This window comes from Neovison vison, chromosome 5 (assembly GCF_020171115.1).
Source record: "Neovison vison isolate M4711 chromosome 5, ASM_NN_V1, whole genome shotgun sequence".
NCBI lineage: Eukaryota > Metazoa > Chordata > Mammalia > Carnivora > Mustelidae > Neogale > Neogale vison.
In genome coordinates this window covers 10,452,406-10,596,584 of record NC_058095.1, presented here as the reverse complement: position 1 = coordinate 10,596,584, position 144,179 = coordinate 10,452,406, and positions in this window count along the sequence as shown.

Here is a 144,179-nt window from a genome sequence, read left to right as displayed (position 1 = left end):
ATCCCAGTCCTGGAAAGTGATTACCCTAGGGATTAGGAAAGGGTTTTACCCGAATCTAGAAAAACTGATTCCAAGTAAAAGCAGTTCTGTGTATTGTCAAATCTCTATTGTTCTGAAATCTATAAAAAGGAATCCCAACAATTGTCCTGAGAAGTCACATCCCCTCATCCACACACCCCCCCTTCTGCCCCATTTTTGTTCCTAATTTGTCAACAAGGGAGAGATGACTGATCGTGCTGCTGGATCTTTCTGTTGTGGTTACCATTTGTGATTTGCCTTTGAAATCAGTGAGTGGGTGGGTGGACCGGACCTGTTTTGGAGTCACAGGACTGTTGCTTGAGCCCGTCTGTGCCTGGAAGGAAGCCATGAGTAGTGAAGGGAAATGGCTGAGACAAACTTCGAGGAAGTGTAGTGGGTGATATTTTCCCTTTCCCAAAGTCTTTGCCTTTATTGTCAATAACCTGATCACTCAGAGGACACCACCTTGGCAATGCATTTCCTTGAGTGAGTAGCTCCTACATACTTGAACTGTCGGCCTGCTTTAGTGGGACTTCAGACAGTCCCTTCTGTATCTCTGTGAGCTTCTCTCTCCTTGCTCTCCACCCCAGTCTGGGAGGCAGACTTTGGGTGCAGGTGGGTCCTGGCTTTGGTTCCGAGGCCTTGCAGAGCAGAAGCAGGACGTTCAGGTGCCGAATGAAGCATCCTTGCTCTCTGATCAGCTCATGCATTGCCTTTTGGAGTAAAAATGGTCCCCTGTGTCTCTGTTTTGGAGACTAATGATCTGAGGAGAGGGTGTAACACCTTCTTTCTTTGAAGGAGGGTTCAAAAGGCCATTCACACTGTAGAGCAAAATTGAAGCTGTTCTTGGGAACAAGGTGACCATCAGATACGTGCAAAACAATCTAGAAATTGCTTATAGAGTGTTGTGCATTCATTGCCTTTCTGGCGGGTGGGGGGTAAACTGTTGTACATTCTTGGTGCCCACAGCATGTGACTTTGGGGGTCCTTTAGCGTCTTCACTGTTCACCCCTACCACGTTAGTGTTTTTATTTTCCTTCTGATCTCCTCTTCAACGACAGCTCTGCCTCCCCTCTGTGGCCTGTGGCCTGTCATATAAATGACTCCACCAGATTTTGATGTCCCTTCGAAACCACAGCCTAGGTGGAAGATAACCTTTGACAGGCCCTTGCCTGCCTTTAGCAGCCAGAATCACCCCGGTGGCGGGTGCGGGGGGTGGGGCGGTGTTGGGGGTGCAGGAAGCTGCCTCCAGCAGGCTGAGCCCCGAGGAGGAGCCAGGAACAGCAGCAGAAGCACCTGGTAGGCAGGGCATTCCAACCAGGAAGAAAACAGGATCTAAAACATAAACAACATCCTCACCCCGCCAGCAAGCGGGCAGGCGGCTCCCCCCGGACTCTGTTTGACTCCTGTTTTTTTCAAGGCTCTCCTGAGACTCTTTCTTGAAACAGGAAGGTGGTAGAGAGGCGAAGCAGAGTTTCACGATTTCCAGCGGACCTCCTCACCGACACGTCTGATTTGGCACACTTTTATTTTTAAGCCGATGAGTGTGACCAACGGTGTCATAGCCGTGATGTTGAACTTGTTTCAGCAGAATACAAATTTAAATACTTCAGGACCGGCGCTCTTTTAGGGGAAATGATGCACGCTGGAACAAAGCAACAAGAAGAAAGGGTTTCAGGCTCTTATCTTTCCAACAGCGTCTCTTTGGAAGCAGGTGCTGTCTTTATGAAACACCACATTGACAGCAGGCACGCATGCTTATGAGGGCTTCACCATGCCAGGCCTTGTGCCACGCCAAGGGCTTCCTGGGTATTGTCTCCCCGAGTACAGGGAGCCGTTTCTGCTCAGAGAGGTGAGACGGTTCTCCCACGCCTGGCAGAGAGTAGGTGCGGGTTGCAGGACTGGAACCCGGGCAGTGCGGCCCCGAGCCCCCTCCTGTGTGCTCCACACTCTGCACCTGGCAGAACTCGCCTTTATTTTTCAGCAGGTGTTGTATTATGCCCACCTTCCTCCCTAAAGACCCTGTGGTTGGTAACCGAAAATTGGTGATCACTCTGTTCATTTCGTTTGATAAAATTACCAATCTCTCTCCAGCTGTAGATTCAAAATCCCGGGGACGTTTCATACTGAAGCCAATTTCCTTCTCTCTCTCTCTCTCTTTCTAGATTTTATTTCAAATTGACAGAGAGAGAGAGAGAGTGAGCATGAGCACAAGCAGGGGGAGGGGCAGAGGGAGAGGCAGACTCCCCGCTGAGCAGGGAGCCGGATGTCGGGGCTCCATCCCAGGACCTGGAGATACCTGAATGGAAGGCAGATGCTTAACAGACGGAGCCACCCAGGTGACCCTAAAGCCAATTTCTTATAGCAGTACCACTGTTCTCATGGCCTTCAGTGGGTGCCCTTGCATGGTTGTTGAAGGGTCAGGCCTAAGGTCTTTTTTTCTATAAATTATCAAGAAACATCACATCTCTGTGTTAGGACTTTTTGAAACTCTCCATGTTTATTGCAAAGGAAAGAAACTAGGAAGAAGCCCAGTTGAGAGGGAATATGTAAAAATAAGAGACACATTCTTGCCTCTGAATAGGCGTAGCTATCATTAGTTTGTGTGTGTGTGTCTTTTTAAGATTTTATTTATTTATTTGAGAGAGAGAGAGTGTGTGCCCAAGCAGGGGGAGCTGCAGAGGGCAAGGAAGAAGCAGGCTTCCTGCTGAACAGGGGCTTGGATCCCAAGATCCCGGGATCATGACCTAAGTCGAAGGCAGATGCTTAACCAACTGAGCCACCCAGGCAGCTGCTATCATTAGTTTTATAAGAAGTACCACGGTGGGTATTCCTGCTGGTTCCTGGGGTTCAAAGCAGAGCCCCCTTCCCCCCTGTAGCTTCTGCTATTTCTTTCCTCGAACGGCTACTGACATTTCTGAGATGGGACAGTTCTAGAGATGGAGGCTTTTAGAAGCAGAGCTGCTTCTTGAAAATGCACCCACCTGGGTATTGGAGATATTGGAGAAGGGAGCTCAAGAATTTTCAAGCTGGGGGCACCTGCCTGGGTAGTGCAGTGGGTTAAGCCTCTGCCTTCAGCTCAGGTCATAATCTCAGGGTCCTGGGATGGAGCCCCACATCGGGCTCTCTGCTCAGCGGGGAGCCTGCTTCCCCCCCACCCCCTCTGCCTGCCTCTCTGCCTACTTGTGATCTCTCTCTCTCTCTCCCTGATAAATAAATAAATAAATAAAATCTTAAAAAAAAAAAGTTTTCAGGCTGGCGGTAAGTCCTATCTTGTCGTTACCTTTAGGTCATTAACTTACTCATCCACACAGCAAACATTCCTTGAGCACATAACCACATATTTTTCCATTTTTCCATGACTGGATGCAGCAGGGAACAAACACTGACCTCCACAATCTCGGACTCCAGCGTGTTATTAAGTGGTCTCCATGTCACAAATACTCAGTAATGGTAGATCGAAACAGCAAAAAATGCTCGATGACAATAATAAAAACAGGATACTGTGTTATTCGACTTAACCGGCATTAGCAGTGTGCCGGCATGTCACGTGTGGTAACGATGTAACCCTTCCCCCAAAAATCTTGTATAGGCTTTCATCTGCAAAAATGAATCTTTTTAGATTCAACCAAATGCAATTATTATTCCTGTTTTAAAGAAGACGAGAAGGAGAACCCACCCACCCCAAAGCGACAGGTTTCCTCCACTCGACACAAATGAGTGTTGGAGCGGAGAGTCAAACCCAGGACCCCGACTCTCAATCACCGTGCTGTACCGAACCAGAAAGGCAGAACTTAAAATTGAATCTGAACCCCCTCCCCACAAATCAGATGAAACATGACCAGTTGAAGAGGAGATTGATTTCAGAGGAAGTTGATGGCCAGTGGGATGATCACCCTGGATATTGGTACAATATGGCTAGCTCCAACCTGGAGCTCACTTTACATTTATTTTCATCATTCCCTTTAGATGGCCATAGCATTTAGCTTTTCTAATTATTTCCAGGTGCACAAGGTAAGGCCAGGAGGAAGAGCCTCCTTTCCTGGCTAACCCCGATGAATCATTTATCCTTCTCACTAGGATCAGGAATTATTTAAAGTACCCAACTTTTAGGGAATGCCGTAGGGGCTTGACAAGAATGGCTAGTTACATCTTGCAAGGTTAACTCACCCACTCTGACGTTCCCTAGGGTGCATGAGTAAGTGGAATCTATCTACAGAAAAGTCCTTGTGAATTTTTTTTTTTATTAATGTGGGGGAGGGGGCTGTGGAAGGGGGGCATGACGGATCCTTGCAAAGCCTTAAGGAGCCTCAGCTTCCTGCAGGAAATCTGTGACTGAATGCAGGCCCCAGAGCGGAAACATTAAGTGTATCGTGGGAGAAAAGGAAAGCAAAGTGCTAAAGTTGTTACTCTGAACAGAGGATATGGGAGCATCCTGCGGAAAACTTCCTGTTTAGCCAGGAGACTAGAAAACAAGATGAAAAACACTGAACTTCAATGACTCCTGCGTAAATATATTTCTCAGCCTTGGTTGCCCTGGGCAGGGCTTGCTCTCAAGACCCCGTGGTTTCCCAAGGTGGGGGAGTTCCTAATGGAATCACTCCCAGCCTCCCACCTTCCATGTTTTGGCGGCCACTCCAAAGCCTTTGTCATCCTGGACTGATCCCTGGCTGTACTACCTCCTTGGCTGAATTCTGGGCCCCCCACCCCCAACCCTGGGAATGCACCTTTTTTTAGCTTGCATTAAACACTCTGTAAAATGGATTTTGAGAATGCGTTTTTTAATATCTCAGTTTCACCTCTTCTGTCTTCTCTAGGTGGTGGGATCCACTGGTGTGGCAAAGAGAGAGAAACTGTGCTGGTTCTTTCATCTTTAATTTATTGAAGAATTTATTTATTTATCTGACAGAGAGAGACACAGTGAGAGAGGGAACACAGGCAGGAGGAGTAGGAGAGGGAGAAGCAGGCTTCCTGCTGAGCAGGGAGCCCAGTGTGGGGCTTGATCCCAGGACCCTGGGATCATCATGTAAGCTGAAGACAGATGCTTAATGACAGAGCCACCCAGGCACCCCTGAAACTCTGGTGGTTATAAAGGAACTTAAAAGACTATGTTTTTCATTCCTAAGCACTTTCAAATGGAGGAATAAGATCCAGTTCAAGGAGAAAAAATCAGAGTTCTGAATTCCTCTATGAAAAGTTTCAGCATTTATAGGGCCCTTGGGTGGCTCAGTGGGTTAAAAGCCTCTGCCTTTGGCTCAGGTCACGATCCCAGGGTCCTGGGATCAAGCCCCGCATCGGGCTCTCTGCTCAGCAGGGAGCCTGCTTCCTCCACTCTCTGCTTGCCTCTCTGCCTACTTGTGATCTCTGTCAAATAAATAAATAAAATCTTTAAAATTTTTTTTTTTAAAAAAAGTTTCAGCATTGAAGAAAATTTCCAATATTGGCCAAACACATACCCAATGGTGTTATGTTGTGTTAGGTGTTGTGCTGTGTATTAGCTGGCACATGTGATAGGGAACTACTCTGAGGCAAGGCCTTATTAGTTATTTTTCAGTTTCTCCGACTAGATTGTTTTGTGTGAAATAACGTAGAAGTGGTTAAAATGGGGAAGCGAGGAAAGTGAACCCCTCTAAATTTACGTCCTCTGTGTAGATGGCCCTGGGCATCTGTGTAATGGTCTCACGTGGGCTGCACAGCTGTCTTCCGTCTGAGATGTTTTTCTTCTTCTCTTTCCCCTTCCTTCCTACCCTCTAAACTAGGAGGGCCTCATACTCATTGTCTCTCTCTCTTTCCTTTTGGTCGTATATTCTTTTCTGAAATCTTACAATTAAACAACCTCGGCAGTGAGTAAGTTGCTAGGGATAAAGAGTCATTTGCCGTATACATCGGAGAAGATGAGAAGCATATAGCATTGATGATAGTCTGACATCTTGTTTTCTCTCTTCTTCAAAACACCCTAGATTTTGAGCATTTGGGAACAGCAGTCTGATGGTACCACTTTTGTGAGATAATAGTTGCTTTCTAAGACCTTGACACATAGAGCTTTAGCTATTTCCTATAGTCCTTAAGAATACTGGGATAATTTATCATAGTAGCAATAGTAGTAATAATGTTTCCGATTGTCGAGTTCTTATATCTATATTCTGCACAATGTCAAGTACCTGGAACCAAAGTGCTATGATCCTGGCCAAGTTTAATGTCAGTGGCCTGTGGCTAACCAGTCCTTCACTGATGATTAATTCGGATGACTCGTCATCACAATGAATTTCTCTTAAGTACTTGCACGGCTTCTTCTTGGGACATGTTGTCACTCAGTGTTGTCCCACCTTAGAAAATCAGAGTTCCCTCTCTGACCCTCATCACTTACCTTCTGGCTGATTTTCACTACAGGAACTCTGTTACACCTGTCCTTTGGTCTCGCAGTGACCTCCAGTCCTCTGAACGTGACTGATTTCTCTCTAGGAACTCGCTCTCATCTTTATTTCCCTTTCTCACTTAGGTGCCACGCTTCCTTGCCCAGTACCCAAGATACCTTCACTCTGGTTGTCCTTGTGGTGTTGCTTGATGTCAAGTGCACAGATCTGAGTTGTTAGGAAGATTCCTCTCATCTTTCATGTTCTTTATGTTACGTAATTACGTTGCCCATCTTTCTCTGTCTGTGATCAGTCACGTGATTGCATTCCATCATGCCCTCCCAATCCAACTTCCGCCCACTTATTTTTTCATGAGTCTACCCAACTACCTGCTTATCAGGACCACTATGTTTGTTGTTTTTCTCTACCTGGAATACCTGCTTCCAGGTACTGGGCGAGGTTTCTCCTTCACTTCCTTTATGTCTTCAGTCAAGTGTCACCTCCTTAGGGACGCTCCTTTGAGCACCATATTGAAAATCGTTACCCCTCTCTCCCAACGTCTGGTGCTTCTTACCTGTTTGGGTTTCCGTTTCGAGGGAAGACCGGTTCAAATCTTTGCCTATCAACCCCCCCCCACCTTTTTAAAAAATTGCTGATTTTTAATAATTTCTTAGCAAATCTAGGTAGCAGTTCCTTGTCATTTTTAGACGCTGCAAACTTCTCTAAGTTCTTTGTGAGTGCTGATCTTTTCTCGGCAAAAAACTCTCATTCTGATGCAAATCAAGATTATGTAATTGTCCTCATGAAAAATCCTTTAATAGCTCTGAAGTCCTTAAGATAAAGACGAAACTTCTTTACATGATATATAAGACCCTCCAAAGTCTAACCTTTAGTACTCTCCCTCCTGTCCATTGCTTTTTATTTTTTTTTAAAGATTTTATTTATTTATTTGACAGACAAAGATCACAAGTAGACAGAGAGGCAGGCAGAGAGGGAGCGGGGGGAAGCAGGCTCCTTGCCGAGCAGGGAGCCCGATGCGGGGCTTGATCCCAGGACCCTGAGATCATGACCTGAGCCGAAGGCAGAGGCTTTAACCACCAAGCCACCCAGGTATCCCTGTTCATTGCTTTTGGCTGTAGCATGATGGTGTTATTTATTTTCTAAACCAGGACATTTTTGAGATGATGTGGGGACCCTATTAATTATTACATCAAAACAGCTGACATTAACAGGAACTGTCTAGGCAACCTGGGGCTTCTGGTGACCCCGGCCAAATGGGACTTCTTTTGGTGTCTTTGAACTTGGCACATATTTCCGGGCCTTTGTCCCATGGATTTTCCTCTGTCTTCAGCATACCTTCTCACTCATTTCCCCTTGGATCCCTTACTCCCTCATTTTTCAGGTCTTACTCAAAGCCACAGCAGATCTCAGAGAGGCCTTTCCTGGACACTACTGTTTACCCTTAAAAATCTTTGTTTCTTCTTTTTTCGTAATACCTGTTACACTTTTGTAAAATTTCCTGCTTAGTCGCTAACTTCCCTGCTCAGCGGTAACCTTTAGGCAGGCAGGGTCTGGTCTGCCTGGGTCCCCACTGTACCCCACAGATTTCCTAACAGAATTCCTGGCACAGAATAAGTGTCGGACTCACACTTGTGGAACGACGTCAATGTATCTTCACAGAACCTCCATAAGGTGGCTGTTCCCATCCTCAGTCTCTTAGATACAGAAATTGAGTCCCACAGAAGTGGTGCACGATCACAGAGCTGTAGCTGATAAACAGCAGGGATGATATAAAAACAATGAATTAAACAAAATGAATACAAATACCATGTTCTTAATCACGGCACATTGTCCTTCTCTAAGTAGATTATCTTCATTCCTGGTCTTTTATAAAACCTACCGAGGGTGCTCTTGGTGAGTGCTATTTTGATTCTTCATCTGAATAATTTTGCTGAGAATAAAATCAATTTGAAAATAGATTTTATCTTATTTTATTTTGAATTTTTAAATTAATTTATTTATTTGTCAGAGAGAGAGAGAGCACAAGCAGGCAGAGTAGCAGGCAGAGGCAGAGAGAGAAGCAGGCTCCCCGCTGAGCAGGGAGCCCGATGCGGGACTCAATCCCAGGACCCTGGGATCATGACCTGAGCCGAAGGCAGCAGCTGAACTGACTGAGCCACTCAGGTGTCCCCAATTTTTTTTTTTAATTTATTTATTCAACAGAGAAAGAGAGAGATTACAAGTAGGCAGAGCAGCAGGCAGAGAGAGATGGGGAAGCAGGCTCCCTGCTGTGCAGAGAACCTGATGTGGGGCTCGATCCCAGGACCCTGAGATCACGACCTGAGCTGAAGGTAGAGGCTTAACCCACTGAGCCACCCAGGCGCCCCACCGAATTTTTTTAATTTAAATGCAACTTAACATACACAGTGTCATTAGGGTCAGTGAATTATCAGTGATTCACCAGTTGCACGTAATACCCAATGCTCATTAATTACTTCACATGCCCTCCTTAATGTCCATCCCCTGTCACCCCATCCTCCCACCCCCCTCCCCTCCAGAAACCCTGTTTGTTCCCTAGAGTTATGAGTCTCTTATGGTTTGCCTCCCTCTCTATTTCTCTCTAATTCTGCTTTTCCTTCCCTTCCAAAAATACATTTTAAAATCTAAAAATATTTATTCTCTTTGATCCCGTAATTCCATTTCCTGGGGTCCGTCTTACAAGAATAAATGAAAGATAAAGGAAAAAAATTCATATGCCAAGATAGGTGCTACAAAATAATTTGCATAAGAAGAAATGTAAATAACCTGGAAGCTTACTAGGAAGGAACAGTTAATTGAAATATGACAGGTTTGTGGGTGAAAGGTATATAACCATTAAAAAAATGTCTGCAACATAGGTTTAATATTATGGGAAAATACTTAGAATAATAAATTACATTAAAATCTGAAGCAATGTAGGCTGTCTGGGTGGCTCAGTCAGTTCAACCTCTGACTCTTGATTTCTGCTCAGGTCATGATCTCAGGATCGTGGGATTGAGCCCTGTGTTGGGCTCTGTGCTGAGTGTGGATCCTGCTTGGAGTCTCTCTCCCTTTCCTCTCCCCTGCTAGGCTCTCTCTCTCTCTCTAAATAGAAATAAATAAAATCTTAAAATTTTATACAAACGTAATTCTAAATATGCTTTAAGTATTAATGTGTGTGTGTTTCTGTATATTTGCATACAGACACATACCTATAAACATACACACATGTAGGCAGGACTGGCCACATAGTTGTAAGACCCCCAGCAAAAAGAAATTTCCAGACCTCCTGTACAAAAATTATTAAGATTTTCAAGATGGTGATGGCAGAGAATTAAACCAAAAACAAGATTTCTCTTAGTATGGGGCCCTGTGTTACGGGGCAGAGTGTACACCCATGAAGCCAGTCCTGCATACACATTTTTAAAAAAAGATTTTTAAAAATTTATTTGGGGGAGAGAGAGAAAGAGAAAACAGGAGTGGGGGCAGGGGCACAGGGAGAGGGACAAGCACATTCCCTACTGAGCTCGGAGCCCAACATAGGGCTCCTTCCCAGGACCTTGACATCATGACCTGAGCCTAAGCAGAGGGTCCTGCCTGCACATTTTGATAATGAAATACCCTTAAGGAGCTGTGTTGAGCTATTTCTAGTTACCTTTTGTGATAGCATAGTAGGTGATTATTTTCTTCCTGCTTTTCTATGTTATCTAAGATGTTTGCAATATATATATTATTTTATTTTAATAATATATATAAAATATATATTATTTTAATAATAATTTATATGATATATGTTATATAATAATAAATTATTTTATATAATATTTTAATAAATAAATAAGAAATTTATTTTATAAAGCTGTATGTTTTCATAAATCCTTAAAGCTAGGCTATATACCCTGAGGCTGGACTATGAGATTTCCTAGATATGAGTAGACTTAGTTGCTCAACACCCTAAAAATACTTTTTTCCAAGTTTTTGTTATTTCAACTACGGATGCCTAATATTAAGTAATAAGATTCACCTTTGGCAAAATGGGCTGACGTTGATAAAGGTTGTCTTTATCATCCTTTTGCCGTTCTTTTTTCCCCAGGAAGGTCTCCCTCTGCATTTCCTCCTTTTAGCCACCTAGTGAGTTCCTGTTTTCTCGTGTGTCCCCCTTTTATCAGAAGAGGAAAGTAGATATCATTAGTCAGAAGGTTACTATGTGTAACCTTCTATGTGTATTAAGTGAATTGCAACACCTCCTTTAGTCTTCTTAACAGTCTTTTCTGGTGGCCAGTGTTATTCTTTTATGGAACTGAATGTTGAGTCATAGAGGTTATGCATCTCTGGCCAAGGTCATAATACTAGGAAGAGAACAGGATTACAACTCGGGCAGAGTAAGTAGTCTCCAAGTCTCAGAGGTGGCCATCAGGGGTTCTTCCCATCTCTCTGCATGGTTTTATTCCATAGATCAAGGTGGGGGGGAGGTGCTCCATTTCCCTATTCCTTGAGTTGAGGATGCTTTATGACTTGCTTTGTGACCAAAAGAATGTTCTGGAACTTCAGAGTCTAGGCCTTCAGAGAACTGGCAGTTTCTGCATCTAGGAACTTGGGAACCCAACTACCATGCTGGAAGGAAGTCCAGGTGAGGCCACTGAGACCACGGGTAGTGAGGCTGGAAATAAACAGGTCCTATCATTGTGCTTACACACGTCCCACTCCAGTGGGAGAGAGAGCTCTGTAATCCCCAAACCACAGAGCCTTATAATCTCTGTTGTAGCAGAGGCAAGTAAGAAATGCTATAGAAACTGTCAGAAAGTTAGAGTGATCTTGTGTGGGGGGTGGGGGCGTGGGGTAAGGGATGGAGAAGGTGGGTTTATAGAGGAGTGACGATACTTGTCTTGCATCTGGAGGGCTGGGGGTTTCCTAGACAGAAAGGGCATGCTGAACTGAGAGAACAGCATTAGCAATGGTGTCCCAGAACAAGATGTGCTGAGGGAACAGTGAACAAATAGCACTTTCTGGAATTTCTTTGATTTTTATACTTCTCGTCCTTAAATACTCCAAAACCTCTAAGCTTTCTCACTGTGGTTTCCATGCTGGTGAGGGTAGAGGATGGATAGAAGGAGATGAGCAGTAGAGAAGACTTTGCTATCGAATCATGCATTCCCCTTCATTGATTCTTTTATTGTCGTGGTAGATAGTGTGTTAGTTTTCCAGGGCTGCTGTAATAAATCCAGGAGCTGAAAACAGAATAAATTGATGATTTCCCAGTTCTGGAGGCCAGAAATCCAAAATCAAGGTGTTGGCAGGGTCATGTTCTCTGAGAAAATCCTTCCTTGCCTCCTCCCACTACTGGTGACTCCAGGCATTCCTTGGCTTGTAACTTTTATCTCTGTTTCTGTCTTCTCATGGCCTTATTCTCTGTGTCTGTGACTTCTCTTCTTCTTCTTCTTTTTAAAAAAGATTTTATTTATTTAACAGAGAGAGAGAGAGATCGAGATCACAAGTAGGCAGAGAGGCAAGCAGAGAGAGAGGGAGAAGCAGGCTCCCTGCTGAGCAAAGAGCCCAATGTGGGGCTCAATCCCAGGACCCTGAGATCATGACCTGAACCAAAGGCAGAGGCTTAATTGACTGAGCCACCCAGGTACCCCTGTGACTTCTCTCTTCTTATAAAAACATTGTCATAGGATTTTGGACCTTCCCTAATCCAGGATATTGGCATCTCTAGATTGTTTCTGAATTACATTCACAAAAACCCTTTTTCCAAATAAGGTCACCTTCACTGGGTGGACATATCTCTTGGGCGGTGGTCATTATTCAACCCACTACAGATGGTACTCGAAATTGCCCTTGGCTAAGGATTTATATACAGGGATAGATGTTCTTTAAAACAAACAAAGAAACAAAACAAAACAAAACAAAACCCCTCTTTGTTTCACCATTTTCATGACGATTTCATGATTTCATCGTGACCTAAAAAAGTTTAATATCCTAAAATGTTTAGTTGTAAATGTGATCTTGCTTGGGTCTCTCTCCTGAGCAGAATCTTAGCAGATTTTCCCAGGCAGGACTCAAAAAGTTCATCATAGTATAATTGGTCTTGTGATTAGCTATGCTAATCACGATATTAAATATTAAAAAAGAGCATAGTTACATTAATGTTGGAATGTGGTCTACCACATTGTGTTTCTAAATGTTCCTAAAAACATTTTAGAAATAAATGTTTTTCATTATATTTTACCAGCAGCAAATGGTGGTGTGAAGCCTATTGCCATTCCCCATTTGAAGAGAATCAAAAAAAGGTACCAATATCTGAGATCTTTATGTGGGTTACTTTGGGGATTCTGAAGTCTGTAAACTCAATTCAGAGAAATAGGAATGGAAATGCCATGGGCTTTATTTTGTACTTTTATCTTTGCTTTCTTTGTTAGTGAACAAGTTGGTAAAGAATGACTGTCTTTGGGGTGCCTGGGTCGCTCAGCGGGTTGGGCCTCTGCCTTCGGCTCAGATCATGAGCCCGAGGTCCTGGGATTGAGCCCCGCATCGGGCTCTCTGCTCAGCAGGGAGCCTGCATCCTCCTCTCTCTCTGCTTGCCTCTCTCTGCCTGCTTGTGATCTCTCTGTCCAATAAATAAATAAAAATCTTAAAAAAAATAAAAAAAGAATGACTGTCTTGAAACTTGACGTTACTGCTAGGCCCAGTTGTCTTCTCTTTGCAATAAGATTTCAATTCTTAATCAAAGCCTTTTGTGCAGAATACTCACCCAGTCCACAGCATGATAGAATTTTTCCTCCCAACGTAACACACAAGACTTAGACAGGTAGACGCTGCATTCTCATTAGAAGGGAGGGAGCTTTTAGGTTTGTAGGAGCTCCTTCTGCCTTTTTCCTTTGCTACCACTGGGCACTCTAGTAATTTTTGGTCTGTTCATTAAAGTCTTCCTATGAGTATGGAATACTCTGCAATTCCTTCATCACCGTCAGTATCTTCATCATCGTTAGTACCATCTGGAAAATTTCCCCCTTGAACCGGTTGGTGATCATACGTTCTTGACTTCCAAAAGAAAACAAAATAAACGCCTTCCAGGAAATCCAAGTGGGCTATTTGTCTGCCTTTTCTTTTTGTCTCTGTGTTGATTCATTTCCATATTTGAAACACCCGTGGACTTTCATGCGTCTCAAATCATGGTCCCACGCAGCTGAGCTCAGCATTGTAGTTTCAGCCTGGCCCTTGTTGCTCAGATTGGAATAGTTCCCTAAGATGAAAGCAGGAGCTTATAATGCCTTGGATGAGATCTTTGTCACCTTGGCAAAGGGTGAGAATCGGGGATCCTGAATGGCTGGGTCAGAAGAACAAGCAACTCTTGATCTCAGGGTCGTGAGTCTGAGCTCCACGTTTGGTGTAGAGACAACTAAAACTGAATGAATGAATGAATGGATGGACTTCAAAAAAAAAAAGTCTCTAAAAAGGTGAGAATCATAACCTCAATGCAAAGTTGACACTGGAAAGACTGAGTATCCTCTAAGATCTAATAAGTCGCCTTGTGCCATTTTTCCTCAACTTTCTAACTTTCCTCATTACTAGTAATCCATTTTTTCCCCCCTCGGAAGGTAAGGAAGCAGTCTCCGGGGGTGGGGGCTGTGCCCAGCAAAGACTCTCTTCTTAGAAATCCTCCCTAGTTCAGGCCTCAGGAGTTAAAATTCAGAAGTCAGGTCTTTGTGCCTATCACCTGACTCCTTGGTATCACAAAGGTTTGTCCAAAGAAAGGCAGGCTCTGACCCATCAGGGCTTTGAGAAACCCTGGAAATCATCGGTACAGGTCTGTAGACTTACAGACCATGTTTTTCCACCTGATACTTGGTCAGAGCCGCTGGGCTGCTCCAGCTCCAGTCCTAACATCCAACATCCATCACTCAAAATCTGTGAAACGGAGGCACCTGGGTGGCTTAGCTGTTAAGCATCTGCCTTCAGCTCAGGTCATGATCCAGGGTCCTGGGATCAAGCTCTGCATGGGGCTCCCTGCTCAGCAGGAAGCCTGCTTCTCCCTCTCCTACTTCCTCCTGCTTGTGTTCCCTCTCTCAAATAAATAAATAACAATCTTAAAAAAAAAAAAAAAAAAACAGAAACAAAAACAAAGTCTGTGAAACTGACATCAAGCCCTCAAGATGTTTTTTAACCATGGGGTTAAAACTCTTCTTTTTAACCATAGGGAGACTCGTGGAGCTGGGGCAGTGTGGAAGCTAGGTGGCGCTGGCCACCACGAACCACACAACATAAACTTGTGCATGTCAGAACATGCCCCGTGACCAAAGGGCACCGCTGGGAAGCCTTTCTGAGGAGTCTGGTCTGAGATGCAGGGATCCGGACGTGAGACAAAGGAGAAACACAGAAGGTCTCCTGCGTCGCTCTCAGACTGGGCAGCAGGACCCGCTCCTAAACAGGACCCATTCCTCCTGACTGCACAAAGAAACACCCAACACACCAGCGGTGTGCCTCTCTCTTCTAGGTACACTGCTCGTCACTTGCATTTCTAATATCCTCTCTGCCTTTTTTGATTTTGCAATCCCCACTGCCTGCCCAGGAGCTCCACAGGAAAACCAGAAGTTCCAGAATAGCCATCGGAAGAGAACTTGCTTTCAGTGCCTTTTCCACTCATGCTTATTTTCCACCAACCGCATAACCTGTGCGTTTGGAATTCTTTCCCAGCATCACTGGCTTTCATAAGCTCAAGGGTCTGTCAGGAAATAAAACGGCTGTGGTGGAAAAACCAAAATTATAACCGAGAACGCAGGAATGTCGAACCGGCCCCCGACGTCCTGCGGAAGGGACCAGAACAGAAGCGGGCTGTGTCGGTGAGGCAGGATTAATAAAAGTAGAGCTTTTATGAATGTCTAGTCACATCTGCGGACGAAATCATCTTGTACACAGTCCCTTTGCCTAGGCATAGGCGATGTGACCGATCTGATAAAACCATCTGCTTTGTGAACACCTGCGGAAAGTGTTTCACAGAAATATGGTATTACGTTTAGATATACTGCTAATAAATTCCATTTATTGAAAATAGTATAACTGCCCTGAAATGAAAAAGTCATCAAGAACATGCTTTTAGTTAATATTTCCAACTGTACTGAACAATACGGGGCATAGTGTACATACGTCTGTAATCATGAAGGGTTTATTGCACAAGAAAAAACAGCATGCTGTTGAGATATATATATATATATATATATATATATATATATATATTTTTTTTTTTTTTGACATATTGGCTGGTAAAATGTTGATAGTAATTAATCCCCAAGTGGAAACAGACTTACAGGTCTGGCAGAAGGGGGTCATAAACTTTTTCTCCTTGGTCTCTGAGCTTCTGGAATCTTCGTTCCAATGCAAGTAGCTCTGGTCCAGGTTAATATTTCTCCTTCTGTTCGCTGCCTCCCCGTCTACCCTTGTTCCCTACATAAAAGGAGACTGTTGAACAGAATTTCTTTCCCTGGGAAAGAACACTGCTCCTTTGAATCCCTCTTCCATACTTTCTTCTCCCCCACCTCACCAGGGCACACCTTCATAAATTCTTGTTCCAGCCCAGTAGGTGCAGTAGTGATGGGGGTGCTTATGGAAGGGGAAAGTAGCTGAGGATTTAAACCTTACTTCTGTAATAGAGAAATGTAATAGAAATCAGCCTTATCTAGAAAGAAATGGCCAGAGCAAACTCAGAGGAGAAGACAGGCTCAAAAATGGTGGGCACCTCATTCATCCTATGAGACTCTTTCTGGCACCTGGTGTAGTAGTTGGCATACAGTAAGTGCTGCTTAGATAAGTCACTTTTCAGTTTTTGTTTCTATGTTCCAAAGAGATGAGGATCTCTGCTACCTTGGACTGAGATGACTTATCATATAGTAAACCCATGGTACTGAGTACCAATTCCATGCAGAACTGCTTCGGAAGCTATGGGATTGCAGTTAATGATGGATTAATCCACGTTCCCTAAGAGTTTACCTGTTAAGTGCATAACTACACATTCGAAATGAGACATTGTAGTTCATTGCCCATGAACCATCTGCCTCGAAATCTGGTTGTGTTTCCATCGCTAATCCAATGAAGCTAGCCAAATGCCACACAAGAAACCACAAAGCCAATCTGTACTCTTGAATAACTGTGCAGAACACCCATTGCCTTTCTATGGGCAGGATTTGGCCCATAGAACTCATCAGTTGCCAAGGCTCACAGGAAGTCAGGGATTATAAATAAATCTAGTCCTGTGTTCCTAGAATCGTGTCTTTGAGCCCATGAGGTCATAGTCACCATGGCATGCTAGGCAAGTTCAGGGAACTATTAAACTAGCCTTTGTATTAGTTTTAGTGACTTGTTGAAAATGCATCTGATGTGAAAGCAAGTTCTTTTATTGTGTTTCAAGGGTTCCCCACCCACCCCTGCCCCATTTCAATGTCACAAGTTTTATTCTAGGCCAAAGGTCATATCTATGTTTGATTCCTTTTGGATCCCCTTTTTTGAAACCATATTATAGCTTTTTTTGGGGGGGGGTCCCTTTTTGGGGTAAATGATTTACAGCTAAGTTCACTAAGTTCTGGAGTGACCAGATTTCTCAACCTCGATAGTACTGACATTTTGGGCCAGATCACTGTTTCGTTTTGTTCTGTTTTTTTGTTTTATTTTTTGTTTTATGGAGGCTGTCCTGTGTATTGTAGCATGTTTAATAGCATCCCTGGCCTCTGCCCCCTAAAGGCCTCTGCCTCTTAGTAACAACCACCTTCCTTGAAAAAAAAAAAAGGTCCAGATATTGTTAACTATCGAGAGGAGCTGGGTGGGGGTGGGAGGTACTACCTGTTATAGAACCTCACAGATTGTTCCTTGACCAAGAAAATGCCTTGGACTACCGTCCAACTTCCCCATTAACTCTGTCTTTAGAGTTATCTTTAGTTATCTTTAACAATTTAAGACAGATGTTGCCAAGAGAGACTAGATACAGAACTTCTGGAAAGTTCTCTGGGTAGAGGGTTATGTGAGTGAGTGTGCCACAGATTTTAGGGACATCTTCCTGACCAGAATTCCATTCTGCTGCCTCTCCTGCCTCCTGGGGTTCCTTCACATTGCACTGACAAAGCAGAAATAAACTATTGTAAATGGATTTTTAAAAATATTTTATTTATTTGTATTTTAAGAGAGGAAGCAAGCGAGTGAGCAGTGGGAGGGACAGACGGAGAGAGAATTTGAAGCAGACTTCCCACAGAGCACGAGCCTGATGTAGGACTTGATCTCACAACCCTGAGATCATAACCTGAGCTGAAACCAAGAGTAGGACACTTAAAAGACAGAGCCACCCAGGAGCCCCTGTAAATGGATTTTTTTCTCTGTTATTCATTGCTGTGTTTATGGAATAGCAAAGATGGTAAGAAAAAGTGGAAAACACGAGGCCAAGGCAGATGCCAATGGTTGGAGATGTAGGTGCTATTGGCAAAGTAGAAATAAAGCCGTATCAGCTGTCTGAACAGTGGAAAATTTCAGAAATTAACATTTATGATTTTCATAGATGATTTCTGAGGATTTTTCTTTGCCCACCCAAGGTGATCTTGTTCCCTTTTTTAGAGGTACCACAATCTGTCCCTCTCTCACTTTAAAAATTAAGCTTTAGGTAAGAGAGGAGAGAGGTCAACTTTTTTGTCTGTAGCTTTGGTTTGGTCTTGTTTTTGTTTCTATAGTCTTTTGACCAAGGTGAATGGAAATGACTTAGAAAGATGGGCATGGATAGAGTGGTGTAGTTGGAAGTCTTTTAGGTCTGTGCTCATCTATGTCCTTGCAGTACCTCACTGTGAGCCTAGAGTAACAAGGGTGTGGAGAGGGACAAGGGAAGAAAACCCAAGGAAGAAGGATGGGGGTTGGTACAGAGCTAGAATTTGTTGACCACTGTCCATTAGTTTTGTCTTGTGTATTGCCAACAAGAACCCTATGTTAATGTCCTACTCATAGATGAGTAATTGGAGGGAAGAGAAGTTAAACATGTCCAGGGCAAGAAAACCAGGAAGCAGCAGAGTTGACCCTCAGATCACCCCGTGTGGGACTCCAAAACCCATTCTTTTCCATTACCCCCTGATGCTCCTGGACAAGATGAAGCATCCATCATTTCCATGTCTTGTGATAAGGAGAATTGTTGGTAGGCATCCTCCTCCAGGAGGTATGAACTGTCAGGCCAGTGTGTTACAAAGACATGCTGTGTAACTGCCAAGAAGTTTGTAAGTATTGATTACAGTCTGACTGCAAAGCATCATATTTGACTGCCCAAGATGAATTAAAGTATCTGTCTGTTGTTTGCTACTTAAACATGGAACGCCCAACAAAGAAAAGGCTGATTAAAGTATGTAGTTATGTGAAATCTTTCCAGATAGGTTATTTTCTATTTAAAGAGACAATTTAAAATTTTGTTTGTGGTTCCAGAATTTCGTTTCACAAATGTTTCTGAGCCTCGTAGGGGCTCTGGAATGTGTTATGGAGACTTTACTGAAGGTAATGAATTACTTAAGAATATTGGGATAGAGGATCTTCCGTCTTGCTCTGGATTATAACGGACTTAGTTGCCTACACAGCCTCCCCATCCCTAGGGAAGCTCTAGACCCTGATTCTGTGACCATCTTTTTTCCTATCACCCTTGGCCTGCAGAAGGAGCCACCTCTGACTTCTTAGTAAGTCTGGTATCCTCTCACCAGCCTTGGGGTCATGTCTTGGGGAACGACGTCTTTGTTCTCTGTCTTTGTTCTCCATGGAACATGCCTCCTTGGTGGGTCTTCTGGACTCCCCTATCTTATCCATCCCAGCATGTCCACACTGCTTCTCTTGCTTCTTCATTTATCCCTTCACTACCTGCCAGGGCAACCAGGCATTTCTACATTGCTAAGAATGGACCATTTTCTTCTCCTCTAGGCTTCTAAGAGCCATGCCAGTAAAAGTTGGTCCAATTTCCTGGATTCTTTGCTAGAATGTTCACCACTATTAGATGAAAAATCCCTAACTCAATGAAATCTTGCTTATTTCCAGCCTTACATTCCAGCCCCTTGATCAGACATCCTCAATACCACATCACGGGAGAACCCTCCCCACCACCCCCCTCTTCCCCTGACTCCTGCCTGTTCTTCGGTCTGTAGTTCTTTAGGCTTATAGTCTCTTTCTGCCTTTATCAGACCCAGCATTTCCCTAGCTGGGTTAGGCTAAGATTCCACCTTATTTATCAGCCTGAAACCAGGAGAGGAGGTTTTGGGTAGTTCTTGGGGGGGACGATTAGTAGTGTCCCATGACTGCTGTCACAAATTTGCTGCCCAATTAGTGACATAAAACAATCCAAATTTATCACCCCAAAGTTCTGAAAGTCAGAAGTCCTAAAATTAAGATGATTCGGAAGTTCCTCGGAATTATGAGACCAAGGTATTAAAATGATCGTTAATAGAGTAGCTGCTTATTTAAAGGGGCCGTGGTCAGAGAAGAATGGAAAGGAAAAAGTTAGAGGATGAGGGACACCTGGATGCCTCAACTGGTTAAGCCTCCTGGTTTCGGCTCAGGTCATGATTTCAGGGTTGTGAGATCAAATCCTGTGTGGGGCTCCACACTCAGCATTGAGTCGCCTTAAGATTTTCTCCCTCACCACCTCCCCACTTTCCACTCATGTGTGCAAGAACTTTCTCTCAAAAAAAAAAAAAAAAAAGAGGGTGAGAGATGGAGGTTGTCTTAGAATTTTGTAGACTGTAGCAAAGAAGAAAGTAGGAGACATTTGTAAGTAAGCAGCATGAATTACTGAAGATGAGATGTCAGGATAATGAATAATGAAGTACCCCCTTGTTGTGTTCCCAGAGTATGAGCATTTATCATGGACTGGCCAACAATTACAGTAAGTGCGTGATAAATACTATCTCCCCTGGCAGATTGTGAGTACCTTGAAGACTCATTTATCTTTGTATCACCAGGATGTGGTTAAAAACAAAAAACAAAACAAAACAAACAAAAAAACCAGGACCATATAAATATTCAATAAGAAACTATTGACTAAATGAGTAAGGAAAGGATTTTGGGAAATGAAAACCAATATCGCTTGGGTGCATGCTGAGTGGTAAGCGTTGTCAGTACCTTCCCTTCTGGCCTTTCAGGAATTTTCCAACAATCCTACAAAGTGTTATTCCTGTTTAAGAAAGGAAGAGATCGGGGGTTTGAGGGTTTACCTAAACTTCCCTGATTGCCCATGACCAGTAAATGTCAGATACAGAGCAGGATGCTAGAGAGGGATAAAGCATGTAGGTAAGAGTTTCCTTTGATAGGGTTTTTTGAAAAGCCTGGTTTTGGTTAACACTAAGAAGTTGAAGGAGTTGGTTAATTAAAAGTAAGAATTACTTATAATTTAATTATAATTTAACATAAGATGGAGGACTTCCAGATGATGCAGTGGGACTCTGGAGTCCTGAATAGGGCCGGAATGATCTAGTCCTTGAATACTGCATCATTTGAATACGGGAGCAATTGAAGATGTGGCCAGTATCTTTCCCTATCATTGGAAAAGTACAGGTAAAAGGATGGATTTGAAAACCCAGGATTTAGGAACTCTTTCTTTGCCATGACTTTCAGTTTTTTGAGAAGCTATCGCATAGTAGAAAACAGTAGAAAACCAAGCTATCTGGTGCTTTAGTTGTCTACTGCTGTGTAACAAATCACCCGAAAGCTTAGTGCCTTAAAACAAGAAAGTACGTGATCTCACTGTTCATGTGGAATCTGAGAATGGCTTAGCTGCATCCTGTAGCTTACGGATTTTCACAAGGCTTCAGTCAAGCCATCGGTCCACCCTCCCTGCAGTCATCTTAAGGCTTAATTAGGGCAGGATTTGCTTCCAAGCTCAGTTGCCATAGTTGGCAGAATTCAATTCCTGGCAGGCTGTAGGAAGAAGGACCTCAGTTCCTTACCACCTGACCTTTCCAAAAGGCTCATAACACGGTAGCTGGATTGATCAAAATGAGCAAGTGAGAAAGAGCAAGAGAACACCAGCAAAATGGCAGGCACAGTCTTCTAGAACTTAATTTCAAAAGTAATGTCCTGTCACTTTTGTCAGTTAGAATGAAATCACTGAGACCAGCCCGCCCACCATGGGGGCGTGGGGAGATTATACAAGAGAACACCAGGAGGCAGGAATTGCTGGTGGCTATTTTAGAAGCAGCCTACTACAGAAGTGATTTGCTAGAGATATGATTCTCTCTTCCAAAGAAAGAATTAGAAGTGACATTGCCGGTCTAGGGCTTAACAAGAGATAAATGAGGAATAGGTTATGAATCACTGGCATCTATAAAGAAATTGAATGATTTATTCAGACTCACATTTACCTTCCTGACCCACCTTCTGCAATGGGCTTTCTGGACAGAAGTTACCTGTACTCCTACCTGATCTTTCAATTGAAGTGTTGCTTAAGGTAGAAATTTCCCTCCCTCCCTCCCTTCCTTCCTCTCTCGCTCTCTGTTTCTTTTCTTTCCCTTTTTTTTTTTTTTTAAGATTTTATTTATTTGAGATACAGAGAAAGAGAGCACAAGTAGGGGGCAGAGGGAGAGGGAGAAGCAGACTCCCTGCTGAACAAGGAGTCTGATGTGGGGCTCGATTCCAAGACCTTGGGATCATGACCTGTACCCAAGGCAGACACTTAACTGACTGAGCCACCCAGGTGCCCCAAGGTAGAACTTCTCAGCGTGTCATCCACATTTGGACATTTGATCACAGATTTGAAATCTTACAGTTTTTCCATGACAACTCTTCTTTTCCCAGATTGTATCGAATGGCTCAGTAATGAAGGCACTTCTCGTGTTTCTGTAGATTTGGTTAAGTTTTGAAATCTACATTCCATGACAAGACAGTTTTTTCCCCCATGGTTTTCAGTGGTCAACAAAGAGCAATGACTGAGATAAGGTCCTATATCCACTGATGGTCTGTTGTAGGTATTCAGTAAAGAAGGATCTGGAGGTGCCTGGGTGGCACAGTTGGTTGAGTGTCCAACTCTTGGTTTTGGTTCGGGTCATGAATTCAGTGTGGTGAGATTGAGCTCCGTGCTGGGCTCTGTGCTCAACACAGAGTCTGCTTGAGATTCTCTCTCCCTTTCCCTCTGCCCCTCCCACTCACACACACTTTTTTTTTTCTTTACTTTTCTTTTCTTTTCCCTCTCCTCTCCTCTCCTCTCTTCTTCTCTTCTCTTCTCTTCTAAAGGAAGAGCCATTCTTATTAAGGAAAAATGCACTGTTTTTATCCTCTGAAACCCAGGGCCTTGTTATTGTGGATCTAAAGGGAATTTTAAAGGTCTTCTCCATCTTTGTGGGAGACAAATTCAGCTAAGACTCTACTTTATCTTAAAGGTGCTATGATAATTTAGTGATAAAAGAAGAGTTTCTGGAATAATTGGGGTCAGGGAACTGAATATCCACATGGAAGAGTGAAGCTGGACCCCTATCTCATGCTACAAACATTAACTCAAAATGCATCAAAACCTGAATATAAGAGCTAAAACTATACCAACTCTTAGAAGATAACAGAGGAGTAAACCTTTGTGATCTTGGATTAGATCATGGTTTCTTAGTTATGACACCCAAAGCACAAGTAAACAAGATAAATTTGACTTCATCAAACTTAAAAGCTTCTGTGTTGCAAAGGACACCATCAGTGAAAAGACAGTCCACAGATGGGGAGAAAATATTTGCAGCTCATATTTCTGATAAAGGACTTGCATAAAAATACACAAAAAACTCTTCAAACAACTCAATTAAAAGAAGACAAATAACCCAATTTAAATGCAGGCAAAGAATTTGAATAGATAATAAGAAAGATATAGGGAAGGTCAATAAACACGTGAAAAGATCTTCAATATCATTAGTCATCGGTGAAATGGAAGTCAGACCCAAAATGAGATATCATTCACACTTACTACTAGGCTAGCTACCATGAAAAAAGACAGACAAATCAAAGTATTGGTTGGGTCTGGGGCACCTGGGTGGCTCAGTGGGTTAAGCCTCTGCCTTCAGCTCAGGTCATGATCTCAGGGTCCTGGGATCGAGACCCACATTGGGCTGTCTGCTTGGCAGGGAGCCTGTTTCCCCTTTCTGTCTGCCTGCCTCTCTGCCTACTTGTGATCCCCTCTCTCTGTCAAATAAATGAATAAAATCTTAAAAAGAAACAAGTTTGGTTTGGTCTAAAGAGAAATTGGGTTCTTATACCTCGATGGTGGGACTCTAAACTGGTAAACTGTTTGGGCAACAGTTTGGCAGTTCCTTTAAATATTAAAGGTAGAGTTAGCATAAGATTTGGCAATTCCACACCTAGGTATATACCTGGAAGAATTGAAAACATGTATCTACACAAAAACTTGTACATGAATATTCATAACAACATTATTCAGAATAGCCCAGATGTGCAAACAATCCAAATATCAACTGATGAATGGAAAAACAAGCATTTATAGTGTCTATAAACATGAGAATATTATTTGGCCATCAAAAAAAATGAAGCATCGATACAGGCAGGGCATCAGTGAACCTTGAAAACATTGTGCTAAGTGAAAGGATCCAGACACAAGACGTTCCATATTCTATAATTACGTTTCTATGAGTTGTCCAGAATAGGCCCACAGGCATAGAGAGAAGGTTGATTTGTGGTGGCTGGGGGCATAAGGAAGGGAGGATAGAGGAATGACTGTTAACGATTATGGAGTTTCTTTTAGGGGTGAGAAAAATATTCTGCAATTCACGGTGGTCAGTGAACAACTTCGTGACAATACAAAAAACACTGAATTATACAGATTCAAGGGGTGACCTTTATGGTCTGTGAATTATATTACAAAAAAGCATTTATAAAAAAGAAACCTCCCCCTATTTCACCTCCTCTGGATGTTGGAATTGAATAAAACAAGAAATAGTCTGGACTATGTTGTAGATGCCTGTGAACCAGCTTTGCCTTATTTATTTATTTATTTATTTATATATTTTTGACTTTGACCCATTTAAGCTTTTAGGCATTGGCATTCCATTGCATGTTTCTTAGTTAAACTATATTATTTCCTGTTGAAGGTATCTGATAATACCACAAATACCTATCACAACAACGTAACTGCATTCCATTCAAAGAATTGTAGAGCTCCATCCAGCATGGCTATAAAGGCCAGAGAAAAAAATCCATTCTTTGTCATTTCAGTGTTTGGAGTTTCATTAACATTTTTGTTCCTAAATATGAGTGATCTAACAAATGTAATTAGATGAGATGCTAACACTTGTCACATAAAATCTCGCAAGAAAATGTTCAGGTTTTAATGTCTCTTTCTCCGGATTCTCCATTCCATTTTTAAAGTAGAAATAATGGTTTCTTTTGAGCATAGGATCAGATATGTTTAATATGTTTTAAAACAATATATTTCCGAGCATAAGCTACAGAATGATAGAAATTAAAAATGCCCACAGAGAGGATATTAGCACACATGAGAGCTTATTTTTTGATTTGGCAATTTTCTGCTAAATTCAAAGCAGCTGGGGAGAGTAGTAAGTAACAAAATAAGACAGATTTATGGAGCCCACACATGGCAATATTTTTGTGTAAAATTAGTCAAAATCATTATACTTGTAGATGAAGAGATGGGTTCCAACATTTTTTAAAGAGCAATCATATTTGGTCTTAGTGAACTGGAAGAACTGAGCAATTTATTGGATTAGTTGATCACCAGCGTTGTAACTCACAATAAAATCTGAGGAAGTCCGCCAAGCATTGGCTCTCGGAAGATGAGGATAATAATACATTGATTTCCAATAATTAGAATTCAACCCGTACTGCAGTCTATCTTCATAACCAAGGAACGGAGGAGAAATCAGCCATTTGGATTTTCCATTGAAACGTCTTTGTTTTGATCTTAGGCATGCCTCAAATTTTCTGATAACAAAGATTGGGCAGACATAAATGTGCCTCATTTCAAGAACATTCAGTGTACAATAGTTCGATTTTAAAATATAATCGGGAGAAATGACTGATTCTAGGTCTGGGGCAGGATAGGTACAAGATGAGTCGGAAACATAAAGTAAGAAAGCACCGTATATATAGTAGCCTGTCCCAAGAACACAAGATTCAGCTTGAAGGGCTATGATTAGCCAAATCTAGGATAATGTGAACATCAAAATAAGTACGATAATGAATCGTGAACCACTGAAGAAATAGGAAATGAATTCATACCAAAAATAAATAGATCAGAGTGAAGTGGGGGCTCTTGCCAATAGTTGAGTGACAAGGGCCAACTGGTAAATGTGGAGGAGGGTGAGGTACTGGGCTTGGAAACTTACATGTTGCCTCCATCGTGTACTTTATTGGATCTAAATACAGGAAGAAATGTTGATGGGGAACAGAACACTTGCAGAGACTTAAAGTGTCTCTCCATTGACTACTTATCTCTTTGTAGGGGAGGCCAAAAATCCAGTAATTATCCAGTGAAGAATCAGCTCACGCTTTGAACCTTGGCTGGGGTTCAAAGTCACCATCACTCATGGAGAGTGGAAGGACCTGGTTTACCTCCAGGTGTGACATTCCCAGAAGGATGTCACATCACCCCTGCAGGATTCCACTGAGAACAAACCACCTCAGGACAATTGTGAGGAGGGATCAGACAAATCCCCAAAGAGAAACTCCTGGGAAACGAAAGAGGGTTACTGTATGCTTCCAAAGTGTCAATATCATGCAAGATAGAGAAATACCATAGAAGTGTTTCAGATGAAAAGATGTCAGAGGCATGACAAGTAAATGCAGTGCCTGATCCCAGCCTGGACCCTGTATTGGAGGAGGGCAGAGGAGGCGATGCTCTATATAACACTGTTATAAAGTCAATTGGGGGTCAAGTCCCCAAATTGGAATACAAATTGTAGATGAGATGAAAATATTTGCTGATATTAAATTTGACAAAGTTGACAACTGTACCATGGTTATGTAATAGAATATTCTCATTTTTAGGAAGTACACATTGAATTATTTATGGGTCAAGGCCATGGTGTGTTTAATTTACCATCAGATGGTCCAGAAAAAGAATGAGGTACAGCTAGGTGGCAAGATATATGAATAAATGGAACCAAAGATGTAACAAATGGGGTAAGATGTTAAAAATAGGTGAGTCTGAGTAAAGAGTATATGGGTATTTTTCATATTATTTTTACTTTTTATAATTTATCTGTAAATTTGAAGTTATTTCCAAATAAAAAGTTTAAAATATATCATTGATCTGGGAAATTTTTGTTTCTCTTGGCAAGGAATTGCTTGCTTGTGAAGAACTCAGTAAATGAATCACTTGACTTGGGAAATCTAGTGCTTTTCAAATATGATGAATTTGCAAATTAAAATTTGTATGCAAGTTTGGGGTTGTGTAGAGAAAGAAAGGCAAAAAGTTACTCCTCTTTCTGTTTAGGGGCTATTTGGTTACAAGAAAAACAAACCCATGTTGACCAAAAAGAAATTTATTATAAGGAACCAAGAGAAATTCATGAAACCCAACTGTGGGAAGTACCACTGGCCTCCTGGGAGCTATTAAGATGTCAGACATTTCTCTTTCTCCCTTTCTCTCATTTTCTCTCTGCCTGCCTGTCTGTCCATTTCTCCCTCTCATCTATCTAGTTACCCTGGTCAGGGCTACCAGTCAGTGTTTCCAGGTAGGAAAGTGAAGCTATTTCTTCAGCAGTGATAGGAAAGGCACTTCCAAATAGGAGAGCATGGGTTGTGCAAGTACTGTAAATATTTATTTTTATGTCGAAATTAAAGAAATTAAAGAAAAATCACCGACCATTGCTCTTTAATTAACAATATAGTGAACTTAATCTATAATTAATAACTTAATTATTAATTTTAGTAATGATTTATCTTAAAGGCAATAGAAGCTTTAGAAATTTTAATTTGGGGACATCTGGGTGGCTCAGTCGGTTAAGCGGCCACCTTTGGCTCAGGTCATGATCCCAGTGTCCCACATCGGGCTCCTTGCTCTGCGGGGAGGCTGCTTCTCCCCCTGCCTCTGCCTGCCACTTTGCCTGCCTGTGCTCTCTTTCTCTCTCACTCTAACAAATAAATAAATAAAATCTAAAAAAAAAAAAGAAATTTTAATTTTCACAGTGACATGTTTAGATTTGCTTTTTACCAAGGTCACATTGACACAACAGGGCGAGTAGATTTTAGAGAAACAAGAGTGAATGTGGGATATAGTTTGGATACTATTGTTAGAGTCCAAACAAAATGTGGTCACTTGGATGATAACAACAGAGGAACTGGAGAGAAGGAATGGATGGGGAACACTTTTCAGAGGTACAATTGACAAAATATGGTGCCGGATTGAATGTGAATGATTAACACAGAGGAAATTTTTGGTGACACCTCCCAGATTTTAGTAAAAGTGGATGCTAGAGGCATTTTGGAGATTGAAAACATTGGAAGAGGAGTAATTTTGGGGAGGAAAGGTCATGAATTCAATACGGTTCTTTTTGAGTTTGAGAGACCAAAGAGACACCAATGGAATTTTTGTGTAGTTAGACATATGGATTTGGGGCTCGGGCACTGCAGAGAGAGCTGATCTAGAGATATAATCTTGATGAAGGCGATAGTATATGATATTTGAAGCCATGGAAATTCATGCAGTAATGCATAAAAGGAGAAACAAGGAGGCAGAAGAAGGCATTTTAGTCAAAGCCTGAAGAACTCTATTGGTAGAGGGGAAAGAGAAGATACGACTTCAGATGTAAGGGGGAGATCAGAAGAATGTAGTTGCACTGGAGTGTTTTGAATCAACTGGAATGTTGATGCACTGGAGGGTTTTGAAAAGGAGCAAGTCAGTTGCATCACGTAGCAAGAATAGTCAAGTAAGATAGGGCAGGTATCATGCTTACCCCCCTTTTGGTAAGTGAGCTATCTGTTAAGACACAGAGAGCTTAAATGACTCACTTAAGATCATAATGTTGTTAGGTGATAGAAGTGAAGTCTTTGTTTCTCTAAAGCCCATTTTTTAAGGGTTGAGTCAACAAATATTTACTTGGTACCTACTATGTTCATGGATACTGGAGATAACATGATGAGCAAAAGCTGCGCGTTCTAGAACCCATACTCATGAAATTGCCATCTAGTGCACACTAAAAGGTGCAATTTGTCGGAATGGATAGAACAGACTGGATGAGTTTGCTTTGACTATCGCTTCATGGTGTGAAACCCTCATTGCCTTTATCATCTTACTGTTCCGTTGGTCAGAAGGTTGGGCCAGCCTGGCCAGGTCCTGCGCTCAGTCTCAGAAGACCCAATTCAGAGCTGGCCTGGGCTCTTATCTGGAGACTGAGGGAGAATCCACCTCCAGACTCATTCAGGTTTTGGTAGAATATACCCTGTTGCTGCTCTAGCTTTGGGGTCTCCATTTCCTTGCCCTGCTGCCGGCCCAGGGCCTTTCTCAGCATCTAGAGCTCTTTTGAACTCTGTATCATGGGCTTTCTCCTAGACCCCTCACAGCAAACCTTACAACTTACTCTTCCAACATTGGAAGTAGGATTTTTCTCATAGAATCCTCCTTGAACTTGGAATCCCTCTGACTTCTCTTCTGCTGTCAACAGGAGAACTCTTTCTGCTTTTCCACAGCCCCCATGATCAGTCTAGGCCCACCTGTAGAATCTCCCTGTGACCATATAACCTGACAATTACATAATTACAACATCCTAGGATGTCCACGAGTTTTATCCACAGAAGGGGAGGGGTTTAAGGCAGAGCAAGGGTCCCTAAGCGTCTGTCTTACAATCCTGTTCATACAATCCTAGGCATAAAGCCCTTGCTGAATCCTTCTGCTCCAGATCTCTGACTCTCTCTTTTAAGATGCGGGGGACCAAATAGCCCACTGACTTGACAGTAACAGCAACAACATCCCCAGAAAACAACAACAACAAAAAAAAACCCCAACCCAACCCAACCCAACCCAAACCAAACCAAAACAAAAAAACCAGAAAAACAACAACAACAACAACAACAACAAAACAACAACCCTGGTCTCTTTCTCTGGGAACTAGCTTCCACAGGGGAAAAACAGAAGGCAGTTGTGAGGCAGAGGGGATGTGCTTCCCTTCCTCAAGATGCCCCAGCTGGGAAGCTCAGCTGCCTTTCTGGGAAGAGCGACTCCTGGTCTGCATGACAGGCCACCCAGGAGGGAGCATGTCCATGTGGGAATCTGCAGAAAGAGAACACTGCCATGAACCCAGCGTCGGATTCATCCACAGCTGCTTTGCTGCCTCTCCCAGAGAGATCAAGACAGATCACCATCCCGAGAGCAAGAGTCCAGGATGCCTGTGATTAAGGGGGAAATAATGCTCTGGGGGTGAGCAATGCCAGAGACTTACTGCCCAACGTCACTGCCCAATCTTCAGCTCGCTGCCTTTTGAGTTGTATGTAGCGAGACAGGCTTGCTTTGGAGAAAGCAAAGGGAGAGACGGCGGGGAGAGGAACAGTGTCGTTCCAAGGATTGCCAGCCTCTGAGAAGCTGGGGCCTGGCCTCTTGGCTTTGCAGAGCTGCAAAGCCTTCAAAAGGCCAGAGAAGCGTCATTGAAAATGAATGGAAAGCCTGTGACAAGCCTTCTCTGAGCTGCAAAATTACAAACAGACCTGGCACACATACTCCGGAGCCCAGCAGAATTTGAGCATCACTTACTGTTAGAAGTCATGGGACAGCAGGCGTTCGCTTCACTGGAACAGACTTTGGCACTAAAAAAACAAAACCTTCATCTGCATTTTTTTTCTTTTTTCTTTTCTTTTTTTTTTTTTTTTGGCTCATTCAGACCCCCAGGGAGGGACTTTGTTGTTGTGTCTCGCTTCTTTTGTAGTACAGAGAAATCACGCAGTGCAATCAGTGGCTGTCTGGTCGCCTTGAAGAATGGGGAGGGGCTGATATCTTCACAGGGAGGGAATATTTATCATTTGGATCAAGGGGCTCAGATAGAGACAGGCAGGCCTGAGTGAGTTCAAAACCGTGTTCTGCAACCTCCGATCGGGGTGACTTAGTTAGACACGTTGCTTTTGCTCTGTGATCCCCAGTTAGCTTTCCCAGGTCCCAGCTTGTTATCTGTAAAATGGGAGGAAAATAACATCTATAAACTATGAAAAGAAATTGTCATACAGTAAGCGTGCGTGCAGTAAGCAATAGCCTGAGATATGAAGTGTAGATAGTATATATATATATATTTTTTTTTTTTTTAAAAGATTCTATTTATTTATTTATTTCACACACACATCACAAGTAGGCAGAGAGGCAAGCAGAGACAGAGGGGGCGGGCAGAGAGCCCAATGCGGGGCTCAGTCCCAGGACCCTGGGATCATGACTTGAGCCAAAGGCAGAGGCTTAACCCACTGAGCCACCCAGGCACCCTGTCGGTAGCATCTTATCTTGCATTTGGAGGACCTCTGGATTGCTGACTCAAAGCCCTTCTTCCCACCTTCTTCATGGCTGGCAGAGCCTGTCTCCCGTGGTCGGTATCGACAAGATTCTAGTTTGTTCTGCCATCTCTTACAGCCCAGACATGGGCATGTGACTCAATCCGGGCCTGCACCTGCCCTAGTCACCTTGACACTTTAAAAGGAGATATCACTGTTTGCAGAAAGGGGAAAAAAAGAGAAGAGGAAAAGCACAAAAACTGATGAATTACTCCTGGGACTTCTTTCCTGTACTGGGGTTGTCTGAGTTATGCTGAGGAAACAAGCAGGCCCTAAATCTCTGTGGCTTAAAAAACAGTGAAGATTCATTTCTTGCTCATACTGGCTGTACAGCGAGGATTAGATAGGGGATTCGCTCCATCTTTCCTTACCCTAGAAGCCACCCATTTGGAACAACGACATCCTAAACATTATAGATTATTGTGTTGGAGGAACAAAAATATATCTAGAAGGTCTGCAAACATTCTCTAAATCGCCCTCTTGTTTCCAGTTTGTTCCTTACCCTCACGAAGGACTGACTTTTCCAAAATTATGCTTTTTACTTTTATTAGACAGTTGCTGCTGTGGTAGTGCCATGTAACAAAGAGCCCTCAACCTCAGGGGCTTCTAATGATTACAAACATATGTTTCGTATTCACACGTCTGTGGGTCAGTGGTGGCCTTGCTGGGCTCAGCTAGGATTGCCGACGCTTGACTTCCTACATGTGTTGATTTCAGGTTTATTTCATGTACCTCATTTTTTAGGATCAGCTGCTACCTGGTAGATGTTCTTCTCATGGCGATGGAAAGACATCCAAGGAAACCAATGCCAGCGGGCACATTTCACATCTCTGTAGGAGTCATGCTAGTTAATATTTCATTGTTCAAGGCAAGTCACATGGCCCAGCCCAAGGTATAAAATAGCAGACATGAGTATCCTGCCTTCTCCACTGGGAGGCACGGCCCAGTTACACGGGAAGGTCTGTGGACACATGATTTTATTTCAAGGAGGAAGTAAGAACTGACAACAACTCCAGCTGAATGTACATGTGACAGTGAACTCGTCACAAGCTCCGCTGCTCTACGTCTCCCACAAAATAAAGCTGATGGTCCTCAATTAGGCATTTGAGACTCTGCATTGTTACCTTTCATTCTTTTTTCCCAGGTCTCCTCATTTAGATCAAACTGGCATATTTCGTTCCTGATCATCTATGACCTATTTATGGTCGTATCTCTGTGTTTTGTTGATTGCCTTTATCCACTGAGATAAATCCTACCCTTCTTCCGTATTCCAGCCTAAAGCCCAACATAACCCTCCCTGCGTTCATTCTGAGGAATCTCTACCCTAGCATCTATTTGAACTGTTTATTTAGAGATTAGCAGCTGTAATCTTGGATGGATTGTCCCCCCCCACACTTTTTTTTTTATCCCATGTAGAAACCATAACTTTGAAGAGTACAGTATAACTTGACCACTTAGAATTGAAATTCTTGGCTTTACTATAGGGCAGTACCCACAGGCATGCAAGCCAGTAATCATTTTCATTTCCTTGAGATAGGAACTTTGGTAACAGGATCCCCTTTTTCATTAGTCATGGACATTTGGGGTCCTGGGTAATTGAAATGAAGAAGTCAAAGTGCAATCTTGATCATCCAGTCTTCAGGGATTTAATTAACCTCATGCTAGTTGGCTGAGCAGAACACTCTCTCTAAAAATGAAATAGATGGGCAAGATTAGTGCAAGGAAGAGACAAGCCTTTCTCACTGTAATATCTTATGCTGTAGCTACCTCCCATCACTCAGTACAAACAGGGGTTTTGGAAGATGTTAGGTCACTCTGCTGCCTTGAATCTAAACTTGGACCTTTTTACTTGGGAGGGGCCTTTCCATATTCTGCTGTGGTTCTCAGCATCTAGTAACATTCCTCTCCACATTTTAGCTTTGGGAAATTGCCTCTACATCTCGCCTCGGTGAGTCAGTGTTCAGCTACTTAAAATTACACAGGTGGGACATAGCTCGCATTGGTCTGCAAACAGTCTAACATGAAGGATAGTCAAGTTATCCTGGAGTGGCTCTCTTTGATAAGGAAGAAAATGCCCTTAGATGCTGTAGTATTGCTTAACTCTGAAGCAGTCTGTATTAGACAGGCTTCTCCAGTAGAACAGAGCTGATAGGATCAGTCAGTGGATAGGTATAAAGAGACTTTTAAGAAATTAGCTCCTATAATCATGGGGGCTGCCAAGTTCAAAATCTGTAGGCTACTAAGCTGGAGACCCAAGGAAGAGTTGATACTTTAGTCCTGAGTCCAAAGGCAGTCTGGAAGCTGAGTTCCTTCCCCTCCCAGAACCTTTTTCCTTAAGGCCTCTCACTGATGGGATGAGTCCAGTCCACATTATGGAGGGTGAACAGCATTTCTCAGAGTCTTCTGGTTTTAGTGTCCACCCCATCTCCAAAGCACCTTCCAAGCAACATTTAGGCTTGTGTTTGACCAAGCAACTGGGTCCCCTGGTCTAGCCAACTTGACATAGGACATCGTCCATCATACAGCTTTGATCCAAAATTTCTGACATGTAGGCGGGAAGTTCAGAATTAGACCCTCAGCGCTGGCTGAACCCACTGCCTGAAAAGAGGGTATAAGCAGAGCTAGGACCTCCAGGCACGAGTGGGTGATAGATCTCTGGGCCTTCACTCCAAATGCTTTCTTGGAAAAGTCCTTCTTAGCCCCCAAAGATTCAGGATGGCTATTTGCCTTTTAATTTCCTTACCAATAGCATTTTAAGAATACTGTTAACTGGTTTTCCCAACTACTTCCTTTACCTTTCCTTTTTCATCCATTCTGTTTATTTTCTTAAGTCATTCCTGATGATCATGTGTTCCTAATTTAATTCAAAATTTCCTGCATGGGATCTATACTGTTTACCTTTATATACACACCATGGCATGAAGAAAGTGCTTGTTCATGAGAATCGCCATATCCATTAAAGCTGTGGCTTGGTTTGTGCAAGCCGTGTTTTGTAAACTGACCATTTGTTTAAGGGGGTTGGAGGAGGGGACACTTGTACTGGGTAAGATTTTAATAGGGAATTTCCAAGGTTCAGTCAAGCTAGGTGGTAAGATTAAGATAATTAAAGATAAAATTATAATAAGTTAGATAAAACCTTAAATAAAATTGAGGCTTGTTTATTAAATGGTAATTTAAACAGTGGAATATTTTAATTCAAATAGATGATAAACATTAGCTTTATTCTAGTAACATATGTATGGAAATAGGATTGGTCCTCTAAAAAGTAGTATCATCACTGCACAAGGATAATATGTATGGAAGTGTTTCATATATTTTAAAATTATCCTTTTTAAAGCTTTTCAGATATTTGTGCATTCTCCTTTCTCTATAATCTTCAATACCCAATCACTTTGCATTAATCTAGTAAAAAAAAAATCCAAGTGTGAATGAGATTTTATATTTAAACATTTTCCTTGAACCAACTTAACGGACTCTGGCCCTTGCCCAAGGAGAATTATAGCTCAGTAACTCTTGAGATGCCCTTCTCATTCTCTCCTGTTATTTTCTTCTGTCTACCTCCATTACCCGCATTCATGGGGGTTGCACAAAGGTCTAAGGTCATGGCTTCCAGTGGACGTGGGGAAACAAAGGGGACCGTTTCTTCCCATCATCAGTCAATACTAGTTAACTCCGAGATACCTAGCCTTTTTGGTCTCTTCAGAGCTTTTCCTATGCTATTCCTGTGCCACTTTGGAGGCACTGGCATCTTTGGCAAGGCTGGGAGATGCTGCCTTAGGTCTAACATTCCTAAAACATTTACACTCGGGCCCCCATGGGGTCCTGCCATCTGACTGACAGTGGCCAAGCTTATCCACTCACTGGACTGAGGAAAATGGGTGAAAATTACTTTTAACCATACAACTCTATATACTGTTTGAGTTCTTAGCATAAATATGCATTATCTTTATAGTGAAAACAATGCATTTATAAGAAGGCATGCCAACCAGGCCGGGTGGCTTTCTCCTCATTGTCACTAGCTGCATCTTTTCAAACCAGCATTTATAGATCCACTGTTTCCTAAGTCATATCTTTCAAATACAGATTTACTGATACTTGCTATGAAGGGGAATGCTCAGGCTCACATCAGAGGGATTGGCAGTGGGAGACTGTCCTGCTGGGTGGTGGACAGAATTTGCCATTGGAACATCCTTGTGGAAAAAGTCAAATAAATAAATAAAATCTTTAAAAAAAAAAAAAGCCTACACTTGCTGTAAAATATCTTCAACAGGACAAGATGTATTTACCAATTTTATAAAGGGCTAAAAGCAGAGAGAGGGAGGAGGCCAGAGAGAAAGTTGAACAGTAGGGAAATTATTGCCTTATGAAGTTTTTGGAAATAGATTCCTAGTCAAAAAGAGTTTAGCAAGAAATAAAGATCACACTACCCTAGACTTGATTCCTTGCTAATTCTGACCAAGAATGGAGTAATAGTGACAGAACGTTGAGAGAAAATGGTCACCTTATTATTCGGTTCATAACACTAATGAAAGAGGACTCTGGCTTATAAGTATGGGAGTTACTGGTTTAGTAAAATTTGCATGTTCACACACTTGAAATGTGATTTTTTGCAAACTCATGCTTTTAATCACTGAAGCTTCTGGTGTTCAGAAAACATGGTCTCTTGTGGAAGACGTAGGTCCTAGTTGTAATGTGCTGTGCCTTTTGGTCCCAAAGGCCCCTTTTTTAAAAAAAAAAAAAATTAGTCTTCAATGTTTAATTAAAAAAAATTCACTTGTTTTAACCTTTTCTGAAAAGATTTATTTATTTACTTACTTAGAGAGAGCATGAGAAGAGGGGAGGATCAGAGGGAGAGGGAGAGAGAATCTCAAGCAGACTCCACGGTGAGTGTGGAGCCTGATCTGGGACTCGATCTCACAACCCTAAGATCACTACCTGAGCTGAAACCAAGAGCTGGGTGCTTCACTGACCACACCACCCAGGGACCCCTAACTCTTTTTTTTTTTTTTCCCTGTGGCAAAATATGCATAACAAAATTTACCAGTTTAGGCTTTTCTAAGTGTACAATTCAGTGTTACTGAGTACATTCACAACGTAGGGTCACCATCTCTGCCATCCATTTCCAGGATATTTTTGTCATCGCAGATAGAAATTCTGTACCCGTTCAACAATAACTCCCCATTCCTTCTTCACCTAAGCTCTGGTCACTTCTATTGTATTTCTTGCTGCCATGAATTTTCCTAGTCTAGGTACCTGAGGCAAGACCAATACGATAGTTATCCTTTTGTGTCTGGTTTATTACTCTTAACATAATGGCTTCGAGATTTATCCATGCTGTAGCATGTGTCAGAATTTCAGTCCTTGTCGTAGCTGTGTAATGTTCCATTGTATGTATATACCACGCTTGTAACATCCATTCATTTGTTGACATTGGGGTTGTTTCCATCATTGGTGTCCAAGTATGTTGGAATCCCTGGTTTTAGCTTTATTTATTTATTTATTTATCCATTCATTCATTCATTTATTTGACAGAGAGAGATCACAAGTAGGCAGAGAGGCAAGCAGAGAGAGAGAGGGGGAAGCAGGCTCCCCACTGAGCAGAGAGCCCGATGCGGGGCTCGATCCCAGGACCCTGAGACCATGCCCCGAGCCGAAGGCAGAGGCTTAACCCACTGAGCCACCCAGGCACCTCTGGTTTCAGCTCTTTTGCATCTGTCTATACTTAGGAGTGAAATTGCTGTATCGTTTAGTAACGCTAAGTTAAGTTTTTGAGAAATTTCCTGTTCACAACAGTGGTTGAATTTTTACATCCCAACAAACAATGGACAAGGGCTCCAGTTTTTCCACATTCTCACCAACACTTGTAATCATACACCCCCACTTTTTTTTTTTTTTTTGGTGGGGGGTATAATAGCCATCCTAATGGGTGTGAAGTGGTAGCTCACCTTAGATTTGCTCATTCCCAATAATTTAAGACGTTGAGCAGATTTTCACGTGCTTTTTCATCATTGGGAGAAATGGAGACATCGGAGAAATGTCTATTCAGATCTTTTGCCTTTTTTGTTTTGTTTGTTTGTTGTGCTGTTGTGTTGTTCGGGGTCTACCTCTCTCATGTTAACTGGTTATTGTTTTCCATGCATCCTGTCAGGGAAATGCGCATCGGGTCACCTAGATTATGGGAGAGCCTGGGGGCTTTGTTGTACTTCATCTACATTCATCTACCTTGCATTGTTCTTACCGTGTATTGTACGGTAGTTGCCTTACATTTGTCCAGCAGCTTTGTCTGGTGCTCAAGGCATTCTGGAAGGAACCCTCCACACAGTTCCTGGTGGGAGTTAACATATCACTAACTAACTGGGGTGGTGTGATAGTGAGGTACAAATTCTACCCTGGGCCCCCCAGCTCCCCAGCAGAAGCCAGGCTGTTTACCCTCAGTGGTAACTAACTTAAAACCCCTTCTCTCTTTCTTTCTTTCTTTCTTTTTTTTTTTTTTTTCCCTCTGACTCACATCTCCATTTTCCTGATATTTCCTACCATCTCCCAAAGACACAGCTTGCACTTGAATCCCTGAAGCCTCATCTCACGATCTGCTTCTGGAGAATTCTAGCTAAGACAGAAGTATAGGCTATAGGCAGGGCACCAATAAGTTGGAATATCAATATGGGATTGGGTGGAGGGGGTAGTTTTAAAACCTTCCTTCGGTCCTTGTCTTTCCCCAGGATCTTTGCCCTGTGGGCTCCTAAGGTAATTCTTTTTCTTGGTGGGATGGAATGGATGCTACATTAGCGATGACTTATTTCAGTCTACCAAAAGCAGCCCAACTCCCCATTATATATTAAAGTCCTTTGCTCTTGTTGTTTCTTTTTTCTTTTTTTTTTTTTTGATGGAAAAACTTCTTTTGGCTCATTCATTTGGGTTTCTGTATACTTTCTCAACACAGTGTCCCGTGGTTAGATCAGAGAGTGGCTTAATATCAAAGGGTGGACATCATTTTAAAATAAGATGCTCTTCCAAGATTTTGAGCAATAGATAATTATGACCTCACAGCTAAGAATTTCACAGACCATATGTCATTTGCTCCTTGTTACTGTTCTGGTTTCCATCTTACAGATGAGAAAACTGAGACTTAGAATGATTTCTGAAACAAGGAATCCGAGCTATTATTTTTATTATCTTAAAAATTTTGATTCTGTGATTTATATATTTCAGCCAATGAGTGGGACCTAGACAAAAGGTTCACTTCTCAGACCTGTACATACAACAGAAAGCGGGAGGAATAAACTAATAGTTTCGTTAAAAAAACTCAGGTTTCAAATATCTCTACATTTTTAATTTAGGCAAAAAAAAAAAAAATTACAGCACAAGTAGAGGATGTGGGCACCTTGGCTAGACAGTAGTTAACCACAGATTTTATATGAGCCAGCAGTGTGATGTGGTTGTGCTAATGCGATGTCCAGCATCCTTCTAAGAAGGCGTCTGACCAGAGGATGGGTGTACTTCTCCTCCGTTGGATCAACTATGTTCATTGGAAGGACCAAAACTTAATGAGAAAACTTGCTGAAGTTGGAAGCTGCTAGAGGACTTTCAGGATGGCAAAATGTCCTGCAAGACTTGCTGTGTGGGGAACACTTGAGGGCACTCGTGTTTATCTATCTGGGCCTGGGAGGTATGGTGTAATGGTGAGCTCTGGAGTCAGACAGACCTGCCTGAATTGAAACTCAGCTCTTCTGTTTTGTAGCTTTGTCACCCTGGAGGAGAACCTCTTTGCACTCCATATTCCTTTTCTTTAAAGCTGGGGCACTAGGGACACCTGGGTGGCTCAGTCGGTTAAACATCTGCCTATGGCTCAGGTCATGATTCCAGGGTCCCGGGATAGAGCCCTGTGTAGGGCTCCCTACTCAGCAGGGAGGCAGGGAGTCTGCTTCTCCCTCTGCCCCTCCCCCCCATCTCTTGCACTCTCTCTCTCTCTTTCTCTCTCTTGCTTGTGTCCCCTCTTTCAAATAAATAAATGAAATTTTTACTTTCTTTAAGATTTTATTTATTTATTTGATGCAGAGAGAGATCACAAGTAGGCAGAGAGGCAGGCAGAGAGAGGGGGCGAAGCAGACAACCCGCTGAACAAAGAGCCCGATGTGGGGCTCGATCCCAGGACCCCGAGATCATGACCTGAGCTGATGGCAGAGGTTTTAACCCACTGAGCCACCCAGGCACCCCAATAAATGAAATTTAAAAAAATATATAAAGTTGAGGCACTAAGGCATGTCCTTATATATATCCTCTAATGTCCAAATAATAAATTCTATGCAAGTACTTGGCATAGACCAGCTGTGTAGTAAATTGTGGTTTTCATTCTTTCAACAATTCGGAGGGTCATCATGCATTCATTAGCTCTCCCTCTACCCCAGCCTTCAGACAGAATTAAGACCAGTAGGTAGTAGTTACAGGGGAGAACATCTCCTTTCAGTATTAGAGGTAGCCTACTGATAACTCAGTTGTTTTACCAAATGCAGATGCCTCAAAAATCTGGCTCTAGATTTGGATCGGCAGCTGTCTACAGGGCAGGCATTTAAACCATAATGTGATCAAAGCACAGTTCTTGGGTTACCTACACAGCCTGAAAACCTGGTCGGCCCCTAGATTGGTAAATGGTACTGCCCCTTGCTCAGTGGTTCAAAGGAACTCTCTTGGACTTGTACGCAATTCTTCTTTCTCTTACTACGCTCTGCCCCCGCACCTTGAGGTTCTGTTAACCCCAGTCCTGAAATCTACTCCAGATCCATACACTTCTTCCTCCTTCCAGGATTACCACCACAATCTGAGCTATCGAAATCTTTCTTTCTGATTTCCCACAATAGACGTGTCATGGTTTCCCTACTTTGTTCTTGTGGCTGTGGATCCCATTCTCTATCCTTGACCGCTGTGTTAAAGTCCCCTGCTTAAAATTGTTGAGTTTAAAATTTTAAACACCAGCTTTGCTCTGCACTTAGAGTAGAACCCACAATCCTTAGCGTGGCCTGCAAAGCCCAACATGGAATGGCCTCTGCCTACCATTCCAGCTATGCCTTCCCATACCCCTGATGTGGCCTGCCAATTTCCCCTCTTCTTTCACTAGGTTAAGCTGATTACCCCCTTAGACCCTTTATCTCAGCTGTTCCTCTGCTTAGAACACTTTTCCCTCTGAAGCCCGAAGTTACCTCCTCAGAGGGACCATCCTCAATCATCCAGTATGTAGAGCCGAGCAGTCATCAAATTCTAATTAATGAATAAATCATTATTCTAATTAAGTGCATTGAATTGCACTTATCACTATTTTATGACTTCCCTGTTCATTACTTTATCCCAAACTCAGAAGTTTTTAAAAATACATCTTCAATGCACAGATACATGAACTTTGAAACTAGGCACTCCACAAAACATTGGTTCCCTTATCAATGGCAACACACAAGCTTGGGCTTTCTTTGGTGACCCTGTATCAACAGATTCGAGAGAAAAGATTCCTGCCCTGAGTCAGAGGTCCAATCCAATGACCACTGGGATGTCTTGGAACCTGCAGATCCTATGATCTCATTGACAGTTCCCATCTTCAGTAGCTCAGAAGATGTTTCAAGTGCACAGAAATTGGTGATTTGCTTTGAGTTTCTTGAAGGAAGAATTAAAAAGGGAGAAAGATTGGAGGAAGAGAAGTGTGCATGGAAATGGATCCTTGAACACATAGTTAACTGGTTGGTCTTTACGAGTTCATCTGGTTGGTAGACGTGAGCTAAATATCACATAGACTTGTGAGCCCTGACAGCTATGGATTTCCATCCCCACGTAAGCTCCCACCATGTGCCATTTTTTCCCTCTGTGTCTGTCTTAGATGTTGGAATTTGTGCTTTTATAAAAAATCAAAAAGCAGCGCTTCATTCTCATCCACGGGCTTCATCTGTTCCTTGTTTCAATTGTATAAATATTATTTGCATGTCATGGGTTTCTGACCCCTACTGGTGGAGACCAAATCGATTACCCATGAGCTGCTCAATTTGCAATCACTTAAAATTCCAGACTGTCTGGCACAGAAAAAGAGCAGTGGAAGCTTGTCACCGTGCTCCCCCTTGGTTTCTTTCTTTCTTTTTATTTTCTCTTTTCCTCCCCCATAAGGTTCGCCCCTTCCCCTTTCTGCATGTTGCCCGGGTGCCTTAGGGAAACCCAAACCTTCTTCCACCAGCCATCTTAGTTCTCTGGTCACCAGATGAAAACTTCTGGTGCTTCCCATTCTCCAGACCAGTAAACCCGAGTCTGCTGAATGCAGGTGTTCCAATCCCACAGGAGGGAGACGGGGGATCAGGGGAAGTTCCTGTCCTACAAACTGCATGTGGTTTATCTACCCAGTGGCAACATCTCTCACTCTCACTAACCCAGCTCAGCGAGGGCAACCTGATCTGTCTTTAATCTACTCTGACCACAGAGCAAATGTTTTAAATAAAATCTCTGCATGAGTGAGTCACTATTCTTCTGGCTTTTATATGACATACGGAGGAGTGATGGTTTACTTTGCCTGAGTAACAAAATTAATATAAGAGAAACATTTTTGTTATGTGGTATCTTAAAAAAAAAAAAAATAGAAGAAGAAAGGAGAGACATATGGGCCCGAGCAGTGAAATTTGGACGAAAAAGTTCCACTTGACACAAGGAAAATAAAGAAAAAAAAATGTAGTAAACTTTCTTGGCAGAGAAGGGTAAAAAAAAAGAAAAAAAAATCAACAGGAAGAAGTAGAAAAAAACACTTTCGCTAAACAGCTGCAGTGGTTGTAAGATCACTTATGTCAGGTCATAATCTTGAAGAAGCTTTATTTATATTACCATTTTTATTTTTTTTAAGAGTTTATTTATTTATTTAAGTGACCAAGAAAGAGAGAGACACAGCGAGAGAGGGAACACAGGCAGGGGAGTGGGAGAGGGAGAAGCAGGCTTCCCACTGAGCAGGGAGTCTGATGTGGGGCTTGATCCCGGGATTCCGGGATCATGACTTAAGCCAAAGGCAGACGCTTAATGAGTGAGCCACCCAGATGCCCCTATGTTATTATTTTTAAGAGATATATTTTACATTAAAAAACTTACAGTTTATGGAGTGCTGCTGTATTGCTAGAGTCTGCATTACAGTAGAAGAATGTGTTGTGGTGTTTGTGTCTCTCCTTAGGGGCTGTGTAGGGATTAAGGTGGGCAGTAGTGGTTGTCCTCCTCTGGGATGGACGGCTGAGGTGCCTCTGGCACACGGAAGTTTCTGTGCTATGTAGTCTGACCCCAAACGTCTGATGTTGGTAACATCAGCTTGGTTTTTATGGGTTCTGAAGCCCAAACCCAATGTTCTGCAGCCCACTAAAGGAGTGTGGCCTGAAGACATACAAGGGGGCTCTGGGGGTCTCAGCGATCCCTTATGGGTGCACTTTGGGGTGTGTGTGGAGTAATTTGTGTAAGCAACTTAAGTTTTCCACAAACTGATTCTGATTTTAAAATGAAAGGGGATTTCTTTGCGTCTAACTCTTGCCTTCATCCAAGGAAGGTACAAGCGACGCAAAAGTAACTCTTGCCTGGCTTGGCAAATCTTGTAAGGAAAGACAGGCTCAAAATGGCAGATGTGAGGAAAGGAGAGCTATGAAGCTTGACGTTCGAGGGAGGACAGGCTTAGAGTGTGCCCTGTCCCACAGCGGTAGGTTGGGTCCAACTCTGCCAGTCGTTATCAGGGTCATCCTGGACAACCTACTTTTCCTCATGGAGACTCAACTCCCACAACTCAGAGAGAGAGAGAAACTAATCACACATCCCTTCTTCCATCCAGTAGAAATAATTGTGATCAGGTATGCAAAATATGGACGTATTTCCAGTATATTATCCATATTCAATTAATGGTTCAGTAAATGTTATTTTTATTATGAAGTACATGCTGAGAGCATCTTTCAAGGACTTTTTCTCTTTCTTTGGTCTGGTATGATATTTACAAGCAACTTTTTCTTCTTCTGGTCCGAGAGCAGGGCTTTGATGCTCTTTGGGTAACGGCTTTATTAGGCTTTGTTCCTGAAGTAGTTCTGATTTTCCAAGTTGGAAGGTATTTGACTTTCTAGTTTCTAACTCACTAGCTTAGCCAGAAATTGAATCTCAATCAAAATTGGAGTTCCTTGGGGGCTGAATGATCTGTACCAGCATTAGGCAGTACTGATTATTCAGGGGTAACCCCGTGCATGGGCCCTGGGTGGGGGTGGGGGTTCAGGTGGGGTAGGGATTATCACAGCTTCTGGTCAGCTTGGGCATCGGTCTCTTTACCAGACCTGAACCTTTAGTGTTTTGAGCCCTGCCATTCATTTTGTCCCAAATTCATTTTGTCCACCAAGGTCTGGCAGTTTTCCAGGAAGCAGAGAGGGAACAAGTTTGGGGTGGGTCCCTCACAGTCATAGGATGCTGAAGTCTCTGTATCATATCTGAATTTGGGGAACCACACTTTTACCTCTTTCTCTCTACTCTTATTCCCTATCTTCTCCAATGACCTCCTCACTTCTCTCACCCACGGGGGGATTATCTACTATAATTTACCCAAAGAATTCAGAATTTTGGAAAGATAAGCCAGGAAGTGACATCATCTTCAGACACTTTCAGAACACACACACCCTCCCACCCCCCACCCCGAACTCTCTGAAGACAAAGGAACACTAAAGTTTGACTCATTTCTTGTAGGGAGAAATACACAATAAACAAACCACATGTTTTTATCACAATAAATTAGCTTGCCACAGACCCGTTTAGAGCACGATCAAAAGGGACATTTTGGAAGTGTTGTTTTCGGTTTGCTTTTTACCCGTTGAAAATGGGTTGACACATTTCTTACTTCGGATGAGGAGTGGGTGGTTAGAGAAGAGAACTCAGCCTTGAATTTGTTTTTGAAATAACTTTTTATTTTAGGATAAGTTTGGATTTACAGAAAAATTGTGAAGATAGTCTGGAGGGCTCCTATCTACCCCACACCCAATTGCCCCTATTCTTAACAACTTACATTAGTATGGTAAACTTGCCACAACTAACGAGCCAATACCAATATGTTATTATTAGCTAAAGTCATACATTACTCAGATTTTTCTCATTTTAACCGGCAGTCCTTTTTAGGATCCCAGCCAGGACACCATATTACATTCAGTTGCCCTCTATCCTTGGGTTCCTCTTGGCTGTGACAACTTGTTGTTGTTGTTGTTTTAGATTTTTTTTATTTATTGCAGAGAGAGTGCATGCAAGCATGAGCAGGGGTGAGGGCCAGAGGGAGAGGGACAAGCAGATTCCCTGCTGAGCAGGGAGCCCTACATGAGGCTTGATCCCAGGCCCCGAGATCATGACCCGAGCTGAAGGCAGACACTTAACTGACTGAGCCACCTGGGTGCCCTCTGCTATGACAGTGTTTAGGCTTTTCTTGTTTTCAGTGACCTTGACTAGTTTGAAGGCATACTGGTCAGGTATATTTGTAGCATCTACTACATTGCAATTTTTTTAAAAAAGATTTTATTTATTTATTTGACAGACAGAGATGGCAAGCAGGCAGAGAGGCAGGCAGAGAGAGAGGAAAGGAAGCAGGCTCCCTGCTGGGCAGAGAGCCTGATGTGGGGCTCGATCCTATGACCCTGGGATCATGACCCGAGCCAAAGGCAGAAGCTTTAACCCTCTGAGCCACCCAGGCACCCTACTATATTGCATTTTTTTTTTCCCCTGATACTTTTCTCAAGAGTATGCTGGCTTCACAGGTTCAGAGAGGAAGACCACAGAGGGAAAGGGTCTTTCCTGTCACATGCTATCAGGTATCGGCTGTCAACATGACTCATCACTAGTTCTGCTAACCTTGATCACCCGGCTGAGATGGTGTTTGTCATGTTTCTCTACTGTAAACTCATTCTTCCTTCTTCCCCTCCCCCATTTTTTTATCCTGTGCTCTTTGGAAGGAAGAAGTCCACATGGGCATCTCATACTTGCAGGGTGAAGAGTTATGCTCCATCTCCTTGAGGGGAAAAGACCCACCTAGGGAGAGTCCCCTATTTATTCATTAGTTACTTCTTCAACCACTTAATTTATATCTGTATGGACTCATGGTGATTTATTTTAAATGTTGGGTCATAATGCAGTATTACTCGATTCAGTTTGCTCAAATTATTCCAATTCTTCCATTTAAAAAATGTCCTATGCTTTTGACTCAGTGCCCACACCTTCATCCCCTTCTTTTATGAAAGATGAGACCTACCGATATCTTTAAGATGGAAGAATTCTAATTTCTGGAAACGCAACTTAATGCCAGGTGATCTTTAGGATGGAAGAAAGCCAATAAACAAGTATTGCCAAGTTTAGAACACAACCACGGACTTTTGCATGTGAAGTTATGAACTCGACAGGACCCTCTTAAGATATTCAAGTTAGTTTACATTTGGCAAAGGAGCACTTCCTGTTTTTACAGCGGGGTGGGGCGGGGGGAATCCTCCGCTAAGGTCTGAAATATCAAATGGCTCTAACAAGCAAAATTTGGTTGACAAGTTTAAGGGTTAGATACAGATGGATTTGGTTCCCTTCAAAACACACAGAAATTGTGCAATTATGATATAAGTGAAGACTCAAAGCATAGCCCATTTTGGGTTTTCCCCTACCCCCGAAAACTTACAAAAAAGTAGTCTGAGAGGATTGAGCATTACCAAAGTCATGCTGGGGATATCTTCGAGTCACTTCTTATATTATCTTCAGAAACTTATATGTAATACCCATCACATTCAAAGTATTCAGTGAAATTTTGCCCAGGGTCATCATTATTTAGCTCCAGAAACAGGCTGATGAGGACAGATAATTCTAACCTCATGTGTGACCATGTTTGTTAAGTTTTATATACAGATACTCTTGGCTTTTAGTTCTGTCCAAAGTGGGGACAGAGCCTGTCTCCCCTGCCAATGACACTTGAAGCTATTTGGGTTAATATTAGAATCTACTACTTGAAGACACTCAAAAGAAGACAAAAACAAAGTGGTTGTAGAATAAAGTAAATTGCCTGAGAAGTGACCCATAGGGGACCGTGCTTTCTAGTTTTTATTCATTTTTGTTGGGGCCCTGCACTGCCCGGCTGCAGCAGGGGAGAAGAAAATTACAGTAGTGGATCCCATCTGTCTACCCAGAGGGATTAGAAAATGGTGTCCCTGTAATCTTAATCATGTAGGGAGTCCTCTTTTTCTTCCCTGTCTTTCTGTTTTGTCTTGCTCTGGGGACAAGCCTCCGTCACAGAGAAGCATGATGCTATCGGGGCAGGCAGCCAGAGCTCAGAGAGAGGCCCCGTGTTTCTGGCCGCAGCCACCAGGAAAGGAGGCCCGTGAGTGTGTGCATTCCTGAGAGAGGACACTTGGAGAAGAGGGCCCCCAGCTCATGGTCTGAATGTGCAGAAGTTCAAGGCTCTCTTGTGGACAGCAAGTTTGTGAAATAGACCCAAGGACACACAGCAAAGTCTTTGAGGACTGAACTAACTTTGAAACTCTATTCAAAGATCACACAATGAAATGCACCATAGCAGCAGACTAAAGAAGAAAAAGAATGACCTTTTTGGTAATATTCAGCAATGATTCAGTGATAAAAATTCTCATAAATTAGGGCTAGAATAGGACTTCCTGAACCTGACGATGAGCATCTATGCAAAGACCTACAGTCTATGTCACACAATGCTTTCCCACAAAGACTGGGGACAAGGCTGGGGCGTCCACCATCACTGTTCCCATTCCACACCATACCAGAGGCCTTGGCCAGTGTGATTATGCAAAGCCAAGAGATTAGGGGTGTGTAGATGAGAAAGGAAGAAATCAAATATACTTGAAGATAACATGGTTGCTTATGTAGAAAACCCCAACGGATGTCCAAAAGGTTACTGAAAGTAATAAGCTTAGCAAGTTTGCAGAACACGAAGCCAATGTGCAAAAAACAATTGTATTTCAATATACTAGCATTGAGAAATTATTAGTTTAAAACCAGTATCATTTACCAGAGTACTAAAACATAAAATACTTAGGTGTTTTCGGGTGTACATAAGGATGTCTAACTCTCATTTGCTAATTTTTTTCAGAGAATGTAACAACCCAAGCTTGATAAGTGCTTGAACAGACCTGACTAGAAAGAAGAGGAATTTTAACCAAACCCGTAGATGAAGTTAAGAGTTGAAAACGTGAATGAGAGTTACTTTCATTAATTACTTTTTATGAAGAGGCAATCTGGTACTCTTTTTTTTTTTTTTAAAGATTTTATTTATTTAGTTGAGGTAGAGAGATAGAAGGAGGGGGAGAGAGAGCATACAAGCTGGAGGGGGGACAAAGGGAAAGGGAGCAGGGAGCCTGATATGAGGCTCGGTCCCAGGACTCTGAGATCATGACCTGAATCAGAGGCAGACACATAAGCAACTGAGCCACCCAGGTGAGTCGCCGCCAGTCTGAAGGTGCCCCAATCTTGAAGGTGGATTAAAGGTCCGGCATTGAAGCCTAGAAAGACAGTCCAATGCTCTAGTCAAAACAGGGAACCCATGACCAAGGGTGAAGATTTTTCCAGTGTCTTCCATGGAGCCACCAGATTTTGTAGAGCTAGCTGCCTCATGGTCAAGAGTATGTCTCCGTGTGTGTGTAAGTGTGGAGAATGGGATGTGTGCATGTGAGTGCATGTGTATCAACGAGGGTAGGCATGGGAGTGTGTGCAAATGTGAGCAAACGGAGGTGTGCAGGGAAGGGTGTTGTTTCAACGTGAGTGAATGGCTTTGTGTGTTGTATGAGTGTGTGTGTGTGTGTGTGTGTGTGTGTGTGTTGGGTGGCTGGAACGCTATCTAGGTGAGTTCTGCCTGCACTTGCCTTTTTCCTCACCATCTGTCACAGCAGCTTTCTTTTATTAGCATTTTTGTTGGAGTTCTAGCGAAGATTATTCTCAAAAGGAAGAGTTTCATGGCTAAAATTTTGTGCTGAAAACCGTCAATCAGTTAGACAAAAGACCGCGGAAACAGATGGGGAGCCCCGAGACAGGCAGCAGGTAGACAGCAAAGATCAGCTCCAGAAGCTGGCATGGGATAGAGCAGGAAGAATTTTTCCATTACCTATCAAGGGTAATTTGGGCTTTGAGGACAGGAACCTTAAATGCCGAGGAATTAAAGCGCTGGTAGGGAGTTCAACTGTTGATAGGAAAATTACAGGGAACGAGTTGGCAACGTCATTGAGGCAAGAACACATATTGTGTCAAATTGGGCTGTAAAGGTCTGAACCATAACCATCGGAAATACGATCCAGTACAATGGCCTGGAAACAGCCTTGGTCCCAGGGTCCAAGATGAGGCCAGATCTTCAGTGAGTGAAGTCACATCCCCAGGTGCTGCCCTTCAAAGGGTGGGCCTTGGAACCTTTCACAAGCGACATATAGACACGTTGTTTCAGATGAGGTCCTGGGCACCTCCCCTGATTCACTGAATCGGGATCCCAGGCTAGGATCCAAAATCCTGCCCTTCTTAACCAAATGCATCCTGATATCCTCTAAAAGGTCCAGACAGCTTGCCAAGTTTCTCCAGATTTCTTGTTGCTAAGAATCACACACGGTGCTGGTTAGGCTTCTGGCTTTTCAGGCCCTGTCCCTAAAGATGCCTGGTTGAGGTGAAGCTTCATGCTTATGAGTTGGTTTATTCTTTTTTTTTTTTTTTTTTTCTGGTAAGATTTTATTTATTTATTTGAGAGAGAGATTGAGAGTGTGCACAAGCAGGCAGAGAGGCAGGCAGAGAGAGAGGGAGAAGCAGGCTCCCGCTGATCAGGGAGCCCAATATGGGGCTCCATCCCAGGACCCTGGGATCATGACCTGAGCCGAAGGCAGACACTTAACAACTGAGCCACCCAGGCGTCCTGTATGGGTTCATTCTTATCATAGATGGTTGTGGTGGGAGATATTGAGGTAGGATCAAGTTTACAGATTTTCTGTCTTTTATTGAGCAATTATTGTAATGTTACAAATGACTCCCAAAGAATTCTTTATTTTTATTTATTTTTAAGATTTTATTTATTTATTTAACAGAGAGAGAGCTCAAGCCAGGGATGTTGTAGACAGAGGGAGAGGGAGAAGCAGGCTCCCTGCTGAGCAGAGAGCCTGATGTGGGGCTCGATCCCAGGACCCTGAGATCATGACCTGAGCCAAAGGCAGATGCTTAACTGACTGAGCCCCCAGGCGGCCACCCCCGCCCCCGCAAGAATAATTTAGAAGTCATTTTTAGGTTTTCTTTCTCTTGCTAGGAATGGATTTGCAAAAAGGGTCATTATGAAACTTTTCATAAGCTTGGGACAGAAATCAGGTCTGACCTGAGGTGCTAGTTTTGGCGGAGAAGACAGGGAGCCCGTTTGTTATTATTTGCATAAGTATGACATGACTTGCAAACTAAATCAGCTCTCCTCAAACGCCATTGCTCTCCGTGTTTGCTCAGGAAGTCATTTATTAATGTGTTGCTTAGGCGTAACTCAGGGATGCTAACCTTTTTTTCCTTGTGCATTTCTCTTGGGAAATTAACTGGATAAAAGCAAGGGTTTCTAAAAGGCGATACACGTGCCTTTGTTTCACGGGTGAGTGAGCAGGACATACAGGAAAAAAAAATTTACTCGCTGAAGCCTCCCATGGGACCTTCTCCAACTTTCATTTGCACTAAAATAACCTGGGGATCTTGATAAAATACAGATTCTGATTCAGTGGGCCCAGGGCTGAGTATGAGATTCTGCCTTGAACACTAGCCGCCAGGTGATGTCATTGTGGCTCGTCCGGTGAGCACACTTTGACTAGCAAGGGGCTAGAATACAGCATTCATCCTGGGGAGTGGAAAGGATTTGATTTCCCCAGATTTGTTGACATGTAACTGGCATGTAATATTGTGTAAGCTTAAGATGTGTAGTATGATGATCTGATGTGTATTTAGGTTGTGAAATGATTGCCATAGTAAGGTTAGTTAGCATGTTAGTTAGTTAGTGTTAGTTAACACCTCACATAATTACCATTTTTTTATTTGTCATAAAAACTTCAAATATCTACTGTGCTAGTAGCTTTCTACTAATATCTACTAGATACTAGCTAGTAGCTGGTATAGAGTCATGCTAACTAGAGTCACCCGCTGTACATTACATCTCCAGAACTTACTCACCCATAACTGGAAGTTTGTGCCCTTTGATGACTGTCACCCATTTCCTCCATCTCCCACTTCTGGTAACCACCAGTCTGCTCTGTTTCTATGAGTTCATTTTCTTTGATGGCACATATAAGTGAGTTCAGACAGTATTTGACTTTCTGTCTGACTTACTTCCCTTCCATGATGCCCTCCAGCTTCATTCACGTTGTCGTAAATGTTAGGCTCTTCCTCTTTTTCGTGGCTGAATAATATTCCCTCATGCATATGCATGCGTGTGTGAGAGTCTGTCTGTGTGTGCGTGTGTGTGTGTGTGCGCGCGCGTGTGTGCTTGTGTGCATGCACCATGATTTCTTTATCCATTCATCCACTGGCAGTCACTTAAATTGTTTCCATGTTGTGGCTGTTACAGTATAAATGCTGCCATGAGCATGGAAATACAGATACCTTCTCGAGTACACTTTTCATTTCCTTCAGATAAGTACCCAGAAGTGAAATTGCTTGATCATATGGTGGTTCTATTTTTAGTTTTTTGAGAAACCTCCCAACTGTTTTCCACGGTAGCTGTACAAATTTACATTCTGACCAAGAGTGCATGAGGGTTTCTTCTCTCTACCTCCTTACCAACACCTCTTATCTCTTGTTGGTTATTTGATAATAGTCTAACAGATTTGATGTGATAGCTCACTATGGTTTTGATTTGCATTTATCTGATGATTAGTGATGTTGAGTACTTTTTCATGTACCTCTTGGCCATTGGTCTCTCTTTTTTGGAAAAAATGTCTATTCATGTCTTTTGTCCACTTTTACATTGCATTCATTTTTAGTTTTAGTTTTTGTTATTGAGTTGTATGAATTCCTTATAGATTTTAGATATTAACCAATTATCAGATATATGTATTGTGAATATCTTCTCACATCCCACAGGCTGTGTTTCCATTTTGTTGATTGTTTCTTTTGGGTGGAGGAGCTTTTTAGCTCGATGTAGTCCCATTTGTTGATTTTTGCTTTTGTTGCCTTTACTTACATTGCCAAATCCAAAAAATATATGCCAAGACCAATATTAGGAGTTCACCTCTCTTTTTTTTCTAGGATTTTTAGGGTTAAAGGATTTTAGGGTTTAGGATTTTAGGGTTTTAAGGTCTTATGTTTACGTCCTTAAACCATTTTGAGTTGATTTTTGTATGTGGCGTAAGATAGGGGTTTCGTTTCATTCTTCTGTATGTGGCTGTTCAATTTTCCCAACACCATTTATTGAAGAGACCATACTTTTGTCAACGTATATTCTTGGCTTCTTGGTCATAAATTAATTGACCGCATATGCACAGATTGATTTCTGGGCTGTCTGTTCTGTTCCATTGGTCTTTGTGTCTGTTTTTATGCCAGTACCATACTGTTTCCATCACGGGAGCTATGCAGTATAGCTTGAAATCAGGAAATGGGATGCCTCCAGCTTTGTTCTTCTCTCATAGGATTGCTTTGGCTATTTGGGGTCTTTTGTGGTTCCATATGAATTTTAGGTTGCTGTAAACAACCCTAGTGGTTGGGTTCTGCAGATTCCCCCAGTGATCCGCATGAGGTTCGACCTGAGGAGGGCTCCTGGGTAGCATCCTGGAATCCTGGGGCAGCTGGATGTCTCCCTTGCCTTCTCTTTCTCCCACTGGAGAGACAGCAGGTCTTGGTGGGGGAGGAGTCCTAGCCAGTGCAGTGCTCTGCCAGCCTGGGGGAAAGGCACGCAGTAAAAATGTTGCTGCTCCTCTTACCTTTATAATGTGCTCCTCTCGGTCTCTGTGGTCCAAGGGGTGCTTCAGCCCCACCCCAGTTCTGGTGTCTTATTTGTAGATAGCTATATGTTTGTCTTCTTGTGAGTGGGACTGAAGTGGGAACAGCCTACGTCGCCATCTTGGTAACGTTTGTTCTAATGATGACCCTCTTACTGCAGCTTTCTGTGGGGACCTCAGTAAGCAGTAGGAGAGCTCCGCAGGAGAGTAACGAATGTGAAATGTACCTCAAAGAACAGTGGTGGGAGCAGAAAGTGCTCCCAGAAGAAAAGATGGAAGGGTGATAGAATATTATGCAATTTCTCAGAGCTTTGAACGAGAACTTGGAGGAAGTGCTTGCCCGTAGAAACCTCAGCAGAGAACTAGCAGGCGCTGCTTCTAGAGATGGTTTGAGAAAGTCATGGAGGGTCCTGCCCACCGTTGACTGATCTGGGAACTCTGAGAGCTTCCACCAAGAAATGGGGGTGACGCCAAGTGCAGGAGATCTCTGTCGTCAAACTGCCTACGCACGATCACTTTCTGGGAAAGACAAGGAAGGTAGGCTGCAGTTTGGGTCAAGGAGAGAATAGAGATTTAGAGTTTCTCATTTTTCTTGAGTACCTGGGAAGCTGGAATGATGCTTTTATCTTACCAAGCAATCTGGCTGCGTTGGAAGCCTAGAAATACTGTGCATTGGTGTCAGGCAGGGACCGGAACAGGAGAGAGTGTTGTGTCAGTACAAAGACCCCATAGTTATCTGGACTTTGGATTTCCATCCTGGACAAAGAAGGCCATATAAGCAATACTCTTCTAATACAACCAACAGCTTTTGAGAATTCCCTTAAAAATTGTCACTGTTGTCAGCTTGGCTTGACCTTGTTTCTAAGTGATTCCCACCACTACACCCCAGTTGTCCTCAATCTTTCAAGGGCGGGTGGGATTCGTTTCATGCAGCTGGTTTTTCACTGTGTTCCTTCTGATGACTATTGTAAAAGTTTTATTTCTTTTCTACAGAACCTGAGTGTTTGCCTTCGTGTCCTTGGCTGCAAGAAATTAGATGAGTTTTTATCTCAGTAGAATATTAACTTTTCCATAGAAATTATAAATTCAAATTATGCACTGTGAAGGGGAATACAAAAGCTGAGAAAATTTAATGAGAAAAGAGTCTCTATTCAACTTTCTTATTATCTGGTAATTTAAAGTGCACATTAATTGGAGAATCTTGGATTTTGGCGTGGCTCTTCTCTAATGAAGTTTGAATATTTGGGAAAAAGGGCTTGAAGATTAGAAGTAGTCTGAAATGGGGTGTCACATTGCCTACAGAAGTTTCCCAAACTCTGTTCACAATTTTCATTTGAGAACTGTTCAAGGAAAGGACCCCCCACCCCCATGCTCTTACTCTTTCACCTTAGTTTTTTTGCAGAAAAGAAAACCAAGAAGTCTGAAAACAGAAATTGCAGGCTCGGCGTCACACTGGGCCAAGTCCTTAATGGACAGGATGGTCTCAGAGGGTTAATATTTGGTTCCAGCAGAGTGTTTTCGTGGCCATGTACCATCTCACGGTCTTTGGCTACAGTGGCCTTCAAGTATGGCACGTGAGGAAGTCTCCATAGAAGTAATCTGGAGGGGGGGTGGTGCTGATTGTTTATCAGGAAAAAGGTAAAAGGTGTTCCTGATGCATAAGGCATTGGGCTTGTTCAAGGTCAAGTCAGGCACTATTGTCCCTCCTGTAGGTGTTTGCATATGTCTGCCTTTCTCTGCCAAGAACATCATCTCCCCTGGTGCATTTTCGAACTGACTGCCATGATGTGTGTTGACGTAGAGATGAAGCTGGTACCACCTGGGCCACCCGATCCTGATCACCCAATCTCCTCTTTGTAAAAGCAGAGAAGTGCTTTAATTTATTTTTCTGCAACCTTAGAAGAATATTTCAAGGTAAATACCAAATGTAAGCAATGTTTTTGGTATCATACAGTGTGAATCAAGATATATTTAATCAAGAAGTAAAAAGCACTGAGATTTTGTCTGTTTCGATAGTGTCTGGACTGAAGATAGGAGGAGGGGGATAGGTGATTGCGTTTGAGAGAGGGATTATCCCCCAGGACAATGGGAAAACAGCATAGAAAGGGAAGTGTGGGGCACATAAAAGGGAAATGAGACATGATGATGCCGCACGGGGCTGACCTGTTTATTTTAGCTGGATTTGGGCAAATGAAAGCCAGAACAAGATATAGTTACATCATGAATAACAAATGAAAGCAGTTCTATTTCTTTCTTAAAAAAAAAAAAAAAAAAAAAAAAAAAAAAAGATTTCCAGAGAAAGGATGAGTGGCAGAGGGAGACTGAGAAGTAGACTCTCTGCTGAGCAGAGAGCCCAAAGGAGGGCTGGATCCCAGTACTCTGCGATCATGACCTGAGCCCAAGGCAGATGCTTAACCAACTGAGCCACCTGATGCCCCAGCATTTCTGTTTCTTATGATGTATGTTTTTTTAAAAATACAGAGTTAATTTACTATAAAGAAATAATGGAAGTGGCCAGTCCCCTTTCACTGTACTATTTCTAAAAATTTGTCATGTTTTAATACAAAAACTCTAAAAAGAAATTTTCATCAGGCACCTGAGCAGCTCAGTCGATGATGTGTCCAACTCTTTGATTTCGGCTCAGGTCATGATCTCAGGGTCATGGGATCGTGCCCTGCATGGGGCTCCTGCTCAGTGCATGGTCTGCTTGAGATTCTCTTCCTCCCTCTGCCTTCCATTCTCCCTCCCTGCTCACATGCTCTCTGTCTAAATAAGTAAATAAAATCGTAAAAAATATGTATATATTTTCGCAAAGGTGGTTGTATGCGGTAGTCTCCTACTCTTGAATTCCATAGTGCATATCTCCAGTTGTACAGAGTGTGGGATAATAATGATAGTGGCAATCTATATCCATATATATATATGTGTGTGTGTGTGTGTGTGTATATATATATATATATTCTCTTTTTAAGTAATACATATATATATAAAATACATATATATGTATATATATATGTCTCCTTGAAAAAACTGACCTTGTGAAGTGTAACCTATGAAGTAACAAAATTATATGAATAGCCAGTTACTGGTAATCAAATAAACGTTTCCTATGTGTTAGGTGTTGTCTAAATGTTTTATATGCAAGCCCTCCCACCTCCCCCATTTCTAATGATGGGTCATTCAAAACATATACAACGGGAAAGAGATCATTATAGCAATCTGCCCAGGATTCATTTCCCAGCCTCAACAATGAGCAATTATGGCTCAACTTGTTTTTATCTACATCCCCATAGACTTCCCCTCCCATGTTATTTATTTTTTTAAAAGATTTTATTTATTTATTTAACAGACAGGGATCACAAGTAGGCAGAGAGGCAGGAAGAGAGAGAGAGGAGGAAGCAGCTCCCTGCTGAGCAGAGAGCCCGATGCAGGGCTCGATCCCAGGACCCTGGGCAGAGGCTTTAACCCACTGAGTCACCCAGGAGCCCCCACCCTCCCGTGTTATTTTGAAAGAAATCCTAGACATCATATTATTTTATCCATAATATTTCCCCTATGGGTCTGTAAAAGATAAAAACTCTTCTCTTTTTAAAGATCTTATTTATTTGAGAGCAAGAGAGACTGAGGGAGAAGAGCATGAACAGGGGGAAGGGCAGAGGGAGAGGGAGAAGCAGACTCCTTGATGAGCAGGGAGCCCGATGTGGGGTTTGATCCCAGGACCCTGGGACCGTGACCTGAACCAGAGACAGACACTTAGCCAACTGAGCTACTTGGGCGCTTGAAAGATAAGAAGTCTTAACGAAATAAAATCACACACAATGCCATTATGGTACTTGAAAATAATATAACAGTTTACTGTCATAGAAAGGGAATTGTAAATCATGGTGTCATAAAATACCATTAAAAAATGTTCAGCTTTCCCAGGTTCAACAAACCAGTGGTTAATGGTTTAAGCTTTTCCATAGGGAAGCTCGTGTTTTTCTGATGTTTGCCAATGCTGTCATTAGCGACCTAAATCCATTAATGAGGGCTTCTAAAATTGTCATGGTCTCATTCTAGCAACTTTTCTTCATGTATTAGCTAATAACTTCAATAAAGAGAAATGCTTCCTCATTAATGACTTTTCTCCCTAACGGTATAATTTGTATAGGAAACTCAAGACACATGCTTGATTTCTCCTCTGTATTTACTAGTTTTTAAAATTATGAGTTAGTAAGCATCCTCCAACAGTGATCAATTAGTGTGATTATTTGGGGGGAGGTCATTTTTGTATCATAGATTACATATGTATACTGTGAACCCACATGCATGCATACCTGAAACATATTACCTTAGTATGTTTCAGTCTGTTGCAGTTATTTTTCTTATTAGTGTCCAAATTATCTCACATTAATCAGTGAGAGCTTATTCATACTGGATCCTGACTTCTTTTGTAAGACTCCTGTAGTCTTTTGTAGGGTCTGTGTCAGATGGTAGGACTCTAGCCTCATCTATCCATTTCCTATTTTGTATCTGTAAACAGCCATTTCGACAAGAAGCCCTGGTTCTTTCTAGTGAGGAAAAAATTTAGTCTAGTCTGTAGGGGTCATCATTGCCTCTCCATGGATGATACTGGCAAATAGATCGATAAGTTTGTCAGAGAAAAAAGCTGAAACTATTATGAATTTTCTTGATAGTTTCGGTTCAAATTCAGGACTTACGGTTTTTACTTACCTTACTTGAATATCCCCTCTCTATCTTCTTTCCCTTATTCCAGCAATACCAATTCTCAATAATGGTAGGAATCAGAGTATCATGTAAATACTCAACTCTTTATTCCTTACTATGCTCCCAACAGCCTGAGAGTAACAATCCCAACACTACTATATGATTATAGAAAAGAGGGCATGACTTTTGGGGGATAGTTTTCTTTGTCCTTAACATATTCGAACTTTTCGAGTATTTTTTCTGTACCGTTCAGGAACGTGCAGACAAAGGATTGTGTTTTAAAATTGCATAGAAGAGGGGTGCCTGGGTGGCTCAGTAGGTTAAGCCTCTGCCTTCAGCTCAGGTCATGATCTCAGGGTCTTGGGATCGAGCGCGGAATCAGGCTCTCTGCTCAGAAGGGAGCCTGCTTCCCCCTCTCCCTCCGTCTGCCTCTCTGCTTACTTGTGATCTCTCTCTCTGTTAAAAAAATAAATAAATAAATAAAAATAAAGTTGCATAGAAGAGTTTAGTTTCTCTATGTAAGGCCGTATTCACCAATGAGATACATATTTAGGACCCCTTTATTGTAATTTTGGTACTGAATTTAAAAAGTAGTAACTAGGTTTTATGATTATGTAAAACATTTACATAGTTTCAAATATCCAAAATGAAGTGGATTCGGGCAAAGCTAACGCCTTTCCTTGGGCGACCCTCCCAATTCCTTTTTTTTTTTTCCTCTGTCACTTATTTATAGGTTTTAAAAATAATATTGACATTTATTATTTTACTTTTTGTTTAAAAACATAAACAGATACTTAAATACCTTCCCTGACCTACCACTCTTTGATGAAGGATAGTAAACCATACCAACATTTCTTCATCTTGTTCTTTCTACTTCATAGTATATTCTCAGGGTCATGCCATAGGAGAATAGAGAGATACTCCTTGTCCCTTTTTTGGCAATGACTACTTTTCCATTGGGTGGATATCTTAGAGGTTATTTGGTCAGTCGGACTTCTACAGGACATATGGACTGTTACCTGTGTTTTGATTCTACTACAAAGTCTTGGAGAATACCACTTGGTTCATAGACCCTTAGGATTGTTTAAATGTAGCTTTATGATAGAATCTGAGAGGTGGGATTCATGGGTGACATGATACACACACACACACACACACACACGATTTTGATATATATGATAAATATATGATATATATCATATATATGATTTTGTCATATATTGCCAAATCACCCCTCCCCCGTCTTCCATTCTTTCTCACAACAACTTGTCCTTTGTCCTCACAACTTGTCCTTGGAGTATGTTCTCACACTTTTGGTTTTTGAGGGATAAAAAAAAAAAATAGATGAGAAGAGATGGCTCGGTTTAGCTTTGCTTTGTATTTCTCTTGTGATGGTTAGGAGCCCTTTGCATTTCTCTTTCCGTGAACTTTCTTTTCTTTAATCTTACCTATTTTTCTGTTGGGTGCTTAGTTACTTAGGGTTTTACTTCTCTCTATTTAGGAATCCTTCACATATTAGAGATTTTTAAACTTTATGATAAAAATGAAATGATTTTTCTAGTTGGTGATCTTTTTGTTTACTTCTGTGGTCTTTTGTCACAGAAAAACTTTATTTAAATTTTTGTTTTATCAAATTCGTGTATCTAATTTTTATTGCTTCTCAGCTTGAGTCATAGGAATCCCTTACTTTCAGGTCACAGAGGACTTTGCTTCTAGAATTACAGATTTAAATTTTTTATTTTAAAGATTTTATTTATTTATTTGACAGACAGAGACCACAAGTAGGCAGAGAGACACGGAAGCAGACTCCCTGCTGAGCAGAGAGCCTGATGTGGGGCTTGATCTCAGGACCCTGAGATCATGACCTGAGCTAAAGGCAGAGGCTTAACCCACTGAGCCACCCAGGTATCCTACAGATTTAAATTTATCCATTTAAATATCTTATCCAACTAGAATTTTTTCTAGAGTATGATGTGAGGGAGGAATCCAATTTTATTTTTTCCATATGATTAGTTAGCCCAATACAGTTATTAAAAAGTCCATCTTTTACCCAATGATGTGATAAGCTGCTTTTATTGTATATTAATTTTGTAAGTACAATTGGGTCCATTTCTGGATTTTCTAATATGTTTCATTGTTCTGTGGCAATTTATGTACTGAAGACTCAATTCTAGAGTCTTCATAACATGTTCTAATAATGTCATGGCTAACTTTCTGCCCTCACTACCTCATTGCTCTTCTTTATTATGGTGTTCTTTATTATTCTTATTTGCTTTTCCAAATGACCTTAATAATAAACTTACAAAATCTGGTTCTAAAGAAAAATCTGAATGTATTTTTGTTGGTATTGTATAACTGTATAAATTAGATCAAATGAGCACTGGTACTGATGTATATGAAAAATTATAGCAATATGAGTTTTTAATAATCAGAAGTGATATATAATCATAAAATATTTGTTTTCACTTTAGTGTTAACAGTTAAGTTTAACATTAGTGATAAGACTTTTATATAGAACATTGTATCTCTACAAGAGTATGGCTTGACCTGAAGCACACTTGCATTTGTTTAATAAGGGTGATTCAGAAGCACGTTTTTCTATAGCTGTGGGTGCATTCATAACTGGGCTAGTCAAGGAAGCCACTCAATGAAATCATAACAGTTGTGGGTACTTTTCTTTCACTTTATTGTCTGGATCATGTTTCATGGTTTTATGATTAAGAATGGATATTTAGGCATAGCTTTCCAAAACAAAATCTGCTCTTCTGGCTGTTTCTGAATCTTCAATAAGCCAATTAGCTACAACTGAAATGCAGTGAGTCTGAGTTTTCATTGTTGTTGCCTGTGAACATCATTTCATCAAAGTCAAAGTTTCATATGTCAGAACTTGCTTTTCACATTGGAGTTGTGTGGACTGGCTACAATAGATCAGATTTGCTCTCTCAGCCATGCCCAGTTCCAGTGCCATGGAGGGACCTAGCACATTTCATATTTATTGTTTTCCTTCCTTCATTCATCATTAAAGATGATGAATCTACTACTACTACTTAGTATCTACTACTACTACTTAATGTATCCGAATAAAATTCCTGCTCTTAAAGTTTAGAGTAAGTAGGTAAATCAAAGCTGAAACTCAGTCCAGTAAATAATATGTATCCACTGGGGCTACTGAAGGATGTGCTCCAACAAAACAAAAGAGTAGAAGAGTAGAGAAGAGGACTTACAATATAGGCTGTGGGTGGGAGGTGGTGAAAGAAATCCCTAGGAAGATGATGGAGGGATTTACAGGTGAGAACAAAGCACTAAGTCTAGAGAGCAACTAGTCTCAAATGCAATTAGAGAACACAGGATTCTAGGGGGAATGTCTTCAAGCAGTTGAAAATGATAGAATACTTCACTATGTAATGGGGGTAAGAATTACTTCTGATTGAGAATTTGGGTATGAAGTAGTAATGAGTAGATAAAGAAGTAGTAATGGGTAGATAAAGAAAGTGGCACCAACCAAAAACAAAACAAACCAAATGAAATAAATACCAACTCCATGATAAGCCAACGTTGGGCAGTAAAGAGGATGTGTCTGTACTATATGGCATGGTTTGGCTTCTGATAATATTTGCACTGTAACCATAACAGTGCTAAGTACTAATCTAACACATTTAGTGTAATTATGCTTGGAGACTGCAGAGAGGGTAAGAATGTGTGGAGAAAAGGTGGAGGGGTGGGGGTAGTATGAGAGACCCTCAGGTTCTGTGACAGCAAGTCAACAGGTGCTATTCTAAAATTGAAAAGTTAAGAAACAGGAGTATGTGTGACTTAGAGATTATAAAGGAAATGCAAAAAGAAACGTCTTAGAGAGTGGAGGGTCATCGCTTCTGGGGAAGGAGAGCAGGCTGGATGGAAGACAAAGAGGGCTATTAATTTTTAAAAAAAATATTTTAATTACTTATTTGAGAGAGAGAGAGAGGAAGAGAGAGCCCAAGCAGGGAGAGTGGCAGGCAGTGGGAGAGGGAGAAGCAGGCTCCCTGCCAAGAAGGGAGCCCGATACAGGACTCCATCCCAGGACTCTGGGATCAGGACCTGAGCCCAAGGCAGATGCTTAACTGACTGAGCCACAAGGGCACCTCGGGCTGTTAATTTTGAAAATAAATTCTGTAGAACCATGTGGCCTGTTAAACTACCTACCTATATGGCATTGATATATTACATTGCTGAAAGAGAAGGCAAGGCCAGAATCAGGTGTGGCAAGGGTGACATGATGAAATGCCCATGCTTGATAACATAATTTGTTATCTGTATCAACAACCCTAACAAACACTAAGGGGGAAAAAAAAAAAGTAACACAAACAACCCAGGTCTGGAGTAGAATGGTTAGGGTAATCATCACAGATCATATCGGAAGTCAGACGGTGTCTCAGTTGAGCGAATATTGTTGGGTTGATAAAACCAAGAAAATTTGCTATTTCCAAATGCAATTTCTATTTAAATGAAATGAGCTCAATGTGTCAACGGCTAATTAAATTAGAACTCCAGGGAGACCATGAAAAGCTGTTAATTGTAAATACATCTTAGAAGTGAAAATATTGTGCTCTGGGTTAATACATTAACACCTCCAATTTGCCAAAGAATCAGTATTAATGGCCAATTTACTACTCACTGAGAAATCATATGACTGCTGAAGTGTGTGAAAAGAACATCTGGAGTTACAAAACCCATTATTTCCTTTGGAGAGGGGGAAATTGTTGGCTTAAGTCATCAACTACCTTCAAATACCACCCCCCTTGGAATGCACCATGTCATTATTATCTTTGGGATTTGGGGGCAGGGTGGGGGGAATAGTGGGAAGGAAAAAAGTATAAACCAATATAAACCTCATTCAAACCACTAATTTTTAAGCATTTTATATCTAAAATTTTATAGCTTGGGCAAATCTATTTTTTTTTTCCTCATTTCTCCTTTTCCCATTTCTTGAAAATCATGATAAAACGGAGAATAAACTGGGTCATGGAAAAGCTGCACACACATGAAGGGTTTCCAGGGGAAAAAAATATATATATATATTTATATTTATATTTATAAATATGGAGAGAGAGCAGTGAGCACACAAGCAGGAGGATTGGCAGGCAAAAGGAGAAGGAGAAACAGGCTCCCTGCCAAGCAGGGAGCCTGATGCAGGGCTCAGTCCCAGGACCCTGGGATCATGACCTGAGCCCAAGGCAGACACTTAACCAACAGAGCCACACAGGGTTCTTAAATGTAGATAGCAAATTTTACCTACCAATAAGGGAAGTAGGGACTGAATTGGGTTCCTGTTGGAAGATAAACTGAGGCCTATTAAAAATTTTGAGTTTGAGCAAAAATTGATTCAGAGTAGGCAGCCTCCAATCCATCAGCTAGAAGCTCTGAGGAATTCTACAAAATGAGAATTTCAAAGACAGAAGAGAGCAGGAACAATGAAATTATACTAGGCAAAAACAAACAAACAAACAAACAAACAAAAACAACCCAGCTTGGTTATGGCAGCGATCTGTGAGACAGATGAGCTAATTGGTCCTGATCGGTTATTTCCTGATTGACTGGTCTAAGATTCCATTTCGGGAGAACTGAAATTCTAGTTAGGTCTCTGTTTGGTGACATGGGGCTTAGCATAAGCCACTCCATTTGGGGTCTGTTGTCTTGCTTTTTAACATATCCCAAGAGCCGGATTTATCACTGGCCTTTCCTGATGTCTCAACATAGAAGACTGAGTTCCATGCTAGCTAGGATGTCCCATTTCTTGTCTCTTTCTTCCACGTCCTTAGGGTTTCACTTTCCATACCATTAGGGATATTAGAATGAACACTCCAGGAATGGATGTTTATTTTTAGGGCTACCACAGGGTTCGAGCCTTCCCTCGAAGGGTAGCTTCTGCGATCCTTTAACAATACACATGTAGGTACTGGGATACGTTGACATCATACAGCCTGGGATCTTAGCAAGGAATTATTGCCATGAGATAAATACGGCCTTTGCGCTAAGTGTTTTTTTTGTTTTGTTTTGTTTTTTTAATTTGGAGGTCATTACCTTTATTTATTTGACAGACAGAGATCACAAGTAGGCAGAGAAGCAGGCAGAGAGAGAGGAGGAAGCAGGCTCCCTGCTGAGCAGAGAGCCCGATGAGGGGCTTGATCCCAGGACCCTGGGATCATGACCTGAGCCGAAGGCAGAGGCTTTAACCCACTGAGCCCCCCAGGTGCCCCTGGAGGTTATATCTTAACCAAAAAATTCTCAAAGATGACACAGCACAATAGATAGTGGTGATTTGGGCAGAATTTGAGATTCTGAATAAAATCTGAAAGTAGCAAACATGAAACAAAATACAACTCATTTAAGAGTGGGCGAGAACACACATGGCCTCAGCCCCAGATGGCACATTTATGAGCTCAAGGTGACCTTCTGTGACTGAGGGGCAAAGTTCAGAGTTCATGGTCTGGAGTGCTGTCAAAACCTTCCAGCAGAAGCTCATCCTCAAAGATTGGTCCTTTTGGAAAGAGGGAGCTTTTTTTCTTTGTTTTGAAGTTTCTGAATCCATGAAACCAAGGTGGGGACTACGGGCTTCCCCCCCGCCTTCCCCCTCCACCCCCGGCCCCATCATCTTCACCCCATCTGAATTCAGTGTTTCTCTCAGACTGTTTCCACAGAGAGGTAAACGCTAGGGCAAAGGGGCTGCTTCAAAGCAAACGAGGCCCTTAATTTATCATAAAAAAGAACACTGGTTGTTAAGGTTTTATTGGATTACAATAAAGGCTCCTAGCGCTAGGAGTCTGTGGTTTGATTCCCGGCATCACTGGGAGAGCTTGAAATCATAACCACAGATTATAGCAATGAGCTTCCAAATTTCCATATCCTAAGCAAAGATGCTGCTTTCTTGGACCTAATGCGGAATTGCATGCTCTGTGATTTTAGGATATGTATTGGAAAATATTCTGTTTGGATATCACGTCAGGAGGGCTGTGATTCTCCAGTCACCTCTGTGGCTCCAGAGCTTGTGTTCAAAAAAAAAAAAGGAAAGGAAAGAAAAAAAATACTAAAAACAAAAGATGATTGTTGTAACTCCCTCCATTCTGTTCTCTTGTACCACTTAAAGGTTTTCATTAATTTTTTTTTTTTTTTCTTTCACTGGGTTCAGTAAAAGTTCTTACGAGGTCATATTAGGTTATAGCAGAGGCTTATGGAAAGCTTTTAGGTCTGCCTCTCTTCCCAAGCTCCTGATTAGAGGTTGTATTTTATCAACTAAATAGACCCTAAAACCTCTCATCTTTGATATGTGTGTGTGTGTGTGTGTGATATACACACACATACATATACATATATCTATGCAATTATATATATACTACTATATATCTATTTTTAAAATTATCAATATTTTTTGGTCTGGCAGACAAACCATATTGGATCATGTTGGAATGGAAATGCAAGAATAAGTCGAAGATCTAAATCGATACATTTCCGTTTTCTTCATGTAAGATATAGCTGATTGAACCGGTAAAGAAAATTAACACCAGTTCGCTTTCCTTCCTTCTTCAACTCATTGGTGTGCATCCACATCTATAACAAAATGAGGAAAAAACCTGTAAGAAACTCAGGCATGGGTTCCTCCCACTGTTTGAAACTCTTGGTAGTCTTTGCCCTTGGCCGTCCAGGCTCAGAGCTATCCAAACATTATAGGAAGCCATGTCCTACTTTTCACAGTTGGAGAGGGAAGCGTGGATCTGTTTGGGAAGCAGAGTCAGTGCCTGGAGAAATGGAAGACAGTCATTGGGAGTTTTCTCTGTACTGGTTAAGATGCCCTTTTTCTGAAATGGAGAAGTCAGAAAACTCAGACTCAAGCAATGAAGAAATATCTTATCTCATAGTAGTGGAACTTCAGAAGACAAGAGTCTCCTGATGTCTGTTTATTAGTGGTTCGATCATGTCGCTAAGGACTTTGGCTGATTTGGGTTTTTCTCCAAATATCCATTCCCTGTAACGGGATTAAACATCCCTGCCCATGTTCACATACTTGCCCTACTCCTATGGGCTTCGTACACCCCTCCCCGCCGCAACCCCACCACTTCTTCCTGACTTTGGGCTTGGCCCATAACATGTTCCGGCCGGTGGTGAGAGAGAACAGGCATGACACACGCACGCAGGGACTTGAAAGGCATTGCCTGAGTCTTTGCAGGTTGCTGCTTTCTGCCGGGATAACAGCCCGTCTCCGTAGCCGCTACTTCTGAGCCTGGGTCTGGACCAAGAAGACACTTGGGGATGACCAGGCCCAGAAGTCCCACAGTCCTCAAATGACAAAGGGAAATAAATACGTGTTGCTTTTAAGCTGCTCACACATTGGAGTTGTTTATTGCCACAGGAAAAAATGACTAATTTTAGAACCCAGTGTCCTTCCATCTCTCCGTTCCTGTCCCTGCCAGGGGAGGCTGCTTTCTAAAGTGAGATTCCCTTGCGGATGGAGAACGGCAGTGGCTGCTCCAAGCGTCAGCTCCAGATGGGATGGTAGCCAGAGGCAGAACAGGGACCATCTAATTCTGCATTTCCTTAAAAGTGGAGACACATTTTGCAGAAGCTCCATGGCAGACCTCCTCTGGGGCCTCCCTGAGCAGAAATAGGTCACAGGCTCACCTCGAAACCTTGACGTTGGCGAGGTGCATGGGGCCACTGGGACGGACTCCCCAGCCGGGTCGGCTGATGCTCTTCGGAATCATGAATGAGATGGGGCTGGGAACCGTTATCTCCCCGGGCCTGCCTGCTCCCTACTCCTTCCTTAGTCTTCCGTGACCCTTTACACCTCTCTTCTTCCCCCCACAGCTGTTTTCCCAGTCATTTCCACTTTGTTCTTCATTTTATGCTTCGTCCTCCTCTTACTTTGCCCTCCTTTTCCATAAGGCATAGGATATTCAGAAGAGAGAGACCATCATAGTTCATGGAGAAAAGTTATTTCAACACCCCCTCCCCCAAGGCAGAGCATCTGCATGCCCCAGACATGGAAGAAACATGTTGACTGGGTTCCTAAGAAACTCTGAATTCACATCTATCCAGGGGAGCTTCTCCATTCAGATCTACCAGATCCCTGTTCACATCTACCGGAAACTTCTGAAGTGCCACATTTTGAGCATTGGAGAGAAGGGGGAACTGTTTCTCTGTTGTCCATGCAGGGGGCCTAGAATTGAGGCCTTGTGCCTGCGGGGAGGTGGCCATTCTCAGGGACAATGCTGGAAACCACAAGATGATACAATACAGTTGTTAAGGTTTCCTGAATGGTCTTGTTGGTTTCCCAGCGATCAGTCTAAGCTCAAAGCCCAGAATGGGAGCCCTGAATGGTGGCTCCAAGGGAAGGCAAGGAGCAGAAGCTTGAATAGACATCAGGTATTCAATTTGCCATACATGGATTTCTCGGATTTTCTGTTTCATATGACTATATTTCCTTGAAGATTGGTTTTCCGAAAACAAACAAAACAAACAAACAAACAAACAAACAAAAAACACACATGTCCTGAAAATGTTTGGCAAAATACATCTTAAGTGTGTTCTCTTTTTATTTTTATTTTTTTAAAAAGATTTTATTTATGTATTTGACAGACAGAGATCACAAGTAGGCAGAGAGGCAGGCAGAGAGAGAGGGGAAAGCAGACTCCGTGAGCAGGGAGCCCTATGCGAGGCTCAATCTCAGGACCCCAAGATCATGACCTGAGCCGAAGACAGAGGCTTAACTCACTGTGCCATCCGGCACCCCAAATGTGTTCTCTTTTTAAAGCCAGATGTGATGCAGGTTCTTTTTGCCATGCCTGATGCATTGATTACTTCCTCCTTAAGGGGGTAAAAAGCCGTGGAGATTGACCATTAAGATTCTAGAAACAGACTGCCTGAGATTTATTGCAACGCTACCATTCAATATCTCATTTCTCTGTGTCTTATTTTCCTCACTGGCTAAACTAAGTGGTAATGTATATATTCATTTAGCAATGAAATGAGATACGATACATAGTAAATATCATCTAAGCGTTACTCTTTTAAATCTCTTTCCGTCTTCCTTCTCTCTCTCTCTTTTTTCACCCCTAAGAAAATATTTTCTGTAGGGCAACAATTGAATCTTAGGAAGAGGGATATTTATGTATGTAGATCCCAAAGTACAACCCATGAAATGGTTAGGTGGGATAAAGGAGAGAGGTATAAAGTAACATTTATGTTGTTCTATTTTAAGAGTCCATTATAGACAAAGATGTATCTATATCTGTTGTATCTACTGTAACTATTATAATATTGAGGAGGTTGTCTTATACTATTAAGTTTTTTTTTTCTGGGCTAGTATGGAGGATCTTTTCATTTCTTATGTTCTTTTATTAAAATTGATAAGAAAATGGATGATTTTTCTTCTGTTTTCAGTATCTTCCTATAACATGTGTTTAAATGGCAACATTTGTATTCTTTGTTTGGCCTCAGAAATCTAAGAAACACTTGTAGAGATATTTTACTGAATCGTAAAACAAAGTAATAATATTACTGATAAATTGGAAAGGTCTGTGAAAGCGTGAAAGTAAGGGACCATGTTATGGGGCAGAAAGCAGCCCGCTGTGGTTGGCAATGGCACCAGCAATGTGGTTATTGTATGGTATAGAACAACAACAACAACAAAATCAAGCTTCCCCCTCCAACCCACCCCGTGGTGCCATTTTTAGCCAGTCTCCTCTGATAGTAATGGCCAACTTCGGACAACCTTAAAAGGCATTTGAGCACTTAAGGTCTGTGTGACAATTTGAACTCATTCTTTTCTTGGATGGAAGGAACCAGCAATGAACTGAGGTCTTAGAATCTCCATTCCGTAGCCTGATACCCTTTGACATTCTGAGACATACTGTAAATCTCTTTTTCCTGCAGTCACCAGGGCTGAAATATGGTCTCTTTTGCCACCTGTAGAGAAGGTATGGTTGTCTCCACTGAAGATCAAAGAGAGTAAGGCCCAAGGTTACTCGGCTAGTAATTGTGGACAGTGCTGGACCCAAATATGGCCCCAGTCCGTGTTTAGTGATTATACGCCGAAAGCTATCCTCTACATCTTGCCACTGTGGACTCCCTGCCATGGGATCTTTTCACCTTCTTCATACTTGATCCCTTTTAATAGAGAAGCAGTTTTCAAACTCTGGTCCATGAATCCTCGAAAGGTCCTTAAGGCCCTTTCAGGGGTTCATGAGGTCAAAGCTATTTTCATTATGACCCTAAGACTTTGTTTATGTTCTTTACTGTGCTGACATTTATACTGATGGTGCAGAAGCAATGAAGGAAAACTACTGGAGCCTAGATACACCAAGGCAGTGAGAACACATCTTTTGTCTGATGCACTGTATGATCAAATGAGAAGGACCCACAAAGTGCTTTGTGGCCCACCAAAGCCTAATGACCATCTTGAAGAGAAGCCCTTCTGCAACTGAGTTGCAGACTAAATTAGTTGCTTTTTTCACGAGATGCTCTTCTATTTAAAAGAATGACTAGCTGACAAACTTATATTTAGGCTTTTGACAGGCACTTTTTTTTTTTTCCAATTTATTTATTTTCAGAAAAACAGTATTCATTATTTTTTCACCACACCCAGTGCTCCATGCAAGCTGTGCCCTCTATAATACCCACCACCTGGTACCCCAACCTCCCACCCCCCCACCACTTCAAACCCCTCAGATTGTTTTTCAGAGTCCATAGTCTCTCATGGTTCATCTCCCCTTCCAATTTACCCCAAAGCACATATCCTCCCCAATGTCCATAACCCTACCCCCCTTCTCCCAACCCCCCTCCCCCCAGCAACCCACAGTTTGTTTCGTGAGATTAAGAGTCACTTATGGTTTGTCTCCCTCCCTATCCCATCTTGTTTCATGGATTCTTCTCCTACCCACTTAAGCCCCCATGTTGCATCACCACTCCCTCATATTAGGGAGATCATATGATAGTTGTCTTTCTCCGCTTGACTTATTTCGCTAAGCATGATACGCTCTAGTTCCATCCATGTTGTCGCAAATGGCAAGATTTCGTTTCTTTTGATGGCTGCATAGTATTCCATTGTGTATATATACCACATCTTCTTGATCCATTCATCTGTTGATGGACATCTAGGTTCTTTCCATAGTTTGGCTATTGTGGACATTGCTGCTATAAACATTCGGGTGCACGTGCCCCTTTGGATCACTACGTTTGTATCTTTAGGGTAAATTCCCAGTAGTGCAATTGCTGGGTCATAGGGCAGTTCTATTTTCAACATTTTGAGGAACCTCCATGCTGTTTTCCAGAGGGGTTGCACCAGCTTGCATTCCCACCAACAGTGTAGGAGGGTTCCCCTTTCTCCGCATCCTCGCCAGCATCTGTCATTTCCTGACTTGTTGATTTTAGCCATTCTGACTGGTGTGAGGTGATATCTCATTGTGGTTTTGATTTGTATTTCCCTGATGCCGAGTGATATGGAGCACTTTTTCATGTGTCTGTTGGCCATCTGGATGTCTTCTTTGCAGAAATGTCTGTTCATGTCCTCTGCCCATTTCTTGATTGGATTATTTGCTCTTTGGGTGTTGAGTTTGTTAAGTTCTTTATAGATTTTGGACACTAGTCCTTTATCTGATATGTCATTTGCAAATATCTTCTCCCATTCTGTCAGTTGTCTTTTGGTTTTGTTAACTGTTTCCTTTGCTGTGCAAAAGCTTTTGATTTTGATGAAATCCCAAAAGTTCATTTTTGCCCTTGCTTCCCTTGCCTTTGGCGATGTTCCTAGGAAGATGTTGCTGCGGCTGAGGTTGAAGAGGTTGCTGCCTGTGTTCTCCTCAAGGATTTTGATGGATTCCTTTCTCACATTGAGGTCCTTAATCCATTTTGAATCTATTTTTGTGTGTGGTGTAAGGAAATGGTCCAATTTCATTTTTCTGCACGTGGCTGTCCAATTTTCCCAACACCATTTATTGAAGAGGCTGTCTTTTTTCCATTGGACATTCTTTCCTGCTTTGTCGAAGATTAGTTGACCATAGAGTTGAGGGTCTATTTCTGGGCTCTCTATTCTGTTCCATTGGTCTATGTGTCTGTTTTTGACAGGCACTTTTTTTTATTGTGTTATATTAGTCAGCATAAAATACATCATTCATTTTTGATGCAGTGTTCCAAGATTCATTGTTTATATACAACACACAGTGCTCCATGCAATATGTACCCTCGCTAATACACACCACCAGGCTCACCCATTCCTTAGCCCCCTCCTCTCTGAAACCCTCAGTTTGTTTCTTGGAGTCCACAGTTTCTCATGGTTCATCTCCCCCTCTGATGTCCCCCAATTCACTTTTCCTTTCCTTCTCCTAATGTCCTCCATGTTATTCCTTATGCTCCACAAGTAAGTGAAACTATATGATAATTGACTTTCTCTGCTTGACTTATTTCACTCAGCATAATCTCCTACAGTCCCATCCAAGCTGATGCAAAAGTTGGGTATTCATCTCTCAGTAATATCCCATTGTATATACGGGCCACATCTTTATCCATTTGTCTGTTGAAGGGCATCTCAACTATTTCCATGGTTTGGTGATTGTGGCCATTGCTGCTATGAAGATTGAGATACATATGGCCCTTCTTTTCACTGCATCTGTGTCTTTGGGGTAAATACCCAGTAGTACAATTACTGGGTCATAGGGTAGCTCTATTTTTAATTTTTTGAGGAATCTTCACACTGTTTTCCAAAGTGGCTGCACCAACTTACATTCCCACCAACAGTGTAAGAGGGTCCCCCTTCTCCAAATCCTCTTTAATATTTGTTGTTTCCTGTCCTGTTCATCTTTGCCATTCTAACTGATATAAGGTGGTATCTCAATGTGGTTTTGATTTGAATTTCCCTGATGGTTAATGATGATGAACATTTTTTGTGTCTGTCTGTTAGCTATTTGTATGTTTTCATGGAGAAGTGTCTGTTCATATCTTCTGCCCATTTTTTGACATGATTATCTGTTTTTTGGATGTTGCGTTTGAGAAGTTGGATGCCCTTTGTCTCTAGTGTCATTTGCGAATACCTTCTCCCATTCTGTGGGTTGCCTCTTTGTTTTGTTGACTCTTTCCTTTGCTGTACAGAAGCTTTTTATCTTGATGAAGTCCCAAAAGTTCATTTTTGCTTTTGTTTCCTTTGCCTTTGGAGACATATCTTGAAAGAAGTTGCTGTGGCCAATGTCAAAGAGGTTACTGCCTATATTCTCCTCTAGGATTTTGATGGATTCAATAGGCACTTTTTGACAATAAGTGAAGTCAACCTGTCAATGTTAAGGAAAACAACTGATAATGCTTTTTGGCTGATGATAAAAATTGAGCCTCACGCAAAACTCTGTCTTTGGAAAATGAGAATGTGCGACCAGAGACCTTATTGTTTCCCAATAATTTGAGACTTTTCTGATGAGATTGGAAGTGATATTAACAAATAGGATTTTTGATGTTGCATAATGAAAATATATAAGCATTTGGAATATCTGCCAAACTTAGTGAGCTAATATTTTCCAAATCATCAGTGCTTAATGGTACAAAATTAGACATGGGTAAAAGATCCATTCAAAGTAACAGGTACATAAATGAATTTTAATGAAGCAAAGTACAAAAAGGTCACTAATACGGTTTCAGGGATCACACTGCAATTAATTTTAAGGAACTACCACTTGTTAAGTTTTGTCATAGTGTTAAAGCTGCATTTTTACAATTATATAAAAACACCATTAAAATACTTCTCCATTTTCCAGCTACACATATGTGTGAGGCTCCATTTATTAAATACTTTAACCAAAACATCATATCACAACAGAGGGATAAGAACAGAAGTAGGTAAGAACCTAATTATCTTTAATTAAGCCCGGCACAAAAAGGATTTACAAGATTTAAAACAATTCTGCTCTTCTCAGTAAAACTTCTTTGGGGAAATACACGTACTATTAATAAAATACATTATTCATGTTAACATGGAATGGGTTTCATTTTAATAAATCAAGAAATATTTTATACATTTCTCAGTTCAATTCCCGATATGGTAAACAACATTTTTGTTTACCCCAAGAGAGTATTACTGCTACTGGGGACATGGCAGCATATAACAGAATGCTTGATCAGTGTATACACCACATTTTGAAGGAGAGTGCTCCAATACTCAGGATATCTAATATATATATATTTAGATATATTATCTATATATATATTAGATATATTATCTATATATATTATCTATTTAATATATATATATATATAATGCTGATGCTAAAACTGGGCCTTTGGAGCTCTTTCTTGATACTTTGCCAAGACAGGCTGGCATCTTCACTTAATTTACTGTTGACCATCTTCTCCAAGCTTTGAAGGGCCATTCCAGCAAAGTATTAGAACAGGTTCCAGGTATCTGTCAAGATGTTTAATCTTAAGACGTGGGAGAATTTCCCTTTGTTAGTAAATTCTCTCCTATCCAGGCTTGTAAGCTGGCTATATATCTTATCTCCCATCCCCCAGTCCTATAGCGTCAATATATATTTCCAGGCATTTCCTTCTGTTACTATGAGAGAAGCCATATCCTTCAACTATTTTGATGATAATCCATTTCCTCCCATAGTAGCAAATGTGTTTCCCCTACTTGGGCTAAGCTGAGAACGGACCTTGGTTATTGGTATAGAAACAATGAAAGGGGCAAAGGGAGCATCTTGAGTAGTCCAACATCACTTGCATGGCATCTTTCTTAAGATGACAGTTTTTAGGACACAGGATGCTGTTCTTTACTACCCGGCCAAGAGGCTGCTTCTAGACACCTAGACAGTTCATAGGAGTTTGGAGATTCAAAGTTTCTAAAGGCATCTACCACCCAAAATTCCCCATTCCACATCTCAGGGTCTTACTGCTACCTTTTTTGAGTTCTAGGTTTAACATAGGAGACTGTGTAAATTGAACTGTAAATTCAGACTCCTTTGTAACTCTACCAATCTTAAGATCAAAGCTTGGATCTGATATTCAGCACAGTTTGCTTGTTGGCTACAGGATAAGTAGGTTTCTCCAAAGCCTGTAGGCTTTCTGGCTCCAGCAGCTTGCCCTGCATTGACAGCTGGCTGTCCCAGCATGTAATTCTTTCTCTTGAAGGCTTCCAGAACATTTAACAGAAGCTACCCAACTCTTTATAATTATTATTGCCCTTACATCTTTCCAGGACAACAGAAAATGCATAAGTCTGTGCTTTTCCTTCTGCCTGGCCCACATCCACACAGATGAGCCTTTTAATAATTGTGAGGCTGCCGCTGGCCAGGATTCTCACTACCCACTTACCATCAGCAATAGGATCTTCTTGCCATTTGACTGGAGAGTCATCCCAGTTCAGACGCTCAACCTGGAGGTCACTATCTAGCGCCAGTTCTTGTAACATTTGTCTAAAAAGCAGATTCAAAGGCAAGGACTCGAGTGCCAGTAGCTTCTGTTGGAGGTGAGCCCAGCAGGCATGCGTGGAGAGGGATTAGGTGAGGTTGGAAGAGAAGAAAGCCAATAAAGGACTGGTTAGTGAATAGGTTACGATGGTCCACTGGGGCACTATTCTGCCATATAGAGAACATGTCTCAGAGGTACTTCTCATTGGGTGAGAAAGACGGTTGTGTATCCACTAGCTTCTGTCTTTCCTACAGCCTGTAGCTATCATGTCTCCCTGGCACTTCTGGCCTGACCCAGTATGGACTGAGTTGCATTTGTGGCCAGAGCCTTCTGGTTGCAGATGGGTGAGGCAGGAACCCATCCATGTGTGTGAGAACTGCCCACTGAAACTGCTGGTGACCTCCACAGTGAGCTGAAGGATATGGGGATGCCCCTGCTGTTGGAAAAACTACACAAGGGAGCTCAGACCCAATCGGGTAGAGACTGAATATTTTTACGAATGTTAGCATCTGGGTATTTTGAGATCTGGATGTTTTGAGGCGCATGTCTGGTGGGGCAATGAAACTTTTTTAATGTAGGGAGATACCAGAGGCAGGGAGGCCAGGGGTAAAAGTGTGGTAATGACCCAAGTATGAAGTACAGAGAGGCCAAAATAAGGCTGTGGTCATGAGCATGTAGATGAAGACCAACTTATACTTCTTTGCCTTTCACTATTATGTATTATTTGATGGCAAGAATTTCCCAGGATGAAGCTCGTAATATGGCCCAGAGCATCAAAAGACAAGAAGGAGAAAAGCATATGGTACAATGCCATGTAATGGCAAAAATCATGCCACTTACATGTAGTGTAGAGACACATCTGAGTAACACAAGGGCTAAAAGCAAAAGAAATATGAAGAATAATAAATACCAAATTTGGGACAGTGCTTCACTTCTGGGGATCAGGAGGAAAGAAATAACCGGAAAGAGGATCCTTGGGGTTTCAGCTGTGTTGGTGTTGCGTTACTTCGCAGCCTGGGTGGTGGATCCTTTCACGCTCATTATGTAATTATTTATATTCTTTGGGTATTTCTAAAGTCATGCAAGCTATATTTGAAAACATTTTATAGTGCGGGACTTGATGGCTTAGGGTCTACATAGGGGAATGAGAAATGGGCCAAGTTGATCATGTGTCTTCTTTCTGTAGCTTTTTACAATAATGATCAAAAACAGATGAACATTTTTTTTCTCTTTCCTACACACACAGGTATATGCATAGATCTGTGGAGAACAATAATAAGGAGGCAATTAGAATAGGTTATTCCCTGCGACTGACTCACTGTCTGTGCTAAAAGCTCTGACAAGTAATGTTTGAATTAGCCGGAGAACTGTAATTTCCATGGGCCATGGATGATTTATACACGTCTCCCAATTCTAAGACAAAACTGCCAAGTTTAGAGGGATAAATGAAGACATGGAGTTAAGTTTTACCAAAGTGTTTTTGAGGATAGCCCTAAACTTGAAGATGGATTTTTCTCAAAGGAGCAAGCCCTTGAACTCCCATTAAGTATTGTGAATGGGTTTTTTTATCATGGACAGCTCCAAGGGGGAGCTGTGATACTGCTTTCTGGTGCAAGTTGTTCAGGAGAAACAGCATAATCTGCCTTCTGTTCTTGCACCATAGGGTTTTAGTCTTTAGATGGCTAACTTCCACTGGAGTGCATGGCGAAAGACACCAGAATGAACGACATCTATAAAAGAAACAATATGGGGGTCTTTTCCCTTGGTTGGGCTTTCACTTGACTACAATCTTTCTTTGCGCTCACTGACTGTTAGTGATATCCAGGCAAAACACCCGTACTAAGGGACAGATGGGAAGTCCCTTGGAGAACATAGTGGGTTTCTGTACTCATGACTCAATCATTTAACTCAATGATAGTACCGAGACCCTCTAAGGGAAAAAAAAAAAAAAAAAAAGATATTCAAATCATCTTGAAAGTCCTAATGTTTTCTCTGAGTATTTGGAAATAATGCTGAAGACAACAATGTAATTTCTCAAGAGGAAAGCCCTGACTGTTGCTTTTTTATAAAATGAAAGTCAAGCTTTTTATTTTTTTTTCCTTCCCCTTCAAAATTTTATGTCCTAGTCCCCAAGGGCAGTATTATTTGCTATATCCTTGGACTTTGAATTTTATGATAATTTTTATGGGAAGAGGGACTGCATTTAATAAAACTTGGATAAAAGGATATTTTTCTTGAGCTGCCTAATAAAATTGAACCCCAGGACATTTGCAAGAAAAGGTATGTCCTGGGTTTCTGGTTATCTTGTCACAAGGAGAGTGAGAAAGACGCAGGACTTTCTTTCTTTTTTTTTTTTTTTAATATTTTATTTATTTTATTTCACAGAGATCACAAGTAGGCAGAGAGGCAGGCAGAGAGAGAGAGGAGGAAGCATGCTCCCTGCTGAGCAGAGAGCCCCACGCAGGGCTCGATCCCAGGACTCTGGGACCATGATCCGAGCCAAAGGCAGAGGCTTTAACCCGCTAAGCCACCCAGGTGCCCCAAGACACAGGACTTTTAAGAGAGCTACCTGAAGAATTTAGAACCTTTTATTTCTTTGCTCTTAGTTTTGACTTTGCCTTGCTCTTTGAGAATGAGAAAATAATGTCACTGACCTGACTCTGGTTTTCCCAGTGACACAGGAGGAACGAGATTGCTATGGTTATTTATTTTTCATTGTCAGAGTCTTCTTTAAGTTTTCCACTGTATGGGGTAAGGGAGGGTCACCAACGTCTCATGAAAGGAGTCTTGAGTTCTTGACTGTGTTGAGTGAGGGAGGATAGGGGGAGAGATAGTGGGTGGGATATTTGTCCTTCTTTTGTACAATTATCCCTAAAAAGATGAAGCCTGTTCGTTATTGAGAATTTACTGTTAATTACTTAAATTGGATGATTAAATTGCTTTTGTCTTTACCAATGGCCAAGATCAGAAGAGTTACTAATCCTTAATTCAACAAAGGTTGTATTGAACGATCTGGCCTGAGGCATTTTTGAGAGGAGGGGACATGGATGAGAGAGGAAAAATTTGGGAGAAGAGAGTCCTCTGGGTGGGACTCAGAGCTTCAGGACGGCAGGGGGCACTCGGGTGTTTAGGAGTTGGGAGACATGTAGCGTGAGGCAGTGCATGCGTGGAGTGTGGGTGGGGATGTGTGCACATGTGTGGGGTTGGGGAGGACTTCTGTCATTTGATGTCTGGAGCAATGGCTCCTACACGCCTTGCAGTTGCAGGGACGATACAAAGAGCTGTCACGCCCAAAGTATTTATGGGCTTCTGTTGGGAAACGGGTCGAAGAGACAAACTGAAACAAGAAACCCAAACTTCTACTTTGCATTCTGCCCAGAGTCCTGGTGGCAACCACAGACAGAGTCATTGACTAATGTAGTGCTACCAGCCTTGGTATTTTCCTAGTGTGTTACTGCCTGCCCTTGAGTCCAGAAATCAATGAGTCAATTGAGTGGTGAATCAAAGCAAAAGCCGACAACAAAAGCAGGCTGTTAACTTGTCCCAAGTATCATAAATTACACCCAAAGCAGCGGATCTGAGTATTGTACAACTCAGAAAAGGAAAAAGCCCGGATGTGTCTGTAAGCAAGACCTCAGTACCTGGTAATCGTCTATTTTACTTTCTTTTCTTGCCCGCTGACCTGTCGTGTGCTGTCTCCTTTTAGGCAACCTTGAAAAGGGGTGTTTTAGCTTTTGAATGTTAGCAATGCTCTACGCAGTCTGTGGGTTAGGCACGTTTGCAGGGGAATCAAGACATTTAATTAAACCATACGTAAGTGATAACATATACCTATAAATAGCATCTTTGGTACTTGTAGTGGATGAAGTGGTTGGAGTCATTCATTTCAACGTATGAGCAGGTTGGGACCAGCAGATGTTTTCAATTCTGAGTCCCCCTCCCCTTTTTTTCTTTTCTTTCTTTCTTTCTTTTTTTTTTTTTGCTGTGGCAGATGTACCTTTGCTGAGTCTGCCTATTGAAATCCTGGCCTTTGCTGGGCTTGTTAGCCTTAGCACTGGTTAGTGATTTGTGTTGGGCTATTAAGCATGAAAGGGAAGCGATGTGATCTTGTTTCAGGGAAAGAAGAGATGAAATGTCCCTGCGTGAATACTAGAAGGGTGTTATGACTTTTAAAAGTTGGCTCAGGCAAGTTTCACTTAACAATGCCTGGGAGGCCCCGTGGAGTGGAATAAATCATGGGTAATGATATAATAATTTCTTTAAAATATAGTGTGGAAAACCGATGTGTATTGGCAAATGTCAGATCTGGTGTCCGGGAAATTAGCATCACTGCTTTTTTGAGAAGGGAACACGTATGCCAAGTAAAAGGAATTTCTAATAGCCTTTGATAACGACAGAGCAAAAACAAATAAACAAACAAACAAAAAAACCAAAAAAAACCACAACCCAAATAGGTACTTTGATAAACAGGCTGAGAAACAAGCAGGACAAAGGAATAAGATGGTTTCTTGCTTTTGATTTTAAGGATCAATCCCAGTAGAAAGGGCTGATGCCTCCATATTTCCTTCCTGATATTAATTCAAGTTGTGTGATAAAGAAATGTATTATAGTGGGGTTGAAATGATAACTGAACAGAATAGGAAAGGCGTAGCTCCTTCCAGTACCACCAACATGATTAGTCAAACAAAAACACATTGTGAACCAGAGAGGTTTCTAATTGCTTGACCCCATGTCGAGACCATTTGGTGAAGACCTGGAAATATGGTCAGTTTGTAGTTTGGGACAGTGAAAGGCAAGTGAAGAACAGTAGCAAATACAAAATAATTCACACTGCCTAGTGGGAACACAGAAGCCTTGGTTTCTAAATAACCTTGAGGAATCCACTGAAAGGGGGCCATCTGGGACACTGAAGCATCAAACTAAAATGGCCCTATGTACCTACATATCTCTATGAGTCTTAGACTGTGTCTTTATCCCTTTTCCTGACAGCATAGAATTTAACTGACATGTGTTTTTTGTTGTTGTTGTTGTAGTTTGTTTGGAGGGTTTTCTGTGGCTTTTAACAAGACTCACAGGAAAAAAAATATATATCATTTGAAGGTAACATGTGAGATCTCTCAAAGCAGGGAGGTACTTGTAGAAATTTTGTGTCCACACGGGTTGAGATTCTCCCTGGGCCTAAGTCAAGGCAAAAGACTCTAAAAGTGTGAAAAGAATTTCTCACAGGCAAGTAGGGCCTGAAGAACGTGTTGAAAGGCTACAGGCAGCTCAAGATTTTCTTTTTTCTTTTTTTTTTTGGTAGGGTGAGGACGAGGCCGATGAAGTTGAGCTTCACATTTCTGGGGGAATGAATCAAACTGGTAGATTATCATGATCACTAAAGGGAATGATAATATGAACCCCTTTGATAGAGGTTATTTGGGATTCACAAAGTTTATGAGTGTCTCAGGAAATGAGGTCCAGACCTTATTTTGCTGAAGTTCATTGCCCTTTGCAATCCTGGTGTGGCAAAGTCCACACCTCGTAGGAATTCAACTGGACTTTCTCGGCCCAGAGATGTTGTGCTGATAGTGATTTGGGGTGAAGAGATAGGAGTGACAGGAAGGTTAGTGAGAAGAAGAATTAGAAATGTGATATTCGGCTTTACAGATTTAAGTTTAGGTCAGGAAAGAGAGATGCCAACTTCAGGTGCCAGCTCATTTTCCGTTTAAAGGGGATTTAAAATTATCTCAAATTCCTTCCAACTTTGAGGGTTTGCTGTTCTCTGATGACAATGACAGGGATGAACTTAAGGGCAGTGGGGAAGGAAAGTCAAGTGGGTGAGGTTGGCCTGGGTCGATGAGTCGAGGATCCAGCGGGGGTTCAAATAGTTCAGATCTTGCCTTCTGAATACATCTCGCAGTTCATCAGTCTGGCAATTTCTCCAAGTGTGTCTCTGCAGCACATTTTCCTGGTGGCGGCGTCCCATTGGGACCACTCCGGGTGGGGCCATTTTTGTGGGGCAAAATAGAACTAGAGGAGGCATCGTAATAGAACAGTAAGACCCTTGGGCCCTGGAGAGAGACTGCTTGGATTCAAAGTCCAGCTTCACCACGTGCTAGAATCCTGAGGAAATGGCTGACCCTTTCTGTGCCTCAGTTTCCTCATCTGTAAATGGGAGTGATAAAGTACCTCATAGAATTTTTTTTTAATATATTTTTTATTTATTTCACAGAAAGAGATCATAAATAGGCAGAGAGGCAGGCAGAGAGAGAGGGGGAAACAGGCTCCCCGCTGAGCAGGAAGCCTGATTCGGGGCTAGATCCCAGGATCCCGAGATCATGACCTGAGCTGAAGGCAGAGCCACCCAGGCGCCCCTAGAATTCTTTTGATAGCTAAGTTCATTTTGTTACTGTCTGTGCCATGAGTGTAAGGCTTTCTATGTGTCACATTTACTGTGCCATGCCCAGTGCCCAAACACTGCCCAACATGTAGTAGGTGCTTGAGGTTTGTTGAATGACTAGATAGATTTCTTTCAAGTGAGTATTCTGTTTTCTTTCAAGGGAGTACTCACACTTTCAATAACACTCAATCCATAGGGAGCGTTGGTTCATGGTATCATTTTTCTAAAGGGACTCTTCTGTTGGTTTGCCTCCCAACTTTGAATGCTCCATACAGTACTGGTACGTAGAAAGAAGATGCTTGCGGTAGGCAGGCCGGATCGTGTTCTCTCCTCTAAAGATGCCTAATTCCTGATCCCCAACACTGTGACTATGTTAGGTAACATTGGAAAAGGGGGATTAAAACTGTAGGCAGAGTTGAGATTGCTAATAGGTTGACCTGAGAGTAGGAAGAGTGTGTTCAATCACCTGGTTGGGCCCAGTGTCAATGTCCGGGTCCTTAAAAGGAGAAAAGGGAGACAGAAGAGGGTCCGGGGAAGAGATGGAATGTTGGAAGCAGACTAAGACATGCTCCATCGCTGGCCTTAAGGATGGAGGAAGGGGATCATGGGGTAAGCAATGGGGGCAGCGACAGAAAAATGTTAGCGTGCTCAGTGAGTATCTGTTGAATTAAATCTGAATGATTCATCTCCAGGATCAATTAGGATTTATTATCTCCTCATGAGGTAAATGCTCCAATGCTTCCTGGAAAGAAATCTAGCAATATATAAACACTTGATAAAGAAAGTAAAGGTCACATGGAATCCTACTACCTGTGACAACCACGTGAGTACGTAGGGATTCATTTTGTCGTGACTCTCTTGATGAATGCACAACACACATTCACCCATACACCACCCTCCCAAGTTTTGCTTATGTAGGATTATACCACATGTGGCAATTTGCTTTTTTATCATGGACACTGACTCATTCTTTCCAGCATCAATACCCTTCATTCCAATTCTACCTACATACCTGAATTGGGAAGCCAGGATAACACCTTAATGTGTGTCCTTCAATATATATATATATATTTTTTTGTCCTTGGGTGATCTTAGACCTCTCCTACTCCCCAATCTAGGCTGTCTTTTGTCATTTTATGTTTTACAAAAATGGGATCATATGACACACTCTTTTGCAGGATTGCTTTTCTTCCTCAGTGAAATCCTTACTCGGGAAAATCCTCCGAAGTCATTTTCTAAGACTTCCCCATATTTCGTGATATGAATATAACACCATTTATTCAACCATTGTTGATAGACATTCTCTTTGTTTTCAATTACGGACTACTGCAGACGGTGCTGTCATTCCTCTGCTCCTTATTTCTTGCACAAAGGAGAACATTCTTAATTTGTAAAGGCTATTATCAAGGGAAAAATGCCTCCTTGTGATGGTAAGAATTTCCAAGAAGGGGCTGTGTTCTCCCCAGAAGTTAGCATCTGGGGCTGGAGTTAACGTCCACAGAAATAGTAGGAAGTGGGGAGACAGCAACGTTACATGGAAAAACTGGCAGATACCTTTCCTCTCAAACTTAAACTGAGACAGTCTTCCATTTACCATCCTTTCTATCAACTGTTTTGGAAGCATACGGTATTCATTGACCCTGGCTGACCTCTCCTAAGGAAATTCAGCAGTGTAGAGGGTCCACTAGGTAAATACTATTAGGTCACTGTTCCCTTTTGTTAACACTGTTAATGTTCAGGGTGCTTCAGCATCATGTTGGATGAAAAAGGAATATTAATTTAAAAATGTTCAGAAGGTCCGTGCCACTGACCTATTCATCGATTCCCCCAGTGACCTCGTCTGCTTCGTTGGTTCTTTGTTGGCAGCCGTGACTCCAGATCGGTTTGGTGAGGGACCTCTTGCTGATGCTGTCTCTTAGTACAACCATTCAGTGATGTGTTTTCGGGATCTGAATCAAAGGAACATTTTTCTTCAATCTGCACAAACCTGCTTGGCACACGTTCTTGTTTATGGAAAATCCAAATGTATATTTGTGTTCTTTTGAAAGGGGTGGGAGTTGGAAGGGAGGTCATGCAGGAGATTAAGACGCTAGCTTCCCACTCAGTGAGCTGAATTCTTAAAGCCCTATCTGATTTCATAAAGTAAGCACAAGTTGGAGCTCTGTCTAGACTCTGGCTGACATGTAGACAAAAGAAAGGAATCCACTCAGTGGCGGCCAGTAGCCGATTCCACTTGAAGGATGATGCCCTGGGGTGGAAGAAGGGGTTAGGCCTTAATGGAGGAGACCCTTTCCTTCATCTCTACTGCTTCCTGGTCACTTTATCTGCACTGTCTCATTGTTGTTACAACTCCAGGGGGTTGGGAGGTGGGGGAGGGGGACGCTACAAAAGCTTCTCACATGAAACAGCCTCAGAGAGCAATTTTGCCTCCTGTTCTACAACTAAGAAATGGTGGAGTCAGGATTAAAATATAGAAAACTACATTTAAAAAAATCTTTATTATAGGAAATACCCTACACATAGAAGAGTTGAAACCTTATTATAATTCACCGTCCTGAACCCCTGACCCAGTGTCAAAAATGATCAGTTCATAGAGGGTATTATTGCTGAGTGAAATAAGTCAATCAGTGAAAGACAATGGTCATATGATCTCCCTGATATGAGGAAGTTGAGAGGCAACGCTGGGGGTTTGGGGGGGTAGGAAAGGAAAAAAAATGAAACAAGATGGGATCAGGAGGGAGACAAACCATAAGAGACTCTTAATCTCACAAAACAAACTGAGGGTTGCTGGGGGGAGGGGGGTAGGGAGAGGGTGGTTGGGTGATGGACACTGGGGAAGGTATGTGCTATGGTGAGTGCTGTGAAGTGTGTAAACCTGGCGATTCACAGACCTGTACCCCTGGGGCTAATAATACATTAAATGTTAATAAAAAAAATTAAAAATAAAAAAAAAGGATCAGTTCATAGCCAATCCTGTTCATTTCCACCAGCTTTCTTGAGTTCCCTCCCCAGCTGGGATATTTTGGAACAAATTCCATTTGCCTTTCAGGATATATTTTCCAAAGATAAGTATTTATCGAAAATATAATCACAACACTACTTGGCACCTAAATTAAAATAATAATTCCTTAATACTCTCAGAAGTCCCGTCAGGTTCTGGATTTCCCTGATTGTGAGGCCAACAATTTCACACAGGTCTCCAAGGAAAATCTGAGGGACAGGCGTGTGAGGAGGGTGGTGGATATAGTTGGGGCTATTTTGGAAAAAACCCGCCCTGCCTTGCCCCCAAATTCTTTAAATGGAAATCTGCTCAAAGAGAAGCTTTCGTTCCCTGGAATCCTCCACAAGCAAGAAACGGTTACAGTTCTGTTCTGCATTTAACATACTTTATAGACATAAAAAGTAAAGGAAATGGGGCAAAGGTTTATAGCTCAGCTCCTTGCCTCAAATTGTGGGTATCTGGGGAAAGGGGTGGGTTGGGAGATAGAGACAGAGACAGAGAAAGAGAGATAGAGAGAGAGAGAGAGGAAAACAGAAAAGAATTGGCAAATCTTTCCCCAGCAGAAGAAAGGGAGACATTTTTATTCTGAGCCACGAAATATTATTCATGATCACTTTGGTCTTGTCCACGTGGAGCTGAGAAATGATTATGTAAAGGAATAAAACATGTTCTGAGTTCTGGGGCGCCTGGGTGGCTCAGTTGGTTAAGCTCTGCCTTTGGCTCAGGTCATGATCTCGGGGTCCTGGGATCAAGCCCCACCTCGGGCTCCCTGCTCAGCGGGAAGCCTGCTTCTTCCCCTCCCTCTGCCCCTGCTCCTGTGCTCTCTCTCTTGCTCATTCTGTCTCAAATAAATAAATAAAAATCTTAAAAACAGATAAACAAAGAAACAAACAAAAAAAACCCCCATGTTCTGTGTTCTAATTGATTAACCAGGTTTTATGGCCATTCCTAATAAAGGATGTCAGCTAAAGCATTAGATCAGTAGCCTTTGATTTCTAAACTTAGGTAGAAATCCAGTTTTGCTCTTTGGTTCTTTTTCCTCACATTCTTGGAATTCATGAGTTTAGCCCTGAACTCTCTGGGAGCGAGAGCCGGTCTGGACAGAACTTTTCAATTAATGCAAATCACAGTCTCTGGTTCTCCTCGATGTTAGCATGTGACAGGGCTGGAGGCCTTTATTTTGCTTAGAGCAGTGACCAAGCAAATGAACGCACGCTCTTGAACATTTGACAAATGTGACAAGCGTGTGTGGCTGCAGCTGCAGCCGGCCGCACTTAGGGTTTTAATTTACGTGCTTTCTCAACCAGCAGTGTGGGATCTGCCCCACTAGACTGAAGTTTGGTCAAGTGAGGTCAGGAATGCAATTGAGATTTTTGCTTTCTGGCGCAGAAACATTGTCAAGGGAAGGGGCCGGCTGTGTGATGTGCAGGACCTGGTGCAAACACAAAGGTGGGGCTCCTTGCTCAGAAATATTGGGAGAATTTCAAGATGACAGCAGCACAGTGCTTTTAAGCAAGGGGACCTGGGATGACTGTGAGGGTGACTCTCGCGTCAAAGCTGAGCTTGGGCAGGGAGCACCGAGCATACAGTTGGAAATGGACAGGTTCATCTGTGCTTCTGAGACAGAGAAAAGGAAGGGAGAGTTGGGAGTCTAGCTCAGCCCAGGGCAGAACTTGTAGGAGACAGGCAGAGAGCCCACAGGCTGGAACCAGATAAGGGGAGAGGAGTGGAGAACGTGTCTCAGGTTTCCTGAGGCTATTTTGCCCAAGTTGGTGTGGTTTTCCTCATCTACACAGGTTAGAGAGAGGAAGGTCAGAGGTTACCTGGTGGCAGATGAAAGTCCAGGTCAAAGGTTAAGTGTAAGTGCAAGAGAATTAGAGAGACAATGTTCACAGCCAAAAAAGAAAAGACCCAAAGCAGATTTTTCAGTCTGTGAGCTGATCTTGAACTTTCCCAGGGGTTTGGGCTTCATAGAAAAAACATTCGGCCACTTCCTCTGTGTTTCTGCATCTGGAAAGGGAGGCCCCTTTCTCCCAAGTGTTGAGTGACATCTTAGGACTTCTTTCTTTCCAGTAAAAGTGGAAAATATCAACTAAGGTTTCAAAGGAAAGGAAATGTAATGTATTTTCTCATCAAAGTTGGCATTATCTGTTTCGCAGGCGGGCCTTTAATCTTGCGTGCAGTATTTTTCCATTGTACAATTCTGAGTGTGCCTCGAATCCATCTGGCTCTTCTGGGCTTTCTAAAATACGATGATGATTGGCTCGACTTATCTTCTTTTCTCACTTGTTTCCTCGATACGTTTGATGATCACTTGCCAGGGTTTCTCCGGAGAAGCTCCCAATGTTGCCTCGGCAAGTATTAAATGTAGCACAGATAAAGCTTTGTTAGTGTGGGTTCATTAATGGCTTTGATTAAAAAAAAAAAAAAGAAAAAAAAAAAAAAGAACTTTCCGTGTCCGGCATGGTGGGAAGGCTCGGGGCCTGTTGATAGGAGCCTAGAAATGAAGAAGTTCAGTAATAAGCCTTTGAAAAATCCCATTAAATTTTTAAATGAGAAGGAAAGCCACTCGCTCCTGTTTCAGGACTTGAGGACTGTAGGGAAGTCCCTTGCCATCCTCCTCCTCCCTAAGAACTGGAAAATGGAGACGTGAGATTGAAGTCTAGGAGTCGAACCCTTAAGTCAGTGTATTATTACGTATTTCACAGCAGAGAAAGGATGAGTTAAGGAGAAGAAAGACCCTTGAGCCAAAAGAACTATAGCCTGATGAACTGTATTAGGGGAGCCTACGTCGGCTGGATATGTGAGCAATGCAAACAGAAAAATCACAGAGGTAAATGTTGGCAGGGTCCTTTCAAAGCTATCCAGGGAAGACAAAGCTTTAGCCGAGGGACCTTAAGTACTCTCGACTCACTGGCTGACTCAGCGGCAAATCCATCCCTGCATTCGAGATGGCCGTGTTGCGTTTTCTTACACTGACTTCATGAAACATCCAGACTTAGGAACTATCCTTGTTCTAGTCTATGCTTGCCAGTCAGCTTGGTGGATATGATTCTTGGCTACGTTTGTTGATCATGTTTGAATAAGGATAGTTCATACTTTTCATTCCCAAGTAGATTGTTCTGAGAGTTTCTGAGTCTCCTTTTCTAATGTAAGTTAATAAACTGAAATTCTGGTCCTACTCATAGATGGGTGGCTGGATGAGGAAAGTCTGTAGCAAAAGAAGGACCTGCTCCAGGGGTGCTGACCTCGGGCCCTGGTACAGTTAGAGATGCCATGTGCTCTGAGTGTCTTCTTGACTGGTCTTGGAGCCCTGAGCATTCCAGAAGCAACCTGAGTGTTGAGTTTATCCTCTTCCAACTTGTTTAGTCCTTGTATCTGTGCCTTTTGTTTCATTCCTGACTCCTAATTTAGATCTTGTCCTAACAGAGGACTCTGAAGGCTACAACTGGAAGAGTGAACACACGGGCTTCAGGCTTTTCATGTTGGATGCAGTTATCTCACTGTTCATGTACATTTGTCTAGAAAGACCATAACCCCATCATGACTTTTGAGCTCATTCTTTGAATACATTTTACCTTTCTTGGTGCTTTCTTGAATGCTGCCTTTGCTTGTGTCAGGAGGGTAGCTCCTAGTTGGTCATGTGTTCAAATATGCTTTTGCCTTACCAATTAGATTTTGACACACGCCCTTTGCTCATGTCTTTGGATCTTGGTTCCGTGTTGAGCTCATTCTTTGAATACATTTTACCTTTCTTGGTGCTTTCTTGAATGCTGCCTTTGCTTGTGTCAGGAGGGTAGCTCCTAGTTGGTCATGTGTTCATATATGCTTTTGTCTTACCAATTAGATTTTGACACACGCCCTTTGCTCATGTCTTTGGATCTTGGTTCCGTGTCTGTATGTTCAACTTTGCTGCACCTGTCTCAGCAGTGACTCCCGATGACCATTTGCCTGGAGCCCAAGACTCCTGTCCTTGGTACTCCTTCCATGGTCCACCTCTCCCTTGCTATCACCCCAGTCTCTCCAACCTCAAAAAATGCCCCACAAAACCAGATGAGTCCTCTCAAGTCACATTCCCCCTCGGCTTACAATGTGAATTTCAACCAAAGAGCAGCGAGAAGAATTTTAAGAACCCAATGAAAGAAAGAAATTGAAGCAGAAACCTGATAAAATAACCCAATAAATCCAGACAAGGCAGTTTTCGGTTTCAGGCGACAATGCGGCAGGAACTGGCAAGGTCATGAGGCTGTGCAGGTGGCCAAGACTTTCAGGAGAAATAGAAGGAACACAAAGGTGTCATGGCTTCAGGGAAGGAACGTGTTATGTGATAATCCTACACTTCAACAGTGACCATGAATGCCCTGGGGCCCCCAGGGGAAAATCACTGCACACCAAGTTGGGAGTGACCTACGTCTGGAGCAGGGTGTAGATAAGCCACCTGGGGAATGAGCGGGAGTTGCTGCAGTCAGGAAGCCTCACTCACACACCTGTTTTCCATCCTCAGCATGTGGTGACTCTGTGGTAACATAACTCCCTGCTTTGGAAAATATAGGTTGATTTGCAGCATATTTTCTTGGCATCAGATTAGGGGCTGGGAGTTCATTTCAATTCATGTGAATTCTCTGGGGTTACATGGATAACAGTGAGTCTTTCTAGTCTGAGGAAATTTCATATTTTCTGAAACTGGGAAGTGGACCCATGAAAATGTGGGGCTTTGATTTGTCTAAAAGAAAAAAAAATCTTAAAAAAAGATTTCATCCGCATCCTATGCTCCACCAGCCTCCTGACTCTCTCCTCATTTATATATTTTACTTTGGCTTTACGGGAAGCTAATCTTGCTATTATTAGCTTTCAGTCAATCAGAATCCCATGGTGATAATAATGTCTTTGTGTTTTGTTAAACAACACAAATATTTTTATAAATGACATATATTTAATGAAAAAAATGTCACCTCTAAGAAGGTAAAACGAGTTGACAAATGTTTCTTTAAGTGCAGCTAATTGCATGGAATATTTTATGACATTTCCATGGAAAATGTTACAGAACATCTCTAGAGGATTTCAGGGGAACTTTTATAGCTATTTCCTGCTCCATCAGCATTTTACAGAATCCCGTGGAAAGCAGGGGTGCTTGCCTCTGCATCTGGTTAGTCATGGGCGTCAGTTTCTGTTGGATAATGGAGGAACCGGGGGAACAAACACATTGGCCAAGATTGTCCTGAGACAGTGTCAAGGACTCCCGTGGCCATGAGTAACCATGGGGCTCTAGAAGGGACTTGAAAGAGGTCTGTGGGGTTTGATGTGGCAGGGAATGCCTCTCCTTCTTCGTTTCCGTGGAGCAGAGCTCATTAAATTGTTATCTACTTCATTATCATAATCCTCAGATAAAAAAGACCCAGTTGAAAATTCACCTGTATTACAGAAACTAGCTTTGTGATCCCCCCTTTTTTAATTAAGAATTTTTAAATGTCACTAAGTGACAGAAAAATCAGTACCCACTATACCAAAGACATACTTACTATGTGTAAGGGATACAAACACGTATATGGGCAAATGATCTGCTCCAGAAACTGATCGTCTGTGGTTGGTCATGTCGAGTATGCCTTTGTTCACCTTTGTCTACCATGGTCTTCCTTCCACAGGCAAGGCTCACCATACAGCTACATCCTACCACCATTTCTCTGCAAAACAAATTGTAACATATAATTACAGAAGCCCTCATGTTACCATCTCATGAAGATCTGTAATAGCACTGTCATGTATTCAATGGACTGCACACAATTATGTCCTAACTAGGTAATGATTTTATGCACCCTGCCCGTATGTGAACTCTCCAAGCCAAATTGGTAATGGAGAGTAATTGATATCAAGGGCGGCCATCTGACATGCAGTGAACACTTGAATATCTGTGCTGTTTGGAAAGAAATTGCACAGTGGAGCCAGGAGATCCCTCTCAGAGGCCCTCTGATGCTCTTGGGTCTTGGATGTTGCTTTAAGCTTTGACACTAACTCGATCATGATGTCACTAACACTCAGATTATTCTGCTTCTTGATGTACGCTGTCTTCACTCTACCTTCTCTGGAAGGGACACAGAGAGATTAATAATACCATTTCTCACTAACTTAGACAATGTGACTTGATAAACATTTTCCTACCTATAGTAACACTGAGAAGGAACAGGACAGAAATTATTATCCCGATGTCTACAGAAGAGGAAGAATGTTTGATTGGCCTGCTTTAGTTCACAGATCTATTTGTGGAAAGGTTAACAGAACCCAGGGATTCAGATTCTAGAGGCTCAGATATTTTCCATTGTCTGGAACATACTGACTCTCTGGAGAAATGTTTAAATGATGCTCATTTCTGATGTTGAGGCTATGCGGTGAGCTCGGTGTCTTGGTCCCCCTAAGTCACTGGACGTCATTCCACATGGGCGATGGCCCTCCCCAGTTGCTCATATGTTCTCCTTGTTCACATGGTGGTGTGTCTCCATGATGCCAAAATAGCTAATCAGTTCAAGATACTCTTTGAAAAAGTAAAACCAGTAGTGTTTAGTGTCATGGAGACAAAACAACTGGTTGATTTGACTTTTATCCTTTTTAATCAGTGGTTTTAGAGCCCTGCAGAAATTCCCGGTCTTTGTTCATTTTAGGAGGCAACTTTCCTCCCTCTCTCCCTTCTCTCTCTCTTTCTCTCTCTACACCTTCTCTTTTTCCTCCTTCTTTCTTTTCTCTTTTCCTTCTTTCTTTTCTCTTTTCCTTCTTCTTCTTTTTTTTTTTAACACATTTCATTACTTTTTCCATCCTAGGTAATAAATGGTTGTTATAGAAAAGTTGAAATGCAAAGTGTAGAGAGAAGAACAAAATTAAGATGACTGTAGTCGTAGATGGCCTACACAAACATTTTTCCCAGCACATTTAAAACTCATAATATTCCTTTCTCTTTCTTACAATCAGCTGGCTGAATTTCAGTTGCATGTTGGAGATTTCCTTTGTTTCTAGCTCATTTCTTTATATATATACATATATACATCTATTTTAATTTTATTTATTTGACAGACAGAGATCACAAGTAGGCAGAGAGGCAGGCAGAGAGAGAGGAGGAAGCAGGCTCCCCGCTGAGCAGAGAGCCCGATGCGGGGCTCGATCCCAGGACCCTGAGATCACGACCTGAGCCGAAGGCAGAGGCTTAACCCACTGAGCTACCCAGGCACCCCTCTAGTTCATTTCCTCATATCTGATCTTTAACCCTAGAGATGCCTGGTTAATTTTCTGCAAGAATGTTTTGACATTCTTAGATCTGACATGACCTGGCAATGAATAGTGGTATTAACTTATCTTTACTCACTGGTTGTACTCATTTTTTCTAGTTTCACTGATTTTTACCCACTGAATATGGGCTGAATTGGGGAAATGGAGTCATAGATTTTGAGACCCCAGTCACATGTGGGAACAGCTGAGTGATTTTGTTATTCAATGTCCTGTCATGGCATTTATTCATTCAAAACGCATTAACTGCCTTCTGTGTTGCAGACATCCTTCTAGGTGATGGGGATATGGTTATTGAAAAGTCAGACAGGTTGGTTCCTGTCTTCATGGTGCCCGTCAAACACTAAGGAAGATATGCATTGAGTAAATTATTACATGGGAGGACATGTGGGAAGGAGAAATGCAGATACTAGGCCAAAAGCCAGAGGTAAAGGCGATCATTTTTATGTAGGAGTTTATGCCTAAATCCCATGGATCTGCATATCTCATAGGCTCAGCTGCAGAAACCTCTTCAGCTGTCTGGGTGTCACTGGGCTATGAACTTAGAGACCATACTCCAGCTGATATGATGTAGGAAAGAGGGTAAGAAAAGATTCACTTAAGGATTATCTGAAAGTGAAAGAGAAGGCATTAATCAACCTTCGCACACAGGCATTCTCCCTGTAGGGGTCATGGACTGAGTGGGGAATAACTGCCAGGAATCTTGTAGCTCCCACTCTCCCATCTTTTATCTTAGAATTTGAGAAATATGGGCTGCAGGTAATACTCTGTAGACTTCCATTTCATTGACCTCAGCGACATTCCCATAAAGTCGGCATGAATTTTTTTTTTTTTAAGTTAGAGGTTCCTATAACTAATTTCTTGATAATTTTGGAGGCTGGCCTTTGATGGAGAGCAACTTTGTGGCAAGATCTTTGAAGGAGGTAGCAGAATTTATAGCAATTCCAGGTGATCCCAACTGGAAGAGAGACCTAGAGACAGAGCCTTACCACTTAACTTCAAGAAACTCAGGAGTATATGTTTAAGCAGGTCCTAAGCTAGGTTCATGCTAGGCCTTGGATAAGAACTTAGAGTAATAGTTTACACGGTCGCATATTAAGTTTTGATAATACACTTTAAATGAATATGATCATTTTTTGGAAAACACGGCAGCACCAGAAAAACACTGAAGTGCCCATCAGAAGAGCTGGGTTCTATCTAGTCTTGGCTCCATTGGTCATCACAGGACTTTAGGCGTACATGTTGGCTCTTCTGTTCTCTTCTTCCTCATCTGAAATGCGAGGTTATTAACTACATGACCTCTCACATCCCTTTTAGTTCCATAATTTTGTGATGTAAGGGGAATCCAAAATATCTTCACAGAGCAGGGGATTTGAACAAGACTGTTCTCTCCACCTCTCTCTCTCTCTCTTTTTAAAAGATTTTATTTATTTATTTGACAGAGAGAGAGAGAGAGAGAGAGAGAGCACAAGTAGCCAGAGCAGCAGCAGAGGGAGAGAGAGAAGCAGGCTCTCCACTGAGCATGGAGCCCAATGTGAGGCTCAGTCTCAAGACCCTGGGATCATGACCTGAGCTGAAGGCAGACACTTAACTGACTGAGCCACCCATGTGTACCGCCCCTCCCCCCACCTTGATACTCGATGCTAAAACAGAACGTTTGAGACACGATATACAGGATAGCACCATGAAACAGAGAGCTCTCAATGTGGAGTCCGATGATTCTGCTTAGTAAATGTGTGACCCTGGGACAATGATACTTAAGTTTTTTGAGTCTCAGCCTTCTCCTCTATAAAATGGGGCAAAACCACGTACCCTCACAGATTACTCACGAAGATCGCATACCATGATATGTGCACAAATCCATGGTATGGATCCTGACACGTAGCAGGGGTCAGTCGGCCATCCTCTCCTCTTCCTTCCCTCACATCGTCCTGGACGTGGCTGGCTAAGAATTCTAGCGTGATCTTGCTCAAAGTGGTCCCTTACCGTCCCATCATCCACAACCCCCAGGAGAAGTGTGGTGGCCACCCAATGATTACTTGCTTCGAGATGCTGCTTTTGATGAAAGTGGACTGTTTTAGAATGAACTCTTGTTCTGGCATCTTTTTGCTGTTGGGAAGTTCTGCTGAGACCACTGGCAGCCTCATCCTTGGGTTGGCAGTCTGAGTAATGCCAAATTTTCAACTGAATTCCCTTCAGGCAGTGAACCTTTGGGAAATGCAAGAGCATCCATTGCTGCCCATTTCAGAACCCTGCGGTAGCTTTCCTGGGCCATGGATCTCTGAGCTTCTGGGGATGTACTTTCTTCCTGGTAAGAAGGTAGGCAGCCGTCAGCTGAATCTTTGGGTAAGCCCACATGGCCCCATTCCTGAAACAGAGAAAATAGATTAAAAATCTTTTTTTTTTTTTTTTAAGAGAGAGAGAAGAGAAAAGAAGGATTAGAAGAAGAGGAATAGAAGTAGAGAGAAAAGGGAGGGAATGTGAAGGAAAAGAGAAAGGCGAACAGGGAAGAGGCATAGATGTCAGGTTTTTCCAGGGACCTCGTAGAACCAGGATACCATTAGCAAGGGGTCTCTCCCAAACCATAGACTTTCAGAAGTCCAGAATATTTATTTTATATTTATATATAAAGATAACATTTATATTATATTATATATTATATTATAATATAAATACATTATATAAAATTTATATTTATATATAATTTATATGTATATAAGATAAATATATTAAAATAAACATAAAATATATAAATATATTAAAATTTATATTTATATAGTTTATATTTATATATTTTAAAGATTAATTTATATATATTTTTATATATTTATATATTTAAAAGAGTCATTTATTCATTTGAGAGGGAGCTTGAGTGCACAAGTAGAGGGGAGGGACGGGGAAGAGAACCTTCAGTTAGATTTCCCGCTTGAGCGTGGAGTCTCATGCTGGGCTCAATCCCAGGACCCTGAGATCATGACCTGAGCCAAAACTGAGTTGGATGCTTATGTGACTCAGCCACCCAGGAGCCCCAGGAGTCTGCATTTTTGAAGTACCCCAAATGATTCTTATCTGTTGCTAAAGTCACTGTTTTAGGAATATAATAACATTTCAACATTGTGTGTCAATTATACTTTCACTAAAAAAAAACCAAAAATAAATAGTTAAACCTGTAAACAAACAAACCAACCAAAACCAGAAACAAAGAAACAATACAACCAGAGAGTAAAATGATGGTTACTAGGGGATGCTGGGGTTGGGGTGGGGAAAGAGAGGGTTGAGGGTGTAGACTTGTACCAAGTAATAAATAAGCTGTGGAGATTTAATGCCCATTATAATGAATAAAGACAATAATATTGTACTATCATTATGGACTGTGATAAGCATGAAGTGTAGTAAATATCAGCCTTCGTATTACATTATATAAATGCATCAAATAATGTATTATATACTTTAATCTTGTACCATGTTACACATCAAATTTATTCCATAAAATATTAAGTTATGGGGGTAAACAGACATTTCATCATTTCTCCAACAGAGCCACTGTTTTGTGTTATATCCATTTTTATGTTATATCAGTTCCTTAGGGGGAAATGCAGAAACCTGGGACTCAGGGGACGGTTGTATACGTGTAGATATCTAACTGTGGAGAAACTCGAGACCATAGGCAGGGGTGCCTGACTTCACTGGACCACATGTACATTTCCAGCAGTGGGATCCTAGGCGGCAACCGTCAAATTAGAGATGCTCTTTCTCAGACTGTAGGGCCTGCCTCTTCTGGGGCCACAGACAGACTAAGTGAGGATGTTGGTATATTCAGGACCAGTGGGCAAGCTGAACCACTGGGACACAGGAGGTTGGGACAGTGGGGATTACGGAATAGTTCACTGTGTGGGTCTTCACTGGAATCGTGTGTACCAACCGGCCCCACCCTCCCGTGCCTTACTCCAGAGCCTGCCTCGATGGTACCACCTTGGAATAGTTGAATCAGACAGTGTATTTGCTGAGAATTGTTTAAGTGTAATTTGTTAAAGATTTCCCACCTGTTTTCCTGTTTCTGAAGGCCAGAGCGACCTCCAGCAGCTGTGCTGGTGTGTACTTGACATCAAATGCCGATGCCCTTTGGATTAATGGCACTCTCGAATGTGACTCTTTCTTTCCATTGGCTGCATTACACTAGATGTGCACAAAAGACGGAACTGTAGCCAACCCACAGCTGCTTATAGGGCGTGTACTGTCATTTCGGTCAAATTCCTGGACTGTCAGCCACCATCTATCACAAGTGTCTTTCTTCAAAGGGAGAATGGGAAAATAAACTTTGACTTTTGCAAGCAAAAAGAGCAAGGAATGGGTTCAATGATATGAATTTTATTAATTATGCAACTCTTTTGGAGAAGAGGTAGAAGTCTGCTCTGTGTTTGGAAACACCAAAGAATTTAACAATTTGCTTCCTGGTTTAAGCAAAACACACCCATATGCTAATGTATGGCTCCTGGTTCGATTCAGGAGTAGTTGCAATGCATTTCCGGTTAAGGCTAACGTCCCAAGCATTTCACTTCTGCCTCCCATCTCCAAAATGTCTCCCTCAGTTTGGGTGATTGCCAAACAAACAGGCCTTTAAAGAAAGAGAACTTCTCTCCTTTTATTTTTCAAACACAACCTTGTTTCAAAAAAAAAAAAAAAAAAAAAAAAGCATTTTAGGCAGCTGGCCAAAATACATACAAAAGAAAAAAAGATCAGTGATACAGGGATTTGGGGATGATTTTTTTCCATATAGGTTCCTAGAAAAATAAAGTATGGAGTAAATGATGCAAAGTTATTCTAATTAAAGCCAAACAGACCATCCAAGGGCTATTTCACTCCTTGGTAATATTTTAAATAAGAAAACTTCCTGTGGGTGCTTATTTATTTGTTTATTGGAGGGTAGTGGACACACAATGTTACATTAGTTTCAGGTGTACAACATGGTGATTCAGTAAGTTTATGTGTAGTGCTGTGCTCACAGTGATAGCTGCATCTATCTGGATACATCACTGTTACACTGTCATTGACTGTATTCCTTACACTTTGCCTTTTTAAAAAAGATTTATTTATTTAGAGAGAGAGAGAGTACATGAGAGAGAGTGGGGGGTGGGGCAGAGGGAAAGGGTGAGGGACAAACAGACTTGTGCTCAGCGTGAGCACCCTAAGATGAAACGGAGTTGGATGCTTAATTGACTGAGCCACTCAGGTACCCTCAGGTGCCCCCTTAGGCTGTCCCTTTTATTCCTGTGATTTATTTATTTTATAAGGAAGCCTGTATCTCTCTTTCCTCTTCACCCATTCTACCCATGCCCAACTCCCCTTCCCTCTGGTGGCCAGGTTTGTTCTCTATATTTCTGTCTCATTCTGGTTTTTGATTGTTTATTCATATGTGTGTTTGTGTGTTTTAATTTTTAGATTCCACTTATGAGTGGAATCATATGGCATTTGTCTTTTTCAATCTGACTTATTTCACAAAGCATAGTACCCTCTAGGTCTATTTTGGGCACTGATTTAATTTCCAGTGACTGTGAGCTCTACTATAATATGTAAATGTTGGAAATATTGGGTTTTAATTGCAAGATTAGATCATGTAGATATTGTTCATATAGTTTTATTTATTTAGTTGCAGAGCTTAGCTAAAGTGAATATTATTATTATTTATACTATTTCATCCATTCATACAGAAGAGTTCAGGAGTCTCAGGACAGCTTCAATAATAATCTGACCTTCAACTACATTTCAAAATAAAGAAAAGAGAGAACAGGGAGAGGGCAGGTATAATATGCTTTTATTGGTTTACTTCCTGGTCAGCTTATGCTAACACTGGTCATGGCCTCTTGGCCATATTCCCTTTTTTTTTTAAAGTTTACTTTTGACTCTAGTCCTGATGACTGGTGGGGGTGCATTGGCCGCAGAGAGTGGATTTGATCCTCGTTGAGCTAGTTGGACGCTCCTAGGTGCTAGGAAACAAGACCTGGAGACTAGTTAGGGGCAATATCAGAGCTTTTCATAGACAACCTCCTATTAGAGCTCCTATAGGCAAATCTCATTTAGGTTTGCCTCTAAGTTAAAATCCTTATAGAAGATCCTGGTCTAGAGAGGAGAGCAGATGTATGAATCAGTTGTATATTTCCTTCTAACAAATTATCATAAACTTAATGGCTTAAAACACCTTTATTATCTCACATTTTCTGTGGGCCTGGAATCTGGGTGTGGATTTAATGGCGTTCTTTGATTCTGGGTCTCTCACAAGGCCATATTTGAAGAATCACCTGGCACTGAGGACTCTTTGGACGACTCCTCTAGGAAGGATCCACCTCCAAGTTTATTAATACCGTTGCTGACATAGACATAAGGCATAGTTGTTCTTAGCTCACTGCTGTCTCTGGGCCTCTGTTCCTTGCTATGTGGGTCTCTTCATAAGGCACTTTACAACATGGAAGCTCACTTCATCCAAGCCAGCGACGGAGAGACTCTGCTAGCAAGACAGAAGTTATAATAAAATGCAATACCATCGCCAGAGTGACAGACCATTTTGCAGTGTTCCGTTGGTTAAAAGTAAGTGATGGGTCCTGCCCATTTACAAGGGCAAGGACTTAGACCAGGGCACGAGTGAGAACAGAGATCACTGAGGGCCATTTTAGAGATGTCTGCCACAGAGCAGAAGCAGAAAATTCAAGAATAGTGAGGGAGATTGTGAGACAGAGAAAGCAATGAAGGAGGAGGAGGAACCACCTGATAGGTCTTTAATTCTCATCAGGGATCTGGCTCTATTTCTTAGAAACGGGGTCATGTAAAATTCTCCCATTAGCCTTATAATTTTTTTTTCTTCCAATTTATTTATTTTCAGAAAAACAGTATTCATTTTTTTTTTCACCACACCCAGTGCTCCATGCAAGCTGTGCCCTCCATAATACCCACCACCTGGTACCCCAACCTCCCACCCCCCCGACACTTCAAACCCCTCAGATTGTTTTTCAGAGTCCATAGTCTCTCATGGTTCACCTCCCCTTCCAATTTACCCAAAAGCACATACCCTCCCCAATGTCCATAACCCCACCCCCCTTCTCCCAACCCCTGCCCCCCCAGCAACCCACAGTTTGTTTCGTGAGATTAAGAGTCACATATGGTTTGTCTCCCTCCCTATCCCATCTTGTTTCATGGATTCTTCTCCTACCCACTTAAGCCCCCATGTTGCATCACCACTTCCTCATATCAGGGAGATCATATGATAGTTGTCTTTCTCCGCTTGACTTATTTCGCTAAGCATGATACGCTCTAGTTCCATCCATGTTGTCGCAAATGGCAAGATTAATGAACTCTTCTAAAAATTAAAGTTTGAATTATGATAAAAGACACTTAAAACTTACCATTTTAATTATTTTTTACATGTACTATTCAGAAGTGTTAAGTGTCTTCATATCATTATGTAACCATTACTACCATCCATCTACAGAACTCCTTATCTTACAAAATTGAAACCGTACCCATTAAGCGTCTCCCCATTCTCTCCTTCCCCTAGCCCATGACAGCTAACCTTTTACTTTGTCTAAAAATTTGATTTCTCTAGGTACTTCATGTAAGTGGAATCATATAATGTTTGGCTTTTTGTGGCTGGCTTATTTCACTAGGTAGAATGTCCTCAAGATGCATCTGTGTTCTAGCATGACAAGACTGTCTTATTTTTAAGGTTGAAGAATATCCCACTGTATGTATATACCACATTTTATTTGTTTGCTTCCAAATTTTGGCTATTCTACCTTTTAATATAATGCTGCTATGAACATGGATGTACAAATATCTCTTTAAGATCTTGCTTTCAATGCATTTGGGAATATATCCAAAAGTGGAATTGCTGAATGATATGGTAATTCTGTTTTTAGTTTTTTGAGGAACCACCATACTTTTTTCTATGATAGCGGTACCATTTTACATTCTTACTGATAATGGACAGGATTTCGGATTTCTCCATGTCCTTGCCAACACATGCTATTTCTTGTTTTTTTGTTATTGTTGTTGTTTTTGTTTGTTTTTAATACTAGCCATTTCAGTGATTGAGAAGTGGTATCTCACTGTGGGTTTGATTTGCATCTCCTAAATGAGTAGTGATGTTGAATATCTTTTCATTTGCTTGTTGGCCATTTGTGTATCTTCTTTGGAGAAATATTTTTTCAAGCTCTGTGACCATTTTTTTCCTCAGAAGTTTTATTTTAGAAAGTTTATTACTTTCAGAGTTAATATTTCAGTCCAAGGTCTATTTTGAGTAATTATATTTTATATAATATACAAAATGGATTTTGTTTTTCCCCACAGATAGATTAGCAATTTTTTCAAACATCATTTATTGAAAGAGCAGTCCCTTCTCTTCTGAAATGCCTTTAAGTCTTTGCTTTATAGGAAATCAATTCTCCTTGTGTTATGTTATAATGATCTATTTTTCTATATTTATACCAGTACTGTACTGGCATTATAAGTGGCTTTTTTGGTTTCTAAATCAGAATGTTTTATTGTTGTCAAGTTGTAGGAGTTCTTTATATATTCTGTATATTAGTCCCTTACCATTTATATGTTTGCAATGACTTCTTTTACTTGAACTTGTTTTAATGGGTTTCTAGTCCTTGTAAACAAAATATCCTTGACTAAGGCATGAAGACATCAGGCAATTCTTATTTTTTACTTTAACTCATCTTAGTGTTTTTGTTTTCATCTATTGATTTAAAAATTGCTTGTTCCATGAAATTGATCCATAAATCTTCTTATTAGAGATTGGGTTGGTTCTTTGGGTCCTCCTATTAGCCAGCTTTGACTTTTAAGTCATGTTCATACACAATTTTAGATTAATAACTAACCTAAGAGTGCTTTGAAATATGTAGACAATGATAAAAGAATGGTTTTTTTTCCTTCCCCATACAAAAAATATGGACCAAATTCTCTACCTCATTTTCCACAAACAGACCCCATCCAGAACTAAACATAAACCCAGTGAGTGCCAAATATGTTTAGGCATAGACCTGTCCCTAGAGAGGATTGGGGGGAGGGGTGGAGACTCAAGAGAGTTCAGGGACACGTGTATTCCCTGCTTCCAGACTTTCCCTCTTCCCAAATGTCCTCCTATGACCAACATTGATTTGGTTCTCATAAATGAGACGTTAAACGTTTTATTTTTCTTTTCACAGATATGATCACCAGTGAGTGCTAAATTAGCTAGCATTTCCAAAGTACATATAACTTAAAATTATGAGAGGGACAAACCTTTGTTCTTAGGTCACTGAAACTCATTGTAGAAGAGTTCATTAAGCAAGTTGCTTGCTAGGATAGCATATATATATATATATATATATATGCTATATATATAGTCTGTTATATATATATGTTTTATATATAGTATATTGTGTATATGTTACATATATAACTATAATATGATATATATGATATATATTTAAATATATAGTTAGGTATTTAATGGGTGAATTCCAAATCCATATACAGAGAAGTTTCTTTCCAAAGCCAGGGGTGCATGGTGGGGGGCAGAGAGAGTTATTTTAACTCTGCTTCTCCTCACACCTCCATGTCTCTTCCTAGGTAACACAAAGCTCATAATTGAATGACTCGATCTATACCTTTCAGTGCAAGAGTCAGAAGGCTTTTCTTTTTCCTTCCTTTTCTTCCTCCTCTTCCCCCCCCCCTCATTTTAATGAAATTTGCAGACATGGAAAGGAAACCGAGTTATTTATAGGAGTGGGAGGAATGTGAGTGCTAATTGTGCTTAGGCTATTCCTAAGTGTGTAATCTGTTTGCTGTTAAATTTTACAATCTTTCAACAATATACACATTTTTTAAGGAGAGAACTTCATAAATCTGACTGAGAAAAACCAAAGTAAATTATTCTAAGGGTTGAAAACTTCTAGGGGAAGTCAGATTTAAAATAAAAATTTATTTGTAGGATTAACCTCTCTTGTAGCACAGATCTCTCCCCTCCCTGCCTTGATTAATTTATTCATTTCCTTTCCAGACCTGTAAGGTTTGATACAGCTACTCATGGGAGATAACAGTTTCTGGCCATGAGTTACCATGTACTCATGTACATGCACACACAAAGAAAATTGGGTCAAATGGTAAGTTATTGGATGCAAGCATCTGAAGAAGGCACTGGGCTCGTAAACTCTACACCCAGCATTTCGACAATCGAATAATGACAATAACTCCAATTATTCGGTCCAGCAGAAAGTCACCCTGGGTAGAAAATTGTCATGGGAAACAAGATTTTCCCAGGCTTTTCCACCTTGATTGCTTCCCTCTAGTCATCCTGGGAAGCTGCTTCTTGGAAATTATACACTTGCTAAGAGGAACTAGAAAGATCATAATCATTCTTAGGTGAATTTTCCATAGTGGGAATGATTTTCTGCTTGAAATTTGTCTTAGTGCGACTGTCAAGGCCACAGGGATTAGAAAACTTCTCCAATTACTTTAAGAAAAGATCCGTTTATGGAAAGACTCTAGCCTCTTAAATTCACAACTGGAAAACCATCAGGCGGCCAGGCAGCTATGGGGGGCCACCTGGAGCCTCCAACCACAGCACATTTCCCTCTTTGCACTTCTTTGTGTCTCACCCTCTACATCCTTCTGCTTCTGAAAATCAGCAACACATTATTGACCTGAACCCCTTCTGTTATTTTTCCTGCTGTCTAGTTTCTGCTTATTGATGCTATTTTATTTGATGCTTTCTCATAGCTTTAGTGTGTCGTGATCTATCTTAACCCACTGACTACCTCATGCTATCCCTTTGCCTTCGGTTTCTACTGCTTAATTCCGACAGTCACTTAAGTAACTTCAGTTAAAATCCTGGGGAAGGGAACCTGATGGGTTTACTCTACGCGGTTGGGTGCAGGTCACTTGATGATTTGGCTGGTTTTGTTTTGTTTTGTTTTGTTTTAAGATTTTATGTATTTGTGACAAAGAGAGAAAGCAAGAAAGGGAATACAAGAAGAGGGATCTGGAGAGGGAGAAGCAGGGACCCTGCTGAGAAGGGAGACCAAGATGGGGCTGATCCCATGACGCTTGGGCCATGACCTAAACCAAAGGCAGACACTTAAGGACTAAGCCACCCAGGTGCTCAATGATTTGGCTGTTTTTGAGTGTGTAGCCCATTGCTTTTAATCATTTGTGATTTTTTTTGGTGGGGGGGAAGGAGGAACAGGGCCTGTGATTCACCCAGAGTCCCCTTTTCAGTTGGTTGTGGACATATTGGCTATTTTGAAGGTGAACTCACTATGCTCCCAGAAGGGCAGTAAGTATAAGTTGGAATTAGAACAGTGATGTGAGTCTGAATATTTGCCTTCTCTGAGCTTCTGTTTTCTCCTCTGTGCAAATGAGATAATACTTATTTCTCAGGACATTATTGTTATCTGTTGCCAACTAACACATAATGCAATATTTGGTTGCTGAAAACAACACTAAATTAATTTTTTTCCTGATTCTGTCAGTGGACCAGGCAGTTCTGCTTCATGGGCTGTGACTGTGGAATGTATGGAAGGTCCAAAATTCTTAACTCGTATGGTTGGCAAATGGAGCTCGCTGCTTCTGGGGAGCTTTGCTAAGACCTGTCCCTAGATTGTCCACATGTGGGCCTCTCCGTGTGGCTGCTTGGGTTTTCTTGAAGCATGGTGGCTGGGCTCCACGGAAGAGGAGTTCAAGAGGGCACACCCCAGTGGGCAAGCACGTATCTGGCTCCCACTGCATTCATCTTTCTCATGTCCTATTAGTCAAAGCGGATCACAAGGATGTGAAAACTAGGAGACATGGTTCCTTGGGAATTCCTAAAATCACAGCCTATTACACAGGCTTTGTCATAGCAACTGAGATAGTTGATGGATAATAATCTCTATTGCACGAGATTGACTCTCAGTCAACACTTGGATCTTATTTCTGTTGGAGGAAGTGCTGATAGTTTTGTATCTATAGCATAGCTATATATATATATATATATACACACACACACACACACATATATATAAAATATATAATAAATATATAAATAATAAATATATAATAAATATAAAAATATAAAATAAAAAAATAAAATAAATAAATAATATAAATAAAATGACATAAATAAATAATATAAATAAAATAAAATAAAAAATAAAAAAATGAAATAAAATTAAAAATAAGAAAAATAAAAATATAAAATAAAAAAATAATAAACATAAAAATATTAAAATATATAAATAATATATATGTATATATATATTTAATTTGACAGAAAGATCACAAGTAGGCAGAGCAGCAGGCAAAGAGGGAGAAATAGGCTCCCTGCTGAGCAGAGAGCCCGATGAGGAGCTCGATTCCAGGACCCTGAGATTATGACCTGAGCTGAAGGCAGAGGCTTAACCTACTGAGCCACCCAGGTGCCCCTACAGCATAGCTATATTGCATTGTACGTTTCTGTGTTGAAAACATGAATGTGTTCAGTAGCAGCATCATATTATATCGTATTTTTTATAAACATATTTAGGAATTTCTTCCTTCCTAAAAGATATTTCAGGATTCTCAAAAATGCCAGGTGACCCCGAATTATCTCCTTCTCTGAGAGCCACCAATTCCTTACAATACCTAAGACAACTACTGTAAACATGGTATGTCAGCATCAGCATTTGGTGATTCAGAATGCAATAGGTTAGTTCAGGAAAGCACCTCACAGAGGGGGCCTCGAGCAGTTCTTAAGTGAACAGGGGTAACCACTGTACCAGTTCTGGAATCTTCCAATTTTGCAGAAGAAGAGACTGAAGTTTAGAAAGGAGAAGCAATCTGTCCAAGGTCACTGTTGGTGACCAAGCCAGAATTGGAGTCATTATCCTCTGACACATTCATCCATCAACAAATATTTCTTGGTTAACACAGTGCCACACACCGTGTGAGGGCCCACTCATATAGGAGGGCACAAAAGAGACGTATCCTTTACTTTGCGGAGCTTACAGTCACACCTGGGATAAAGATGGTCAACGAGTAAACACACTATCTAATTAATAATCTAGAATTATGACCTAGGGCGCCTGGGTGACACAGTTGGTGAAGCATCTGTCTCTTGGTTTCAGTTCCCCAGGTCGTGATCTCATGGGTCATAGAATCGAGCCCTGTGTTAGGCTCTGTGCTCAGTGTGGCGTCGGCTTGAGTTTCTCTCTCCCTCTCCCTCTGTGTGCACCCCTCCCACTTCACTCTCTCTCTCTCTCTCTCTGAAATAAATAGATCTTTAAATAAATAAATAAAATCGTTGTAGGCACTCTGAACAAACCCAACAGAGTGGAGCTGTTGAGAACATTGTTGGAAAGAGGGGTTGGTCAGGAAGGGCTTCTCTGCTGAGGTACCATTTAAGCTGAGTCCTGAAGCAAGAATGAGAAGGAGCCAGCTGTGTGAAGGACCAGAGGACATTACAGACAGAGGGAGACATATTTGTCAAGGTCTTAAGGCTGGAAAGGTTTGGAGGTGTTAGAGGAAATAAAAGAAAGAAAAAGAAAAGGCTGTGTGACTGGGGACAGAGAAGGAAGAAGTGAAGGAATTGAGAGGCATTTGATTAATTTGGAGAGGCAGGAGGGACCAGCTCCCCTATGCCTTTTAGGTCATGAAAAGAAATTTAGATTTTATTTTAGATACAAAGAGGAGCCACTGAAGCATTTAAGCAAGAGAGTGACATAATCCAATTTATATTTTTGAAAAGCTTACTTGACAAACATTGATTGAAAGCCTATTTATTTGCCAGAGACCATGCCAAGTGATAAGGTAGCAGAAAATTAACATATGGGCCTGGAGGGGTATAAATAGCATAATGGATTGGAGAGTATTTGTGGGCAGACAGACGCATCCATCAGTGACCACAAAAGTGTGTGAAGTTACATAACAGACTGCTTTGTTGTGTTGTTCACAAAATCTTCCATGGACCTGTCTGTGGCCTTGCTGAAATGATAGACCTAGGAGGCTAATGCCTTGTTGCACTGCTTCCCAGCCATAGGTGATTCATCCAGAGTGGGTCACCTGACCTAAGGAGAGCCTGTCCGTGATAGATCCTTTCTTAAGTATTTAAGATCCTTTTATCCTTAGATCCTTTCTTAAGTATTTAAGCAACAGAGAGAATGTCATCACTGATGATGAGCATGGAGCCTTGAAGGTAATAGAGTCATGAGGCTGCTGTCTGTATTGGACACTGCAGTCAGAAGAAGCTGGTAATCTACAAGAAGGGCCAGAAAAGAGTAGAGAGAAGCATAGAATGGGAAAAGAGCTTAGAACATCTGAAAGACTTACTGAAGGGCTCCCCATTTCCAATCTTTGCAACTCTGGGCTCACCATGGTCCTTTGCCTTTGAGGTTGTCTACGGTATCCTTATGGAATACTTGTCTCTCCCCCACCTGCCATACTTGGGTTGGGGCTTCAAGGATCTGTATGTTTTTCACAATCAGAGAAGCAGGAGGAAAAGGTTTCAGGCGGAAGCAACAGTTTGTTCGAAGGCACAAGAGCATAAACATTCTGAGGGTGGGCTACCTCAGAAGAGGCTTTCAGCAAATACTGTAGAACATCTCCAGAAGACTACCAGTCTTGATGAGGGGAGCATAACGAGGGGCAGTTAAGGTCATATTTGACACTAAGCCTCCACTGACAAGTCATGGTTGGTGGTGATGGAAAAACAGTATATTCTACCCTGCTTCTATGAATTCTTTTAGTGATAGGAAACTCCCATGTGCCACAGTTAACATCCAACACACCACCTGGCGTTTAATAAGTATTCAGCAAATATTTGAGGTATGATGTTGTCTCCCCTCTCCTGTTCCTCTGCCACTAGTCCACAGTCAGTAATAAACACAGGCTTGTTACAAATTGAGGCCCAAGTTGTGTACTTAAAAGGTAAGCACTGATGCATGCAGGGGTATTTGCAATAAGAAGCTCAAGTTCTATTCCACCATGAATAATAAACTGGCTTCCAGTTGGCCAGTTGCCATCCTTTTCCAGAAGCCAACTGGCAAGTAGCTCACCCCCATCCCTCTTGGAATTTACAGATGTGTGCTGGACAATGTGGGAAAGGGTGTTTTACAGCAGCAATCAGTTTATTCCTGGGGTAAACAGTAGAAATTTAAGGATAATTGCCGCAAGAAATTTGTTTCCTATTGTAGTGTGAATAACCTGCGGGCAGCCAATTGGCTGGTTGCCCTATGAATCTGGAAAAGGGCAATTGGCAACTCTATTGCATTTGTGCCTCGTAGGGATTTGCAGATGCACATTGGAGAAGGCAGGAAAGATGGGGGGCTGTGTTTGTACATCCATTTGCAAAGCCAAGGATGGTTTTCTAGGAGGGGTTAAACCAGAAGGAGAAATTTTGGTCTGTATAAAGAGAGAACTTGTTTCTCTTTAAGATGGGAGTTTCAGCTTGAGTGCCAGTTGGCATCTTCTAGACTCTGCTATAGGGCCAACACACATGAAGAGAGTCACTTAATCCCTCTGCCTTTGCTGTTTGCTGCCTGTGACCGTGCTCAGCTTGCAGGAGCCCGAAACAACATACAGCTCAAAGGATGTTATCAGCCGGGAGCCCGTCTTCCAGGGCCTTCGATGAATGGACTGCACACCAGTTCCACTTGGCTTCCCAGCCAGTTTGGCTACTATCTCCCCACATTTTTGTCAGGTGTGGCATTACAGAGACCTTTGTGATTGTTGTTGTGTTAGCATTTTCTGAGAACAGAGGCACAATAGTTTCCAGCTGGCTTTTGTACACAGTTTCCCTAAATATGTTACCCACTGCCCCCAAGAGCAGGTTGCAATTTAAAGTGTCAACTCAGGCAGTAGCAATATCACGAATTTCTAGAGCCTTTTCTTTTTTGATGACTGTATAATTATGTCTTAGTTTTTATGTATGAGTCTTAAGGAAGGCATTCTTTCTGTTGTATATAATGGGGGAAATTTACTAGGAAAACACACAAGAGGGCTGAAGTTGGAGGTCTTGATTCCCATCACTAGAAATCATTTTCCCTTTCTGCGTGGGGAAGGGAAAAGGTACAACGTCCTGCTTGACTGATCTGTAATCATTTCTCCTACTGACTCTGAGCTCCTGAAAACTAGTCATTGTACCTTATGCATCTCTCACTTCCTAACCTGTATCTCTGCATCTCTCCCCAGGCCCCAATCTGTTCTGCATAAATGGCAACTCTGGTCATGTCAAGACCAGAGTAGTATAATAATATCCTATAATATTCTATTCTTGTGGGGATAGGGGTGTATTATCACAGTCTTTAAGACCCCACTTGATTTTGCTCTGGTCTCACCTCCTAGGTTCTGCTAAATCCATTCTCTGCAGCCCAGTCTTGATGGCATATTCTTCAGATCCTCAAATGGATCATGATTCCACTTCTCATACAGAGGACCATGGCACATTCCACGTTGGCCTCCTGTGATGTTCTTCCCACTGGACTCCATAATCGCTAACTGCTTCTTGTCTTCCAGATGTTGGCTTACACATACTCTCTTCCCTGAGTCTCCACACACAATCACATTAACCTTTTAGACCTTCGCATGGCATCTGTAAACCTCCTTCATACCCTTAATCACAGTCTGTAATTCTACATAAATGTAAAATTCTTCACTGATGCCTTCCTTGCCCCTTCCATGAGAACAAAGACTCTGTTTCAGGTGCCTTTTGCCCCTGGTGGGTGATTGAATAGAAGGAGTGAGATCTGTAGGAAGAGGGTATGAGGATTGCCAAGTCAAGGGGGAGAGGCCACATTTAAAGTTAAGAAGTAGGAGGGAAAGGACTGAGGCAAGCAATTTGAAAGGGGCTTCGATGGAAACAAATCAAGATGAGCCTCAGTCTTAGTCTGTAGGAACTAAAGAATAAGAAGTAAATTGCAAGTGAACCAGGCTCTGAACTTCATTCTGAAACCACACAGTGATTTTTGGGTTTGAGAAGGTAGCATTGTAGAGGTAGGATCACTGATCTGCAAACAAATGTGTTTTCTCTTTCTCAGGATTTGCCCTGTTCTAAGTGTGGGTGGGCCAGGATTGGTAGTCCCAGTGGCCCATGCAGAGAGGGTTCTGCCACTGCTCAGAGCTGTGGATGGCTGGGGAGAAAAGATCCCCTGGGGGGTTCTAAGTGGCTTTGTAGCAGAAGTGATGCCGAGGGTGTGTATGTGCAGAAAAGCAGAAGAAGGAGAAGGTGGAAAAGGAGGAGGAGAAGAAGGAGGAGAAGGAGAAGAAGGTGGAGGAGGAGGAATAAGAGAAAGAGAAGAAAGGGAAGAGTGTGGGGAAGGGATAGGAGTAGGAGGAAGTTAACACTTAGGGGGCATCCATAGCAGAAAAATATCAGGAAAAAAGAAGGAATAAGGACAGAAGAGTTGGCAAAAAGGTGGCAGGTCAAGAGACTAGAGCTCATAACCTTCAAGGGAAGACAAGAGATACTTAAGAACAAGGGTGTGGTGGAGGAGGAGGAGAACAGAGAAATCACCCTGAGATTTATTCGGAATGCGGTTGTCCATGACCTTGGAAAGAGCATTATTATTGGAGTGTAGGGGGATGGAAACCAGAGATCAGACTGCTGAGATTAGGGGTTCCAAGAAAGTGGGAAAGTCAGAGCGGTACACTTGAGTTGAAAAATCTTTAAATCTTTCAACCATCCAAGGGAGTCGCCAATGGCAAAAATCCTTGCCTGCCATAGACGTGCTGGACAACTTGTTCCCTTCTTCTGATCACTGTTCTCAGAAAGCCCAGGGCACTCAGATCACAGCCAGATGTGTTGAGGGTCAGGACTGAGATAGACATCTTGGGAGATGCGGTAGAGGGGTCAAGGGTGTTGTGTGCTAACACTCTTGGCAGCACCAATGGGCAAGAGTCCATCCTCAGGGATGGTTCTCCTTGGCCTGACCTGCCGTTATTGTTGCTAGCTTCTCATTTCCAGGAGTACTAAATCTATCACAAAGTATTAGACCTGGTGTTTGGAATATAATCTAATTAATGCTTTTTGCTTTATCTGAGTTCAATGATAGAAGAAATCTTGGCTTTGAACATCTATCTCTTGGGCTGTGAGGTGGCACCAGGACAGCAAACTGAGATTCAGGAGGGCTGAGCCTACTTCTGTGTGAACACAGCAGTAGGCCTGGAGGGGAAGCTGGGAACCAGCGTGACTTAGGTTTCCCAGCAGTACTTGGGCCACTGATGCAATCAGTATATGGATGGGTGATAGCTGGGACAGGTGGGAACCAGCTACTCCGGTGTAGGGTCAGGGAGGCTGTGGATGAAAAAATCTACCTGAAAATCTCCATCAGAAGTCTGAAGCATGGGGAATGTGTTGTTAGGACAGTGGGTGAGAGCAAGTTAGCTCTTTAATCTGAATGTAGCTCAGGTTTCTATGGTTATTTTAGTCCTATGTGAAAAAGTTGCTGTTTCACTTCACAATGTTACAATCATCCTCCACCCAGAAGCACTGACTGTTCCTGTTCTCTTGGTAGATCTCCTGTACCTCCAGGATCTCAAGGGATCTCCCAGAGAAGTGAGGCTCATTTTCCCCAGAATTCCAGGCTTTTTTTTTTTTTTTTTCTTTTTTGAATCTTCCTTTTCTGGGGAAACGATGCAGATTTGGGAGAATCGTGACAGATGAATAGAGACCACCATCTTTGGTTTTGAGAGAATCCTGCTTTTAGCTTTGTTAAAGGGGCAGTGAGAGAATTCTCATGAATGTCCTATGGGGGTTTCCAGGCCTGACTCTTTGCACCCCATGCCTTCTCATTTATCCTATTTCTGTCATGCTCTGACACCCAGAGTGAGACAGACATCACACTCTCCTGCTTTGCTGATGTGACCTAGGTCTCTTTCTTTCTTTTTTTAATTTTTTTTTTATTTTTAAGTTTTATTTATTTATTTAACAGACAGAGATCACAAGTAGGCAGAGAGTCAGGCAGAGAGAGGGGGCGGGAAGCAGGCTCCCAGCTGAGCAGCGAGCCCGATATGGGGCTTGATCCTAGGACCCTGAAATCATGGCCTTAGCAAAGTCAAATGTTTAACCCACTGAGCCACCCAGGTGCCCCTCCTAGGTCTCTTTCTTAAGTATAATACTACGCTTAACACAGAATAAGGATTAAATGTTGAGTCTCACCATGATTTATAATTTTAGGAGACAAGAAGCAAGAGGTTGACCCCACCCCTTCTTGGAAGGGTCAGATAAGCAGCCGTACTCAAGGTCTTTCTCCAAGTCAGTCCCTGTTTTGTAAATGTCCTTGTTCAGCCTTGAAGGACAATTTGTAAATTGGTATGGACCGTACAGATAATGCCCAGAAGGATGAATGCTGGAAGAAGTGTGGATGGAATTTAAGGTCACTTTGGAGGGGCTGTTTTGAATGAAGTATCCTGCTGGTAAGTGGTGGAACTGTGGGTAAAGCTCGAGGGTGCTGGTTGTATACTCCAGATATCTGTGGGTTTGTGGATTAATAGGTGGAGTTCAGGTCCATTTCTCCTTTAAGTACACAGAGGTGGGATCTCTTAAAAATGAAAACAAACTGATAATCAAATTTGATTATATTAGATTTTTTAAGGCATTAAAGATAGAGCAGAAGAAAACTGGGATGTAGTGTAGCAGGAGGGCAATCTTAGATGGTTTGCTCACAACACTAATTATATTTATTTAGTGCTTACTGTGTGTCTCATACTGCCCTATGGATGGTGTATGCCATGTGTCCTTTGTTTCTTCCAGCAGTGTTATTATTCCCTTAGTAGAGACAGCACTCTATGAATGAAGCTGGGGACTTCGCAAATATTGTACATCTAGGAATTGGAGAGCAGCTGCCAAACTTAGATCTTTCTGTTTCCAGATCTTCTGTTCTTTCCAATGCATAGCCCATCTGGAAAGGAAGTTCACTTTGGGTCAAAGAGAAAATACAACTTAAATGCAGAGGGGGATGGACCCCAGGTACTGGTAAAGTTTTAGAGCTAGAGAAAACCTTAGATGTGATATATGATTTTATGCCTCTGTATTTTGAGGATGCTGAGACCTAGAGACAGGGCCATACATGTCTGTGGTCCTGCAGATGGTCTGCTGACTCCAGCAGCTGGGAAGAGATGACTCTTGTCTGCCAGCTTGCAATTGGCCTAAGATGTCTTTTCTAACATCTCCAGAACCCCAAGTAGCCTATTCCTGAGGAATCCCCAGCTTTTACATGGGAGTTTAGAAAACTTTGAGTCACTTCAAGTGACATGAGAACAATAATGCAGGGCACAACTTCTTGGCAGTTAAATAAGAATGTTGAACTAGATGGTAACTAAAGTTCTTTTCCAACCTAACATCACATCCTGAGTCTGAAGTTTTGGCCAACTGTGCATGTTTTCAGAGTGTACAGCTGAGATCACAAGAATGGAAATCTGCAAGATGGAAGTTCTACCCAGAGTGTAAGGGCTTTTGATTTAAATATTTTATCTGGTCCTCTGCAAAGTCCTTCTGAGAGGCCTAAACAATAAAAAAATGTTGATCCAGGAAAGTGTGGTTGAAGCTTTTATCAAAGTATCTGGGGTTGCATGTAGACCACAAGCACCTAATTGACCTCTAGACTCGTACTGTGTAAGACAAGTGGCTACTTAAATGTAAAATAAAATTTAATTAAAATTCTGATTTAGTCACACCAGTTGCATTTTAAGTGCTCAGTAGCCACTTGTTGTTAGTGGCTATTGTCTTAGATAGGGCATATATAGAACATTTTCTTCGTAGCAGAAAATTCTGTTGGACAGTGCTGCTCTAGCCTTTGCAAATGTACATGGTTCCGAGGTGGGCTTTATTCTTTATTCAAAGAAGGGACTTCTAACTCAGAAATGGTTAGAATGGTTAGAAAAAGCTTCACAAGAGAAAATGGCAACTGAGATGACTCTGGAAAAAAACATTCAGGATGAGCCAAATCGATGGGAACCTGGGTGGCTCAGTTGGTTGAGCATCCGACTCTTGGTTTCAACACAGGTCATGACATCAGAGTTGTGAGACTGAGTCCCACATCAGGGCCTGCTGAGCTTGGAGTCTGCTTAAGAGATTCTCTCTGCCCACCTTCTCTCCATTTCTTAAAAAAAAAGAAAAAAAAAAAAAAGGAAAGAAAAGGGGGAAAAACAAACAAACAAACAAACAAAAAACAAAAACATGAACCAAGTAGATAAATAGCAGGAGGAAGAAGATAGGAAAAGGTAAAATGTGTTCCAGGCTGAGAAAACCAAACAGCTTTGTGGAATTTTAATAAATGTTTTATAGTTCTAAAGGTTAAGTTGTGTGAGAGAGCATGGTGGGGGGTATGATGGAAGAGAAGAAACGGTGAGATGATAAAGGACCTTTAAGATTACTATAAGTGGTTTGGATTTTCATCTTGGACATGGAGGGGAGCCATTGCTGAATTCTCTGTAGGGATAAAAGAGGGATGACTTGGTTAAATTTGGACTTCACATAAATTACTCTAGCCAGTATGTGAGAATGAAGATGAGAGAGGGTATTTTGAGAGAGAGTAGAGAAGAAGCTACACTGAAAAAGTGATTGCATTTTAAGAGAAACAATGTGTTCCTGAAATAAAGCATTGACAATGGCTCTAGAGAGGAATGTACTGATAGCAACAATTGGTAGGGTGTTAGGAAGTGCTGACTCTTAATTATGGAAGGTAGAGAAGAGGAAGAAATCTATAGCAACTCTTGAGATTCTGGTTTATACAACTCTGTGGAATATGAAGTCAATAACCAAGATCCTAAAAGAGGAAGATAGGTTTGAGAAAGACTGATGAATGATTCATTGTGTCTTGAACAAGTTGGGTTCAGATATGCTGTGACTTCAGTTGGAGATGTCAACAAGACAAAAATACAGGGTCTGGAGTGTGAGTGAAAGAACAGGTCAGTGATGTAAATGTGGGATTGTAAGTATTGATGTTGGTTGAATGATGCTCTCCCCGAGGGAGCACATAGATGGAGAGGTATGGGACTTTGAGGGACACCAACATTAAGGAAATTAGCAGAGAAGGATGAGCTAGACATTGAGAAGAGATTTCCAGCAAAGTGGAAGTTAAAAGTGTGTTAACGGTGTTACCAAATTCACAGAAGTAGAGAATTTGTAGAGGAAGGAAGTGGTCAGCAGTGTAAGATGCCACAGATAAATTTAGTAAAGAGAATTTCATTCACATAACTTCAGCGTCTCATGTCTAGAGATGGAGTTCAAATAACAGGCAGAAAGACTTGGGTCCAAGTCTTTTATTAGATCTTTAACCAGGGATATTGAAAGTGTCCCTAAATCCAATGTAAATAGGGCATCAATTTTCTAACTCCACTTTTCCTGAAGCATTAATATATTGTGTCCATAATCCTTAGTTTTGGGTCTTTTTATGCATATGGTCCTAAGTATTTTGCGTTTGTATGGATTCTTTCCCCTTCAATGGACTTGATGTTTTTTGGGGCTATAGCCATATGTGATATATGGTTTTTTTTTTTCCTTGTAAAGATCCCTATCCCAATATTCAGTAAAAAGATTTCACATTGTAGGAGCTCTATGTAAGAAGATTTGAGACTGTTTAAAAAAAAAAAAATCAAAGGAATTACTGCAAATTCTCCATAAACAATTTTGAGGGCTCATTACCATGGGTAATCAATGTAGGAACATTTATCCCAAGCATCCCCATCCTCAGTGACCCCGAGAAAGGAGTCATAGAGAGCATGAAAGATGCCTATTTTTCAAACTTGCACCTGGTCAAGATGAAGGTTTGCCTACTTAGTTATTCCAAATTGTAGTAGTAAAGAGAAGAATGACCTGATTTTTGTACTCAAGATGATAACCAGGGACTGTCAGAACATGCTTGTGTAATATTGTAATCACAATATCAAAACCATTACAGTTTAGTACATACCTGTTCTATCATTTCTTCACCAGATACGGGAGCCTGGGCATTGCACTAAACTACTAAGTGCTTTATAGCATTTACGTTTTAAGTGCTATTAGCTCCATTATATATGGAAGAGGCAGAGATAGAAAGGGTAAAAGCATCCTGATCCTATTCATGTTATTAGTTTTAAGGGAGAGCCCAGGCTCTGAGTCCCGGTTCCCTGACCCTAAGGCTCCTGTGGGTGTGAGCCCAATGCTACGTGATTTCATTTACTCTTCATGACAGTCCAGGAAGGTAAGAATCATCGGTATCCCTTTGCAAATGATGATTCAAGGCTCTGATAAACTAAATAAATTGTTCAAGATCACACTGCCCATAAAAAGTTAAGTTGACTTTCCAATTTAGTTTGTTGATGGAAGGCTCTTTATCTTTGCACTGTGCTTTCCTGGTTTCTAGTGCTCTATGTTCATGAACTGTCATATATTTCACTGGTAATAAGGAAAATTAGAGAACTCCAAGTCTGGCCAGGCCCCAGGAGATGATGTCATCCTTTTCCTTGGTGCCTTGCAAGACTAGAGCTCTCCCTGCTCGGTCTCAAGCTGAAGAACAAGGTGTTTTTTAGAAATAACATTGGCATCATTATAATAGTATTATATGTTCATTGACACAAAGCTGTGAAATATACAAACAATGAAAATTATCCCCAATTTTATTTACTAATATTCTTTGTAAAATGGAAATATATACTCATTTATTTATAGCCTTTCAGTTATAAAATAATATTTCCCATGTCTTTAAATATTTCTCTGTAATAGGATTTTCCCTTACATTTTGAATAATGCTCCAATAGGATTGTGTACTAGAAGATGACCGTATCATAGTTCGTTGAAACAATTTAGGTCCATTGTCACTGAGGTTAATATCCTTGGTTAATGTCTCTGGTGATTACCTTATGACAACCTCCCAATGAACTAAATTTCTTGTCGGGGGTAATAACATTTTAACATTTTAAGTTCTTTGCTATCCAGTGGTATACATTAACATGTGGTGGAATGTACATTCTATTGCCTTTCAGAAAATTGATTCGAATTGGCTCCTCCAATAGACTATGAGTGTATCAATTTTCTCTACTCTTGCCAATTAATGGATGGAAAATGGTGCTGCTTTGTGTTTTGAATGGAATTTTTGGTTACAACCATAGTAGACTGAATCCTGCCCTCCCTACCAATTCCATTGCCCTAACCCTCCCAAACCTGTGAATATGTCACCTTATGTAGCAAAGAGTGGGCCAAATGTAATTCAAAAATCCTTATGGGGGAGGCAGGAGGGTCAGAACAGTAGGAAGACAATGTGCAGATGGAAGCAGAAATCAGAGGAGAGAAGAGGCTATGATGGTGGTTTCCAAGATGGAGGACGGGGGCCATGAGGCAAGGAAGGTGGGAGGCCTCTGGAAGCTGGAGAAGACAAAGACAGGAATCCCATAGAGCTTCCAGAAGGAACACATTCCTGTGGACCGTTTTTAGATTTCTGACCTCTAGAACTTCCAGAGAAGACAATAAATTTATGCTGTTTTAGATCACTAAGCAACTTGTTTTAGTAACAATAGGAAACTAATAAAACAACAGTATTTTTTCAATTTTTTTTCCTGATTTTTTATGTTTTATTTTTCCTTGGCCCTTAACGTATTTTTTATTTTGATGATTTTGGCTTTTTTCTTCTAAGTTTTTTTTTTTTAAAGGCTGTTTTTAAGGGTGCCAGGGTGATGCAGTCAGTTGAGCATCTGACTCTTTGGTTCTGCTCGGGTGGTAATGTCACAGTTGTGGGATTAGGCCCCATATCAGTCTCCCTGTGGAGTCTGCTTGACATTCTCTCTCCCTCTCCCTCTGCCCCTCCCCCTGAGTGTGTGCATGTACATTCTCTCTAAAATAAATAAAACCTTTGAAAAAAGTAAAGGCTGTTTTTGTAGTAAGGCTATTAATTACCCTTTTGTCATGTGTTGTCAATGTTTTCTTTAAGTACCCTACAATTTCTTTTTGTTTTTTTGGTTTTTTTCCTTATGTCTTTTTTCCCCATAAGATATAGTAGTGAAGATGCTGAACTGTAATGTCAGGAAAGCCTGAACTGGAATTTCAGCTCTGATTTTGTGTCTGTTGTCTTATCTCCCTGAGCCTAAACATTCCTATCAGTAAATTTGGAAGATCATTGTAATGATTAAATGAGATAATGCACATAAAGAATTACCATCATGTCTCATAGCTAACAAGTGAACAACACATATTCAATGTTCATCTTCTTATTATTATATTATCATTGTCTGACATGGTTTCTTCTTTTGCTAAGTACTTGAGGTAGGAGATTTTGCATATTACCTTTAGTCTATTCAGTGTCTCCAAATTTTTTTAAAGATTTTATTTATTTATTTGACAGACAGAGATCACAAGTAGGCAGAGAGGCAGGCGGGGTGGGGGGGGAAGCAGGCTCCCCACAGAGCGGAGAGCCAATGCGGGGCTTGATCCCAGAACCCTGAGATCATGACCTGAGATGAAGGCAGAGGTTTAACCCACTGAGCCACTCAGGTGCCCCTCCAAATTTTTTGTAATACATAACTTGCCATTTTTCAGTCTGTGTTAACTTATTCCCAGGACCAATTATGGCCATCTTCTCATGTCTCAGATATTGGAGAAGAACAGCTGGTCACTCCCACTTCCTTCTGGCCCATGGCGAATTTGACAACTAGTCATGATAGCCCACTAGGAAGGCTGGTGGCTGGTGAATGCCTTGCTCTTTGGCTCCTGGAGTGGTGGATGGGAAGGAGAAGGCAAGAAGACTTTTCCCATCATCCTTCCCACTGAGTCTGCAGATGATCATCTCTGCTTCCATCTGAGTAATGGCAGGTGGTGAAACCACGAATAAGTTCCAGGCTTATCTAACAGCTGGCTCAAAGGTGATATATATATATATATATATATATATATATATATATATATATATGCATGCTGCAATCCAGGCTAATTTACTCTACTTTGCAAAGTAAAACTTTCTAGAACTCAAACATCTGTTAAAAGAACGTGGAATTCTAGGCAATCTATATCCAGGAGCAATTTGTACAACCTGCCAGTGCTTAGTGTTCTCATGATTTTTCAAATGACTTTGCTTTTGGAGGTGGTGGGGTGGGTAGAAATGAGCAGAAATGCCTTTTAAGAATATTCCAAGTACACTGGGTTTTTTTTTTTTTTCTTTCTTCTCTTTGATTTTGGATCAACATCTTTGGCAGCATTTAGAAGCTAGTTTTCTTTTATTTTTTTAAGAAGGGAAGAACTTCAGTCCAAAGTGTTTTAATCTCTCTCTCAGCAGAATTCTGAGGTCATCATTACAGAAAATGGCAATTTGGTTCATAATGTAGCAGGCCATTTTGTTCAAAGATCTGTCAGTATTTTTTTTTTATGTGAGAACTTCTTTATTATTATTTTTTTAAGATTTTTATTTATTTGACAGACAGATCACAAGTAGGCAGAGAGGCAGGCAGAGAGAGAGAGAGGAGGAGGAGGCAGGCTCCCTGTTGAGCAGAGAGCTCAATGTGAGGCTCTATCCCAGGACCCTGGGATCATGACCTGAGCCAAAGGCAGAGGCTTTAACCTCTGAGCCACGCAGGTACCCTTATTATTATTATTTTTTAAAGATTTTATTTATTTATTTGACAGAGAGAGGTCACAAGTAGGCAGAGAGGCAGGCAGAGAAAGAGAGGGAAACAGACTCCCCACTGAACAGAGAGTCTGATGCGGGGCTCAGTCCCAGGACCCTGAGATCATGACTCGAGCCGAAGACAGAGGCTTAACCCACTGAGCCACCCAGGCGTCCCAAGTACTTTTTTGTTTTGACTATTTTTTGTTTTGACTTATTTGCCCTAGGATATGAGGGATGTCAATGTTTCTCTGTCTCAGTGTTTCCAAAAACAAACAAACAACCCAGAGCATCATAAATGAGTTCCCCTCTACTTCTTGTTCCTTTGATTTGAAACGACAGTTATGGCATGGGTACATGAGTGTCATATCAATATTTAGAACAGCTATTGAATGTCTAATGCCCTAGAAGTTGTGAGTAGAAGAAAGAAAAGAAAGTAGGATTATTCTTCATCCTCACCAGGTTAGGGATATTGTATATGTAACACCTGACAGCAGCCATGCTCAGGGTTTCTTCTGGAACGCCTTCTTTGTTCATTTGTTTAGAACATGCTTGGAAACCCATCTATGGAAATAGCATATCATTCTGCTGTAATGATTTTCATTTGCCCGAACCCCAAATGCCCGCAGCGTTCTTCCTTCTCCTCCTGCTCCTGGAAATACCCATTCCCCCAAAGATGCTTTTCCCTCCCTTGTCATCTCCTTCTCTCCCAAAAGTGCAGCCTTCTCAATAAAAACACCTCTGAACCTGCACACTTGCAAGTCTTTTTCCTTTGAAAGCTTCAGTGTCAGAATTCTGATTCCTTAGGTGTCAGACCTGTTCTCTGTATTTTCCCACTCAGGATGGGGCCTTCTCTTTCTGTGGGTGTTGTTATTTGGTTTCTCCTACTGCTGGGGACCCATCACAATTGCCTCTTTGTCATCTGATTCTTTGCTGTGATGTAGGCTCTGGATCTTTCATGAGATCAGATACAAGTAATACAAGTAATACAAACACAAATGTGTATTTCTGGATCAAATACACACTGGTTTCAGTGTGTGTTTACCTACGTGTACAAAACCCAGAGTCTGTAGTATTTGGGGTTTTCCAGTTTTGCAAGAGGTGTGGCCTATGGAAGGTTTTACTTGCTCTGCTTGTCGATGTATATGGTGTTTGGTGGATGTATGGACAGATTTGGACTGTAATATCCAGTGTTACCCTAAGGTATAGCTTTACTAAATAAAAGGAAACAGTGTCTCCCCTTTTGCTAGTCTTACACTAGAACACTGTACCATGCCCTTCTTGCAGATTTACAAAGGATCCTTATCTGAACTCTATCCTGAAGTTTTAATCCAACAAGCTGGTTGATAAATCTGAGATGACCTGTTCATACATTCACTTGTAAGAAGAAAGACAAATCATTCCTTAAGATGTGGCATTCCTTTCCCTCAGTCCCCAAAACAACTTCAGCTGAACTACTTGAAAGCATCTTGAAAGTAAGGTTTCCAAGATCCTATAACCAATAATACCCTTAGACCCAGGCAAAGGGGCTCTTCTGGGCTCTGTATTATAGAGGGCCATATAATACACACATATAATACACACATGCACACACAAACACACACACACACAGAGTAAATTTAATAATGAACACACAGGCTTCTTTGTCATTTGAGTCTAGCACTTGGGGTTGGCACAGTGTTACCAATAACCCTTAACATCTGCTCTTGGGACCAATATTGTTCAAGTCCCAGAGAAAAGCTCCCCCATATTTCTTACCATATGTCCTCAAGACAAAAGAATGTGTATCCAGATGCCATGAAGTTTTGCAGATTGTACGTCTGCTGACAGCAGAGATGGATATTGCTTCTTAGGGAAAATTGAGGCCATAGAACAGTTTAATTTAGAGGAATGACCAATTAGCTTGTCAAATAATTTGATAGGCTCTTATATAGTAAGAATGCGATAGATTCTTGTATAACCAAGTATTATTTCCTTATAGGACCAAACACTCGTTTTCTTGCTTCTCTTCACATTCTCCTTGGTGATTCACAAGCTGAGGAATATCTCACAATATTGAACCATCCATATTACTCTCACATTTGTACACATGTAAATGACATGTGCGATATGGGATACTGATTCTTTACGATGCCAACTGGATAGATCTTAGAATTGCTAACAGCTTTGTTTTTGCAAAAGTGTTTTAAGATTTGTATTTTCTTTTTACCTTTTTAAAAAAAGATTGATTGATTGATTGATTGATTGATTTAATTTGGGCAGGACGGGGAAGGGCAGAAGGAGAGGGAGAGAGTCCCAGACCGATTCTGTGCTGAACACAGACCCCGATGCCATCGGGGCTCCATCTCATGGCCTCGAGATCATGATCCAAGCTGAAGCCAAGAGTTGTATGCTTAACCGACTGTGCTACCCAGGTGCCCCTCTTTTTACATCTTAACAGATAATCTTGAATCATTAGAAGGAAAATAACTTCTTGGAAAACAATTCACTTTTTAATATTTCACACTTAATTTTTAAATGAAAATACACCCAAATTTGTATATTTTGAATACAGTTACATCCTGTATTCTAATTTTTTAATCTCTACCCTTCGTATATTGCAAATTTTGTGAGAGTCGTTATTATAACAACATAATTAATGAACTTGCTGAAATAAAGGCAGGTCTTCCTATAACCTTTCTTGGTAAATTATTTTAGAGATCTCTCATTCTTTATTCAAAAAATTTTCCTTACATTAAATGGAAGTTTTTTTCTTACTTTATCTTGAGCTATTTCTTCTTATATTTATGAATATACAGATACACACATTATACACATGTACATATTTATGTACATATAGTGAGCATTACCATACATATTTTATAAAATGTATCTTACTAACAATCATCTTTGAAAGGGCAAATTTGTGAATTAATGTTGATGTTCTCACATTTTTAAAAAATAATTTATTTATTTGAGGGAGAGAGAGAGTGAGCGTGTGCATGGGCAGGGGAGGAGGGATAGAGGGGGAGGGAGAAGCAGACTCCCCACTGAGCAGGGAACCCAGCGCAGGCCTTGATCCCAGGACCTTGGCATCATTACCTGAGCCAAAGGCAGACACTCAACTGACTGAGCCACCCAGGCGCTCCTGGTGATCTCACATTTTTGTGATGAATTTCTTGGGTCTTATCTCCCTACCACATATAAAAATATTTCTCTGTTTTTGAGAGGCAAATGTGGGTTCCATGTTGTTACTATTTTTTTATTATTATATTATGTTAGTCACCATATAGTATACATCATTAATTTTTGATATAGTGATCCATGATTCATTGTTTGCATATAACACTCCGTGTTATTATTAGACTATCTTCCAAAACCTCTATATCTGGGAAAGGCATTTAACAGAAATACACTGGAAATACATTTTATAAGTTGATTCAGTATTCATGTCCCTGCAGTGATCTAAACTTGAAGTTTACTTGACTTACTTGCTGCTAAGGATTGTGTGGAGAGCACGTTAGCTTCTCTGGGTTGGAGGTTTCTGCTTCTGTCCCTGAAGGACTCCATCATTCTGGCGGGAGGCTTAGCTGCTCATCTATAAAATATAGAGCTACTGATTGCAATCTACTACCTACCTCACAGACATGCTGTAATGTTTTAATGAAAAGTACTTTGAGCTCTTTGGGGGAAAAAAAAAAAAGGATCCTCTCTATAAACAAAGAATTGTTACCAAAATGTTCTTTTCATTAGTTCTTTGGATCATCTTATGAGAGTCTCAGTCTACCTAATGGACGGGGATTTATAGATAGCCATTTGTAAAAGCACATCCAAGCACACTCAAGCATTAAACAAACACAGATGCGCAAATGAGATTATGAAATTGCCCGACAACGGCACAGCCTGTACCTGGGAATTGATTAGGAGTGGCTGGTTTTTCATAACTCTAATTATTCGCACTCTCTACCATACATTTGCCTGAGTGGGCCAGCATCGAAATTGCCGTCCTTTTATTAAACTCGTAATAGTCCTCCAAGGGCAAGGCAAAATTAGGACCAGATCGTCTAAAAGTGGGTCTACACTGGCCTTTAGAGTTTTTAGAGATCTTAAGATCTCTTCTGGATTGTTGCAGATACCACGTAGTAACCTTAAGGGACACACAACTGGTTCTTTGTGAGTCCACCGTATCACCTTTACAGTTTTGCATAGATTTCTGGCACTGCTCTGGAAATGGATAAGCTTTTGGAGCATGTGGGACCTGCCTGGGGTCTTATGTAGACACGCATAGTCACTCCCCAAATGGCTACCCCAAAACACAGACCAGAGGACATTGATCAAAGGTCTTGACTTTTAGGCTTTTATGACTTCCTCCCTTCCTAAGCCCATGAATGATGCAAATGAGAAGAGACTCTAATGATGACAAGAAAACATTGATTTGGATTATCCACACCAGTGGCCTCCTCTCCCCCAAATTCACAAACTTGTTGCTCAACCCTCTACTCGACTCTCGCGCACACTGGCCATCTTCTGTTACCATTTGGCAAAGGCTCCCTGCCCTAGATGTTCCTGTCTTGCACAATGGAAATGGTACCCATAAGGTCTCAATCAAATTGTCATGTGAATTATTTTACATTTCACAAGGAAGATAAAAATAAACTAGATTGGGATTGGAAAAACCATTTTATATCATCAACCTCAAGCAGTCTCCATCTGTGGTCATTCCAGCTTGGTTTCATCCACTTTCTAACCTATTGTTGAATCCTCTCCTTGATGGTGACTCAGGCCACCCCTCTATTGCCCAATTCTTGTTACGACTTGGGAGGTTGCTATAGTTGGTTTGTTTTTAATATCTTGCCCAATCTTTCCATTTTTAGTTCCAGACTATTGCTTTTAACCACTTTCAACTATCCCATTTTTTACAGAGTGACACGGTACTGTATACAATCTAGCTCAAGTACTTTTTCTGTCTAATTCCAGCATGGCTGTGTCACATCCATGGATGCTACAAGAATGGCAAAGTGGGAAATGGTTATATAATTTCTTTTTATCCCCTTAAGGGCCCAGTGCAAGGGAACTCCCAATTGCCATTGCCTTGGTTTCTCAGAAGAGTCCTATGATCCAGGTGACATTGAATTCCCACGTAGAGGTAGAAGAAGTGGAGAGCCGGAGAGCCAAGGTCATGCAATTAGTAATTGATGCTATTAGTAACTTTAGTATGGGTCTGATTCCAAAATTCATCTCTGCCTTTGTTCACCTATCTCTTCATTAATCTTTTTTTTTTTTTCCTTCTGATCTGGAAAGGAGCTTCTTTTATAGTACCAACTTCAGCAAAAAGCTTAACCTATTTAAATTTGAATGGAGCTACCCACAAAGGACTGGGCTCAGGGAGCCAATCAACAGAAATGGGGAGGAGGAGGGATCTCTATCATGAGGCAGGGAGCACTCACTCTTCCAGAAGTGTGTGCCTAAAAGAAGGACCCCTCTCTGCTCTGGCAGTCAGAACAGGACCTGATTCCTAATTGAACTTCCAGGCTGGTGAGACACAAGGCAAGTGGGGAGGCGACGGACAGACGACATGTACTCTATCCTGCTTCTAGGGAAGTACTCTCACAAGAAAGGTGTGATAGCCATGTGTGGGAGCACCTTTCCTTAGGAGCAGTGGGCAATTGAAATATCACTGAGAAAGAATGGTCCCAGGAATATTGGGGAGTTCGTTAAAAGAAACAACTCTGCTTTACGTGGAGTTCCAAGAAAAAGGTTTTGAACTTTTGGCTTAAATAAAGGATGTGATTATAGTCAGAGAACATTTCGCATGGGCCGTGTTACTATTTAAAGCTTCTATAGACTCTTATTTAATTATCATGTATTCCTTGCTTCATGGTTCTTTATATCAGATATGCATTTCAGCATTTGAGTCAGTCATGAATGGTTCCTCGTTTGGTGAGAAGTACTCCATTGCCAGTATGGACCGGAGGAACTCTTACTCAGGCTTGACTGCAATTCTTAGTTTCATAAACTGCTGCCTATATGGGCAATAGTAGCTATAAATACAATATAAATACAACCAGTGATAGTATTTTTTCTCAGTGAAACTTTGCTGTCAGTCTCAATCACGCCGAGTCCCTGAGTGTGAGGTTAATATGACTATTAACAGCCATATTAATAATATATTAAATATTATGGCTATTACTTTCTTAGAATTATTTCTATTCTGCTGTGGGTTTTATTTTAATGAAAATCAAGCTACCATTTTGAATATTTCATTCAACCACAAGAGCCTGGTTTTTACCCGGTATCTTCACACGGTAGGCCCTTACTTAACTTTGAGGAGACTGATACAGTGACCAAGTCTAACAACGACAACAATAACAGAAAGTTGAAAAAGTGAGCAGGAACTCAAAAATAATGCTCCTCTCACCACTTCAAATTGCTTGTTTATTTCATTTGTAACATTTACTTTCTTGAGTATATTCATCTAATTCAATGAGCAGCTGCATAGATCATTGGGAGATGGTCAGGAATGCACAAATATTTGCATTCATTCTTTGTTGTCTCAATTTCATTTTAATGCAATAGAAGTAACACAGGTGTGACCAATGCTCTTAGAATGGTAGTTCTGGGCTCCCGTTCATTCTCTTTCAAATCATTAAGCGTCATGGAGCTTTAAAGCCAAGTGAATGAAGTTGAGGTTCATTAGTCAGAGTTGGTGGACTGATTTCCTTCCACTACAACAGGTGACTTCTCAGATATTCCAGATTTTATATTATTGTTTGGTGCAAGAGACCTAGACTTTAGTTAAGACTCCCAGTAGAGTGCCTAACTGAAGAAGAGGGAGAGGGAGAGGGGGAAAGAAAGAGAAAAAGACAGGGGGGAGAGGAGAGAATATGGGGAGTGAGAGTCATCTCTCTTTTGGCTTTCAGTGGCCCACCCTTTCTCTTTTGAGTTTCAGACCCATCCAAGGGGCCAAAGGGCAAATACTTTCTCCATTTTACAGATTAAGAACTATAAACAGGGGCACCTGGGTGGCTCTGTTGGTTGAGATACTGACTCTTGATCTCAGCTCAGGTCTTGATCCCAGAGTCATGAGTTCGAGCCCCCAATTGTGTGTGGAGCCTATTTAAAAAAACAAAACAAAACAAAACAAACAGAAAAAAGAAAAAAAGAAATAGAAGCAGAATGAATAAAATGAGCCATTTATCCATGTGACTTTGAGTATCACCGCTGGTTTTCTTGGTTCCAGAGCTGGTCTTACTTATTTCCTTCCTCATAGAGCCAGTCTCCCTCTCTTCCCCTGGCCATCCTGACCCAAGAAGTATTAAAATAAATGTCAGTTCCAATTCCACCCACCCAGCATAACCTATGAGGCTTCCTTATTCCATTTTCCATTTTGGGTGACCTAGAATTTCCCCTGCGTTATAGCTTTCCCTACTGCTGTTCCTCTGTTCCATGAATAGGGTTTCTATGCCTCATGCCATCCCAGGATTTCCTACACATTAGAATATCCTCCTACTTGATCTTGAAATTGTCGGACAGATCCCTTGCCTAAGATGAGACAAAAAATTATGAAAAATTTGGATTTAGTCCTTTTCCCACCAAGCTGCTTTCTCTGGTTCTCCTGCTTCTCTACTTACCTCCTCTCTTCCCTCCCCCATCTACTTTCACCTGTCCAGCTTCGGGTCATCGTTCTCCTTCTCTCCTGTGGCTATTCCACAGCCCTGGCTTACGACATCCAGCATGTTCATCACACACTGATCTTGGCGGCAGGACAAAACCAGAACAGACATTCAGCGTTCTTATTCTCCTTACCCCGAGAGAAGATCACTGTTAGTAAGGTTGGCAACAGCAAGAACAAACATGATTTGTTCATATATTAGGCCAATGTGTATGGGAAGACAGTACCGAGCAGGCAGCGTGTTATATATGAGGCAAACAATGATGAATAATGCACAAAAAAATATAATCATTGAAGCAGAGGCATTCCTCTAAGAATGATTTGAGGTGAAATTCAGAGTCGTTATTTATAGACCTAGACACCAAGTACTGAAGGGGAAGGGAATGAGGCAATTTAGAACAAATATTTTTTTTCTAGGAAAGAGGCAAGAAAGGGCATGAGGGAAAGGTCAGCTGAGGCGCTACCATGCAAAGGAAGTCATAGAGGATATGGGTCTAAAGAACTTTGGAAGGGTGGAAACTTGGACGTTCCAGAACGGGGAGGGATCGGTAGAGAGATGCGGTTAGAACTGAAGCTTGGAACGAGCACAGGCAAAGAATGTACTCATGGCGTGTTGGGAAAGATGGATGAAAGAATGAGCGAGATGAAAGGAAGGGAAATTGAGTCATAATGCCGCGTTCCAAACATTCACTGCTAAGGGGAACTGAGCAAACAGCAGAGCTTGAAATGAACTCATGACTGGGTATACGCTATGAAGAGTGAAACCCCTTCCTTCCAGTTCCTGTTTGAAAATATAAACAACATGCAAATTCAACTAGAAAAGTTTTGCCTGTGCCACATTGAGAAACTCTGTTTCCTTTGTTGTTGTGACTCACGTTGGGACTATTCTTACAAGAATGTAATTTGTAGGGATGGGCAGACCTGTTGGGAGAAAAACAAGAACATCTCTGGAATGTTTACCCATTCTTTTGAAAGACTCTCTATTGGTTTTGGTTTGAAGGGGAAAAGGTCTCAGATATCAGAACACCACTGGGGTGAAGTCCATGGAACATCTTGAAATAGGTTTAAGAAGCAACAGGTAATGCTCAATGACTCAAAATGCTTTCTTTCCCTCAAACCTTACCCAAAAGACATCTAAACTCAGAGAAGGGTAAGGGTGAAAGATGGTTTCAATCGGGGAGTGTTGGCACAGAAATAGTAAGAACAGAGAGCTCATGGTTTGTGTTAACTGCATGGTGGAAAAGGAGATGGTGAAGATGAGTGGTAACCATAGCTCAGATCACATTGTAGAACCAAACCCTCTGATTCCAGTAAAATGTTTTCATGGCACAGAGTTATCTGCTTGAGAGGCTTAGATGTGTAAGTTTTGGGTACTGCCTGAAAATAGAGCTCTCACAGACCTAAAATTGACCTTGACTAATTTGGATTAGACAGATGAGAAAAACAGATAGTGAAATCTCTGGTTCTAAGTTTACAGACTCCATTAAAACGCTGGTGACCTGTTTTACCCCTTGTTCTGTTTTTGCTTTCTCTTTTCTTTTACCTCCCTCCTTCCCTACCTTTCTTTCTTCCTTTCCTTCTTCCCTCCCTCCCTCTTTCTTCTTTCCTTCCTCCCTCTTCCTTCCTTCCTTCCTTCCCTCCAGCCCGCCCTCCCACCCTCCTTTCTTTCTTCCTTTTTCCTTTCCTTTCTTTTCCTTTCCTTTCCTTTCCTTCTTCCTGTAGTCTTGGCTTTGGAACATTTAATCCTGACATCCTTTATAAGGGGTTACATTAAAAATAAGGGAAAAAAGTTTTGGCAAAGTTTATTAACATTTCTAACTTGTCTATCATCTGTCTCTGGGTAGAAAAGTTTGAAGGAATGGAGGTTCTTTAAAAAGAAAAGAAAAATTCAATGGTAGAAGTGTGTGTGTGTGTGTGTGTGTGTAAAAGAGAGAGAGGGTGAGAGAGAGAGAATGATTTACCAGAATCCAGCAGACTACTCAGTGGTAGAAGGTGTGTGTATGTGTGTGTGTGTGTGTGAGAGAGAGAGAGAGAGAGAGAGAGAAATGATTTACCAGCATCCAGCAGACTCCTAGCAGCTCCGGGAAATACAATGGGTCCATTGGGAGCTGTGAGCTCTGAGCCAAGGGGGTGGAGAGAAGCAGATGGTATTTTGAAGAGCATCAAAGCAATACCACTTTATCTGTCTTATTTTGACTTCTGCTTAAGATTTTGTTTCCGAAAGCAGTCACACTTAGCAAAGGAAAACATTATTGGAGGAGATAGTACACAGGCTCTCCTAATTCCTTTGGAGAGCCAACAGTATTCGAATATGCCTAGCCTTTCCTAAATGTTCTCTTTATCTTAATGAGTAAAGTTAATAAGTAAATTTGTGGTTGCCAGTGCTTTATAGGAGGTTGATTCTGAAGTGCTAGATTTCCCATTTGTGACACTGTAACTTTAAATAGACTTATGTGGTGTACAAATGATTAACTTTGGAGACTCTCTGGGAAATATGTCAGAGAGACATTGAGTCATCCTCTCAAAGAGATGAAACCAGATAGACAAGAGATCCTAATGACTGTTCAGAATTGACTTGAAATTTATACTGAGGACCATGGACAGAGAACACGGCGGGTCCATGTATGAGCCCCAAATCAAGAGTCACAAGAACTAAGTCCGAGATACTGGAATTTCTGCCATAGCAGCTTCTCACATGAGCAATTCTATGATCAGATGACAGCAGGAGACACATATTTAACAATAGTTAAGGATTTTTCTAAGCCTGGCAGGGAAGGCCAGGTGGCATTCAGATAGAACATGGGGGAAAGTCTTGTGGCAGTCAGTGGCTTGGAAGATTGATATCTGCATATATGATTTTCTTCTCTCATTTGTAGGTGGGTTATATTTCTGGAGGAAGGCAGACCTCTTTTATGATCCTTGAATTTGTTTATGTTCACAGCTTTTATTTTCCCAACCAGATTTAAACTTCTATGAGCATGAGGAAAGCCATATAATTCTTTTATATTCCTTCATAGTGCCCAGGGTAGGGACAGGCATGTCATAGTTGTTAAATCATCTTTTTGGTTAATTTATTTAAATGGAAAAGTTGGGTAATTGAATTGATGACTCAGTTAATTCACAGTTCTAGAAGGTTAGACTTGTAAATTTGTAAAAGCCTCTCAAATTGTTTTTTATCATGCAATGAAAGTGAATTGCATATTTTTTTTCAGCAGTTTGTTTTGCAATCCGAATTTTTTGGACTTTGCTTTGAAAAAGGTTGAAATGAAAGGCATGGCAATGAATCAGCAAGTTAAGAAGGTTAACAATTAGTCATAACTTTAATAGATGAGACAATTACGCCATCTCTACCTTTTAAAAATAACCATATTTTTAATTAGATTTTAATCATAAAGGTCAGAGGTAGTGTAAGTTTAGAAAATCAGAAACACAGACTGTGTTGGCAAAACGGCTTCATCTCATATGAGTTAGGTTGGCCAAATAGACTGAAACAGATGGTGAGAGGCTTTTGTTCCTTCAGTGATCAATTGATTGCATGATTTTGATGATCTTTAACGTTTTCAAGACTAGGTCCCAAAACTCGGGTTCATAAGTACTGCTCCTATTTCTTTGTGTCTTAAAATAGTCTGTGAAGTATGGATTACTTGCTCTCCCGCTTCAACAAAGCACAGTGTGGCAATTCAAAAAGCTTGGAACCTCAGCTTTGACTTTGCTTTGATTTTGACTTAGCTTCTGCAGAACATTAGACTACCCCTTCCTGATGTAGATTTAGATTGTAGTGAGTGATTTAGTTGGAAAGTACTAATCCAGACAAAGACTCTTGTCTTCAAATGATAGCCGCTGTTCTGGCTACCTGTTACCTCATAAGAACAGGGTGGCTGATCTGTGTATACTTCATGATGACTGGGGCCTGAGGTGGGGTGGCTTTCATGGCTGGAGTTGGGTGAGATGGCTCCCTGGAGCTTTGGGTGGGCTATTGTTTGGGCTCACTTCCTTACTTCATCTCTAAACACATCTGCTAGCCTGGAATGTCTGTCTTCTTCACTCACCTGTCTGGAACTTAGACTGGGATGACTGAAATAGGTAGGGCCAGATAGGAATGAATTTCCATGCCCCACCCCATCCTTCTCCTCACTTCTCCCGTTTTTGTTTCCCCTTTCTTTCTCCTCCCTTTTCTGTCTCTTCTCTCCCCCTCAATCCCCTTCTTTCATGTGACTTTTCCACATGTCTCTCTTGGGTTTTCCTCACAACAGGGTGATCGCAAGATGCTCAGACTTCTTATCTAGTGTCTGGTTTCTTCCAGAAAGGACTTTCCAGTGGAGAGAGTGCTCAAAGGCCCAAGTGTAAACTGAGAGACTTCTTATGACCTCACCTCAGAAATCCTGGGATGTCCCTTCAACCTCATTTTACCACTCATTCAGACCAAATTCAAGGGATGGAGGGAATAGACTAATGGGGTTGGGCATTCATGTACGGGAAAGGAAAGAATTGATGGCGTCCATCTCGGAGATGATCTACCATGTTGCCTTTCATTTGTGAACTAGATTTCTGTAATAGGGCACTTGTTCCCACTTATAGGCTTCTCAATTTGTGTGTTTGTTTCTTTGTTTGCTTAATGTTTTGTGTTCCAACTTCAGGTGCTTCTATATGTGCATCTTTTTAAAGCACCAGCATCATGGGATCAATCCTTTATTGGTAATTTTAATTTTACATACTGATACCAAGATGCTATTTCAAACTTACTTCAGGTTCAGATTCATGAGTATGAAGCAAGACTCTTGATTTTTCAGGAACTTTGGTGTTTAAACTTCTTCAATAATGCCATTATTCTCAGTGATTTCTTTCAGGGATTAATACTGTTTATGGTAGGATATTTTGAAGACTAGTAAATTGAGTTGTACCACACTTGGGAGCTTTAATTTTTCAAGCTCAGTGGTGTTCTGCTAAAGTAAGGAATTGACCGAATTACCTGATTCATTTGGACTTTAAATGCGTAGAATAGACATGACCAGATCTTATAATGTCACTTGACTCTAGTTTGATATTAAGAATGTATATGTCATTTTTGATGATTTCCCTTGGCAGTTTGAATTAAATTAATACACAGTTGGCTCCAGGGACACTTTGAGTCCTTCAAAATTGGTCTTTGATGCTTTTATATTTTTCTTTAAGGATTTTTCCTTTTCCAAGACATCCTACTTTTTTTTGGCTTTCCAGAACCCCTATTAACATTCTCTTCTCATCCCAGTATAGACCTATGTAGGAGGTGTTTGTACTCACCACAACCATAAAGATACAAAGCCGGCCATTATGTCAATGACAATTTTTAAATTGGTATCATCCTGGAAGTTCTGGGAATATTGCTTCTTTCCCTTACAAGTTATAGAAAACAAAACAAATATTAGTGTAAGCCAAAAGGGACTATTTGTACAGGACCAGGACTAACTTATTGGAAGGAGGGATCCATGCCTCATTTCTGGTTTCTCTAGATGTCTCCATTGTCAAGCCATTGTGATGGCTACTTTTCCCACATGATATTCAGAGAAATATTGAAAGGAAAGTCTTCTTCCCCAATAGCTTAATAGAGTCCCTCAAATTGAGCCCCCATAGAATTCAGGTCAAGTTCTCACATATGAACATGGAGCCTGGGACATGGAAGGCACTGATTGCCTAAGACTGTTTGTGGATTTTACTTTTGGAGCCAAGGGCTTGTATAAGGTCTACTAGAAGCATGAGGGCTGAAAGTAGGAAAGTGTATCCCCCTCAAAGCAAACACAGGGTGCTCCTCCCACCAGAAGGGGAGCGGATGGTGGGCAGTGACACTGACAGCTATCATGAAATAAACATGGCCGTGTCTGTCCTTCCTTCCACCCTTTTAAATTTCTTCTCAGTAATACCCACCTTACTCCTGCCTGCCCTCAGCATCTCCATTTCAGTGAGTTGTCAATAAAAAACAAAACCATACAGTGGTGGTTGTTCTTTCTCCAAATCTTTATCTCTCGTTCTCACATGGGTCTAATGGAACACTTTGTGTGTGGCAAGCTAAAAAAATACTCTCTCCAAAAATAGCCCCTTTTGCTCCTGTGCCATCTGCATTTATTCTTTTTAGTTTATCCAAAATATAAAAGCTCTCGCACATTTACACAAATAGACTCCTGAGATTATTCTGATTATTATATACTAATTTCCCTTTATACTCCTTGGCCTGAAAAGAAGGAGTAGAGAAGGAAATATGGGGAGGAAGAGAATAGCAAAAATGATGTGTATTATAGAGAGTGGAAAGCCAGCCCTTCTGTGGGCTCTGGATCGCATACCCCTCTTATGGGAATTAGGTGTGATTAATGACTCTTCTATAGGCTTAAAGTCCAAACTAATCATATAATTGAATCAACTTTGTGCTCCATTTACTGTTCTTATAAGTGACAAATAATGATTCTTTGGAGGGGACTAAGGTAAATAAATGTTTGGGAAAAGGAGATAGTTGATGTGTTGCCTCCATTAGCTCCTTTAATGTAATTTGATGTTACATCAGCTCTCATATTTGCAGTTTGTACTTTTAATTAGAAAGAAGACTAAGGGAGGATTTGCATATAAAATTCCATATTTTTAATGTGAAATTCATATATCTTTGTACCTAATATAGACCATCCTTACATACACAAAAGTATAATACCATCAGGACTGCTGATTATTCTGAGGCAATTATCACTTTTTTTTTCTTGTTTGACTTAACACCTGGAAAACCCATATTTCCCAGGAAATATATTCTTGAATAAAGTAGTAATCATAATTTTCTTGCATTATTTATTTGGGCTAGCAAAAAAGAGACTAAAGTAGGAAATATAAAAACCTACAAACATTTTATATTTCAGCAGAGATGTCATGGGAAATAAACACTTTGCAGTACTTCATAAATTATGTGCTCCCAAGTCTATGAAAATGTTGGCAGCTGGAGGAAAAGACTGTCCTAGAGTTCCTACGGTGATAGCCTTTTTGCTCAATGGCATGCATTGCTGTCTGAACATTTGGGGTAAACTCTGGGGTAGAGGAAGCATATAGGTGTGGTTGGCAAAGAGAGGATTGTGAAACAGAAGGGTGTTTTCATTTATTGAACATCCAGAATGTTGTGGATACTGTGTAGGTAGCATTCCCTAAATCTCATAAATTTATCACAACAACCCTGAGAAATGATTACATTCATTTTACGGTTGGAAATCCATGGCTCAAGTAAGTTAAAAACCTTGCCCAAGGCAAGTTAGTAGCAGAGGTATGATTTGAAGTGAGGCTTCTAACTCCAAAACCCCTGTCTTACACTCACCTTTCTGGTTGTGTGGCCAATGTATGCCCTTAAACCCTGGCATCCTTTTCTTTTTTAAACATCACTAGTGTCTCATCTAACTCCGGCTGACTTAGTGTTGTCTCTTTCCAGGATTCAAAGCATTTCCAAGTAGTTTCTTTTAGCGGCATACACATCTCTCTTCCTGTCTCTGAGTGGAATCTTCAGGTCCCACTCTTTGCTCTTTTGTTTTCTTATGTTGGGATGTTAGGAGGAGCTTAGGGATACCTTCTTTGTCCCCTGCCCAAGATGTGATAGCTCAACAGCTTTACTTTTAATGAGACAGATTATAGCTATAACTGTGTCTGTAACTATATCTCTACCTAGGTGTAACTATAACCACAACAAGAACTATAACCATATATCTTCCTACTTTAACTACCAGTACAAACCAAGTCCCATAGGAGTGAGGAGGAATCAGGTGGCCCTCCCTGGGAAAGCCAGCTTGTGACCTACGTAAGTTTTCTGATGTCATGAAGTTTGTAATCCATGTAATTCGATCTAATCAGCAGCACAGGATGAAAAGAGAAACACATATGTACAGCCAAATCAATGTATCATGGTCTTTCTTCTAAGACATTCTAGAATATTCAACATAAACCACATTTACATTTCATATTGTACTCTGAACACCATGTTGGTGTACAATGAAAATCGGGTCAGATTTCTAGGAGTCCTACTTACCTTTTCCTTTTTTCTCAGACCCAACATCCAAACGATCCGTAAATCCTATGGCTCTACTTTCAAAATGGATCCAGAGATTCATGGTATCTGTTTAGTAACTCAGTAACTCAGTAACTTGTGTAATTGTGCAGTAGTTTCCCATCGAATCTCCTGGGAGATTCTTATCTCTGTTCTGTTCTTATCTCCCTCATCCTATCTCCAATTGACTTAAACTACTTGAAGCATTGAAATAAGATCCCAATTTTCTCTTCCTTGAAAATTTCCATAGTACTCAGCACTGATGGTGTATGCCCTCCGATGCAATCTGGCCAGATCTGGTTCCCTGCCTAGTTTGTGACCAATGCCCACTTGCCCTTTTGATTCCATTCACATCAACCCTTTTTCTCTGTCTTAAATCCATGATGCTCACTCCTGCCTTGTGGCCTTTGCACTGGCTGTTCCCTCTATCTGGAAGACTTTTCACCTCAGTCATTGTGTGTAGGCACCTATTCCAATGTCACCTCCTCACAGAAGGGATTTCTGGCTATCACATGTAAAATTGTCCTCTCCAGCCTTCCATGGTTGTTCTCTTTCCTACAACCCTGCTTTCTTTATTTTCATTTAAACTTTTTATTTTGAGTTAATTTTAAACTTAGAATCTGTGGAAACAGTGCAGAGTTCCCTACATCCTTCCTCCTCTGTCCTCTAACATTAACATCTTACCTAGGTTTAGTGTGATCAATGATCACGACCTCATGCTATTGTTAACTAAACTGTAGATCTTATTCAAATTTCACTAATTTTTTTTAACCAATGTCCTTTGGTATCTCCAGGAGCTTACTTTATTCTTGTCATAGCACTTATTGCTATCTGGGATGATATTGTTTGTTCGTTTTTATCGGCTGTCCATCTTACCACCAGAATTTAAGCTCTAAGGATAATGAACTTGTCCTTTTTATCACCAGGTACTCAACGTTTAAGAAATTGCCCGACATGGTGCACCTGGGTGGTTCAGTTGGTTGAGTGACTGCCTTCAGCTGAGGTCATGATCCCAGGGTACTGGGGTCAAGCTCATCTATGGTTTCCTTCCTCAGTGGGGAAGCTGCTTATCCCTCTTCTGCCTGCTGCTCTCCCTGCTTGTGCTCATTCTCAATCTCTCTCTCTCTCTCTCTGTCAAACAAATAAATAAAAAATCTCAAAAAAAAAAGAGAAAAAGAGAAATTGTGGAACATGGAAAGTGCTACATATGTGTTGATCAGAGGAATGGATGGGTGCTCCAGGTTGGCAGAGCTGATATCACCTGCATGTAGTGTCATTACTTCATGACGACTTAAAAAAAAAAAAAAAGATTTTTATTTATTCATTTGACACAGAGAGAGAGATCACAAGTAGGAAGATAGGCAGGCGGGGGAGGGGGGAAGCAGGCTCCCTGCTGAGCAGAGAGCCCAACTCAGTACTCCATCCCAGGACCCTTGGATCATGACCTGAGCTGAAGGCAGAGGCTTTAACCCACTGAGCCACCCAGGCACCCCTTCATGGTGAATTTTGATAAGAAGCAAATGCTCATGGAGTTGAAAAGGAAGTGATGCGAGGAAGGATAAATCTTCTGCCTTTGTGAGAAGCTACATACTTTTCCACTGTTTCTGAATGCTTTTGTGTCCATCAAATACTTGGCAGCTGATGATGGAGGATGAGAATGTTCTAGTAGATTCTGGGTTCCCAGATTCCACCCATTATTGGTAGGAGCAAATGCTAATTGTAAGACTAATCACTGTTTATGGCAGCTACTGAAAATCCTGAAGAGGCTGCCAACTCAGTGGAAGAAAGTTTGGATCTGGGGAGTAAAATACCTGTCTTTGGCTAATCCTGTGATCAGTAAAAACTTCAATGTGTCTAGGCAGTTATACAAAACTATAATCCCCTTATAATCAGGTATCACTGAATATTTTCAGGAGATTCTTTGGCTTAAATCTGGCATTTGTTTATTATGGAGTGCAAAACATCATCTAAAACTTGATTGTGATTTCTGACAAAGTGTTTTAGCTTTTTTTCTTCCTATAAGTTAAATAAAACAAAAAATGTTCTTTTTTTAAAAAAGATTTTATTTATTTATTTGGCAGAGAGAAAGAGAAAGAACACAGGCAGGCAGAGAGGCAGGCAGAGAGAGAGGGGGAAGCAGGTTCTCTGGTGAGCAGAGAGCCCAATGTGGGGCTTGATCCCAGGACCCTGAACAGAAGGACCTGAACAGAAGGCAGAAGCTTAACCCACTGAGCCACCCATGCCCCCCCCCAATGTTCTGTATGTGAGTTATTAAGTGTGACTTACATTCAGACACTCAGTTCTTGATAATTTAAAAAAAAAATATGTTGGCTTTTGTACAAAAGGACACAAAAGAACAAAACAAGAAATGCCTCTCTATAAAGAAGACACACCAAAGTTATAGTAACATTTACTTTTCTTCACTAGAAAAACATGAATCATTTCACAAAATCTGCTATTTAAATCATATCAAATTTAAGATTGCTTTCTTTTGGGCTAGAGGAAGAATTTTAGACATTTCCTATGAGAAAAAGAATTATTTGTTTAACCACCGTGTTAGTTTGTCCAGTCAGACTTGTGTTACATAAAGAAGGTTAACCAGAGGTAAACTGTGTAGCAACTTGTGCTAATTATTGTTTAAACATGTGCTGATTCTCAAGCAAAAAGGAGATTCAACATTTTCAAAGAAACTTGTAAAAATGTTTCTAGTGAGCATCTCTTAATCGATAATTTTTTCTTTGCCTGAAGAATGCATATTGATTGCTATAAATTATTGAACCTGGGATTTCCACCCCTCCTACAAGCTCCTCAGCCCCTCCCATTTCCCCATACTTCCAGTTGGGCCCATAAGCAGGATGGATTTGATGGTGGTGGTGGAGAAGTCCATACAAATTACTAGTGAATTGGAACAGTGTCTAGGCAAATTCTGTATAGGATTTTTAGCTAGACTGGCCTTACTGGATGATGGTGCAGAGTCCCCCCACTATTTTCTCCATGAGAAGAAAACTCATTTATGGTACCTTGCTCTTTATGTGTGATGACCCCAATTACTGAACTAAACCTTGGATTTGTTCCTCATCGACTACCCAGCACCTACTTTTGTCCATTTAACCTTCAAAGTATTTTCCTTGTATTTGATTCTCTTATTGCCTCCTCTATCCTCAGTTGCTCTGAGACTGTGCTTCCTAAATTTGCCTGTGAGAAGAATCACCTGGGGGCACTTACTAACTATACCGATCACTGAGTTTAAGCCTATTGAATCAGCATTTTTAAAGAATGTATAAGAATGGGTGTTTTCAAAAGGACCCAAGATGACTCAATTATATGAATTACATAAAAGCCGCTGTCAAATTTCTTGTCTGAATTATTGAAAGGTCTTCTCTCTGGTTTCCAGCTGCATCTCCAGTCAGTTCTCCAAATGGCAGCCAATGGGTCCTGTTAAAAAGTTAGGTTAGATTGGTTTTCTTCCTCATACTTTCCTGTCTTAGTGAGTCAGGTGGTCCCTAGGATAGATAACCTCCAAAGCCAGCACCCAAATCCTCTGGTCTATTCTCTTGTGCCTCTCCTCCTTGTATATTTATTCTACTCTAAATACATAGAACTTCTTCCTCAAATCCCATCTCAGGGCCTTTGCATCTCCTGTTTCTTCTGCTCAGAATGTAAATTCCCAGATATCTGCTTGATTTGTCCCTTCATCTCTTTCCAGATTAGACTCAACCTTCACATTACCAGACAGGTCCCTCTAAATGAAACAGCAATGCCTCACCTGGATTTATCCTCTGCTTTTATTTATATTCATAGAATATAAACACCTACTGTGTAATTATTGTTGATGTTGATATTGTTTATTGGTGAGGACAGGAGCTATTTTTTTTGAAAATGTGTATTGCCAGGATATAGTATGGTTCTTTGATTTTAACTGGCTTTTAGGATGCATTTGTCCAAATATTCAATGAGAAAGATGGTAGGATAAATGGATGGATGAATGGGTGAATGAATGAATGAGAGATTGGGAGTGCGTGCAAGCTTTTCTCCTTGACTCGCCAAGTATAAGTGATTTAGAGATCCCAGAGGATTGGAGGGCAACAACAGGTGACAGAAAGCCACATCATATTTCTGGTTGAATTCCTTTTAATTATTGTACAGACAGGGCTGTTGGGGAAGAGAAGAATTTATAAGCATGAAGACTTGCTTACTTTCCAGAAGAGGTTTCTATGTTGCGACTGGTGTTTGGAATTTGGAAGATCTGAAGTTTGAAGAGTAGGTGATTCTGAGCATCCTTCCCTCACTGGTCTCACTGAATGGGGACACTAAGGGCACGATGTAATGTCGATTTGGTCAGCTCCATTTGGTTACCATTCTTTGACTAATTTGGAAGACACTGTATTAGTCTTCTAGGGTTGCTGTAAAAAAATACTACCAATTGGGTGGCTCTAACAGGACTTTATCTTTTCAGAGGTTAGAAGGAAGAGGAATTTCAGAGGTTAGAAATCCAAGGTCAAGGGGTCAGCTGGGTTGGTGTCTTCTGAGATGTCTCTCCTTGGCTTACAGACAACTGCCATTTCTTTTTGTCTTTCTGTGGTCTTACCTCTATGTAACTGATTTGTAGCCACATTCACATGCATGCATAGGTAGGTGTGTACAATAATATTTACAATGGGAGAGAATCACCAGCATGTTTTTCTTAATAAACAAGGTGCTACTGTTAAATTTCTTGAATATTTGCAAAATCTTGGACTTGCTTCCCTCTTTTCTTTCCTCCCGTCACTCTGTTTATATTTGCATCTATTATCATTGCTCACTTCAAATAAGTTATTTGACATGCATGTGTTCATTTAGGTTAACAGATTTGTACAAATACTGCTCAAAAATGATGATGGGTACAATTAGATAATTATACATGTGGGATGTCACTATTTAGTATTTCTAAAATTTACTCTTTCTTTTTCACACTGGAGAGCCAGTGAAGGCTTTAATGAGGGCTGGGCAAACGCAGTGCAGAGGTTCTTGAAGAGTGGTCTGTGGGACCCTGGAGGGGGTGTGTGCAGTTATTCCCAAGATCTTTGCAGGGTGTTTGGAAGTCAAATTTTTTTCAGACAACTTGCCTTTTTTGGTCCATTGACGGTTTTACTGGTGGGCGTAAGAACAATGGCGTATCAAGGCAAAGGCACCCAGCTGGACCGATGATCATGGAAACGTCTACACCCTGCATTTGCAGTGAACAGAAAACAAAGGCCAGTGTTATTTAAGAATGTCTGCATAAAACAGGGATCATTGTGAATTTTGTTAAATCTCAATTTTGACTTGTTAAAAATACTTTTGCATGACTAAATGGGAAATGCCTTGAAAGCATCGCTGCTACATTCCTACATATGTATAATTCCTTCATGGGAAAACACTTGTGTGTTGGAGCTGGAGCTGTCAGCTGGAATTCTCACTTTTTTTTTTTTTTTTTCCACGAAACACAAAGAACTTTTTACTCCAAAGAGTCAACTGATAGATAAATTATGGATACTGAGATTTGGATATTTGGGAGATAATTTGTGTGTGTGTGTGTGTGTGTGAAAATGAACAAGATGGGTCTGTCACTTCAAGGGAAACAAGAGACAGTATTTGAAATTAATGATAAAATGTAAGGTTTCTTTCTTTCTTTTTAAAAAATTTTTAATTTATTTTTATTTTTTACTTTTTTAAATTAACATATAATGTATTATTTGTTTCACGGGTACAGGTCTGTGATTCATCAGTCTTACACATTTCGAGCAAAAACCCACACTTCTTATTATGACCTGACACCTGCTCAGTATTTAAAGCCTTAACTGATGCGATTAGAGGTGATACTAACAATGTAGTTGTTGGGGTGCCTGGGTGGCTCAGTCGGTTAAGTATCTGCCTTCAGCTCAGGTCATGACCCCAGGGCCTTGGGACTGAGCCCCACATCAGGCTCCGAACCAAGGAGGGAATCTGCTTGAAGATTCTCTCTCCCTCTCCCTCGGCCTCTCCCCCGACTCCCTCTTTCTCTCTCTCTCCTTCAAATAAATCATTCTTAAAAAAATGTAGTTGTTGATATTGAATAATAAAATATATCAATATTGTGAACATGTGTGTAACTCAATAAGCCAGTATTTTCCTTTTTAAAATAAAACTTAAAAAAAAAATTTGAGAGTGTGTGTGTGTGGATGGATTTTCTTCATATGTCGCAGCCAAAACAATGTATCATGACAGATTGAAGGCAGAATCAGATAGGAGAATTCAGCTGTCTTCTGCCAAACATCAAAGAAACTTATAAAATTATAAAACAATGCCACTCTTCTCACTAAATTATTTTTAGGGGAATATAGTCATTTTTCATAAAAATATGCTATTTATACTAACATATTTGGTGCATTAATGTTATTTGAAAATGAATAAATAAATATATTCTAAAATCCTCAGGGCTAATTGTTAAAATAGCATTTAACCCACATAAACAAATGCTCTTTGGGACTCTTAGTCATATTTAAAGGCATTCAATGTCTCGCTGCCAGTATGTTTAAGAATCCCGCTACTGTGGCACAGGTCTGGGCACTTTGACGCTTTCATTGTCCCAGTGCTGTGCCATTCAGAAAGAGTCATGTCGGCATGCCTTCTGCCCCAAAATCTCAGACTCTGTCAGTTTGTAGAGAGCTTTCAGTCTCTCTATTAACAATGACAACAGCAGCAGAAATCCAGTCTGCTAGTTTTTTACCTCAACTGTCCTATTGAACCAATGACACTATTTTATACATTTTTGCTTTATATATATTATCTCATGTATTCATCACGTTAACCTACTCTGTTTCAACTATATTATGCTAAGCACTTAGGACAGAAGATTAAGAAAAGCAGGGGCACTTAGGACAGAAGATTAAGAAAATCAGGGGCACCTAGGTGGCTCAGTCGGTTAAGCGTCTGCCTTCGGCTCAGGTCATGATCCCAGGGTCCTGGGATCGAGCCCCACATCGTGCTCCCTGCTTAGTGGGGAGCCTGCTTCTCCCTCTGCCTCTTCCTGCTGCTCCCCCAGCTTGTGCTCTCAATTTCTCTCTGACAGATAAATAAATAAAATATTTTAAAAAATGATAAGTAAGGCAAATACTGTTCATAAGCTCTTTACGTCTAGTGGGGGAAGAAGGAAAATAAATTAATAGTCGACATGCAGAGTGATTCACACTATGAGAAATGGTGTAGGATGTTGAAGGCACAGGGGAGTGGAAGCCATACCAGACTGTAGTGATCGGAGAAAAATTTTCAAAGGTAGTAATACCAGTCATGAGTCTTTAAGGGCAATTAGAAGTTGTCTGAGGAGAGCTTGCTTCATATGACTGGAAGTTGAGGCTGACTGTCAACCTAAAACTTAGGTGGGTTTTTTGGTTGTGTGTGTGTATGTGTGTGTGTGTGTGTGTGTGTGTGTTGTTTTGTTTTGTTTTTGGTTTTTGGGTGTTTTTTGTTTTTTGTTTTTTTTTTTTTTTGAGAGAAAGAGGAAGAGAGAGAGAACTGGGGGCAAGGGATAGTGGCAGAAGGAGAGAGAAAATCCTAAGCAATCCCAAGCAAGCTCCATGCCCAGTGCAGACCCCAACATAGGGCTTGATCTCACAACCCTGAGATCATGACCTGAGCTGAAACCAAGCTGGACGCTTACCGCCGCCCAGGCACCCTTTAGGTGGGACTTTGGGCAGAATGCCTTAATGCAGCCTCTCTGTGTGACCTGCACTTCCTCACAGGATGGTGGCTGGGTTGTAGGGTGAGTGTCCTGAGAGAGAGAAAGTCAGAGAGAAACTGTATGCCCTTTTATGACCAGCCTTGTGCATTATACAGCATTACTTTCTTTCAAGTTCTATATTTTTGAGGCTGTCAAAGGCCTCAAAATACACTCTACTTCTTCCTGGTGGAATGGCAAGATTCTGAACTGGCAGGATTGCTATGGACATTTTTTGAAAATATGGTCTCTTGATGCATACAGTTCACACCCCTCTTACATGTGAAATAGATCTATGCCCTCCTCGAGACTCCTTAGACTTCATCCTGTCAGGGCATCAGGTTCAGGTTTATGGTCCAGGACCCTATAATCTAAATGATGTCCAAGGGCATGATGCCCCTCAGTTGTAGTTCCTTGAATACAGGTTTTCTTAATCTGAAGAGCAGTGAACAAAGGAGACGAGTTCTCTGCTCCCCACACCCTCAACAACAATGGTGAGAAGAACCATAGGATCACTTCTGCAGACAAGTTCCATTGAAAAAGAAGAAAATGAAGTGAAGACACTCTAGCTAGATTCTGAAATCCATTTAGGCACGTTTATGATTTCCCTCACTAGCGGCTTAGTCGTCTACCCAAGAAATGGTGCCTTATGGCTCTTGGCTCTGTCCTCTGAGTAATCTTCCCTTTCAATGAGAATCGTCCCATGTTTGCTGCTGAGTGGTTACCTGCACATAATATTCCGAGCTCAAAAGTCTTCTTTTAAGTTTTTTTTTTTTTTTGCAATATGGAGAGAGAACCTGGTGCGGATGGCTGGAGGGGCGGAGTGGTGACTTGGTAGAAAATGACACAAGAAAAAGAGACTATGGCAGGTTCACGTGCTGAGCTAGAGTCTTATCCAATGGGTGCAAATCAGAAATGTCCATTTCTGCTACTTACTCTCTTTTGCTAGAACGTTCCTGGAAGTATTCTTACTCTTTTTAAAATATGTATTGCTGAGGTCAGAGAAGGTATATTTGTAGTCAACCATAGTTTTAAATTTCATCTTGGTTAAATTTTGATTGCAAGATGCTATCACACGTATGCTCTCTTAGCGTCCTAAGTGTCCTGTGTGCACAGAGGATTTTCTGGTTAATTGCTTTATATCCATTTCATGTGTATATTTTATATCCCAGGTTGTGAAGTACTGTTTCTGTCCAAGAATTTCAATGCTTGGATTCTAATACAACTTCTAGGAGAGTACTAATTCCGTTCCTAGACTGTAATAAGAGAAATAAGGCTAACGTCACTTTAGATGACTGAAAATCCATAAAAGTTCCTCTCCTGTTTTAAGTTTCCGTGGATGGATAGATTTAAGTTTGCAAATATTCATGACTATCTATTTATTGGTTTTTAATATCAATAACTCGATCTGGTTCAGAGAAGTTAGTTTTCTTAAAAAACACATTGTTTTCTAAGATCTTTAAGTCGCAAGTTCACAGCATATTATTACCTTTGAGAGTCCTTCTGTTAATAGCTAGCCAGTATTTTTTTTTAAGAGATTTTATTTATTTATTTGACAGACAGAGATCACAAGTAGGCAGAGAGGCAGGCAGAGAGGAGGAAGCAGGCTCCCCGCAGAGCAGAGAGTCTGATGTGGGGCTCGATCCCAGGACCCTGAGATCATGACCTGAGCCGAAGGCAGCGGCTTAACCCACTGAGCCACCCAGGCACCCCAGCTAGCCAGTATTTTTAGTCAAAATGTTGAGCAAAAGAGATCAAGCTGAAAAATACCATGTATTTTATTCCCCCGAATTAATCATTTCATGTAAAAGCTCTAGGGTATGTATAAGGCATTACTGCTGCAGCAGAGAACATCATGTAAGGTCCACACGGGTATGAATACAGAAGAGAAAAATTAGGGGAGATGAAAGAACGTTCGAGACAAATGGGCAAATTAACATCGATGTAACTTCCATTCAGTTTGACTTAACCAATATTTTTGCCTAACATTTGCCTATTTGTTGGACTCACTAGAGGGAAATATAATTGACTAGGATGTGGTCCCTGCCTTTCAGTTATAAGCTGTTGTGTGGGTATGGGGTGTGTGTTATAATTCTGTGTATTAGGGCAGTAATCATGTGTGCCACAGTTGATGACGAATAAGGTGTGCAAACTGGGCAGTCTTTCTATGCCATGGAAGAGGTGAGAAGAAAAGGTAGGAGGACAGAAAAACACATGATGTCTTCTGGAAAGGGTGAATACCTTACTTTATTGAAATGGAGAAATAGGAAGGAATGACTTAGTATGGTGGGTTGTACATAGATCCTACAAAACCTGGAAGGCTAAAGAAACGTCCTTTTTAAATTTTTTATTTGTTTGTTTATTTATTTATTTATTTATTTTTGGTGTGGGATCGGGGATGTTATTGAAAATTCTCGGGAAGCCATGCTGCATAATTAGTGGTGGTTTTTAAGAAATACGTATCTGACAGCTCTGTGAGTGATGGTTTAGAATAGAATTGATAACATGGGGTTAAGTTTTCTACCATCAGGGAATTAGTCTGATTCCAATGTGTGTTTTTCAGAAAGCCAAGAAGACTGCTCTGTGCATAGTGTTGGTGAGCTTTGATAAATTTATTTTGAATGAATAATGGAGAAAAAGGCTAAGCTCTATTTAGCAGTTTTATTTCAGTATCTGTTTATTTATGAGTGTAATTCTACCAAAACACCGTAACAAAGTCAAAGGACAACTTCCCGAAATACCCACAGCTGATGTGATGAACAGACGGTCAGTACCTTTACTATCAGTTTAAGAGACAGTGTGGTGTCCTGGCTAAGAAGATTTTGTAGCGAAGCTGGCCTTGAGATCTTTTTTTTTTTTTTTTTAAAGATTTTATTTATTTATTTGACAGACAGAGATCACAGTAGGCAGAGAGGCAGGTAGAGAGAGAGGAGGAAGCAGGCTCCCTGCCGAGCAGAGAGCCCGATGCGGGACTCAATCCCAGGACCCTGGGATCATGACCTAAGCCGAAGGCAGAGGCTTCAAACTCTGAGCCACCCAGGTACCCCTGGCCTTGAGATCTTATAGGTTCCCTATACCTTTGTTTTCTTATCCATGAAGTGGGATATTACCTGCTCACAGAACTGTCTGGAAGTTTTAAATGAATTAATGTATACAAAGTGATCACATCGCTATTGTTTTTGTTTCATTAACAGTTACTATTGTTTATATCAGGTGAGTATGGATAAGAGGCATTCTTTTTTACTTCCTAAGTCTGTAGACCAAGAAAAATCACCCTCAGGACCCAGTGTAGAAATGGCCATGTATCCCCTGTGACCTTGGACCATGCTTAGCATTTTATTAGGAAAACTAATAATGAAGAAAAAAGTGTTCACGGAAATCATGAAGTGGAAAGTAATAATCCTAATCAATTTGCATAAAGAGAAATGTACATGGTTACTGAACATATAAAATATTCGATATATTGTATATATAAAATATTCGATTTTACTATTCACAGAAATAGCCATGAGCTAACGTTGTCATTAAAATTAAGAAAATAAAAATTAAAATAAATAATTTAAAAAATTTTTTAAAAAAGGAAAAAGTGAAAACAGTATTTGGCTAGAATTCGAGAAGTTAAAGCTTGGTTTCTCTTTTAATCCCAATCCTGATGATAATGTAAACATACATTTTCTCCAGACAACTGGAAAATGGAAATTTGGACGATTTGAAAATATATTATCAAAAACCTTAGGACATGAATAAGCTTTGTAGTATCGAACATTATATAACCATTAAATCTTAGAAAAGGAGAACTCTTTATTTGATATTGCTAACAGGAAAGAGTCAATTTATGAAAAATAGTAGGTTTAATATGAGTCAATTATAATAAAAGATAATATGAATGTTTGTGCCCAGAAAAAGCATAGAGAGATTTATAGTGGCTATTATCGAGAAGGGAAATGTTGTATTTAGGTTTTTTTAAATTTCCTTTGCTAATCTACCAAATAATTTTTCTCTGTTCAGTGTATAAGCCATATCAACTTTCAGAGGCTGTTGCTGTGGTCTACACCTGGGGTTATAAACTTTCTCTGTAAAGGGCCAGACAGTAAATATTTTAGAGTTCTCGTATCACACAGTGCGTAGCATGGCTGCTCAAGTCTAACTTTGTATCGCAAAGGCAGTCACAGGCAATCTGGTAACACTTTATTTACAAAGACAGGTAGTGGGTGGGTTTGGCCCAGCGGCCCTAGCTTGCCAAGCTTTGGTTCAGACAAGGGAAGACTGACTTGACTTTGAAAGTGACACTTTGGTCAGGAAGGTGGGAATAGGCCCATGTCCAGAGACAATGCCCAGGGGCCATTCTTAGGCCTTGGAGACGGTCTGTGATGCAGAAGGAAAGGAGAAAGTGAATCCTGCCTTTTAAGTTTCCATTTCGGGCAGCACTGAAGGATGTGTGGCAGTTGTATGTCAACACAGAGCACTCACAAGAAAGGGCAGATCTGTGACCCACGGGAGAGAGTCAGTGTGTGACTTTTGTGGTGTGCTCGATGGACAGAAGGCCATGTACGTACAGGGGCCTGATGCTGGGTGATGTAGCGAGGTGTGGAGCTGTGGATTTAGATGTGTCAGTGCAGAAGCGATAATTTGATAATGGACACCATGGGGACTGATGAGATT